The following is a 139,001-nucleotide window of genomic DNA, read 5'->3' on the forward strand; positions in this document are numbered from 1 at the left end:
AAACCTGGAGACAACCCAAAGTATGGTGGTATATATTCAAAGATAGGAACAACATCCCATTATCATCTGACATCCATACTCACTTGCAGTGAAGTGGAGCACCAGGTGGCTGAGGATCCCAGGGCTTGAAGGATTGGCATCTGCACTTGGTGAGAGAAGTGCACCTACACTGGCGAGTTTGGGGCATGCTGGCGTACATATTGCGATGACCAGTACCGCCGTGCCGGCCCAGGTATTACTAGTATATAGGCGCCGCCCTTAGGACTCGGCACTATATCTGTCAGACTGCGGGTCGGGCCATGCAAGGTCCTCTCCTAAGAACGCACGCCCGGAACAGAACAGACGGATAGTCGGGCCCGCGAGTACGGCGAGCGGGGTAGATCGAAACCGAAAGGGCCTGTGAACTCGGTCCCTTGTCGTCGGCGATGGTTGAAGGTTCGAATCGGGTCGTGTCGGGCCCGATAAGTCGATGGCACCTCCTTGCACGGAGTAAGGTAGTTCTTCAGACGATCTAAGCGATAGAGTACATGGTACACTATCGCACCTTATATACGCGGGCCCGCAAAGGGGTAATCAGACACCCTGGCCTCTCCTCCTCCTCCTCCTCTCTCCCGTTCCTGGCTGCAGAGGGGACGATCGGACATCTCTTGCAGGCCAGGCGCTACTCCTAACCTCCTAGCACTCCTCTCCAACCCCTGGTGTCGAGTTGGACTCGGCAACGGCTCGACGCGTCATTCTCGGTCATGTGCTTCCCACATGTGTGTTCCTCCTACTGGGGTGCATGTTCCCCGTCGTCACGTGCTGGGTCTTACGGGCCCGCGGTGGCCCGACACCAGCGCCGGAGAGGACGGGCCGGGTCTTATCCGTGACAGTATCCCCTACTGTACCGTACACCGTACCGTACCGTAAGGCCGGCCAGTGCCTCGTCCGTACGCCATAAGGTCCGCATTTGGTCTGTATCACCCGTAAAAGGGCCCGTACTGTATATGGTACATACGGTGCCGAGCCCTAGCCGCTCTCAGGACTGCGCAGTGCTGAAGACCTTAAGCACCCAAAGCCTCTTACATATATTGCTCGAGTCAAGTTCTAAACAGTTCAACTGCCTTATCCTCCACTACCGCTTCATTCTGTGCCAGTGGGTTATCCAGGTATCTGTCCTGTCAATTAACATTTATCTCTGGCCCACTTGCATCCTTTCCACAACTGCTCGCACACAGTGCAAGTCCAGCATAATCTGCATCCATTTTCTGATATCCCATAACCTTCTTGCTACCATCCCTGTTACTGTCTAAGCAAAACCCAGTCAGCATCTTTTTCCTTTTTTTTCCCTTGTTCTGGTTTTGTTCTGTCTTATTCTAAGGACCGGTAAACCCTGCAATCGGGGTCCCACTTTCCAGAAGAAAAAATGGATAAACTGAGTTCCAGGCCACCCCCGGGCCCTCCTCTCCAAAATAGTCTGTTGTTGGAATAGAAACTCATTCTGGGGTCATTATTCAAGAAATGGAAAAGAAGTTCACCTCTCTCTGATAACAAAAGGCTGTTGTAATTTGTCAGGGAACCTCTCTTCCACCCTCCCTGGAGATATCTCCATCTCTAGTCAGGCACATTGCCACCACCCAGCAGTCCTCTAGATAATCCCCCTGGGCCCTGACTTACACTATAATATAGGCATACTGCTTAGACCAATAATCATTCTTGATATATTCAGAGCACAGTATCTAGTCAGCTAGCACTACCTAGCAGGCAGACTCTTACATGGAGTTTCTACATTAATATTTCTCAACAATCGGAATTGGATATGGAAATCGGACCACAAAACTCGGGACGAGTTTCGCCTAGTGGGGGGGTGATGTGACGGTTCGGGTCGGGCCGTCGGGCCCTATACGGCCCGACGGGCCCTCACCACCCTTAGAGCCCTAGGGCTTGACAAGCCCTCATATATTCACAAGCTCAAAGCACTGAGCAACAACACTAATATCCCAGAGAAGGGACATAATCACGGATCGCGCTTTAGTCAGCCATCAAGCCATCATGACCCGCCATCAGGGATCATGATGCGCCGCCGGACGCCCTTGACAGCGGGCCCAATCGGCCCCAGACAACCACAGGGATCAGGAGGGAGCTCCTCACTGTTGCATTGCCAAAACACTCCTTAGTGTCGACTTTGGCATGGCTCCTTTCCAGAGGAATGGTCCCTGGGCTCCTAGCGGAGCGACCAGGGACGACCAGAGACATCCCCTGCTCCATTCTGATCGACCCTCAGCGGGCCCGATCGGCCCCTAGCGCCCACAGTATATAAAGACTAGAGTATTACTCCTGTACCTTAGGTTTAGCATTGAAGTCTCTTCCTTTGAACCCTACTCCGGCCTGGTCCCCTAGAGCGGGGTTGCTGCGACCATACCCCAGGAAAGGGGCGTCTAGACGACTTCCAACACTCCAGGCTAGCTTGCCTCATTGACCTGAGCCCTTGGTTGGGCTGGACAGCTCAGGCTCTTGTCTCTTATGTTCACCCTTGTCCTAGCCACTTCTTCTTGCTCTCTGGCCTCAAGCTCTGGGTTCCCCTGGTACGGGGCGATGGGAGGGTGCGGGCCCGATCGGGCCCGCATGTCACGCGTCACACCGCGCAGTCACGCGGTGTCTAGGAGCCACAGCGACTCGTTTCTCCAGGAAAGGAGATATGTCGCCCCTTGGACTGGCAACCCTTCTCAAGCGCTCCAGGGGTCTCGGGCCCGCAGCCCCTGCTGCGGGGCGACTCCCCTCGACCCCCCGAACCGTCGGGCGTGACCGCGTTACGTCACGCCCCGCCCGAACAGCTTGTTCAACTGGCTGAGCCTGTGCCTTGCCCTATGTCTTGGGCACCGACTCTACTAGGCAGCACTCTTTGGCTATGGACTCGTTCCCTTCAGCAGGGGTAGGACACTCTAGACGACTACTCGTATCCTGTGACACCGCTGTCACACAACGTGACAGCGGGGCGTCTCGAGTCGCCCCGAGTTGTTCCTACCCTGCTCTCTATTGCAGCAGTGGCACCATCTACGCTGCCTGGTTGCCGACCACCTAGCTATGGGGGTTGAACCATCTTTCCCACACTTGTCAGACTGGCAGGAGATCGTCACGTGGGCCCGGGCCGGCCCCGTTCCTAACAGTTTCTTCTCTTTTGATTCTGCACTGTGGGGAGGACTTGCAATTAATATGAGTTTAGGTTAATTATATATAATTATATTGATTAAGCACAAATTGATTGTTTGGTTATATAATTCAAAATAAGTGTTTTCATAATCAAGTTGCGTATTTGTCAAGACTCAACTGTGATATTAGGAGGCTCTGGCCAGCTCCTGGCTATGAGATTATGTTCAAACCTCACAGCTCAGTGTCCGAACTGAGGTGCAACAGACCAACTTGATGTCTTGGAACTATTAATTATATTTATTGTAAGTTGCTCAGATTGATTGAATGTGCTCATAGACTCAGAAATAGGGCAGACACCATTTTAAACTCCTTAACCCCGAAGACAACCTAAAGTACGGTGATAATATAATATATATCAAGAGGAAAAAAAAAACAGGAAACACAGCTTATTATAATAATAAAAAATGCATTGAAAGATAGGAACAGCATACACAAGTCAAGTCCCAAACAGTTCAGCTGCCTCATCCTCCACTGCCCCTTCATCCTGTGCCTGTGGGACATACTCTAGCTTTATCAAGCCATCTGTCCTGTCAATGAATATCCATCTCTGGCCCACTGGCATCCTTCCCACAACTGCTTGCACACATTGCAAGTGTAACAATCTCTGCATCCATTTTCTGATATCCCATAACCTTCTTGCTAGCATCCCTGTTACTGTTTGCGCAAGGTGTGATAACGGCAAATAAGATAGTCTGTTCTGAAAAAGCTGCCCAGCAAAGATTTCCTAGGCATCGTGCACTTAAAAATCTCTTCTGGATAGCGATATCTAATCTAGGGGACCCATTTGTCCCTTTTTGTAAACCTGTTTAATAAACTAATCTCAAATTGGTCTGCTAAATTACTCTTGTTAGAGCTGTCAGGGGAGCCCTCCCTTTCGGCCCCTCAGAGATAACTGGGATTCCGATCCGATTCTGGTTCTGGTTCTGATTCTAGTCCGGCCCTCCATCTTGCCCGCCCAATCATTGATCCCTCAATGCCCTCTAATGGTCGCCCTGGGGCCTGGGACCTCCTTGTCTGTGATGCTGCCCAGGCCTTCTGTGCCTAACAGCCGCAGCTACAAATAAGCAGTATATTGTAATTTGTCAGCTACCTAGCAGGCAGACCCTTAAAGTCTCTTCTCTTTAGATCCTCCCCTGCTAGACCTTAATCTCAGGCCTCTAGGGTTGCCCTTATAGAGCCTCTAACCCTTATATTGTCAAACCCTGGGTTCAAAAACCCTTTTTCTTCGCCTTTTAAACCTTTTATTCTGGCCCTGGTTAATAAGATAAGACAAGGAGGAGATAAGATGGACGATAAGATGGTGATTGGATGATCACATATCGATGCTGATGTTGATTAACAGCGTGGAGTTGGACATGAGGCAAATGTCAGGGGAAACCCTGATGCCGTCACTTGATCCCATCAAGCGCCGCGTCTCCGCTCACGTCTCCGCGTCTCCACTTGCGTCTCCGTGTCTCCACCCGAGTCTCTGTATTCCTGCACCCTGACGCTCCTCCTCCACTTCTCCCACCACATCCCGCATCCAGTGGTCCCCAACCTCCAACTCCCATGGCCACCCCTTTCTGGGAGTCTCTCCGGAGTCACCATCAGGGATCACTAATGCCATTGGAGACCTCTCCGGATGTGGCCGCACCACTTTCCTCTGAGACCTCGAGCATAGCCTCTCTGGGCTGTCGCTCATCAAGGTCTCCCTGCAACCTCTACCCGTTGGACCTCTTGGGTGTCCCCAACCTATGTCAGCGTTCGGGCTTACGTTCGGATGGCTGAGCCCCGCCATGGCTCCGCCCCCCACTCCGCCACCACGGCCCCCGTCATCGGGTCTTCCTTTGGGTGAGGCCTACTGCCGTTAAGGCTCGTGCCTACTGCAGCGCCCCAGGCTGCACACCCTCACACCTCCACCTCTCTGGAGACGTCCGGGGACGTCTCCGAGTGACCCTCCTGTCGCTACCCTCCAGTGGTCATGGCTGGCCGCCATTCCTATTGGTCCTTTCCGACACTCCCCGGCCCTTGGGCTAGACCGACTCCTTCCCTCTCCGCTCCATGCCCCCCCTCTCCGTTTCCGGCCATCACGTCACGGTCACACACCCAGAATCGATTCCGATTCCGGTTGTTACGGTCACGGTCACAAGTGGAGACACCCAGAGGCAGTCTGGACCCCCCGAAGCCCTTCCTGGGCCTTCTAAGGATGCCTAGGCTCTTCCCTTGGCATCATAGTCCCAAACCTGCCTCTCCGGAGCTTCGAGGGCTACTCGACACTCACCTAGGGTCCATTGGCGACACCTGACTTCTCCCATGCGTTGTTCGTCGCTATGCAGTCACTCTATCATTACTCCGGTCACTAGTATATAGTAGTGCACCTGAGCAGAGGGCTCCTTGGCTTGTTCTCTAAGGATTCCCCCTCTGCTCAGGTGAGTCTGTAGCGTCCCTTCCTGTTGTAGTAGTTTCACTAAGGATTCCCCCTCTGCTCAGGACTCTGATTTCGAGCCTCGCAAGGTTGCCCTTACAGCAAACAGCACGTAACGGCATGGCTAAAGTATGACGTCATTGCCTCTCGTATTAGGCATGGTAAACACATGGTAGTAGTGTATATAAGTAGAGTAGATTTCGTCTTGTACCCCAGTCTTCGAATTCCATCATCTTTACGATATCTTTTCACGGTACTTCTTGCTTGCCTTCACTGGCCAACTGACATCCTCTAAATTGGTGTTGTTTGTAATATATATAGGTCTATTAAGAGAACCTCCCCTTTGGCCCCTCAGAGACCTCTCTAGTCTATTTCTGGTCCAACCCTTTCTTGCCTACACCATTACAGATTTATTAACGTTTTCTCAACAATTACCCTGGGACCTTATCTATAATGCTGCATAAGCCTTCTGTGCCCAACAGCAACAGCTCTGGACAATCAGTATATTGTTAGCTACTTAGCATATGAACCCTTAGAGTTTCTTCTCTTTAGATCCTCCCCTGCTAGGACCTTGATCTCAGGCCTCCAGGGTTGCCCTTATAATTACCTATAACAACCCTATGTGGATTACCTGAATATTTATCAGGCATTTCAGCACTATCCTTGTAGTTGACAGCATGCAGGTTGATGAGAACTTTAATTAGCTGTGTATATCTTTAGACTAATATATTTATTACTATATAATTCTTATAGTTGGTAGTATGTGGGTTGATGAGAACTTTAATTAGTTGCGTACATTTCTAGGCTAGATCAGTTATACTGAACTACTCCTAGGGATCGCAACCGTACCATATACGGTCCGGCCGTACATTTACGGTGGTTTACGGCGGTCTCCCGGACCGTAACCGTACCGTACCGTACTCTGTGGCTTAGAGCTTGGTACGGGTATGGTACGGCCGTACCGTACCGTAGCTGTGCTGCCGTACCTACGGTCCGGTTGCGATCCCTAAGTACTCCCTGCACATTGTCCATTTACTAAGTAGACTTAGTAAGATCACTAATGTAAAACTCAATATTTAGTCTTTTGCTTCTTTTAGTCTTAGCAATACAAACCTAGACTTAGCTTTTGTCCTTGTCACAACTCGGAACTTATTAGCCACTTTTCTAAGCTGGGTGTCTAACATCTTACAAGAAGTGTCCAGTTTAGCCTCTAACTATCTGAGTTTAAGTAAAATCGGAAATACGTTTAGCATACTTAGCTGAAAGATGTTAATACTTAATAAAAGCTGTAATACAACATGAGTAGTAAAGTGCAATGTACAAACCCTTATTACTAGTATTTCTAGCCAAGCTAGACAAACAGAAGAAAACTTGCATCCTGTTGCTATAAACATCGTCCTAGTTACTATATCTTGAAGATGGCCTTAGTGCTGTCTATATTCTTGCAGCTATCAATCTGTACACAGGCCCGCTAATAGTAAAGATTAGTAAATCTGTCAACCATTTATAGCATCTATAAGAACATTGCTTAAAATGCTGAGAACACATTTTTAATCAGATTAATCTTAAGCTGGTATTCTGGGTTCTACTTAGAATCCTACTTGTGTATCCTAGTCCCCATCATGAGTTATCAGGTTTATTGCGCCACATACATGTAGGCAACTGCACGGGTAAACCTATGGGTATCCAAGGCATTACTCATATTTGTACCCACACAGCCACCGTACCCGTACCTGCAGGTATTGGTATGGGTTTACCCATGGGTCACCCGTTACAGATGAACATGTGTTAAAGGTCCATGGTGAGTTAAAGCTGTAATATGTGATAAAAAGCACAAATTATAGCAAGAGTCGAACCGGGGACTTTATTACGTGCGTCGTGTTTGAGTCTCACTGATGGGCGTATGATTAAATCCATCAGAGCATGGTGTAGTGGTTAGCAGGTTCTGTTCCTAACTTAAGCGTGCCACTACCACCTACCACCACCTTGTAGGTTTGAGGCCTATATCGCTCATCCTGGGCAAAAAGAGCTAATGTGTGTTTTATTTATTTATTTATTTATAATCAATTGTTTTTTTTTATACAAAAAACAACTGCGACAAACTACCTTGTTTAAACATTTATAATACAACCACAGCATATAAATGTGAGTCCATGGCCTGAGCAATAGCCTTTGCAGCTTCTTCACTCGCCCTTGTCTTCACTACTATCTGCTCAGCCACTCCCTGCGCTACCTCTTAAAACTGATTTGTCGTGGACAACATACGCTCCACCTTGAAAAAGGCATCAAATAGAATGATGGCACTAAACTGTAGGCAAATTATTAAGCTAGCCGTTACTGTGAAAACACAAACCTTTTTGTAGACATTATAAAGTTTCTTCCGTCTACGGTTCATCTTGATCATCTCAGTCTTGAAAGCCCAATACCGCTCGTTGTTCTTTAGCAACTCGTCAACCTCCTCCTGGCTTTTTCCCCAAAAGTCTCTATGAAATTCCCCCAGCTCCACAAATGCTTTACGAATTGCCGCAGAACACCAGTCTTTGCTTCTGTTGTCCCACTCGGCATAAAACTGTAGATGTGCCACCTTTTGCAATGTGCTAAAGATCGTAAATGCAGTGTTGTTGACGTCTTTGTCAACAGGCAGCATCACAAGTAGCTGGGCACCCCATTGCGTCAAGTCTTCCTCTTCAGGTGGGTTATAATAGACATTAAAGAGAGCTGGCGCGTTCATTTGAGGCGCCGAGTCTTTTGTTAAACCTCCAAACTTGTCACTAAAATCAGCAAAGCAAAAAAAAAAAAATGCAATAATAACGCACCTAGTCTGCATAGTTACCCACATACCCTCTAGCTGCATGTGAGAGAGCTTCATTCTCATTCATCGTGCGTGTTGTCCTAACCAGATTAAACTGCGCTCCAGATATTCCGTTACCTCTATACCACCTTTACTCGTCACCATCTCCACAATCACGCCAACACGCAACTCCACCAAGCTGTTTTCATCTCCTCCACCACCACCCTTTTTCGCGCGAAACAGCTGGCTTACAGGTAGGCCAGGTAAGTCACAAGGTGTACGCAACTCTCGCTGTTGTACGACTTATAGATCGTCTGCAAGAGCCTTTTAGAAGGCGATAGCGGTAGGACTGTCTGTAGCTTCCATCGCAACTGCAGCACGTCGAGTGCCAGGCGAGTGTTTGAGGAAGTCCGCCATAAAGGCATGTTGCTTGTTAGGAGCAGAACTCATTATTACGCCACACGTGCTTCGATTTGACGCACGCATCCAATCATGTGACATCCACCATCGTTTTTTTCCTACATTCATCTGAGCTGCCATGTTCTTCTTTCAGCCATATGGCCCTTGCGACTTGTCATCACAGCTCAAACCCTGCTAATAGCCAGAGCTCATATTAACCCCCATGGCATTATCTAGCTCGTCCATCGTTTTATTTTATTTTCTTCATTCATTTTTCTGACCATCGTTCCCTAAGTCAACCACTCAGAGACGCTTCGCATTTCAATCTCCAAGACCGAGCCTACATCCGAAAACTCGCGTGGTATGACCATCGTCACCATTCCTTGCTCACATCATATTTTGGCACCTCTTCCATCGTCATGAACAATATCAAATGGAACGTGGCTGGCACCAACAACACTCTAGAGGACTATTGCCAGATCCACCCCGCCGTTTATGCACGTCTGCTTTAGGATACCAAAAGTATCAGTTTTGCCATTCCTTTTGCAAATTACCATTACCTTTTTTTTCAGACCGCTACCACCACTGCTACTCTTCCTCTTCTTCCTTCTCAACTACACGATTACCTAGTGCCTCAAGGAGAAACTTGGTGGGGGGAATCTTGGACTTTAGCTCAACCAGACGTGCATCCATTTTCTAATTTTCGTTCTTGCTGAAATTTACTTTTACTCAAAGTTCTATTGTGGTTCTATACTCCTTTAACCTTACTCCTTCGTACTCGCCACTTCTTTACGCAAAACAACTGTTCAACACATACACATCTCGAAAAGCGTTTAAAAAGTCTACAGTTTGAGATAAACACATACAAAACTCAACAGTTCCTATCGTACACACTACTTCTTCTTCTTCTTCCTTTTGTATCGTACAATTCCTTTTCAATCCATACAAAGGCTGCTTCCTTCTTACATGGCACTACACGCAACTCGAAGGGCGTAGCGGTTCGTCAGGTAGCGAAGGTGCCGGCGGAGGACGTGAGAGAAGTGAGCCAATATACATTGTTGTCTGTTAGGCACATTTTCCACAATCTAAATCTTATTAGTTAAAGGGAGACCTCAAAAAAAAAAAGGCGTACCACATAGGTAAGAAGCTGACACCAACGACGAATAGTTGTGAACGCGACAAAGTCCTCCCCGTCTTTATCCTCTGAGCACAATACTTTAACAGTCAAGAATTGCTCCAGCAACACTGTAGGCAGTTGAGTAAAGTAGACACACAACAGAGACAGAAAGCTCACCGCCCAGCTCTTGATTATTCAATGAAAAAGGATTCCTGACAAGGTAAAAGTCGCAAAGCTCTTCTTTGATCGCGTCTACCTGGGCAGCCTTGCGGGCTGCTGATCTAGTAGATCGCATGGGTGCCCAAAACAAAAGCCGATACAGGCTGTAACAGACGCGTTGCATCACACCCTTAGCCCATAGGTGAGCTATGTCTCACTCTGCTTTTTTCAAGACAACAACTATCAGGAGCACAAGATATAGGCCACCTATGCAAAAAGCAGTTCGAAAGACGCCTGCATTACTAAAAAGGACAAGAAACCAAAAAGAAGTGAGTGAAAGGACGGGACGTCACATCAGTCTCGCTTTCTTCTTCCCCCCACACAAGTCGCTCCAGGTATCACAATCTATCCATCCCCTTCACTCATTCAATGACCACCAGCTAGGTCCTTGCCCATGTCCGAACTCTACAGAAGTTTTAGCACATTTTTGGGAGATCGCCAGAGTTGTGTACATCGCTCACCCATCCCACCTTGACTTTTCTCTGAAGTTGTCCATCTAGCTCAATCAAATAGCTGAAGCTCTAGACGAAGATAACCCCAATCGACTCAAGAACTTTAAAAGCGCTATTTGCGACGCACTTTTTGATCGCGAAGGAGAGCAAAAAACGCTACGACGAGCTGATGAACTCGCTCCAAAGTCGTGCCAATCCTTCCACCATGAGCCACCTAAAGGCCGTGCGTGAGTGTTATCAAACCTTTGTCAAAATGTTCTCGCCACATCTGCCGCCAGAGCAGCACTGGTGAGAGGACCTCGTCAAAGAACATGCACTGCATGTACTGCAATATCCAGGAGGAGAGCCAGCTGAGTCAGAAAGCAACGGGTATCCTGTTCGCTGACCCGTACCCGTACCCGTGCGGGTAAAACCCGTGTACCCGCTCGGGTTTGGCCCTACCCGTGCAGTTGCCTACATACATGGAACCCGATAAGTTTACGGTGTTTTTATCATTTACTATGATAATAAATAATTCCTGGATATAAGGATAAATAATATTAATTTTTAACACTTGTTTTTCGTCCAAGTCCATTCTAGTATAGATAATAATAAATAATTTGAGAGGTATAAGACTGATAATGGTACTGTAAGATATCCAGATTAGCTATGAGTTTGATTCAAGTGCTAGACAGGCTCATTTAAAGGTCTATACCATTCTACATTCAAGTCTTAGATCATGCTTAAAATTATTTTCTAACCAGTTGTAATAGCGAAAACACTCTCTTTTGCTTTATGAATACCTACCCTCTCTTTAGCTACCTTTAGTGACACATAGCAGAACCATGCCTAATTATGTTTTACGGTCCTAGTAGATATCCAAATATCCTCATACACCCACCTTAAGGTCCAACACTCAGTCTATAGACCTCACTATTTATGTAAACTAGTACTGCATGCGCATGTCTTGAAATGTTCACCCTAGTTTATCCTCCAAGAATATACAGAAATTAATCTAAGTATGCAGGTAGGTGTATATACCTCATTTGCCAAACTTTTACATATTTGATCTATAATCAACTACCAGATTATAGCTGTATGGCCAATATAATGTAGAAGTCAGTTCAGGGGGATATTGGAGAATAACAGCATATTACAGGTATATGAGATGGCATGAGGGTCATCATGTCATCAGAGGACCCCTATGTATACTTCCTAACCTCAATCTATAAGTGGTCCCTCATCTTTGAGTGAGTTATTGGGAGATTGGCATAATAGGATACATGGTATATATATAAACATATAGGTTATCTGAAAATAGATAGGTTTCTCAGAGCTATGATAGACATTTATCAGTCTATAACATGACTTATATTAACATTGTGTATACATTCCTCACCCAGATATCAAGTCATTATTGTGCTTCTGTCAGGGGAAACCCTGATGCCGTCACTTGATCCCATCAAGCGCCGCGTCTCCGCTCGCGTCTCCGCGTCTCCGCTCGTGTCTCCGCGTCTCCGCACCCTGACGCTCTCCCTCCACTGCCCGCACCACATCCCACATCCAGTGATCCCCAGTCTTCGACTTCCCTGGCCACCCCTTTCCGGGAGTCTCTCCGCCGGCGGAGTCACCATCAGGGATCACTAATGCCATCGGAGACCTCTCCGGATGTGGACGCACCACTTCCCTCCGAGACCTTGAGCCTATGGCCTTCTAGCCTCTCTGGGCTGTCACTTATCAAGGTCTCCCTACGATCTCTACCTGCTGGACCTCTTGGGTGTCCCCAACCCATGTCAGCGTTCGGGCTTATGTTCGGATGGCTGAGCCTTGCCATGGCTCCGCTCTCCACTCCGCCACCACGGCCCCCGTCATCGGGCCTTCCCCTGGGTGAGGCCTACTGCCGTTAAGGCTCGTGCCTACTGCAGCGCCCCAGGCTGCACGCCCTCACACCTCCACCTCTCTGGAGACGTCCGGGGACGTCTCCGAGTGACCCCTGTCGCTACCCTCCAGTGGTCATGGCTGGCCGCCATTCCCATTGGTCCTCTTCGACACTCCCCGGCCCTTGGGCTAGACCAGACTCCTTCCCTTTCCGCTCCACGCCTTCCCTCTCCGTTTCCGGCCGTCACGTCACGGTCACACACCCGGAGTCGATTCCGATTCCGATTCCGATTCCGGTTGTCACGGTCACGGTCACAAACGGAGACGCCCAGAGGCAGCCTGGACCTCCCGAAGCCCTTCTTAGGCCTTCTAGGGATGCCTGGGCCCCTCCCTTGGCATCACGGTCCCAAACCTGCCTCTCCGGAGCTTCAAGGGCTACTCGACACTCACCTAGGGTCCATTAGCGATGCCTGACTTCTCCCATCCGTCATCCGTCGCTATGCAGTCACTCTATCATTACTCCGGTCACTGGTATATAGTAGTGCACCTGGGCAGAGGGCTCCTTGGCTTGTTCTCTAAGGATTCCCCCTCTGCTCAGGTGAGTCTGTAGCGTCCCTTCCTGTTGTAGTAGTTCACTAAGGATTCCCCCTCTGCTCAGGACTCTGATTTCGAGCCTCGCGAGGTTGCCCTTACAGCAGAACAAGCCCACCAATACGGACCTCACCTCCCAACTCCCTGCCAGGGCCCGCAGTCTCTGACGCCCCCTGCCGGTAACCTGGAGGTGGCCTCCGGAGGGGCTGCATGCAGGAGGATTCTTGGTGGATTGCGACAGATGGCTCCGTCCCGGCCCCACCCGACCTTGCGCTGCACAGCCCCAGCCCCCCTTCGAACACTTTGGTCCTCGTGAGGCCTCAATACTTCCTCCTGCCCAGCCCTTGGTGTTCTCCTCCGGCCGTGGTTTAGCTTTCCCATGCCCCGCGCCCTATGGCCCCGGGCTGTCCTGAACCACTTCCGGACCCCCTTCCCCCCGATTCCGACCGTGGCCCCGCCTTCCTTCCCTCCACCCATGGCTAATGCTGGCCTCTCCGGCCACCACTGGTCTGTCCCTAGCCGTTCCTGCTGCCAGCCACCTGTCGGAATGGGCTTCCCCTGCCATGCGGAGCGCCCTGATGGCATCAAAACGACTCCGGATTCCGATTCCGATTCCGATTCCGATTCCGATTCCGCTTTCCCGCGGTTGTCGCTGCGATGGCCATTACCTCTGCATGCTCCCCACTCTTACTGCCAAAGATGCTGACCATAGTGTCTTTGCCGGTGCGATGACTTTCCCTTCCGCACCTTCTGCCATCACCATGCACCTCGCCTCCTCTGTCTCCTGCTTAAACCGCACCCCCACCACGACATCATGTGACCGCCTAGATTTTGGCAGACATGTGACAACTCCACCGGAATTTAGGCGGCACATGATCCCTGGATTGATTCCGGGGGCATCTCCGGAGACCTTTCCGCTGATGCTGTCATCGTGGCTTGACATGAGACCGCTCACACCCCGAGCAAAGGCTTGGCTTTCTTGGGAGGCAAGTCTCCATACTCCATCACCCGTGTCCCCCTACGCACGTGTCTCCGCGGGCCCCACAGCCCGGCCCCGATTCTCATCGGACTACCCGGGTGACCTTCCCTACGTGTCCGGCTCGACGCGTCCAGTTCGACTCTGGACCTTGGGATAACCGCGAGATGGCTGATCCCTTTGATCGGCCTGCGACACCTTGGCATGACACCACTCGTTGCTGCCCCGCTAGGTTCTGGGCGTGGCCTACTGCCGTATAGGCCCGCGCCAGATGCGAGATGACGAGTCCGCTCGCCTAGGGCCGCACTACTAGGCCACGAGTGGCAGGTGCTGAGTCGGAGTGCCGACTTTCCCCCCTCACTCTCCAGAGACGGACTCCACCCCACAACGTCATTCACATGGCATCGGAGTTCAGCTAGCACACCCCCCCGGAGACGTCTCATACGTCTCTGGTATCAACATAGCTGCCCCGGAGGGTACCCTTGCCTTAGAGGATCCACCATGGTGTTACCTAGGCAGTCACTGCAGTTCAGGGCTCTGCAGGTGCCCCTTCCGTTCATGGGACCCCTCTCCGCTTTCCGCCCGTCACGTCACGGTCACGCGCTCGGAATCGCGTTTCCGTTTCCGGTAGTCACGTCACGGTCACGTCACAAGCGGAGATGCTCAAAGGGTCCATTGTACAGCCGGACCCCGAACAATGGAATCGCTTCTGGAATGCCTCCGTCAACCCGCCTCTGCCGCACAACTAGGATGGGTCGAGCTGTTGCCACCCAGTCCGCAACACTAGGCTTAGTGCCCCGGCTGACAGCGCAGTGTCCGGAGTCACACTGCAATTCCTTTCCCCCCCCCCAACCTGACATCTGGGTGCAGTAAAAGTGAGCTCGCCACTCGCTATGCTATCACCCCATGGCAAGTCATTTGCCGCCCAACGATCTCCAACAACCAGTAGAGATGGTCGGAATCGCCCTGTGACGTCACAGGCGTTTCCGGTCACGCTCGGAGACGTTTCCGGGCACAAACGGAGACGTTTCCGGAGGTGTACTTGGTGCTTTGGCTAAGCGCAGACCCCCCCTTTTTTTTTTCTGTGGTGTGTCGGGGGCGCCGCACTCTTGAAGGGGGGATGGAGGAGGTATAGGAGGGGACTCGCAGAGGACCCTCCTGGAGCAACATGCGACCAGAGCGCAAGCGGGCGCACACCAGGCTACGCAAAGGTGTAGTTGCACCATCTCTCGGAGAGGCACCGGGACCGCAGGTCTCCGGGGCGTCTCCGAATATGGGCGCGCAACCAGTGGAGAACGCAAGTACTCCATGGGTTGACCTTGGCAACAGCAATCACTGGAGCAACGCCAAGGTACCGTCACACTGGCTCTTGGAGATGGACAGTCTCTGGACATCGACAGAGACAGGAGCTTGGCCACCGGAGGACAAGGGACTCCGGAGGACGAGCTCAGTGACCCCCCGATTTTTTTTTCCTGCATCGGGGCGACGCAGCTTGAAGGGGGGATGATGTCAGGGGAAACCCTGATGCCGTCACTTGATCCCATCAAGCGCCGCGTCTCCGCTCGCGTCTCCGCGTCTCCGCTCGTGTCTCCGCGTCTCCGCACCCTGACGCTCTCCCTCCACTGCCCGCACCACATCCCACATCCAGTGATCCCCAGTCTTCGACTTCCCTGGCCACCCCTTTCCGGGAGTCTCTCCGCCGGCGGAGTCACCATCAGGGATCACTAATGCCATCGGAGACCTCTCCGGATGTGGACGCACCACTTCCCTCCGAGACCTTGAGCCTATGGCCTTCTAGCCTCTCTGGGCTGTCACTTATCAAGGTCTCCCTACGATCTCTACCTGCTGGACCTCTTGGGTGTCCCCAACCCATGTCAGCGTTCGGGCTTATGTTCGGATGGCTGAGCCTTGCCATGGCTCCGCTCTCCACTCCGCCACCACGGCCCCCCGTCATCGGGCCTTCCCCTGGGTGAGGCCTACTGCCGTTAAGGCTCGTGCCTACTGCAGCGCCCCAGGCTGCACGCCCTCACACCTCCACCTCTCTGGAGACGTCCGGGGACGTCTCCGAGTGACCCCTGTCGCTACCCTCCAGTGGTCATGGCTGGCCGCCATTCCCATTGGTCCTCTTCGACACTCCCCGGCCCTTGGGCTAGACCAGACTCCTTCCCTTTCCGCTCCACGCCTTCCCTCTCCGTTTCCGGCCGTCACGTCACGGTCACACACCCGGAGTCGATTCCGATTCCGATTCCGATTCCGGTTGTCACGGTCACGGTCACAAGCGGAGACGCCCAGAGGCAGCCTGGACCTCCCGAAGCCCTTCTTAGGCCTTCTAGGGATGCCTGGGCCCCTCCCTTGGCATCACGGTCCCAAACCTGCCTCTCCGGAGCTTCAAGGGCTACTCGACACTCACCTAGGGTCCATTAGCGATGCCTGACTTCTCCCATCCGTCATCCGTCGCTATGCAGTCACTCTATCATTACTCCGGTCACTGGTATATAGTAGTGCACCTGGGCAGAGGGCTCCTTGGCTTGTTCTCTAAGGATTCCCCCTCTGCTCAGGTGAGTCTGTAGCGTCCCTTCCTGTTGTAGTAGTTCACTAAGGATTCCCCCTCTGCTCAGGACTCTGATTTCGAGCCTCGCGAGGTTGCCCTTACAGCTTCATCAAATTTGAAGCAGAACAGTTACGAAAAAGTGGTATAACAGTATAATCAACAGGTATGAGATCATATTCACATCAGATTATTTCAAGACAGTATGACTACCTGCCTACTAGTAAAACAATCATCTGAATTTATGAAGAACTAGTAGAGATATGGCTAGATCAAAATATCTGATGGATAATCATTAGATAGTTTGGATACACAAATAAGATTAAATTGATGAGAATATAGACCCTACCATTCAAGTATCCTTAGTAGTACTTTAATCAGCTGTGTAGCCTGTCTAGTTATTAAGATATCATCTCATCAGTTATATATCAGCTAGTGATTGGCTTATGCTAGTATTACCATTCAGCTGTGACTATAGGTTATTTAAGAAAAGTTGTTCATATAGACAAAACATACAACTTTAGTTTGTAATGATCTGTGACATTCTCTGATGATCTCCTGTCAAATGGCAAAAAATTCCTTTTTGGAAATTTGTCACACTATGTGACACTATATAACAGCGTGATACTAAGGCACTAAACTAAACACAAGTTACTAGGGGGGTTCAATTATTCATTATTATTCATAGCATAATATATCCACATTACAATTTCTAGGAAAACCCTTTGTGACATTACATATTAGTGTTAGTTGTCAAGTCCGAGTCTTATACTTCTCAAATTATTTATTATTATTCATACTATAATGGACTTAGATGAAAAACAAGTGTCCTGCACCCTGACACTCCTCCTCCACTTTTCCCACCACATCCCGCATCCAGTGGTCCCCAACCTCTGACTCCATGGCCACCCCTTTCTGGGAGTCTCTCCGGAGTCACCATCAGGGATCACTAATGCCATCGGAGACCTCTCTGGATGTGGACGCACCACTTTCCTCTGAGACCTCGAGCCCATAGCCTTATAGCCTCTCTGGGCTGTCGCTCATCGAGGTCTCCCTGCAACCTCTACCCGTTGGACCTCTTGGGTGTCCCCAACCTACGTCAGCGTTCGGGCTTACGTTCGGATGGCTGAGCCCCCGCCATGGCTCCGCCCCCACTCCACCCCCACGGCCCCTGTCATTAGGTCTTCCTTTGGGTGAGGCCTACTGCCGTTAAGGCTCGTGCCTACTGTAGCACCCCAGGCTGCACGCCCTCACACCTCCACCTCTCTAGAGACGTCCGGGGATGTCTCCGAGTGACCCTCCTGTCGCTACCCTCCAATAGACATGGCTGGCCGCCATTCCCATTGGTCCTCTCCGACACTCCCCGGCCCTTGGGCTAGACCGACTCCTTCCCTCTCCGCTCCATGCCCCCCTCTCCGTTTCCGGCCATCACGTCACGGTCACACACCCAGAATCGATTCCGATTCCGGTTGTTACGGTCACGGTCACAAGTGGAGACACCCAGAGGCAGTCTGGACCCCCCGAAGCCCTTCCTGGGCCTTCTAAGGATGCCTAGGCTCTTCCCTTGGCATCATAGTCCCAAACCTGCCTCTCCGGAGCTTCGAGGGCTACTCAACACTCACCTAGGGTTTATTAGCAATACCTGACTTCTCCTATGCGTTGTTTGTCGCTATGCAGTCACTCTATCATTACTCCGGTCACTAGTATATAGTAATGCATCTGAGCAGAGGGCTCCTTAGCTTGTTCTCTAAGGATTCCCCCTCTGCTCAGGTGAGTCTGTAGCGTCCCTTCCTGTTGTAGTAGTATCACTAAGGATTCCCCCTCTGCTCAGGACTCTGATTTCGAGCCTCACGAGGTTGCCCTTATACCCATATGGCACAATGAATCTGATAACTCACGGTGGGGACTGGGACACACAGGTGTAGAATCCACCTTAATATATTTCAATCTAGATTGTCTATAATAATAACTCATACTCTATTAGAACAGATTGTGCAAGTTGTTTTCATATTAAGTAGTTTAACCCTAACAGTATAAAGATATTGCATTTACTGTACATACTTATTAGATTAGGTAAACAGTTGAAAGAATTTACAAAAATACATAAATCATAGTGAAGAATAATTGCTAGTACATAATAAACCTATTTATGTGGTACAAGAGACTTATAAAGCATTGAAATCCTTATGCAACCGTTGTAAAGGGCTTAAAATTGATTTTTAATGTTACAAGTTGTGACAACATCTTAACCAATTTGGTAATGCTCTAAGCTTGGTTTTCCTCTTTATTATGCTAAGATAGTGTGCTGGGTATTACACTATTACCTTCTCTTAATAGTTGATAAGCACAAGGTATAGACACATCTTTCCTCCATCTATATATTCAACTAAATATCTTGTTTTTGGATCTCTTTAAGTATAGAAGTTTAAATAGTAACCACCCTTATATAGTTAAACAGTTTAGATTCTCCTAAATAGCTATAAGCGTCCTCCTTATATACTAATTCCAGGCTGACTAATACTGACTCACTCTGACTCATATCATGACTCACTCTAACTCAGTCTGAGTCATTGATAGATTGATAGATTGATAGATTGATAGATTGATAGATTGATAGATTGATAGATTGATATCATCTAACCAAATATGGTAAGGCTGTGCTAGCCTTTGTTTGGGGTCGGTTGGTGTGATGTGGTGGAGGTTGATGATATCATCGGAAATTGATGATGGGATCAAATGTGCCGCTATCATCAGTGATCAGCCTAGAAAGTGTAACATTATCCTGCTTTTAGTTACTTTTAAGAATAACTTAAGGGCGTATAGTGATAGGAGGTTTTTAGTCCTAGTTACACAAGATACCATAGATGTAAATGTGGTAGTTAACATAAACCTATTTGTAATAAAAGTCCTTCTTAAGTTACTCTAGATCTTGAGAATTTAATAATATATGCAATGTTTTGATTGGAACTGAAAGCGCAAACGACTGGAGTGTTAACAGCAAGAAGGCAAAGGAGATAGGATTAGGATTTAATATTTAAAGGCAGATATGGTATGAGAGAAGCAGGAACTTCCACTATAGGCATGTAGTCATCTATTTAAACTGTAAATAAGACATGAGGGTATCGTTGGACAACTTAGTAAAGATAATAGATGTGTCAGGCTGTGAAATTGCTCTAAATGTGGAAATATCTCAAAAAGAAAGGGATAGTGTTAACAAGCATGTAAAATTGCCTGCAGACTAGAGCAAGCTATATTTAAGGCAACCACCATCCTATAATGTTAAGAAGACTGTTGTTACTTGTATTTTGCACATTAGTTAAGATTTTGCAAAGTGTTTCCTTAGGCAGCATCAGGACTAGGTAGATTTAATGCATTTTGGTAAAAGTGTGCCACGTCCTCAATCTCTGCTAACCACTGTTATAACTCTACAGCCTTGTCTTTAAGAGCTATAAGCACTTTGCGGTAAGCTTTGTTGTTAGGGTTCATAAAGAGAAAATATGTAAAGATAAGACCCAACCTGTCCTCTCCACAGCGGGTATTAGGCTATAGCGGGCCCGCAATATACAGCACATGACAACAGGGAACATGCACCTCAGAAGGAAGCAACCAATCATTATATTGCACATTTAGTGTATTGTATGTGTCTGTTCTTATCACTTACTAGCTAATGCACCAACAGAGTAAGCAATGATTAAGCCAGGTTCACAGTGAATTCCTTCGATCATCTGCCCATCATATCGTCCAAATCGACTTCAATTCCTCGATGGCAACTCAAAGAAGGTCAACCTGGCAAAATACCAGGCAGCGGTCGAGTGTAATGTCTAAACTCATTCTTGTCTAAGCACAAGGTATATAGTACGTATAATTAAACATCTCTTAATCACTTCTTTTAGGCCTCAGATCTTAACACAGGTGAGTGCAAGATACAATCCAAGGTAAGCAAGCCTTTTTCTTTATCAACTATTTGTAACCAGATGCATTCAATTCTTGCCAGCATGTAAATGAGAAGATTGCAACTATAGATAAACGACTCAAACTCCTGTACATAAATTAGTTTTGCTTATCAGATGTGTCTAACATCTAATCAGGTGTGGATATTAGTAGTTCCTCTAAATTAAGTGTTGCTAACTGGGTGCAAAATGCAAAGGCTTAAGACAGAAGACAAGCAGCTTCTTCACCATTAGCAAACATTGCTCGGATTACCTAGAAAGCTAAAGAATATAGTACTTAGGTTGCCCAAGCATGGGAATTGCAGATCCTTGATCTTGCAGAGGGTAAGGTAGCGCGTCTTAGAGCTGCCAATCTACTACAACACAACACACGGTGATAAGCCGCAGTCTGGGACAGACCAGGAAACGACTATTTTTGTCGATTTTGTTGCTCAGCGCACGTCTCAGAGTTGACATGAGTCCCGAATGGTCAACTAGGGGATCACCTGCACAAGAACCAGTCAAACTCCAGTCAAAATCTATCAAATCGCTCTCAGTGATTCCAAAATCTTGACTAGGAAAAGTTCGCAGAGCCCGTTCTCGCTAGAATCTATCCAATTCTATGCAAAATACCCAAAGGGAGTGTATTCTAAAAGGCATATTCAGTTTGGCGCTCAGTGGAGACTCGAGATCGACTTCTCCTAGATAAGGGACACCCCTATCTCTGTTGGTATCAACGACTGACATCATTGGAACGTGGTTTCGGATCATGCTGGAGGATCGAGAGTGCCAAGGGACGGTTAAACGGCGAAAACCTACTCAATTGACTGGGGCCTGGACCTGTGATCAACGGCGACTCTAAAACACTGTCGAGGAACTGATCATCTGAACGTTGGAAATGCGCCAGGAGAGTTGGGACAACCACCGCTGAGGCCATATGCACAAGATACGAGTTATGGGTGTCAATCGAAAGCTGGGAAGCAGAGCTATCCACTTATCCTACTCAAGATCGAGGGATTCTTCACAAGACAAACTAGATGGTCGCGAACACGGAAGATTTACACAGGTCATTGACTCCAATACACGCGATACCAGTCATCTGGACCTGGATTTTCGACTCTGGGCCGTATGGCGAAACGATACCTATACAATTATGCACATGGGCGACTTTTCTTACTCGAGATTTTCCCTGATTCTATCAATTTCTGTTTCGTATTTATATCTCTGTTTTGTATTTGGCAGGTTCACGGATTGCCCCGCTCTACTAGGTGCATCTGGGGATCTAGCTCGTCAATCTATCTTGCTAGCTCTTTCGAAATAGTATTATATCGTCGGAAGGATTATTGGTTGAGGGTTTCGGTTGCTGAATACAAGAGTTCCGGTTGCTGTTTATTGGGTTTCGGTTGCTGGTCGAGAGTTTAAGGCAGTTAGTTCCTGACTCGAGACAACTCAGAGGGTTTAAGGCAGTTAGTCCTGATCCAACGAGTATAAACTCTCCGGGCATCGTATTGGCGCTTCTCTATTGCTGAGTTTCGTCGATAGTACGCTTTGGGGCACGACAAATCAACGTTTTTCGCAAGAAACTCGTATCTACCCTACAACCTTACACATCTGTGCCAAGGCTCTGTTCACAGGGGCCTGTACTCGCACAAGGAGTTGACGATTTTTGGGTTTTGTGACTTTTCCTACTCGACATTATACATCTTTCTCTCTACGAAAAGTGGAGTTTTGGTTGTTTTTGTTGGTTTGGTTAGTTAGAGAGCTCATTTGCTGTCCCCACTCCACACTCATCATCTGGAGCCCACCCGAGGGGTGATCGAGTATTGCTGAAACTTGGTTTCGTGCAATTTGTGACAAGCAAGAAGAAAAGCAAGCGCCCACACGCTTGGATCGAACGTCAAAATACCACCAAAAGGGAAACAGCGAGATCTAACTGATTCCCAACCGAATGATTTTCCGAATCTATTACGCGGAGTTGGAGAACTGAGACCGACACCGTTATTCGTACCAAAACTATCTGCGAACGCGAAACCGAGGACTACCCGTAACTCGCAAGGCGATCGAAATCGGACAATCCCGACAAAATCGACAAAAACTCAAGCATCTTCGTCGAAAAGACCGACTCAAGCATCAACACAAAAGCGCGTTCAATCGAAATCTACAACAAAGCGCAAAACCAACACAAAATCAGCCTTCTAATATAAAAAAAAGCGCTAGAGACTATACTATCACAATTATCCAGATAATTCTGTAATAATTCTTAAAAAGTTTCATACACCCCCAGTGATAAGTTAGTATGATTTGATGCAATTAGTGACAATTTCATATATGGCTACTCTAGTTAAAGAATACACATTAATGAAGTAGTTATATACTAATGAAATTATCCTGCCTGGTATAATTGGCAATATATTATGTATGACAATATGAATAAATAAAACAGGTCTTACATAAAATAGCTAAGATGTTAAATACAGTCTGGAGATATGGTTTTTATACAAGTAAGTATTAGAGATGGGATTGGATGAGTGTTGTGTAGGGGTAAAAGGATGGGGGTTGAAGAAATGATAGGCAAAGAGAGCAGGCAGGTGGTCAGGCCTGACTATGTAGCTCTAAGAAGTGGGCAGCCTGACCTGAACTATGACAAGAGCCCAGTGGGCCAAGAATGGTTGTCAGATCCATGGATATGATAATAACAGTTAAGAGATTAGCACTCTAAGCAAAAGATATATCAGAGAGATCAGCAGATTAAAGACCAAGAATGTTACTGTTTTGAATGCTAAGTTAGGTGTGGCACACTAGACCATGCTCTATAAAACTATATAATTTGAATTCTAGTTTGAGTTCTTAAAGTTATTTCTTGCAACCACAACCACTGAAATTGTGGGCCTTAATATAAATGTGCAAAGTGTTCAACTTGTAAATATCATCATATAGAAAATTTTAGAGTGATCAAACAACCAGAATGTTTTGCGGCAGAGGGAACACCTGCAAAATACCAAGAATAAATAGGATCTTGCTTGGTATTAGGATTACAATAGGCATTGGTATTGGTAGGGTAAGAATATGTTATAAATTGCTGTCCAAAGTCAGTAAAAGGATGAATGAGGCAACAATGATGCATAGGCAAAACTTGAAGATGGGGAATAGAAGGTAATATAGTAATTACCACCCTGTTTATAGCATCCTGTACACCTTCAGTACTTAACCTAGCTACATACTCTCTAAGAAAGAAGAGACACACCCAGTATGCCAGGCATTGAGGGACATGTTGAATCCAAGCAGCAGGTCCCTGCTGCTTCCTGTTGATGTGGATGGAGAGAAATAACAACAAATACTTAACAGACATTGGTGATGGCCTTCTTGAAGTACTGGGGATTGATTTTGGGAACAGGTTTAAACAACATACTTGCAGAATGTATGGTAGGCCATACTGACCCACATACCATGTGATATGATTTGCATTGGCTGTAAGCAGACTTTAGTTAAGGACTATATTGTTGGATTTGGTTAAGGGCCATGCAAAAACCAAAGGGAAGTAACAGACAGTCCAAAAGAAAACCAAGTGGCTATCACAACACTATACCCGAGTGAGCAACTACACATGATATGATATGGCTCATGACAAAAGGGTTATAGAATTGCACAGCCATTCCCAATATGGGGGGGCTGGTTTCAACATGATTATATATAGGGCCAAACCTTAGGTTTGGCAATGAGAACCCTGGAAATAGTTGTTAGTATCAACCTAACTCGTCCCACCTAATAACTAACAGTGAGCTGTGGGCTATATAGATGGTAGATTTGCCCCATGCATTGGCTATAAAGTGGACACCTGAACTCTTAGCTGATGACCCTCAAGATTGGAGGTGTTAGGAGCAGGACATTTGCCTCACTTGTTCTGCATTCAATTCAGAGGAAAATTAAGTGCTATGCATATAAGACAATTGACTACGAGAAATGAAGTACTATGCAGATTGACATCCGCCCTCTAGACATCCGTCCGCTTGCGGAACATCACCTTTCCGAACCGATTCGCTGCGGCGAGCGTCCCGAACCACTCCGTCGGCGGGCGCTCCGGGCCCTCGAGCTTGACGTCGTAGTGCTCGAGCACATACGCGAGCATCAGCTTCAGCTCGTTCACCGCGAAGAAGCGCTGCTGCCCGTTAGCGCCAGTGAGAAAAGAAAAGATAGACGCACCCCGGGACACGCGTGTCGCCCCAGCCCAAAGCTGAGGTACTTCACATCCGGCGCGACCATCTGCAGCTTGATGCTGCCCCTGTCTTCGCCGGCGCCGCGCATGTCAGCAAACCGGAACCCATCGAACACGTCCGGGTCCGTATAGTTGTCGCCGTCGTGGTGGGTCGCGTGTGTCGCCGCGGCCAGGAACGTGCCCTGCGGGAGGTGCGTGCCGTCCGAGAAGGTGAAGCCGTTCGGATTCACGACGATCCGGTTAATGTTGACTTATATGGTTAGGATAGGGAATTGATGAGAAGGAACACACACTAGCGCTGGCGCCGTTGAAGCGTTGCGACTCGCGCAAGAAGCTGTCGAGCTTCACACACCGGCTCATAGCCGTCTTCGTCCACCCGTCCTCCGCGACCGCCGCCGCCAATTCCTCCCGCAGCGGGCCAGCATAGTGCGGCTCATGCGCGAGATGGAATAAGGCTTGTGTGAAGCTCTGCTCTGAAGTGTCAGTTGGGTTGGGAGATGGTGGGGAGACAGACGTTGGCCGAGGTGTGGATCGCAACAAAGTTGACCATGAGCATGCGCCGGGTTATCTCATGCGCGTTGCGCTCCTCCGGCGGGGCGTGCTCAAGCAGCCACGATATCAAATCGTTCTAGGGCTATCAGCTCCGCAACCTTTACAATAGGTTTAACGCACTGGACGGTCGGGCCAGGTCGGGCCGTACTTCTCGTCTTGCCTGAGGCGCTCCTCGATGAGCGGGCCGAGATGCCGCCTTTGCATGCTCGAGATCGCGCGGGAGCGTTGTGATGAACGGGCCCACGATTCTACAAAGGTAAAAATAGAAATAGAAAATGTATTAGTATCGTAAACCGGATAAGGGTAGAGCAGGGGCGTACGGTTTAAGCCAATGGGGGAAAAGGTTGATCTTCTTTGCGCTGTTCATCGCACCAATGGCAAAGTTTACCATTAGGTCCCGGTAGTCCGGGTCCCGGCCTAGAGCGGTTGAGTTAGACTGAAGCAAAGAAAGAGAGGGCTGCGTACATAGAGGCGCCCCAACGAACAACCGGTTGCTAGCACGGGAAATGACACGGAGCGTCGTCGCCAGTCCGGGCAATGTTACCCACTCTGCCAAATGGTCAGCCACTTAGCAGAGAGCGCACGTAGCAGACACCGTAGCTCACCCTGGCCGTCCGCAAACTGGACCTCGTCGCGGAAGGCATGGGCGACCTCGTCCTTTACGTCGGCAAAACGGTCGGAGATGCTACGCGTCATGGCAGACTGGATAACCTTGGTGTGATAGTCGTTCGTCACGAACGACTCGCCAAGGGTCCATTTTGCGGCGAATATCTGCCCATAAGCTAGATCATGGATAGCAGGGAAACGGACGGACCGCGCCGAAGCCGAGAATGGCGGAAAGGTCCTCATCGCGGGAGGTGCGGAGGTCATGTACAAGGCGCTGCGAGCCAACGACAACGACCCACTTATCGTAGTAAGGCACCCTGAACACCCCGTCCTTGTACTACTCGACGTCAGCGGCCAGAATCGGCGTCAAGCGAAGACGCACCTTGTTGTAGCCCCGCTGGACTACCTTCGGCGCGTTTTTGAGGTACTCCTGCGCGCCGAGGTATGACGTGAACAGTCCCGTTGGGCCCATCGCCGGGACATGGTCGAGCTGCGGGGCCATTCATCAGTGGTGATGAGGGGAAAGGGGGAAAGGAAAACGCACCCCGGAGGTCTTCCACCGAACAAACAGGTACACACCAGCCAGTCCAGCGACAACAGATGCCGCTGTTGGCGACACTGAGTCCACAATCGCGTCGAGGCGCGCGCGGTCGAGCGGGAGGGGGAGCTGCGCGAGGAGGGACATGGTGGTCGGCGGGAGAGGAGCGCGGGGGCGTCACCGTCACCGTCACCCACATTGCTACTTAGCGCGGCGCAGCTGTGTGGCCACCTCATTGCCGGCAAGCCGCACAAACTGTCGACGAAAATGGAAACGGACAAGAGGCGTCGTCAGGGCGGGTGATTGCCGTGTATTCAATCGGCAATCAAGCGCGTCTTCTGTGCTCTTTTTTTCTGATTCGTCTTTTTCTTGTCTTTTCTGCTCGAAATAAAGAACTTGTTGTCTTCCTCTCGTCCGAGGCGGGAAGCTCCACTCATGGCCACGACTACTGTAACTTCCCGAATCCCGCAACGTGATGTACCCTGTCCGCGGTCACCTATATACTCGATCGCGTAAGCCTCAGTGGTAATCACCACGCTGCATCAACTTCTCGACAAGTCCGCCGACGGCATCGACACACGCACGCGCGGGCTCCCACGATGTACTCGGCGTCAAGCCAAAAAAAAAAAGTACAAGAAGCATCATGTTCCATCGGATGGCTCCGGGTTTGAAGGGCGGAAATTAATACGGAGGTCCAAGAGGATACAATTGGTATACAGGCTCATGAAACAGCCATCGTCGCAGTTGCCTCAATCTAAGTAGCAGTTTTCAGATTAAATCCGTTCATGTCTTAGTCAAAATCATTGAGAATTATAATAGTCATGGGGGTGTGACACTCAGTGTTCCAATCTAAGGGGTTAATAATGGTTCCTGCTGATATGAAGGGCTTTACTCATCCTAAGGGTTAAGTTAAGGGTAATTCTAAGGGTTAATTTCCTAATTAGGCTATGGCTGAAATTCATCTCCTGAGCCCTCCAGTTCACTGTTGTCAGGCTCTTCATCACTATAAGTGGTGTTAAGCAACTCCATCTGCAGTGTCTCCTCTGTGTAAACTGTACACAGCAACTGAAGGACAATCAGCTGAGCTGCAATGCCCCCAAAAAGAGTTGCGAGAGTTGTTGGTAGCCAGCAAGCCAAGCCTGTCACGCTCAAGGCAGGGAAAGTGAGGGATCTACTTGTCAAATACTAGAGAGAGAGAAGCATATGTAGAAAGGGAAGACCATAAGTAAGTACAATGTATGGAGTACATATGGAAAATGACAAACAAGAGGATATACAGAGTATAAGGTCGCTGGAGCGACTAGAGCGGAACAGGCCAGAGCTGTCAGGGGATCAGGGTCCAGGTGCCTAGTTGATACCAAAGCCGGGGGAACAGCCCCACGGCCAACTACTTAAGTACAGGGCTATCTGCGCACAGACCAGTCACAGCTGTCACATCACATGCTCCCCTTACACCAACCCCTCCTCAAGATCCGTCGCCTCGACGGATAGGCGGAGTGTAGGGTTCTGCGAACTCATATTCGGGATCGCCAGGGAAATAGAGGTTGTCGCCTATGACGCGCGATGACTGCGCAGGTACGCCCCCTCGTCGGGCAGTCTGCCGGTTACGCGGCCGGGCGTGAGCTACGTCGATCTGCATAGGAGAGCCGATCGGGGTAGGTGACGCGCTGGTCAGCGCCCGACGGAGTGGCCATAACCACCGAGGGTGCGAAGGGAGTAGGGTAAGGCTGGGGGTAGGAAGAGATGGTGCCGCGGCCTGCATAGGTGGGGTAGTGGCGGCGGCAGGTTGGCGGGGTAGAGAAGACGGGAAGAGGGGGGAAGACAGTCGCGAATGCCCAGCTGGCCCACCAGCGGCCGAGGCCCTCGGATGAGTGGCAGATCGAACCGCAGTGGTGGCGGGGCACCTGAGACTGGGCGTGGATCACGGTGGACGAGCGGTGCAGAGGGGCACGGTCGACATCCATCTTCGTGGCACGTGGTACAGGCACAGGCGCGGCAGGAGGAGGGGGGCAGGTCCCTCAGCAGACGGTGGCTGACGTTGCTTCTTCGCACGGACACGCTTGCGCATGAACCGTTTCCCAAGCGCGATAAGCGCTTCACCGATTTGCTGGTCGGTTCCCCGGATAGAGACCCGGCGCTTGCCAGGCGCAGCGCGATCAGAGTACGCGCGCAACTGAGCACCGGAAGTGTCGTGAGCTTGGTGGAGACCCTTGCCGCCGCGACCCACGATATGCCCGACAGCCGAGTCAGGCACCACAAGCGTACAAGAGAAGCGCGTGACAGTGTCGGGCGCAGTAGGGGGAAGGTTTCGGCAAGTGGTATGGAAGTGTGGGCCGCAGCAATGACGGCAGGGGTAGGGGCCGGGATCGTTGGAAGAACCCAGCGACTGCCGTCCCAGACACCATGGAATGTAGGACCAGGGGAAGGGGGAGCAGGGGGTGGAGCAGGCGTACCATACTCAAGACGGTCGAGACGGTCGGTGAGGCGAGTAATTTCGCTCTGCAGAAGCAGGCAGTACGAATACAGGTCAACAGAGACGCCGGGAGTCGTCATTGGAGGAGAGAAGGCAAGCACAGTAGGGTGAGGACGAATATAGGAGATAGAGAGGATCAACTGGGGCTAGAAGAGTGCCAGAGTCGATATAGAGGCTTTGGTATGCTGTCAGGGGATGAGGGTCCAGGTGCCTAGTTGATACCAAAGCCGGGGGAACAGCCCCACAGCCAACTACTTAAGTACAGGGCTATCTGCGCACGGACCAGTCACGTGATCAGTCACAGCTGTCACATCACATGCTCCCCTTACAAGAGCCTGGCAGGCCATGATTGGTCTGCAGTGCTAGGGTGCAGGATTAAAATACCACATTTACATCCTGTTTTTAATACCTAGGGCATTTAAAACCAGTTTCAAAGCAGGGATGTATTAAATTGCCTAAAAGGGCAATTTGGGGCTCTAGTTTTTACCCCCAAAGTCCACTTACTGATATTGTATAACCCTCATTAGTACCTCTCAATATAAATTTGCGTATTAAGTTGGTTTTCACTCATATTATCCTATCATGGATATCATATTTCCCCCCTTTTGAAAGTCTGCACCCTGACTTTTCCCACACCCTTGCTATTTCAAAACAAGTGCTTTTGCCTAAAGAATTTAAAACAGTATTTTAAAAGAGCTATTTTGAAATGGGGATTCAATCCAGAGTTAAATCCTGCACCCTAGTCTGCACCCTCTGCAACACCTGCCTAAGTAGGCCATTATCATGTATGTCATGGTCAGACAGTCCGCCTACTGGTCAGCCTCCTAGAACCTTCATGTTGGAGTCATTGCTGTCATCTGAGGCCACCAAGGGCTTGCAGAATGCAGTACATGTGGGGAACAGGTACCTGAGAAGGAGTAACAAATATATAAGAAGCATATGACCAAGAACAATATGTCGGCCCTGACGCCGAGCCTAACTCCCAGCAACAGGGGAATGGGGAGGAGTGCTAGGAGAGCTATGAGCTAGGGTGCAGTTTCTCGATCGGGTTTACAAACCGGTTTATAAACCAGTGGTTATAAACACTGGTTTAGAAAGATTTCACTAGGTCTCTGGCTCATAAACCCGGCTAGTGACGAGCCTTGCACGTCACAAGTCACACTTTGTCACACAGTTTGATTTCCTAGTTTAGTTTCCACTTCCTTTTCTAGTTGCCATTTCCTACCTTAGTTTCCATTCCCTATCTTTCCTGACTTTGTTGCTCATTTTCCATTTGATTTTAGTTTCTATTTCATTTAGCCCTTATTTATCTAGTCTATAAAAAGCCTGTCCATAGCTAGTAGTTAGCATCATCCTCCCCCAGAGCTACTTCCCCCCCTTGCCCTTCTGAGTTTGAGTTCTCTCTTGAGTTCTTGAGTTCTTGGTGTTGAGTTTCCTGAGGAGTTTGTTAGCTCTGAAGGCCCTTGCACACTTAGTCCTAGTTTGTCTTTTGGCAAGCAAGCACGTCACTAGTCACGTGACTTAAGTGATCCAACTACTGCCAGCTGATCAACATTATTATCACCTGTATCACAGGTTAAAGAGATATGAAGGCAACCCTTTCAGCTAGGATGTAAGGCTACAAAAATTTATATTGTGACGTCAAAAATATCACATGTTTGGTTGCCTGGTTTATAAACCAGTTTATAAACACTAGTTTGGGATACCAAAAATTATAAACCGTTTTTAATACTCAAATATTCAAAAACTGCACTCTACTATGAGCAAGGTAGGGGCTTGCATATTGACTAAGCTGATTGGATCAGATTGATCCTGTACTATTTCATTCAATTTGTTAGCCAATTTTTTGTTGTATAGAGACCACGGCCCTTTGACCTCGGCTGCCATCAGCTATGTAGGCCATTTTGTTGGCTGTATCAAACCCCTGTGACCAACAAAAAAAAAATTGTCAGATCAGCAGGGGTGTGCCGCATGACTGAGGAAATGAATAAAATAGTATAGTATGCCAGTGGTGGGCAGGCTATATTTAACCAGTAAATATATGAAAAAGGATCTTAGACTACCCCTCTACATTTGTTAGGTCTGTATTGGGGTCACTATATATTTTAAGGTATTTCCTTAGTGTAAAAAAAACCCCTGTGACCAACAAAAAAAAATTTGTCAGATCAGCAGGGGGGTGTGCCGCATGACTGAGGAAATGAATAAAATAGTATAGTATGCCAGTGGTGGGCAGGCTATATTTAACCAGTAAATATATGAAAAAGGATCTTAGACTACCCCTCTACATTTGTTAGGTCTGTATTGGGGTCACTATATATTTTAAGGTATTTCCTCAGTGTAAGGGCCCACAAGCGGAGTGAGCAGGTAGAATCCCTTGTCGCAGTTGGTGTTGGGGTTGAATCAGGTCGTTTTGGGCCTGACAAGTCGTTAGTACTCCCTGCATGGAGAGAAGCAGTACAATAGATGATCTGAGCAATAGGGTACAGTGTACACTATCATGCCTTATATATGTGGGCCTGCTGACGGGTAATTGAACACCATTGGCCTCTCCTGCTCCTCCTCCCCCATGTTCCTGGCCGCAGAGGGGATGATCGTACATCCCTTGCGGGCCAAGCACTACTCATAACCTCCTAGCACTTCTCCCCAGTCCCCTTGTGTAGAGTAGTTGGGCTTGACGACGGCTCAACACGTTGTTCTCAGTCACGTGCTTCCCACATGTGCATTCCTCCTACTGGGGCATCTGTTCCCCATTGTCACATGCCGTGTGTTGCAGGCCCGCAGTGGCCCGACACCTGCGCCGGAGTGGATGGGCCGTGTCTTATCCATGACACTATCATCAATTTAGATTTTTCTATGTAGGCAATAATATATCAAAATTTTGCGGCCAGCTGTTGCCAGCCCGCGTTATATAGATTAGTAATTCTATCACTGATGAACTTGTTACCTTTCAAGTTCAATAGGTTATGTGTTTGCCCCACTGAACTTGTGGTCGGATTGGTACAGTACTGTACTATTTTACTCAATTTGAATGCCATTTTGGGTGTGACATTGCATACGAAAATTTGAAAGCATTGGAAAAACAAAATATGACTCAATTCCATTCACCGGCCTAGCTATCACAGATTTTTTTTCCCAGAATGCCATCATTTATGAGAAGAGTAATAAAATACTACAGTATTTCATTTGAATAGAAAGAAAATAGTTACTTTTTGCGCCCTTTCAGCTTGCTTTCAGCCTTAAAAAAGTATGCTACAGTAGATTATTGAACATATAGTGTGCTGTTGACAGCATGTTGAGGTAGATTAATACAGCACTGTGCATAGGCTTGAGTGTAGTGCATTGGTAGTGCCATGTATGAATAGTAGATTCATTTTGCCAAAATTGGGGCTAGTTACTAGTGGGCAGATACCTCGCTATCTGAATCGTCACACATTTGGGAAGGAGTTAATGATTGAAATCTCCTCTGGTGCATTGCAGCTTCATTTCTTCATAGTCTGGCCTGAAAATTAGAGGAATAGTTTAGATAGCATACCTGTCCCATAGCATAAAATTTCTAAGAGATTCATTCACTCATTCACATTCAATTTGACAATAGTGGTGTGAAATCTTGTTTTTCACAAGAATTTAAAATAGAGGGGCAGTTTCAATAGTGCTGAATCTCACAATAGACCTTCAGTTTTGTTAAGTGCTCTGTAAGGGCAACCCCGGAGGCCTGAGATCAAGGTCCTAGCAGGGGAGGATCCAAAGCGTGAACATTGGTAAGCGAATACAAATGAAGCTGACCTAGCAGGGGAGGATCCAAAGAGAAGAAACTCTAAGGGTCCGCCTGCTAGGGAGCTGACTATATACTGCTTGTCTGTAGCTGCCGCTGTCGGGCACAGAAGGCTTGGGCGGTGTCGCAGGCGAGGTCCCAGGGCGACCGTCGGGAGGGCGTTGATGGATCAGTGATTGTGCGGGCGAGATGGAGGGCCGGACCGGAGTCGGAACCGGAATCGGACCGGAATCGGACCGGAATCGGACGCGTCTCCGGGCCGAAAGGGAGGTTCCCCTGACATGCTCATGAATCTATATACTGAGGAACATTACAGTGTATTGCAACACAACTTATCGCAGGTAGCATGTCACATCATGCTTGGTCGTGTTTGATCCTGCCGGCCGTAGGCCGGCCGCAAAAAAAACCATATGGGGTCAGAGCTATCTGAATCACATGACGCGCGGACCCGGCAGTATCCTACCCGGTAGATAGTGCCCCAAAAGGCAATAATTGGGTAATTTCCCTGCACAACACTTAGTGCGCCGCAGGCGCGCCAAAAAAATACATAAAAATGCAGAATAAATTCTTCCAGATGGTCTATGCATAGTGGCCTCACCTTAAGCTCATAGTCCACTCAAAAACTCTTCTTTTCCCTCTCCTTCTCTTTCCTTTTTTCCTTTTTTGGCAATGAATTTATTTTTCATCCAAGGCCCACAGCATAGGTATCTAGCCAAAATTGGCACCAAATAGGAGGAAATGCTGATGCAACTCAGGGGCACCGGATAACGTATCCGATTGGTATCACGGTTACTCTGTGCCACCACCCACGATGACTGGCATAGGTGGCCTCTTGAACAAAGTTCCCCGCACGCTGTCGGTGTTCCGCAGCGCCAGCAATCAATGGACGACCGTGCCTCTTCGCCGGCAGCAGTCCCCGGCAGCGGCCGCTCCTGCCCATAGCCCCTCCCACTCAGCCTCGCCGACCGTCGCCGGTCAGACGCTCTCGCTCACAACGTGGAACATCCAGGCGTGGCCTCCGGGTGGCACGCGCGCCGGGCTCATCCTCGACGACATCCTCGCCGGCGCCGCCCCCGACATCGTGTTCCTTCAGGAGGTCGGCGGGAGCGCCCGAGAGACGCTCCTAAAACACCCGGCGGTGCGCGCGGGGTACCTGGCGACAAACGTGGGGGACCCCCCGCGGCCGCCGGGCCCTAGCCCCAGCTACAGCGGTGTGCGGCCGTTGTTCTCAACGCTGACGCTGCTTGCCCGCCGGCGCTTCGGCACGGGTGGCGGCAGACTCGCGGTTGATAACGTCTTCCGTGCCGACTTCCTCAGCCGGGACAACCGCGACGTGCTCTGCGTGGACGTCGCCACCGGGCCGGAATCGGGCCCGGGGGGCGGGCTGCGGCTGCTGAACGTGCACCTCGACCCGGGGGAGAGCGAAATGCGACGTTGCTTAGAGGTGAACGCCTCTGCGACGCTGCTGCGTGAGCCGGGCTGCCGCGCGGGGCTCGTCGCGGGTGACTTCAATGCCCGGCGGCCCGGCGAGGAGGGCATAATTGAAAGTAACGGCCTTGTAGATGCGTGGGTCGCTCTACAGGAGAAGGCGGACGGCGGTCCCGGTCCCGGCCGGCCTCTTCGGCTTGCGAAGATCGGCATGCTCGGCCTACAGCCGCTCGAGATCGAGATACTCCGGCCTGGGCTGATGGACACTGGCACGCCCTGTAGCAAGCACAGTGGTCTGCGTTGCACATTTGCTATCAACTAGTAGCAGACACTGCAAGAGTTGGTACTGTAAATAAACAGGGGGTGTTTCAATCGATTATATTCTTAACTTAGACTTCATACCAAACATCAGGACTTTGGGCCAGATCGGAAGCAAATCAGGGCTCTATCAGACCGAAACGGGCAGCTCAATTTGCTCCATATTGGGAGTCGAAATCTTCTCACCCACTGGGATTAAATATTTTACGGTTGAGAAAAAGTTTTATTAGGTGTATGTATAATCGATCCGTTAGCGTTGTTTCTTTGCCAACTCCCGCAGTGAGAACTCTGCCAGCTTCACTAGTCAAGTTAGATAGCTTGGGGTTTAACTTATCTCGCAACTGCTCCGCGAGGAAACAGTATATATTTAGGTCTGTACAATTCGTTGCAACCATACACACCGGGGAAGGAGAAAAAAATTATGCAAGCCTAGATAACATGGTACACAGCAGGAAACTCTACAACAACACACCTTCGCCCTCTCTCTCTCTCTGCTTACTCCGCGTCCTGCCCCTCGAACGTGATCCTCAGCGCAGCCTCTACGTCGCCGATGATATCCTTGATCGACTCGATGCCGACGCTCATGCGGATGAGGCCGGGCGTGACGCCGCTCTTGATGCGCTCGTCCTCGGAGAGCTGCGCCTGCACGGTGACGAACGGGAGGATGACGAGCGTCTTCGCGTCGCCGACGTTCGCGAGGTGGCTCGCGAGCTTGAGGCTCTCGAGGAACGTGATCGCGTTCTGCAGCCGGCCCGCGACGGTGAACGTGATCACGCCGCCGTAGCACCCGGGCCGGAGCGTCTTGAGCGCCAGTTGGTGGGACGGGTGCGTGTCGAGCCCGCAGTAGGAGACGGACGTGACTTTCGGGTGCGCGTCGAGGTACTGTGCCAGGGCAAGCGCGTTGTCGCAGTGGCGCTGGGCCCGGAGCGAGAGCGTCTCGAGCCCCTGTAGGACGAGGAACGCGGACATCGCGGACATGCACGGGCCCATGTCACGCAGGAGCTCGGCTCTAATGAACATCGCAAACCCGGCCGGGTAGAACTTCTCCGCGAAGATCGTGTCGTCCTGGCTCGCGCACGGGTCCGTGATCGACGGGAACTTGTCCGACTTGCGCCAGTCGAACTTGCCCGAATCAACAAGGATGCCCCCGATCGTCGTCCCGTGCCCGCCGAGCCATTTAGTGGCGCTGTGGATGACGATGTCCGCGCCGTGGTCGATCGGCCGGATGATGTACCCGCCCATCGCAAACGTGCTGTCCACGACTAGCGGCAAGCCATATTGGTGCGCGAGCTACCGAGACATCAGCAGGAACTAAACAGGAAATAATGCCACGCACGTCAGCCATCGCGCGGACGTTGGTCAGCGTGCCGTCCGAGTTGGTGATGATCTCGACGTAGATGCACTTCGTCTTCTCGTCGATCTGCGCCGCGAAGTCCTTCGGGTCGTATGTCTCCACGAAACGGGATGTGATGCCGTACTTGCGCAGGGTAGCTAGGTCCCTTCAGTATGTCGTATAAACATGAGGCGGGCACGCACTTTTGAACAGATTATACGTCTTATCGCACACGTGTCAACCGGGTTTCTCTGCATTAAAAAAAAACACGCACCCCTCCATATAATCGGGACCTGCAACCGGTTAGCCGGGGGCAGGAACACAGGGGCAGGACACGCACGCAGTCACGATGTTGTCCCCGCTTTGCGCAAGGGCGCTAATCGTCAGCGTAATCGCGGCCTGACCCGAAGAGGCAGCAACCGCCGCAACACCGCCCTCGAGCATCGCTACACGGTCCTCGAAGACCGACATTGTCGGGTTGCCCACACGGCTGTACAGGTAGCCCGTTGTCCTTTGTGTTCACGTCAGCCGAGGAGAGACAGGGACTCAGACAGGGGCACCCACTTCATCGAGGCGAGCGCGGAGCCGTGCTGTCCGGAACAACAGAGCATCAGCCAACGCGGGAGAAGCAAAAACAAGATGATGAGACACACCGCGACATCGTCGAAGACGTAGCCCGCGGTCTGGAAAATGGGGACTGCGCGGGCCTTCGTATTTGGGTCGGGTTTCTGCCCGCCATGCAGCTGCAGTGTCTCGAAGCCAGGCTCGCTGCGTCAATGAGTCAGCGTAGTACACGAAACACACGGGGCGGGGCGGAGCGGACGTACGTGTGGAGGCTGAGTGGCTCGATGAACATCGTGGGGGGAGGAAAAGAAGAGAAGAAGGGAAAGGGGGCACGGAAAGGTGGCCGCTTCCGTACGCCGCCGCCCCGTTATATACGCACACCCATCCCGCACGCGCGATGCAATGCGGATGGGGCAAGCGAAGAAAAAAAAAATCGGGAAAAACAAAAATCGAATCGAATCGCGAGCCGAGCTTGGGAAGCTTCTAGCCCCGTCAGGCGTGCTGATTTCCGCGGTGTGACCGTCACGTCACTGATTGATGCTTACCGCAGATCGTCGCCCCTGAATCACGCGGCGACAACGCCACCACCTACTTCAACGGTTGAACGGGCTGCTGGCCCAGGCGCAGGCGCAGGGTCCTCCGCAGCGACCAGCGGGCGCGGGAGGGCGCAGTCTTCGCTCAGCTCTAGTATGTCGGGTCGGACTTACTAAGTTAAGTACTCTGTCGCGATATCTTGCGGCCTGCCGTACATGTCGACCGCAAGCGAGCCAGCCGGGTTCTTCTCTGACATTACGTACGCTGTGACGCTGAAAGGCCAGAGAAGGACGGTGTTTTCGTGCCCTACCTGTGCGTCGGCCGCGGAGCGAGGCGCACGGCGCCGCGGAGGGCGGGGACTGTCAATGGGGGCGGTGCAGGGCGGCCGCGGAGGGCGGGATGGCGGGATGTGACGGGGGTAAAAGACTAAAGCAGCCGCCAGTTGGCAGCCGGGTACCGATCGGCCTGCATGTGGCAGCGGAGCCTGAGCCTGCCTCCAGGCGCAGGCGTGGTGGACGCATTGCGCAATGTAGGGCCCTGTGTGAACAAACTCTGAGCTGTGTATGAACAGCACGACCCAGGAAGCAGCCCACAGAGACGCGCAATGTCAAGGCACAATTGGGAGGCGCTGATCCGCTCACCACGCTGCCAAGAGGGGCGTGAAACGTTGCTGATTCTCGAGCAGCAAGAAGATGATGGCGATGGGATGGGCAGAAGCATATGTACTTCCAATGTACTTCTCAGTATGCCTGAGAAGCAGATCTGGAGCCTGGAGGACGCCGCGACGCTCCCGGATCATGTGGCAATGAGCAGAGAAGATGGGGCCACTCGTCAAGGCTTGCGGCTTCAAGTTCATCTGCGTTCGAAGCCTTGCCCTTTACCGAGCGAGCCCCAAGTAATCCGTGAGTATCGCGCTACGACCCCAATAACAGCTCGCTCGTCCCACGTAACCCCGCATGTCGCCCGTAGCGTATGTATTATGCGACAGAAACCGCAACATAAATCCTGTCCCACTTCGGCGCTCGCCGACGCATCGTTGAATTGGGCCACTGAATCCAAGACTGAATCGTCCCTCATCGTCCCCACAGCTAGAAGCCTTCGCGTAAGATGGAGCCTTGCACGAGTTACTGCTACTGTCATTGACAGCCTTGGAGCCGTAAGCCGACAGCACACCCTACCCGCCTCGTCCCCATCGAACTGGCACTGAAAGATAGAGGCGGCAGTGGAAACAGAAGGTGAAGAAGGCTGTGCATCTCAAAACGGCAATGATGGCGCACGGTTGTCAATCACCTCGTTTTTTGGTTCCTCCCACAACTTGCCCACGAACACAGACCGCTTGCTTCTTGCGCGAGGCGCGTGAGCGGCGATGTCCAGTGTATGCCCGCAAGCGAGCGGAAAGCCCGACAACTCGCCATTGCGGTGGACAGCGCAGGGCCAGCTTTGAAGCTTCATTCGCGGTGGATTGCCGTACTTGTGCGGAAACGACGAAGAGAGCTCTGCAGGCCCTGCGCAACAGCTCTGTATGGCTTCTCGAAGGACGTCTCTTTCTGGCAGTCAGGCACCACCATCCGCTTCCGCGGGCCGTCCCCTCCCCGGCCCGCGGGTGGTGCTTCCGACAAAAGCCCGCATAATAGAGTCATGCGACGCGCGTGCAGTCGGCCTGTCCTGTTAAAATGCAGGCGTGGGGCCGTTTTCCCCCCGTGGGCGACTATGGCTTCACTCGAGCGCGACCGCGAAGACCCTGCCGTTGGCGTGCTGCACACCCATGCGCAACTGGAAATCGACAACTATGCGGAGGTCGTCAAGGGCGCCGCGGCGAATGACGAGGCGGAGCATAAGCAGACGCTGCGGGAGGCCTTCCGCATCCACAAGAAGGCTGTCTTTTGGAGCGTGGTATTGAGCGCGGCGTTGATTATGGAGGGGTATGATGTCGTCGTGGTGCGTTATCTTCCATCTTTAACTGTCTATTATTCACCACTGACACCCCTTCAGATAGCCTCGTTCTACGAGCACCCCGCCTTCCTTAACCGGTTTGGGATATACGACGAAACGGCGAAGCGGCGGCTTATCCCCGCGCCGTGGCAGTCTGGCCTGGGCAACGGGTCCTCGGTGGGGGGGATTATAGGGCTGATGATCAACGGGTGGGCGAGTGAGAAGTTTGGCCCGCGCAGGACATACATCGTCTCCATGCTCGGCATGATCGTCTCCATCTTCGGGCCGGTCTTTAGCAAGACTCTAGGCGCCCTCGTCGCAAGCGAGGTCATCTGCGGGCTCTTCTGGGGCGGTGTGTGGCTTTATCCCCCTCCATAGTATAAGTACTAACGACACAAGTCTTCCAAACGCTGACCACGGCTTACGCAAGCGAGGTGTGCCCTATTGCGCTGCGGCACTACCTCACGGCGTACATCAACATGTGCTGGGGCATCGGCATCTTCCTTTCCTCTGGCGTCGTCCGCGCGAGCATCACCATCGAGTCCGACTGGGGCTGGCGCCTCCCGTTCGTCATCCAGTGGGTGTGGCCCGTCCCGCTCATCCTCGGGGCCTATTTCGCGCCAGAGAGCCCGTGGTGGCTCGTCCGGCAGGGTCGGTCTGTTAATCCTGCCAGTTTTTTTTGCTGACACATACTGCAGGGAGACACGCCGATGCAGAAAAGTCAGTACGACGGCTGACGAACCATGAGCTGTACTCGGAAGAAGACGCGAAGCGGTCCGTGGCGAACATGATCCACACGACGGCGATCGAGCGCGAGATGCAGGCGGGGACGTCGTACCTGCAGTGCTTCAGCGGGATCGACCGGCGCCGGACCGAGATCGCGATGATGGTGTTTGCGATCCAGCTGCTCAGCGGGGAGAACCTGATTGGGCAGGGTGTGCAATTGTGAGTGTGTTTGTCCCAGTGACCTGTTATTAAGGCACCGCAGCTTCGTGCAAGCAGGCCTCGGCCAGACCGCGGCCTTCGACGTCAACCTGGCGTTGAACTCGATGTTCATCATCGGCACCGTTGCCTCCTGGTTCATCCTCGCGCGGGTGGGCAGACGGGCGCTGTACATCTCCGGGCTGGCCGCCATGGCGGTCGTTCTGGCGATCATCGGCGCGCTGGGGTTCCACCCATCAGAAGGCGCCAAGTGGGCCTCGGGGGGCCTGCTCATCGCGCTCAACTTTGTGTACAACGCGACGCTCGGCGCGGGGTGCTACGTCATCATCGCGGAGGTCGGGTCGACGCGGCTGCGGGCGAAGACGATCGTGCTCGCGCGCTGCGCGTACCAGGTGATGAACATCATCTGCGGGATCATCGTGCCGCGCATGCTCAGCCCCGCGGCGTGGAACTGGGGCCCGAAGAGCGGCATATTCTGGTTCGTGTTCGCGACGCTTAGCGCGGTGTACTGCTGGTTCCGCCTCCCAGAGAGTGAGTAATTGTCTGGAGTGTTGTCGCGTGACTCAGGCTGACCGTGGACAACAGCGGCGAACCGCTCGTACGGCGAGCTCGACGTGCTCTTCGAAAATAGGGTCCCCGCGTGGCGCTTCAAGAGCGCGAAGGTCGACCGTGCGTATAAGTTATGTCTATTACTAGGTGCTGATGCAAGACACAGAATTCGACGCCGCCGGCAGCCGATCACGCGACGAGAAGGCGAGCGAGAGCCACGAGGAAGCCAAATGATTTGTTCTCTTGTAATCTGTTGTTCTATCTTGTAGCCACAGTTTTACTTCTCGTGATATCACAAGGAAGCCTGAGGCATGACGATTGGCTCTATAGGGGATATAGTTTACACATGTACATGCCAGTGTATTATGATGTATGGGTGGTAGTACTAGGGTGCAGGATTGAATTATGGGGGGTTATTAAAACCGGTTTGAACTCCCAGCAATTTTGAAACCAGTTTGCAAACAGGGATTGATTAAAATTGCCTAAAATGGCAATTTTGACCTTTTGAATCATTTTTTGGGCTAGCATATGTATTCACTTGTTCTTTTACACCATTTCTCAAGCTTTCAAGGTACCCCTTGCTATCCTAAGTTATATTCTGTGTTGTCTGTATATGGTGTGACCCTATCACTGATGTGACGGTAACACTTGAAGCCTTTAAAAGACCTCCAGTGACATTAAATGGAGAGTAACAATAGTTGATTAGGATGTTACCTTTATAGCTGTAAGTATAGCTGCTACAGCATGAGCCAAAGTCTGTCTATAACCAGTGAATTGCCTAATTTTTCCCACGGGTCATGTGTTTTAAAACAGCACTTTTTCTGGAAATAATTAAAAACAGCGGTTTGAAACAGCTGTTTCGAAACGCGGTTTGAAACACCACTTAAATCCTGCACCCTAGGTGGTACAGTGTTTCCAAAGAATTGTTTCAACCAAGGTTTAGGACAAACTATGCCATAACTTGAAGTAATGCCAAATTACTATACAGACTGACTAGATTTCGAAAAATATCTCTAGTTGTGGAACCAGTTGGAGATTCTGTCTCTTCAAGCTTCGAGTTTACTCTCCGAACACATAGATCCTGATATGTATTATGTTTATGCGATCAGTTGAACTTGAAAAGAGAAAGGTATATTCATTCGGCAACTCATTTCACATGTAATTTTATACATTATAGACCTTTTCAATCCATTGCGACCTCGAAATGCATCTTCAAGTTTCATACAACTTGGCTCAATACGTTCCGCCGGAGATCTGTCCAGCGCGGTCAACACCACCGACATGAATATAAGGAAAAACCCCACCGTGGCCTTGTTCAGCGCGAGGATATGGCCTTTGCCGCCAGACGCCTTCAGGTCCGAGAAGTTCCACGTGCCGGAGCAGGCGCCGCAGTCGACGACGAGCGTGTAGGCCGACGAGCCGACGGAGACGGACGTGGTTCCTCCCGTGAACGCAATCCCGCTGCACAGGGGTTAATTGCTTAAATTCTCCAAATATGATACGAGCCACTCACGAGATGGGTGCGCTGGTGCCCGGGGTCCCGTCGTTGTCGGGGTAGCTCTGGGAGATCAGCACGCCGTATTCGGTGATTCCGGAAACAGTGTTTCTAATATTTTTCGCGTCAGACGGCTGGCCAGACAGATCAAGAGGGAGTAACCCACCCTTCATAGGTAACGGAACTGACGCTCGCGTTCGTCGCGTCAGCGTCGACCTTGATGCGCAGGCCGTAGAGCCCGCCGGTGACGGTGTTGCGCGCGATTTTGACGTTGGACACGCTGTGATCTGCGGCAATCGAGCCGATGGAGATGCCGTGCGAGCCGATGCACGTCGAGTCCTCGATGACGAGGTTCGAGCCCTTGTTGATCGCCACGCAGTCGTCCTGGTTGTTCACCGTCACCTGCGAGAGCGTCACGTCCGACGCGGAGATGTCGAACCCGTCCGTGTTGTGCCCCAGCGATCCGGAGTTGCCCGCGGCTGTGTGCAATGTAGCGTTGAGATTGACAATGCAGCAAAGGAGATATACGCACAGTTGTCGACGGTGACGCGGGAGATGACCGTGGTTCCTGAGGTGCCGACGGAGATGGCTTGTGCGGGGGAGTTAAGCACGGTCACGAAGGAGAATGTGCCGGAGCCCTTGAATCTGCAGACAATTAGGATATCGATTGTCCAGAGCAGCGACACGCACTTGACAAATGGATGCGGTTTAGTCGAACCGCCGTTCGTGCCCTGGCCATCCCAGTATTGTGCGCCGTTTCCATCTGGAGATGAATGAGATGAATTGGTGGATGAAAGCATAGGAATCTGCTCACTGATGTTGTGGGTGCCGCCATTGAAATTGATGTTAGGGGTATCGAAGGTGAGGAGGGGACCCGCCGCTACAACAGGGTGAGCTTCCGTAGAGGATGGCTTCGATGATGAATCTTACACGTTGTCTTTGAGAAGACTATATCCCCGGTCATGGTGACTGTGGCACCGCTAGCCGCCTGCTCTCCATATCAACATATCATTCAAATAGGCTGGTGGAGGACGACGCACAGCGATGGTGACCGTTTGCCCGGACGGAACCGTGAAACCCGTGATGACGACCGTCGAGCACGACGAAAGATTCGAGGCGCTCGAAACGCTGTTGACCGTGCATGTAGCGCGTTTCGCTGTATCGGTCCTCGAGGCAAGCGTCGCGTTGTTGGGGACGGCAGACGCGAGGCCGGAGGCGAGGACTGCAGCAAATGGGAGAAGGGAGGCGAGCGACGGCATTGTAAGGCTGAGAGGGCACCCAATCTTCGAGCGACATTAAATACCATTCCATGTGTGGCACGAGACGATCCCGACCCCTTCGACGAGGGTGTATCCAACGGTCCGGGGCGCGGCTGAGCGCTCCGCGTGCACACTATGCACTGACGATTGTTGTGGAGAGGCGAAGGTAGAAGGTTTGCGGATCAACCTCTTGGCGTTTTTCCTCCGAGTTCGTCCCATCTTGAAATGGTCGCACCAGGAGGATTTTCGAGCTCTGTCGATAGTGAGAAGCGGTATGCATTGGTACAGCCCACAGAGCCCACCAGAGGTGCAATAGCGCACCGTTGTGATAGCGACAAGTAGGCAAGTTTTCCTGCCTTGGAACGCACTGGTTTGTGGACAAAAATAGCGTTTTGAGAGTGCACGCGCACGATCGCAGACAAAAATAGACGCACAGGCGACGGTTGCAGACGGCCCGGTCCGGCTCGTCGACCTAGGAAGCCAAGATAATGTCCGAGAATGAAGCCAAGGAAAACGCGATGGCTAAGAATAGCCGCTGGGAACTTGAAAGCACAAAACTCCGGAGAAGACGGGGCAACTCTCACTAAGGGTTGGGAGTCGCTGGAGATACAATAGCGAGCCGCGATGCTTCGATGAGCTAGACGAGCTAATAGGAAAGCAACGACGACGGAAGTATGTGGTGGTGTGAAAGATAGACGTGTCAGGGAATGTGACACCAGGATGTGACCCGGTGATGTGACGACGTGACTTATGACTGATGTGACCTGGTTGTCACATGTCCCAAGCTAGCCAGCTTACAGTCGGGATTCAAAAATGTTAAGGTGGGAGGACATTCGTGGGAATTTGGATTTCTCAATGATTTTGCTGGCCTAGAAATTTTGTAGTAAACCCATACATTTTTGTGACCTGGATTTGAAAGACAGAAAATATTATTTAAATTTGATTTAAATTCAATTGTCACAGTGTCTATCATAAAGGGGACTTGTTGTATGGTCCATGGAGGAGCAAACAATGAACATGATTGTTGTCGGCAAATTCTGACAGCCCGAGTCAAGCTCAAACTGGGGTTTCTGCCAAAAAATGGCCCTAAAGTAGGTAGGCAACTGCATGGGTAGGCCATACCCGTGCGGGTACGCGGGTTTTACCCGTGCGGGTACGGGTACGGGTAAGGGATTGCCAGGGTTCTTCTTACCCGTCGCTTCCTGATTCAGGTGGTTTCACTCCTGTCTCCCTCTTGAGATGCTCTGTGTTCGACTCTCTGATACATCTCCATCAGTAACCAGTTACCCATGGGTAAACCTGTACCCGTACCCATGGGTACGGGTACGGTGGCTGTGCGGGTAAGGGTATGGGTAGCCGTAAAAAACCCAGGGGTTTACCCATGCAGTTGCCTAAAAGTAGGATTGATTTATGAGAAATAGTAGACAAAAAGGATATATATATTAAAACCTCGGAAAGATAACAAATAAAACTCCAGGAAAGTAGACTTGATTTGTAATAAATTGGGGCATGTATTGAGTTATCAGATTGGATTCAACTTAAAGAGAATGTCAGCTGACAATTTATATATCCAAAATAAGTGACAGATTGCCATTATATATTACAAATCTTGTGACAGTATTTTCTCAACAAATATTTAGGCTTGAATAAACGGCACTTATTGTCTACAAAACATGGTCAGGAACAGGGTGGTCATAATATATGTGATATTTATTATTTAATACCCCAATATAACACTTGATTTCTTGTGAATCAGATACAATTTTTGCAACTTTTATTGCATATCAAACACAAGCAGTGAAAAAGGCCATTATTTTGGACCATTATTTCTTATATATAAATTCTTCTTAGGGAACCATTTCCCCAGTATGACTGTGACATGATGCAATTCTTTATTTCTGGGTATACTGTTTTATTTTGATCAGCTGTCCATATCACATATTAATATCATATTGGCCAAAAAACTCCAAAATCACATTAAATTGAAAGACAATTTCTTAGTCCCAGATAAAGTGGCAAGCACTTACTCGAAATAGGACAGTATTAGTAGTCTGCAGTACGTGGGAATCAAACCCACGGCCTTGTTTTCATCGAGCACGTTTGGTTATGTCATCACACCCTCCTCTCCTTTGCTCTTCCATGTCGCGTGCAACTCCTCTCAAACACTCCTCGACCTACCGCCTGAAATCATCCACCGCTGCCTGCTTCTCTCGCCTCTTGACGACCTCGCGCGCTGTCTGCACACAGGCAACCGCCACCTCACGCAAATCGTATCGCCATTCATTATCGCATTGAGCAAGACGTCGCGGCAAGAGCACGATTTGCTTGTCATCGTGGCAATGTATGTAAATTATTCTTCAGACACAACCGAACCCCAGTCACGGCCCGCGTCTTGCTTTCATGTCGGCACAACTTATGACCACTTGTCTGACCACTGGCAGCTGCGGCGGCGGCGGCGCGCGGGGTCCGGACTCCGGTACGCGCCCGGACATCGGCCTGCGGCATCATGACGGACCGCCCGCAACGCCCTTCTTCGCCTCCAGTTGCTTGACTTTGGCGAGCGGTTTCTTTTACGATACTTACGGGGCCGATGCCGCCGGCTCAGCGTAACCTGAATGACAAACTTGGCCATGAACAGAAGACAACTCGGACGAACTCTATGGGGAAGATTTAGGTTGGTTTTCAACCTATAGAATCACCTAATATAGGCTGGAAACATACCTACTTTAGGTTATAATACATCCTATTTAGGTTGTTTTGCAAGGTGGTATTTCAACCTAAGAGGAGGGTGGAAAACCGTCCTAAATCGGCCGAATTTAACCTAAGGCTTATAAGGGTTATGATAGGTTGCTCTTAGGTTGATTTTTTATAATTGGTAATGAAAAGATATCTCATATTTACTACTATATATTACTTCAGATTGCTAGTACTCTCAGTAGATTTGTAGAGATATTGGACTAGAGATAGGTAACATTTATAATATAATTAAATATGACAAGTCTGGGATTTGAACAGGCAGCCTTAGCACTTACACTACAATAAGTAGTTAACCACTAAACTAAGAGAGATTAGAAAGAACTGAAATAATAAAAGTTATATTACTAGTACTATTTGACTTATGGTATAACTTCAAGTGTTACAAGATTTGTACTAAGAACTACATATATATGCTAATACCCAAGATTCAACCTAACCCTTAGGTTGAAAATCTACCTTCATATCTACCTAAATTCAGGACTTGTAATGTTTTCTGCTTGTGGGCTATGATCTGTAGCCTGTAGGTTGATTCTTGACTTCCTTTAGGTTAAATGACATTAAGTAACATCAATTAGTGATAGATAGAGATATATACCATTCAACCTAAGTAGGTAGAATTTCAACCTAATTAGGTTGTTGGTTGATGTTAGCAATGAAAAACAACCTATATGTTAGGTTGAAAAAATAAATCATAAAATCTTCACAGAAATGAGAAGTATACAATCGACCTATATACAACCTAAAGTAGGCGGAAATCAATAATATGTCCTAAGAGGGGTGGAATTCCCACCTAAATCAGCCCCATAGTGGAAGTTGTGAACGACGATTGCTCCAGCCTACGAGTACAATGTCCGTACGCGCTTCTACACGGAAACGAATCATCAATGTTTCTCGCGCGCAGTGCCAGCGACGCGGCCAGCTGATTGCGCCGGACCCACTTCCCCGTCCCCCGGCCACGCCGCATGCGCATCCCGGGCCAAGTGCGGGCTCCTCCCCTTCGGAAGTTGAACACAATCCGGCTCGCGGTCGCGGTCGGACGGCTGTCCGGGCGTGCGCCGCCGCGCGACGGCGCAGCGCAGGAGCCGCTCCTAGTGCTGTCCATAATTATAATATGGCAGAATATATTCTGAATATATTCAAATAAATATGATTATAATATGCCCCTCGCATATTCATTGAACTTGAATATGCCCAATTATGAATATGAATATATTATGAATATAATATATTATGACTCCCCCGTAATCAATTATATTTGAATATCTTAGGTGCACGATAAGATTTGAACTATTGCCATCGGACACGTCGGATCTTCCTCTCAGATACATCATTGACAGGTTTTGACAGCCCGGAAAATTTCTATCACTGCCGCCTCCTGCCACCATGCCGATTCCTGTATCTGCCGCCCGACACTTCCAAAACCTGCTGGAAGCAATCACCAATCTTCCGGCAGAGTGTCATAGCGGCACGCGGGTCAGTCTCGTGGCCACATATCTGTCACCGAAGCTGTCGACCGAGGGACAGCCCATCTTCCCAACGCATGAAGAAATCCGTGTCGTATACTTCAAGAGCGGCCAGTGGGACTCAGCAGTTGCCACGCGTGCCAAGAATCTTCTTCTTGCAATCGCAAAAACTTACGCAAAACGGCGCTCGGCACCAGGGACAACAACATCGACCACCAACACCGTGACTGTACCACAAGCCAATGTCGAGACATCTTCGGAGTCGGTCTTCGCAATGGCAATGGCTCTTGGCGGCAAAGTGGGTTCAAGTCACGTAACAAGCTCCATATCGAGCCCAGACGGGAAGGCCGAAGTCGAGCTCTATATTGGTGATATATCACCAGTTGCTCCCGGCTATGATGACGCTCTCGGATGGTGGAAGGTAACCTTCTCCAGTTTCATTTACTTCTATTGAACCTGCTATAGAAAATGGAGGAAACCCTACCGATCTTGGCCGCAGCTGCGCGGGATGTTCTGGCAATCCCAGGTGTAAGTGTGTCTGTGGAACGCTTGTTCTCGAGCGTCAAGCATACCATGACGGACGCACGTGCATCTATGACTGCGCAGACGGCAACACGAACAATCATCACAAAGGAGTGGTTGAAGAAGGGACTTGGAGATGAGGTAGATTACATGAGCTATGTACGGACCCATGCTCGTTGAATATATTCGAATATATTCATAATATATTCATATTCTTACGTCAATTATGAATATGAATATGAATACGAATATAATATGCTCTGAGGCAGGTGAATATATTATGAATATGAATATATTATGGAAATCTTGTATTCATAATCATATTTGGACAGCACTAGCCGCTCCGCCGCGCGCAGGCCGAGCAGCGCGAGCAGCACCTCCAGCAGGGCGACGGCCGCCAGCATGCGGCGCGCGTCGCCGCCAGTGAGCTCGACGCAGCTCGCGGCCGGGCTGAGGTGCGCGCTCGCGCAGATGCCTGCGGGCGTCGAGGGCGGGTGCGCGCTGGCGAGTGCGGGGATGAGCCTGCGGCCGATGGTGGCGAGCGCTTGCTGGCAGTTTTAGGCTGTGGGCCGGGCGCGTTCGAGCCTGAGGAGGGGACAGGACTTCGCGCAAAAACCCTTGCACCGCCGGGTATAAATACGCGTGTTATTGCCGCTGGGCGTCAGGCCTTCGGGACAATTCCCAAAACGGGCGCTGCAGCCTGCATGATTGGCACCCATCAGTTCCTTACGCCGAACCGCGTTTCCGAGGTGCATCCTGGCGCATCCAGGCATGCTAGGGCACTGCAGAGGACGGGACGTTCTCGTGTCGTGTTTCAGTCCAGGTTTCCCGCGATGATCGTGCAGCACAAAGGCGGGCCGGGCTCCCGGGCCGTTGACGCCGTGCCAACGATATAGAAGCGCTACATGTTCTCGCGCCAAAAATGCCCGGACGGTCCTTCCGTCGGGACGAAGGCAGCGGCGATCCTTTGGCGATCGGTGACGCAAGCAATGCCCAAATCGCCCCGCTGCGCCTTTGCTACTAGTAGTCCCAGTCCCTGCCTTGCAGAAGGCGCTGTACTGCGGAGGGCACGGTGCGTGGTGCTGCGGGCCCGGGCCCCATCTGCCCCACCCCAGGCCCGGATCCACGTGCACGCTGACGTCGACCGCCACCGCGGACGGGGCTTGGCGCGCTCGCCCGCGGAACCCGCCCTGCCTGTGGCACTGCACCAGCACCGCGGATCCGCGCGCTTGGCGGCGCGCGCAGCGCATTTATACGCCCCGCCCCGCAGTCTGCGGCCCACCCCAGTTCTCTGCCCACGACCCGCCATGCTCCACGTGCTCGCGTGCGCCCTCTCCCTCGCTAACGCCATGGTGCGTCCCCCATAGTACACCCTCCCCCCGCTGCCACTGACGCCCCCGCCCAGCCCGCGCCGCCCCACGCCGCCGCCGTCGCCCGGTCGGTCCTGCACGACATCTGCACCGAGGCCGAGGGCGCCATCGCCGGGATCTACGCCGGCATCGCGCTCGCGTCGCTGCTGGCCGTCCTCGTGCTCGTCCTCGGCGGCCTCCTCGGCGCCCGCCAGCGCCGCGTGCGCGCCGCCCACGCCGGCGTCGCCGCCCTCCAGCAGGAGATCGCGCAGCTCCGCGGCCCGGGCGCGGGCGCGGGCGCGGCCAACCAGGGGGATCTTAACTCGAAAGCCTGAGACGACGCTGCTTCTCGACGAGTATACTTAGCATGCACACTTGGTGTATTGAATATCGCCGGCGCTGTATTCACGATGCAACTGCGTAAACAGGGGGGTCACGGTCACGCTCTAAAATATGGTCACTCTCCAAAATATTAGGTATTTGTAGTATAGTATAATCATATAAAAAAATTAATACATAAAATACATGCTGGATTGTCAGGGCAACTTCCTTTTGGGCCTCTCTAATCCCAGCCTTGGATACATAGGACTCTCAAAATACAATCAGGGGGCATTGCCACCAGTATTAGGTTGACCAGTAGACACTTGAGCAGGGGTTCTATACTACATTTAATAGGGTCAACCTGTCAGGGGAACCCCCGCTTCGGCCTCCTTCGGCCCCTCCGAACGCATCCGAGGCGCATCCGACTGGCGCCCCCTCGGACGCTCCGACCCACCCCGACCATCGTCCACGGCCTCCTTCGCCCGCACAATCACCGATCCGTCAAGACCCTCCCAACGATCATCTTGGGACAGAGCCTGCGACGCCGCTCAGCCCTTCTGCGCTCTACGTCGGCAGTTACGGACGACCAGTATATAGTTGGCGCCCTAGCAGGCGCACCCTTAGAGTTTCTTCTCTTTGGATCCTCCCCTGCTAGGTCGGTCCCTCCATGTATTTCCGTAGCCTTTATTCACGCTTTGGATCCTCCCCTGCTAGGCTTTCGTCGGAGTCTCCAGGGTTGCCCTTACAGCCTCGAAGACTTTCCAAGCACACACCAAGCATCGTGAGGCAACGTTGGACCATCGAAGGCTGGATAGAGAGATCACGTTGCACTGCTTGGAGATTCAGGCCCGCACCCACAAAGGTGTCAGGGGAACCCCCCTTTCGGCCCCTCGGAGACGCGTCCGATTCCGGTCCGACTCCGGTTCCGACTCTGGTCCGGCCCTCCATCTCGCCCGCACAATCACCAATCCATCAACGCCCTCCCGACGGTCGCCCTGGGACCTCGCCTGCAACGCCGCCCAAGCCTTCTGTGCCCAACAGCGGCAGCTACGGACAAGCAGTATATAGTCAGCTACCTAGCAGGCGGACCCTTAGAGTTTCTTCTCTTTGGATCCCACCTGTGGATTCCGCATATCCTCTCTAATTAGAATGACCATTACCCCCCACTGGTCATTCTAATTAGAGAGGATGGCTCTGAAACCCTACGCTGTGATAAATACTCCAATAAAGCTGCTATAAAGTGCATAAATCCCAAGCTCAAAGGTAACTTAGGCTTATTGGTTAGCATAAGACTTGGACTTGAACTGGTATGTGACGTCACAAAGTGGTTTGTTAGTCGTTATACTACAAGTATATCATGCTATGAATGATGTTGAATAATTGAACCCCTAGTGACTTGTGTTCATTTCAGCGCCTGAGTCACGCTGTTATACAAGGTCACATAGTGTGACAAATTTCCAAAAAAGGAAATTTTCGCCATTTGACAGTACAATCATCAGAGAATGTGACAGATCGTCACAAAACCAAAGTTGTATATTTTGTTTATACGAACAACTTTCATTAAGTAACCTATAGTCACAGCTGAATGGTTATACCAGCATAAGCCAATCACTAGCTGATATATAACTGATGAGATGATATCTTAATAACTATACAGGTTACACAGCTAATTGAAGGACTACTAAGGATACCTGAATGGTAAGGTCTATATTCTTATCAATTCAATCTTATTTGTGTATTAACACTACCTAACAGTGATTATCCATCACATATTTTGATCTAGCCATATCTCCACCAGTTCTTCAGAGATTCAGATGATTGTTTTACTAGTAGGCAGTTAGTCATATTGTCTTGATATGATCTGATGTGAATATGGTCTCATACCTTTAGAATATACTGTTATACCACTTTTCTATAGCTTTTCTGCTTCAAATTTGATCAAGCACACTGATGACTTGATATCTGGGTGAGGAATGCATGGATAATCATGATGTAAATTGTGTTATAGACTAATGAATGTCTATCATAACTGTGAGAAACCCATCTATTTTTAGACATCTCATATGTTTGTATATATGCCATGTATCCTATTGTGTGAATCTCCCAATAACTCACTCAGAGACAAAGGACCCCTCATGGATTAAAGGTAGGAAGTATACAGAGGGGTCCTCTGATGACATGACATCTCTCACACCATCTTATATATGTGTAATATGCTGTTATTCTCCAATATTGCCCTCAACCACATTCCACATCATATTGGCTATACAGCTATGATCTGGTAGTTGATTATAGATCAAATATATAAAACTTGGTAAATGAGGTGTATACACCTACCAGGATACTTGGATTGATCTCTGCATATTCTTGGAGGATAAATTAGGGTGAACATTCCAAGACATGCGCATGCAGTACTGGTTTACATGAATAGTGAGGTCTATAGACTGAGTGTTGGACCTTGAGGTGGGTGTATGAGGATATTTGGATGTCTACTAGGACCCTGAACCATAATCAGTTGTGGTTCTGCCATGTGTCACTAAAGGTAGCTGAATAGAGGGTAGGTACACATAGAGCAAAACAGAGTGTCTTCGCTATTACAACTGGTCGAGCGGGAGGTATATGTGGATGTGTGCCGTCAGGACAGCCTGAGTTTCAACATAATGGACCTGGATTAGGCTCGGCGGGTCAACGGCCGTCGCAATGGACGTGGTTTGCCGAGGTTGCCTCGTCTACTCGGGTCTGGGACATCCTGGTATTATCGTCCTTCCCTTGCCTTCGTCATTTGTCGCAGCTGGCCTCGTCTTTGTAGTACTTCCTCGTCGCGATGCGGACCAATTACGTATTTTCTCTCGTGTGTTTTTTTGCTTTTGCCTTTTTTGTATTACTCGCGCTTGCAATCCACCTTGGGTCCGGTGTTTGTTCGACGTGTAATCGGTGAAAAGAGATTTGTATTATTGGGGGAAAAAAGGCCCCGCCAAAGGCTAATAGAGAAGATTACGAGAGAGGAATAGGGCAGACCCCCAGGGTCTTTTCGGTCAGAGCATGCACCGGTTCTTCAAGCAGAGTGCGCCGGCCGGCGCGGGGCGGTCCAAAACTATCCGGATCGGAACCCGGCCGTAGGCCGGGAGGGGCGGCGAATTGTTGAGGCATCGGCGCTTCACCGCAGGCCTGGCGCCATGGGCCGGGCAAGCGTGTTCCATGTGTCGGTGGTGCTTGTCCAGGGAGACCTGCCTGGGGGTGCCCCACTTCAGGGCGGGCTCCTTCCTCCCGTACAGGACGCGGTTGAAGACCACGGGTTGGGTCTTGAGAGTGCGCCCGTATAGATAGGTGAGGGAGGCAATGACGACAGTCACCATCGCAGCCCAAGCCAGAAGCGCGATGACGGTAGTAGTGTCCATTCTGTTGCGGGTTGTAGGGGGATCGCTTAGATTCTGTCAGACTGCGGGTCGGGCCGTGCAAGGACCTCTCCTAAGAACGCGTGCCCGGAACAGAACAGACGGATCGTTGGGTCCGCAAGTACGGTGGGTGGGGTAGATCAAAACCGAAAGGGCCCGTGAACTCGGTCCCTTGTCGCTGTCGGTGGTTGAAGGCTCGAATCGGGTTGTGTCGGGCCCGATGAGTCGATAGCGCCTCCTTGCACGGACCAAGGTAGTTCTTCTGACGATCTAAGCAATAGAGTACAGGGTACACTATCACGCCTTATATATGCGGGCCCGCAAAGGGGGTGATCGGACACCCTGGCCTCTCCTGCTCCTCCTCGCCCCTGTTCCTGGCCGCAGAGGGGACGATCGTACATCCCTTGTGGGCCAGGCGCTACTCCTAACCTCCTAGCACTCCTCCCCAATCCCCTTGTGTCGAGTTGGGCTCGGCGACGGCTCGACGTGTCGTTCTCGGTCACGTGCTTCCCACGTGTGCGTTCCTCCTACTGGGGCGCATGTTCCCCGTTGTCACGTGCTGCGTGCTACGGGCCCGCGATGGCCCGACACCAGCGCCCGGAGCGGACGGGCCGGGTCTTATCTGTGACACATATTCGGTTTGGCGCGCACTGGAGGCTCGAGATTGACTTCTCCTAGATAAGGGATACCCCTATCTCTGTTGGTATCGATGACTGACATCATTGGAACGTGGTTTGGAATCTTGCTGGAGGATCGAGAGTGCCAAGGGACGGTTAAACGGGGGAAACCAACTCAATAGATTGGGGCCTGGACCTGCGATCAACGGCGACTCTAAAACACTGTCAAGGAACTGGACATCGATTTGCGCCAGGAGAGTTGGGATAGCCACCGCTGAGGCCATACACACAAGACACAAGTTATGGGTGTCAAGCGAAAGCTGGGAGGCCGAGCTATCAAATTTTCCTACTTAAGATCGAGGGATACTTCACAAGCAAAACTAGATGGTCGCGAATACGGAAGATTTACACAGGTCATTGACACCAATACACGCGATATTAGTCATCTGGACCTGGATTTTCGACTCTGGGCCGCATGGCGAAAGGATACCTATATAATTATGTGCATGGACTACTTTTCTTACTCATGATTTTCCCTGATTCTATCAATTTCTGTTTAGTATTTATATCTCTGTTTTGGATTTGGCAGATTCACAGATTGCCCCACTTTACTAGGTGCATCTGGGGATCTAGCTCGTCAATCTATCTTGCTAGCTCTTTCGAAATAGTATCATCGCATCGGAAGGATTATTGGTTGAGGGTTTCGGTTGCTGAATACAAGAGTTCCGGTTGCTGTTTATTGGGTTTCAGTTGCTGGTCAAGAGTTTAAGGCAGTTAGTTCCTGACTCGAGACAACTCAGAGGGTTTAAGGCAGTTAGTCCTGATCCAATGAGTATAAACTCTCCGAGCATCGTATTGGCGCTCCGCCTTAATCTTGTTGGCAATTCGGTGTGAAGGTCTGTGGGTTTGACACGCTTGTCTCGGTCAATGCTAGCGAGGGCGCCCGCACTTGTTGAATCACTGAACCCCAAGTTGTTCAGCTTTCTGTACTGCCGCGAACCCTCCATCTGCTGGAAACACAAAATCTAGTCAAATTCACTCACCAGGGACTTCGCCGTCTCACCCGCCCGCAACTTGATCTCCTTCTCGGCCCACATCTCTTACATCTCTTTCGACAACGTCAAAAATGGGCATGCGAATCCATATCCCGATAGTTGACCAACACCCGTGTTGTCCCGGGATAACAGCCATTTGGCGGCTCCTCCTTGAAGGTCTTCGTCTGCCGCTGTGGATGCATGCCGCTGGCGTGAGTCACCATCACGTGTGTGCTTCACGCCAAAAGTCAACCACGCGTGTCTTGCGCTGCTGAATGAGCCAGTTGAGGAAACTCTTCTCAGATGCAAACTCCAGGGCTTAACCATGGGCCTTGTTGTACAGGAACCCAAGCGGGGCATGTGGGTCGAGAGGAGGATTAGTGAAAAGTGTTGGTGGTTCGGCAGAGGGGGCGGGAGTTAGCTGCAGAGTAAATGTGAAGGTGGAGGTGGCATTTGCTGCTGAGTATGGCGCGGACACAGCCGAAGTGGAGGTATGGGTGGGTGGAAAAATCGGCCCATATGGGTGGCCACGGTGTCTTGGGCGTTGTTGGGGAGGGGCCGAACTTTATTGGGGAATGGTTCACGCAAGCTCGGAGGCGCAGTCAGAACAACGCACAAAACTAAAACGTCGTGGAATTGTAGATACAAATTTCGAATAGAAATATTTGTACAGGAAGTGCTCAAAAAAGGCAAGCGTGACACACCTCTAAGTTGTTTCTACATAACAAGGTGTTGAATATCTGCTCTTGAAAACAACCTGCCTCCCAGCTCTCCACCACCCCAGTCTTGTGTACTAGGTAGGCTATAATCTGCCTTAGGATGAAGGTCTTGGCGGCTACGACATCGTCATCTATCTGAATATGCGCTGTAAGCCAAAACCAGAGGTAATCTGCACCTCCCGTCCCATAACTAGAAAATTAGAGGTTAAAATTTTATCATAGAGAAAGAAAGTAAGTCAACGCACTAGCCATAGGTCAACCCAGGCTCAGGTATAGTACCTTTGGAGTTCCGGATTTGGTTCTTGATAAAAGCTTGCCCCTCCTTGGTGCCAAGATGCTCAAAGAAGGAGCTATTTACATCCGTGATCCAACCTTTCCGCTGACCCAAAGGGAGCCATTGCTTCTCCAAAGCATGATGTGCACAGATAGTGGCTCTGATCTGCGCCGCTGTTTCTTCGTTCAGCTCTTTTTGTTCAGGAGAGAGCGGGCGGGATGGATCTGAAGCTTTCCAGGTACAGCGCCTCAAACTATAAGAGAGGGCCAGCAGAATTTTCCCAGGTTGAGGAATATCTTGATGACAGACAGGGCAGGCTGTTATAAGTGAAAAGCTAGTACAAAAAAAAAAGCGGACTCAGAGGTGCAAGAGAAAATATATTGGGCAGAGAGGCTACTCTGGATAGGAGGTCAGAAGAAAATAAGGGAGGAGAGAACTGGAAGCTCACAGGCTACTCGCTCGACTCATCTCAAAGGTTTGTTGGGCAAGCTCAGCACCAGAGACCTCTGTGGAGCGACCAATATTAGGATTGGTCCTTTGATATAGCACACAGTCTCTAAAGGAGCCCTGTCAGGGGAACCCCTGCTTCGGCCTGCTTCCGGACCGTCCGAGCGCATCTGAGGCACATCCGACTGGCGCCCCCTCGGACGCTCCGACCTACCCCGACCATCGTCCACGGCCTCCTTCGCCTCCACAATCACCGATCCATCAAGACCCTCCCAACGATCACCTTGGGACAGAGCCTGCGATGCCGCTCAGGCCTTCTGCGCTCTACGTCGGCAGTTACGGACGACCAGTATATAGTTGGCGCCCTAGCAGGCGGACCCTTAGAGTTTCTTCTCTTTGGATCCTCCCCTGCTAGGTCGGTCCCTCCATGTATTTCCGTAGCTTCTATTCACGCTTTGGATCCTCCCTTGCTAGGCTTTCGTCGGAGTCTCCAGGGTTGCCCTTACAAGCCCACAAAATTCACAATGTCCTCAATCGTAGGAGTGAAAGGAACTAGAGGCTCTGCATTGGGAAGCCTGACCATAGGAAGGGGTTTGGTCATGTTGGGGGAAGTAGGAAGGAAATTGTGGCGTTATAATGAAGAAAGTGTTGCGAGCTCCTAGATATTTCGAACAACAAGGAGGTTATATATAAACACCTAAACGATATTGGCCGTTGTAAGGCTAAGCCATAGTTTGGTCTTAGAGTATGGGACTTATCTAGAATCACAGGTTACGGGTAGATATATAGAAAGTTAGTAGGTACAAGGAGAGGTAACAATAAGGACGAACAGCTTCAACAATTTTTCAATCTGCTGGGACACCAACACCAACACCATGGACTGGGATGGAGGCCGATAAAGCGGTTACGGGGGATGGAGGGTCGAATTAAGAGCTGGCAATCCGTCTTGAGGTCAGTAGGAGACGCCGGGTCTTCACAGCAACGAGGGAGGTAGGCAAGGGGATAAGTAGGCGTGAGCGTGTGAGCACGTGACCATCGGCACGTGACCATTGGCTCGCCAACCAAGGGCTTGGTGCCTGTCACAACTCCAATAGACCGCCGGGAAGAGCTTCGGGACGTCGGGGAACTAGAAAAGTTGTGTCCGGGGAAGGGGGTTGCATCTTGGGAAGTCATGCCTTGGGAAGTTGAGTTTTGGGAAGTTGCATCTTGGGGGGAAGTTGTGTCTTGGGGGGAAGTTGCGTCGAGGGAACAGGGAGCAGCATCTGGAGGGAGTAGCATCTAGAGGGAGCAATGTCTGGGGGGAGTGGTGTCTTGGAACTGGGGGAGTCATGTCTTAGAACTAAGAAGGAGCCGCGAGACAAGAGTTCGAGCTCCAATGGCCAAGGATGGAGTTATAGACAGGATAAGACAATGGCCTGACCCCTTCTTAGGGGAGAACAGGCTGAATGAATGCTGAAAACGAGGGAGGGGAAGTAAGTCGCGTACCTAGGCATTCGTCGAGTGAACCAGCACACACACCCACACACACCAAGCAGCAGTAAAAAAAGAAGAAGAGAGAGAGAGAGTTCGCGTGGAGCGTGCACCTAAGCCAGGAGGCTAATTCTTACAGCTATGGGTGCCCCTCGTTGTCCTTCCCTATTGAACTTCTCCTTGACGAATGCTTGAGTGGTTGCACGGACTCGTTGCTGACAAGCAAATAGAGAGCTTCCCAAGCCCTCCTCGTTGTCAAGACTCTTCTTCTCCCTGCTCAGGCCCTCCTCCCTGCCACTCTTATCTCCTATCCCCTGTTGCGAACTATCGTTTCTTTGTGGTCGCTTCTGCTTGGACTGTTTCTGTGGGACTGAGCCGTGAGTAAGTCCAAATATCTTTGTTTTTCTTTCTGATTATGCCTCAGAATTCTACAGCGACTACAGACCTGCTAGACGCTGGAGACTAACATAACATTGCATTCATGCGAGCGACACTCTTCTCCTTTGTGTCAATATACATATATAAATCCAGCTACTATCTCCCTTTATGGATCAACATGCTGCCAGTTTGAAACATCAGAACTCAGGCAAGAACTCGTGCGACACCCCGTCCTGTAATGCCAGCTTACACCTTCGTGAATGTGGGGGACCGCGAACGATGTATGTTTTGCGCGTGGGACAGAGAAATCGGGAGAAAAGTGTGATCTCTGAGAACTGGTGACTTATTCGGCCTACGCATGGCATCTGCTTACCTTCTGCCTAGTCACGGTTGCCCACTATGATCTTCTTTGTGCGGTCAGCAGCAAGCATCAACGCAAGATCAAAAGCGCTATGCCTCTGTTGGACAGAAGCGACAATAATGAATCTTACAAGGTCGTCGATGGCAATGGATATCCAGTTGTCATTGTGTTAGCCAATGTGTTCACCGATAATTCCACAGTATGTGCTTCCCTTTTCCTCCCATATCTGTTGCCTGCTGCTAATCGCAACAAAAGAACCAAATTTTCGATACCTTTGTATCCTATCATGCCGCAGCGGGAATCAAGGTGCCAGCGGGTGGAGGAGCAGATGGACATGTGCGTGGTGCTGTGGACAATTATACAAGAGAACCGGGATGGTGTGTTGGTGTTGCTAAACTTGCGAAATTGTGGCATGCTGTAGGCCATTCCGTGTGTTTTGATTTCCAAGTTTATTTGTCACCACTCACTTTCTTCATAAGAACAAGGAACCTGTCGCAGCAACACATATCGTCAAGACGGCCTCCTCATACGCTGCCTCCCTCCAACTCTTCCAGAATCTTCGACCTCCCTCAGCTCACGTGAACTCGGCTCTTCAGCATGTCAACCGTCCTTTCTATAATGTGATGGTTGCTGCTTGTGCTGCTGTTCATCAACGCCGCGCCAATGTTCATGCCTTGGACCATGATGATCTCCTAATAATGGAAGGTCGCGAAATCATGTACAATCGCAAGAGTAGTCGCCACCGAGATCTTTCGGACCACAAACTTGGTTGGGCCGTTCTCAAAACAGTTACTCACGGGGCCTCTTATCGTGGTGGAGCATTATATGTCCCTGAGTTGAATCTTCACGTTTGATATGGCCATCGCGACATAGTTCTCATCAAAGTTCTGGACCTTGACTTTGACAACGATGACAGCGACCCCAAGGAGAGCAAAGGAGATAAGGACAAGGGCAAAAAGAAGGACAAGCAGAGCAGTAGTGCAGCCAGTTAAATCCACCCAATTTTTATAGTACATCAAAAAAAAACACATGTTTGACTAAATTTGGGGGATGAAGTAAGCATCGTGTGTAGCAAACTGTCTGTCTGCTGCCACCATGTCTCTGCTACTGTCCGGATGAAGCCTGGCCCCCGACAACTTCTGCACGAGCTGTGTTATATATGGATCAGAAGTGTTGCCTCTATGTGTAAGGGGAGCATGTGATGTGACAGATGTGACTGATCACGTGACTGGTCCGTGCGCAGATAGCCCTGTACTTAAGTAGTTGGCCGTGGGGCTGTTCCCCCGGCTTTGGTATCAACTAGGCACCTGGACCCTCATCCCCTGACAGCATACCAAAGCCTCTATATCGACTCTGGCACTCTTCTAGCCCCAGTTGATCCTCTCTATCTCCTATATTCGTCCTCACCCTACTGTGCTTGCCTGCTCTTCTCCAATGACGACTCCTGGCGTCCCTGTTGACCTGTATTCGTACTGCCTGCTCCTGCAGAGCGAAATTACTCTCTAGACCGCCTTGAGTATGGTACGCCTGCTCCACCCCCTGCTCCCCCTTCCCCTGGTCCTACATTTCACGGTGTCTGGGACGGCAGTCGCTGGGTTCTTCCAACAATCCCGGCCCCTACCCCTGCCGTCATCGCTGCGGCCCACACTTCCATACCACTTGCCGAAACCTTCCCCCCTACTGCGCCTGACACTGTCACGCGCTTCTCTTGTACGCTTGTGGTGCCTGACTCGGCTGTCGGGCATATCGTGGGTCGTGGCGGCAAGGGTCTCCACCAAGCTCACGACACTTCCGGTGCTCAGTTGCGCGCGTACTCTGATCATGCTGCGCCTGGCGAGCGCCGGGTTTCTATCCGGGGAACCAACCAGCAAATCGGTGAAGCGCTTATTGCGCTTGGGAAACGGTTCATGCGCAAGCGTGTCCGTGCGAAGAAGCAACGTCAGCCACCGTCTGCTGAGGGACCTGCCCCCCCTCCTCCTGCCGCGCCTGTGCCTGTACCACGTGCCACAAAGATGGATGTCGACCGTGCCCCTCCGCACCGCTCGTCCACCGTGATCCACGCCCAGTCTCAGGTGCCCCGCGCCACTACTGCGGTTCGACCTGCCTGTCACGGATAAGACCCGGCCCGTCCGCTCCGGCGCTGGTGTCGGGCCATCGCGGGCCCGTAGCACGCAGCACGTGACAATGGGGAACATGCGCCCCAGTAGGAGGAACGCACACGTAGGAAGCACGTGACCGAGAACGACGCGTCGAGCCGTCGCCGAGCCCAACTCGACACAAGGGGACTGGGGAGGAGTGCTAGGAGGTCAGGAGTAGCGCCTGGCCCGCAAGGGATGTACGATCGTCCCCTCTGCAGCCAGGAACGGGAGCGAGGAGGAGGAGGAGAGGCCAGGGTGTCCGATCACCCCCTTTGTGGGCCCGCGTATATAAAGCGCGATAGTGTACCCTGTACTCTATCGCTTAGATCGTCTGAAGAACTACCTTACTCCGTGCAAGGAGACGCTGTCGACTCATCGGGCCCAACACGACCCGATTCGAACCTTCGACCACCGACTACGGCAAGGGACCGAGTTCACGGGCCCTTTCGGTTTCGATCTACCCCGCCCGCCCGTACTTGCGGGCCCGACTATCCGTCTGTTCTGTTCCGGGCGCGCGTTCTTAGGAGAAGTCCTTGCACGGCCCGACCCGCAGTCTGACACTGCCACTCATCCGAGGGCCTCGGCCGCCGGTGGGCCAGCTGGGCATTTGCGACTGTCTTCCCCCCTCTTCCCGTCTTCCCTACCCCGCCAACCTGCTGCCGCCACTACCCAACCTATGCAGGCCGCGGCACCATCTCTTCCTACCCCCCAGCCTTACCCTACTCCCTTCGCACCCTCGGTGGTTATGGCCACTCCGTCGGCGCTGACCAGTGCGTCACCTACCCCGATCGGCTCTCCTATGCAGATTGACATAGCTCACGCGTCATAGGCGACAACCTCTATTTCCCTGGCGATCCCGAATACGAGTTCGCAGAACCCTACACTCCGCCTATCCGTCGAGGCGACGGATCTTGAGGAGGGGTTGGTGTAAGGGGAGCATGTGATGTGACAGCTGTGACTGATCACGTGACTGGTCCGTGCGCAGATAGCCCTGTACTTAAGTAGTTGGCCGTGGGGCTGTTCCCCCGGCTTTGGTATCAACTAGGCACCTGGACCCTCATCCCCTGACACTATGCAGCCAGTGTCGCTGGGTACGATACTGCTCCACGCAATGTCAAGCAGACGATTGGATCGCTCGCAAGCGATCATGTTGTCTAATGATGGGGGAGCAACAGGCAGCCCCTGTGGAAGATGTAATTATGGACAAATGGGTGAGCTGCTGGCGTGCAAGTCTGCCCTTCTGGGCATTGTGGGCCAGCGACCTTGCCGTGGAACAACAAAACTATCTGACAAATCATTGGTTTGTGCTTTTACTCAATCTAGAAAAATTGCTATCTTGCTGATGCTTCTCTCACTCAGCTGTCTGCTATTGTTGGAGTATAATGAAGGAGTTGAGTCCTTGTCAGGCTGTATAAAGGCATGTGCGTCAATCAAATTGTGAAACTCATACTAACATTGGATTACTAGGTGATTAATGGGGCCATGGTTCCTGACCGAATGGTCAATGTCTTGGCATCCCAAGCACCCAAAGCAGCGAGTCATTTAAACTCATTTTGCTGCGCTGACGCGTTCGCCAACCTATGTTCGACTGCTTATCATGGTCAAGTTCCCTCACCTATCAAGTCACAACACACAAATCTCCTTGTATGGCATAGAGATGGATGAAATCCTCGTGCCTGGATGGCAGTACGACTTTTGGGACATGGACCTGAGTAAAGTGTTTTCTGGAGCTTGGCAGACCTTCTTCGAGCGGGCTTTGGAAGCTGGAGATAGTACATGCTCTGATTTTCTTGTTTTTGAATGGCTAATTGATGATGAAAGCAAAAATACACATTTTGTATCTCTTTCAGACCCGTTTCTGTGTGGAAGTTAACAAACATGTTGACCTGACTATCAAAAAGGCAATTTGGATGGTGAAACGAGGGTCCGGCATGATGGAGAAGGAAAAAGGCAGAGAGCGCGATAAAGATTCGAAAAAGGAATTCATAACTCAGTTGTATTGTGAACTTGGTGAATGAGGAGGACAATAAATTGGGTAGTGCTGGGGATAAGTGCTTGAAATATAACTAAAAGGTTCGTCACCTGCCGCTCGCGGCTTCCTCCCCCCCTCATTACTATAGTATAATTACATGATGCACCTGAGCGATATCAGCAATAGCACTATAGGTGGCAGAAATAATATACAACCCCTCACTGTCCAGGATCTCACATGTGTATACATATATGACTTGAAATATATTATAACTTACTTACCTACCTGGATCAGGCTCTAGTTAGTTGCAAATCATGCACTGATCTGAGCTTGACTGGTCTTGACCCTGCCTAACATACCTGATATACAGTCAGGCCTGATCAAGAAAAATTTGTGATAGGCTTGCAATAGATGGCTGCCGCAAGCAAGAACAAATTTATTTATTGGTTTAAGTATATACTAGTGCTTCGACAATTGTTTATATTTAGATGCCCATGGTAGTGCCCATGGATGACCCGCAGGCACCGCCTAGTATAGGCTCGTTCTTGATTGCGCGCTCATCAGCAGGGTATCAGCATATTCCCCCGCGACGAGCCTTCTGTTCTGAGTTACATTCAGACGGACTAAGTGATTGAGCGATGACGGCAATGATAATGATGACATACCATAACACGCGGCACGCCTTTCTTGACAACACACGACCTCATTCTCGTCGTCGTCTGGCGCGGGCCCACCCGCACGACTACCAAGCCCGGCGGGGACAGCAAGCTCAAGACCTTTTCGGAGCCCCATTGAGCTTTGCTTTCATCTTATTGTGGGGTCTGTATGGTATTCAGGTGCGCAATCGGGTGACACCAGATGGAACAGTACTCACCCTGCCGTACCTAGTGGCCTTGCGCTTTGCGCTGCCAACAACGCTTGGTGTTTCCGAAATATCTAGGACAGGACGAGCCGTGTCAACGTCCATGCGACCGGGTCTTGGAGACCTTTTTCTTGGGTTTTGGCGCCGATAAGTCGTTTTGCCTGAGAAGTCGCATCCTCATCCTCCGGCTGACTTTCGTCCATGTAGGCATCCCGATGGTCACTAGACGACTGCATAACGACTTCTACACTGGAATCAGGCAATGCTCCGACCAAGAAAACTTTGCACCTTGATCTTCGGGTGCGTTGTGGTCTGTTTTTGGACAGGCAGAGTTTCTCGCAGCATGGCGGCCTGTGTATGGGTAAGTGGTCTGGTTGCACATATGTATTATGCTGTTGACGGCAGTGTCTTCTCCCCAAATCTTGTCCTCCAAGACTGCAATACGGCCCCCCCGCCGCGTCTAACTCCCTTTGATGGCTGGGGCGGGTCCTGCGTGTGCCATAGCGCCGTCCAGCATGGAGAAGAGGAAGGAAGCGGTGGCAGAAAGACGGAGCAGGCGCCCATCATGTTACTGGCGATCATCCGGAGTTGCGCGCAGGGCTCGCTCGCTCGTCCGGCCATGAAGCGTTCGTTGTGTCGTGTCTGTGCCTTCACAGTGGGCGCTGCGATGAACGCTCAAGGGTTTTTGACGCAGCGGCGGCCGCTGGGCCGGATGACGCATTCTACTTGCCGTGATAGGAGGCCGTGGCTTGGCAATATCCGTGAAGTTTCGGAGACTGGGCATTCGTGACTTAAACTTAAAGAAGATTGCGACTCACTCTTCACCATCTCCTCCGATGCTTACTCGCAACAAGGCCACAAGCAGCTTTTCAAGAAATCCTCCGGATGAACAAACCTGTTAACTCGATCCATCTGGGCATTCGCCAGCCTCCCTCGCCTTCTCCGCCTGTGCATCCTCGCTTTGGCTCCGAGTTACCAGAGCAAGGAGCGTTATTCGACGAATACCTCGCGACAACAATGCTCAGCTCGAAGCAGATGCGGATGTCAATGCGATTCACAAGCACGGTGTGCGGGTAGATTATCATGCCTGGTATCATTCCCGCGCAATGATTAACTCGATGTCTGCAGGCCGTCCATGCGATGAGGGGGACTTCATTGATCCTGCCAGCAAACCGCACAAAAACGGTTCCCTCCGACAATAACACATCGCCGTATGAGACGGTCGGCGCATTTCGAATGGCGGACTTCGTCTATAGCAAGGTCCAAATACGGTCCGCGGGCGAGATCGACGAGCTCATGGAGATTTCTCATGAGGACATTTCCGTGACCACAAAGATTTGTACGACACTTTCGACACGACCGAGACTGGCCATGGAACGTGGCCAGCCTTCGACATCTCTTACGATGGAAGCGACAGTCATATCGAGTCTACCACCATTATGCCCGCAAGATTATACATCGTCAACTGGGGAATCCTGCCTATCAAGACTTTATGTCGGGGCAGTGGGCATGGCGGCAAGCGGTTTGCTAGTCCTTATCTTCTGATATTTCTCTTCTAATTCTTTCCATTTAGGACGAATTAGCCAGGGATCGGCACCGGACCGTACTGTACGGCGTACGGTTACGGTACGGTGCCGCCGTAACCGTATCCGTATCAGCATTTTGGGTAAGCTACGGTACGGTCACCTACGGGACGGTGACCGTATGATGCCGTACCGGTATCCCGTATTACGGCCCGTATACGGCGTGTACGGTTGATGGCTTCGGCGGCCTCGGGAACCCATCAACCGGGTCAAGATTTCCGACGACATTGTTTCAGCTGGTGATGTCTGGATCACCGGCGGCATTCGCTTCGGTGTTGCTTTCCCCTCCGGATCACTGTCACCGCCGGTTCCCGACCCCCAGTCCTGGCTTTAACTTAGCCTGCCCACCGCGCGTACATGCTAGGATGTTCTCCAGGTCTCAATGACCTTCAACTCCTCTGACCAGCACCTCCCTTCTCACTCTCCTTGGCGACCCCGTAGCGTACGGCCGTATACGGTGGTACGGACTGTACCGTATCCGTACCGGCCCCCACACCTCAAAACTACACCAACTCTTTTCATCACATTATGTCAGATTTAATACGTACTAATAATCACTCTCTTGGAACTGGCCTAGGTCTGCAACGGGGGCAGGATATATAATCTTCCATCCCTGACTCTGCGCTGACTGATGTGCTGACTCGTACGCAACGCGGCACCATGATGCGCCCGGCGCTGATCCGCGCGGTCACATGTGAATCCTAACAAGTTACTACAGTGGTCACAACAGGCACCCACACCATTTCCGATGTCCTCCACGACCAGCGAAGTAATCGCAGGCTCAAGTGATAAACCCACTGGTCCCCAACCACGCGCAGCGTCTACAAAGATCGTCAAGGCTTGCCTCACTTGCCGCAAGAGAAAAGTCAGGGTACGCAGGCTCGGTTATTTTCGCGTCTTCACTCACGAGAGCCCAGTGCAAACCCGACGAAGTCAACCTGATCGCTCCCTGCGTGCAATGTAGACAACGCGGGCTCGACTGCGAATACGCCGACCCAAACTTTAGTCCTTTCTTTCGCCCGATGAACTTTCCCGCTTGCACTGGCACCGTTCACAGCGGGCAAGCGTCGACGAGACACTGGCACTCCGGCGTTGAGGGGCCACCGGCCTCTACTCCTGCACCTCCACCCTCCGGCAATGGACTTCCCGCCATTCATCATTCACCAACCGCCGCCTTCCACACTCCATTCACACAGGGCTGGCCGACGAGTAGTAACCAGTATGAATTCGAAAGGCCGGACCTTCGCCGCAATACAATATGGAGTTTGGGTTTCCAGCAGAGCCGCTGGCGGGGGTGAACGAAATCGATTGGTACAACGCGGCGCTGTACTCCGGAGGGGAGGCGTATTCGCACCCTGGCAGCGCCATTGGGGAATGGGGCGGAGGTTGGCAGGGAGGCCAGCCGTGGACTTCGCCTGGTGGGTCCCAAACGATATGTTCCATGCCTCAGGCTCATGTCATTCCAGATGGCGAGTTCCTTTATGACGCGTCTTCCCAGCCTGATCCCAGGGAGTCCATGACTAGTACATACTCTTATGTACATAGTATATGGACCCTCTGGGTGGATATATACCTCCAGTTGCTCTAGTTGATATAGGTATAATGTCCACTAACTTTGGTTCCCTGAAAGTTAGTAGACATCTACACCAGATCCTGATCATAGTCCAGTGGAGTTCAGGACTAGTACATACTTCTACATAGCGGGTATATAGACCCTCTGGGTGGGTAGATACCTCCAGTTACACCAGTTGATATAGAGAAGATGTCCACTAACTTTGGACCTAGCAAAGTTAGTGGACATCTACACCAGATCCTGATCATGGTCTAGTGGAGTTTAGGACTGGTATATACTTCTATGTACATAGTACATGGACCCTCTGAGTGGCTACATACCCTCAGTTACACTAGTTGATACAGGTAAGATGTCCACTAACTTTCAGGGAACCAAAGTTAGTGGACATCTACACCAGATCCTGATCATAGCTCAGTAGAGTCCAGGACTAGTATATACTTTTATATATGTGGTATATGGACCCTCTGGGTGGATACATACCCTCAGTTCCATTGGTTGATATAGGTAAGCTGTCCACTAACTTTGAACCTAGCAAAGTTAGTGGACATAGTGCTAGTTAGATAATATATAAATATCAATAACCATAACTACTCTAGAGAGATATATAGGGCTATACAGACTCTACATTAGTGTATAGATATAGAGGTCATTCACTATGATGATGTTCACTAACTTTGGACCTAGGAAAGTTAGTGAACACCATATAAACCATACAGCTATGCTAGTGGCTAGTACACTATAGAGGCCATACAGTTTCTTAGACGTACCTTATGTATAATTCCCTGTATTAATAAGAACATTCCATAAGTCTGACTATAGACACACTGATAGACAGCAATATTATACATCATTAGCCTATATCTTATTAAGGAGTATACCTATGCATTTCATTACTTTACTATATGGACTAGAATGGTTCTCTCTACAAGTTAATTTTTTTGATCCCAGATCATCAGATCAAAAATATCATATCTTCTTTAATATTATGTATTTTCAATTTTCGCTTGTACATTTGAGATTATCTAGACAAGATGCCAAACTTTGATATTTTGATGTGCCATCAGATCGGGACAGTGGGCGGGAGGTCGGGCAATGTCGAGATCAACACTGAGAAGAGGTTTAATGAGCAGAGGAAAGGACCACTAACTTTCAGTAGACTTGGGCCCCCAGCGAGCAGCCATGTCCACTAACTTGTAGGGAATCCTAAGAGCACACCGGCCACTGGCCTAAACCCCTCTAGTTAGAGGCTAACAGTGGGCATGACAGGTGGCAGCACACCTCGCGGGTGGAACTCAGCAATCCTTGCCTAAGCACAACACACCAGTACTGTCTACCACCACAGAAGTTGCTTATCCGCTCTGTAGATACTCAGGACACCAACGATTCCAAACACCAATGTGCTTTCGCAGCGTTTTTAGCACGATATGAAGCTTCAAGTTGAATAACTTACAAGTTGAGGAACTATTTTATGAAAAGAAGACAATGAAATTGTGAACGACGATTCCTTAGTGGACGACTATTAGTACCAAGGGGGGTTCAAGATCCTTATCAGGCACATGGGGTAGGGGGGAGGGGGGGGTCCCAGGGGGGGTAAAAAAAAACTTTTTGTATATGAAAGATTTGGGCCTTATATGGGTGTAAAGACACTGAAAATATAGTGTATACACTCCAATTTCTATAGTTCACAACCCTCATACTTATATCTATATACTTTCAGGCCCATATGCTTGGATAGCCCACTCTGTTATAGGTCCATGGACAGGTAATTGATGAGAGGTGAACATGTTGAAGAGTTGATATGGCCTGCTATGTCTGTTTGAAGGTTCCAGGTACATACATACATACACAAATACATATACACATATATAAAAATTTTGCAAAAAAAAGTTTCACAAAGATTGAATTTTTTATCCCACTTTTTGATCGCATCAGTGGTCACATGATGTAAATTGTGGGAACATATTACCTGATATGGCAGGAGGGGGGGAGGGGGGGGTCCCCCAGGGGTCGGAAAAAAACTTTCCGACCCTATATCCATGATTCAAGACTTGAACCCCCCTTGATTAGTACACAGTTTATTCACTTCGTCAGGTAAATGAATCTAATAATTGAGACCGCGCGCGCGGCGGTCCGCTGCGGCCTTGCACACCCAGCAGAAGTCATCGACCGCATCGACGTCCCGATCTATTTGCTCGCCAAAGTTCTGTACCCACAAACATCAGTCGCAGGCACGCATGGTACATGATCAAAGATTGGCCCACCTTGATGCATCGGGTGTGGTTTGCACAGGGCCGGCGGTGGCGCTGGGAGTTTTCGCAGTCGCGGCGATCGCAGTCTACGATGGCAACGATGAGGTGGCGCTGGAAGTGCTGTGGATGGCATAAGCAGGGAGAGAGAAATCTTGGCAGGAGCACGCACGCCGCAGCGGGTCCAGCGGGTTCCTTCACTGAGGGCAGGGTTAGTAACATTAAACAGTCAAAAGGGATATGCTCATACGCGATGCGGCGGCACATATTTGAAGTGAGGGGACGTGGGTGTCTTGGGTGTTATAGGTTCTGGTTTTCGTTGTTGGGAGGAAGGGTACAAGAGGAACACTGGCACTCTGAAGTTGTGTACCTTCGCACTCAGGCTGGCAGTCGGTGCAGCACGAGCTTATATATCCAACCACCAACGACCGTCGTCAAAGCGCGATGGCCGGCTAGCGAGAGACGGATTGTCAATGTCGAGAGCGAAAGTCAAAGCACACAAGCGAAAACGAGTCATAACTCCCGCCGGCGTCCGCTCTTTGTTTGTGCGGCCACATCATGATCGGCATTGCGCTGTCGTCACTGTCAGTTGCCGTACACAGACTCGGAACGAGAGCCCGACGGGCCGACGGCCGACCGCACAAACGACGGTAAAAATAAGTAGGATTGGTAATATTCCCCACGAATATTAACCCTCGTTTACATTCGTTGCCTCCACCTCCTCAAACGTTAACCCCACACCCAGTTTCTGACGCTCGGAATGGTCCAGTTCCCACACGATCCCGCAGGCACCCGTTTTGCGAGGTAAACCGTGCCGTTGGACCCAGTAATACCACTCGCATGTTGTAACGTTAGTGCGACATAATTGTGGCCATTATGGTCGACTACGTCCAGAACTTCTATTCCATGGCCTGTCGGTGGAACCGTGCCCATATATGAGGTGGTGAGCTCAAAGGAGCGGAGAGTGGGGCGGGCTATGCCCGTGGCACTGAAGGAGGCTCGATCGAAGGGGCTGACTTCGGGGGTACGGAGGCCGAGAAAGCGGCCGCTCGCTGCAAGTGCTGAGTTGGCAAGGGAGAAGGAGCCGGAGATATTCTCCCAGGAAAGACGGTCGCCGGCGTATAGGTCGAGGGTGAGGCTCCCGAGGGAGCCGGGACTGTTTTCACAGAGAGATTTGGGCTGGTTCCGGGCGGCGACGAGTGTGTATGTGCCGAGAAGGTTCTCCAGGGGATATGGGCGGGATAAAGAGGGCTGTTGTGAATGAGGGAGGCTTATGACAAAGGGGACACCGGTAAAACGCACCAGCCATGAGACTACTCTGTTCGTTGCGGCATCCCAGTGTTTGGGTAAGTCCTTTAACGTCGCATTCTCGTAGTCGTAGTTGCGCGGCATGGTGGAGAAGACGAAGGGTGAGGGCTCCAGGAATGGAGTCCCAAACCATATATAGCGTGAAAGCCGAGCCTGGCAGCCGTATTGTGAGCGCGGCGTCATCAAGTCACCTTGAGGGACGAACTAGGCATATGAATGACTTGATGCATAGATATGGGCTTGTATGGCGCTTCATATACCACACTGGTTGGTGCTAGATTAAAGGTCGGGCTGCGCGAACGCCGAAAGCTTTTGGCGCGAATTCCACAGGCTAAAATTGTGCCATTGTGACTGGGCATAGTTAGCTGGCTGACTTGACGGCAATGGAAACAACGCCAACCTGGGACATCTTCCGAGTCATGACAAGCACTATGAAGCTCGATTCAACCCCGAAGGCACCAACGACATCGCTGGCTGGGGGAAAAGGTGATGGCTGAGTCAGTGCTGAGTCATCAGATCCTCCCACATCCGTCGGCACTTGTCCTCCCGCCATGACCGACAACCCTCCTCGACTTCCACCAGAACTCGAGCGTGCGATATTTGAGCTAGTGGCCGAGGTCTATCCCAGGACAAGATCCTCCCTTGCCCATGTCGCTGCTCGCGTGCGCACTTGGTATTCATGTTCTTATTGTAGGAAATCCTTACTTATACTGAAACACTTACAAGGATTGAGCCATGGCTCTACAGAACCCTGATTCTTCGCGATAAGCTCACATCCGAGCGTCTCCTCTCCCTCTCCCACTCCAAACCTGCCGACTTTTTCAGGCATTCCGTGCGGCGAATCATCATTGGACGGAAAGCATATCGACCAGCAGACATCTTGGCCCTTGCCCCGGATACAACACACATTGCCATCGGTACCACGGTCGACTTTGGTCCCATCTTTGCCGCATTTGGCCGACTACGCCATGTGCACACTGTGAGCATGGACTCGACAACGATGTCCCTGGCCAACATGGCGCACCCAGTATTGCCCGTTTGGGCCACCCTCACACATCTCGAGCTCATCAACCAATGGGCTTTCCAAGACTCGAACATATTCACATTCGTCGTCGGCCTCCCCGCGTTAACTCATCTAGCACTCTTCAACCCAGATTGGATGAACACACAGCGGCTTCTGGAGGACTCAAACGCGAAGCTCTGTGCACTCGTTATACAGTGCCACCGTGAGGCCGACGGTTATTCTATCGCGCGGAATGTGGTGCCGCTCATCCTCAACGACCCACGCGTTGTCGTTTGCCAGCGCATCAGGTGGGACGAAGGCGCTCGGGAAGGGCTCAACTTTTGGATGATTGCAGATGCTTTCCTCAAGCAAAAGCAGAATGGCGAGGTCGACGGTGCGTTGATGCGCCTAGCCCTAGCTAGTAATCTCCGCTTATTCTTGCTGCAGCCACTGTTTTTCTTGCCCGACGACCGGGATATGCCAGAAAAAGGAAAGAGCGAGAGCGAGAGCGATTAAAGCTTTCCGTTCGATCATGAACTTGAATATACTTATGTTGCTTGAGCCTTTCTACAATGCTTGGGACATTCGCCAGTTTGTCCCACGCTATGATCATGCCCACCGATGGATTTTCGTCCGGACGCTTGGAACTCTGGTCTGCCGCCTATAAAAGCAGCACAGAACGACACTCTTTCATACCATCTCAAAGTCTACCCACTCCCTCACCAATACTCAATCTCTTCGTCGCTTTCTTTCCACAATGTGCCGCCAAATAACGTGAGTTTGACTGCAGGTCTTTCACATTTCTCATCATTTTATCCAGAGACGGAACTCGTTGGATGCGTTGTGGTGTATGGTTCCTTCTTTCATGCTCGAACTAACAGCTGAAGGCGAACCGATAGCATTACCAAGTCCACACAGTCGTCATGGTCGTCGACTGCCACAGCTACGCCTGCGAGAAGTCTCGCCTGCATCGCTATGGCTGCACCGACTCTACGTGTACCAAGGTAGGCCTCGCATCTAGATTTCGCTGCCCTTCTGATATAACTTCTTCACCAGAACTTTGGCCCTAATCTCGAGCGGGACAACGACCGCCTCAAAGAGTATTGCCGCGAGTGTCGCGCTGCCCGGGGCCAAGCGCCGAGCCGACTCGCTATATGACCAACACGAATCATGCCCGTCGGGGCAGTGTAACTACTATCATGTATACTTGATGCTATACAACAGTCAACAAGATAGATGGCATCTCTCTACTCGGACCAGGCTGCTCAGTCAATGTGATGGATGACGACCTTGTGCTTTCCGTTTTGCGTCCTCTGATCCTGTTCAAGTTATCCTGCTTTCCGTTGCCGCGCCCGCACAAAAGAGCTGGTAGGATAGTTAGTACGAGAAGCCTGAAGCGACAGTGACGGTGCCGCCGTCCGACGGCCGCTGAGACAGACAGAACACACCCCAGATGCTGCTTCCCTGAGGGTTGGGGACATCGCTAGGGTACTTCGATGTATGACGAGCACAGCAAGAGACCCCTGCCTCCGCATGGCAGCAGTCGAATAAGCATCGGATGCAGGCTTCCAAGCACATGCTACAGGTTGAGGAATCAACTGGGGCGACAAGAGGAGTGCTGACGAGGCGCGGAGGATTGTGGAGAGGCGCAAAAAGACTCGGAGTGAGAGATGACGCTCACGATACTAGTCCTTAGCACTAGGATACTATAGGAGTAAGTAAGTAGTGCTACCGAAGAAGCAGCGAACAGTGGAGCTTCCATAGTGGGGAAGAAGTAGGCTCCTTATTCGGATGCGAGCAAGTCAAATCCTCCAGTCAGCTAGCCGATCGAGACCATCCAGTTTGGTCCGATTAAAGCCGGGACCTGGGCTCCATTGGCCGAATATCTCCGGCTGATTCCGACATCACCCGAGCATCTCCGAGCATGGTCTCGATGAGGTCTCGACTGGCCTTGACTGGGACGGTACCCTCGTCCGCGTCGTGGCGAAGTCTTCCGCTTGCTGGTGAAACCCTGGCACAGATGTCACCGCGGAGGCTGTAGCAACTGGCCTGTTCAACGGACGGAGCCAAAAGCGGAGCGAGCCACGGTTGCCAATTGGCACGCTATTGTCGCGTGAGGGCGTCTGCCGCCAATAATAATATCGAGTCAGAAAAGGGTCGCTTGGAACGGAGCTTGTGCGCTCGCCGTTGCTTCACAATTGGCTATCAGCGCGCACGGACCCGCCTGGGAAGATTGATCAATGGAAGGATCTGGTAAACGCCGAAAGCGGTATCCGGGGGCCATGGCACTCTTTCCTGGCGCGATTGCGTCACGCCGCGACGAGGCCCAGAACCTGACGAGGGCACGGGCGCGAGCGCGCTGGAGACAATAATGGGGCTCTTAGAAGCGTCGCTACGGACGGCAACAAAAGCGAGCATATGGCAGTGGTGTGAGTCGTCGTCAGCGGCTTCTTTTGTGTGAGGAGTGGTGTGACTTTGGGGTCGGAGTGGAGAGGGGTATATAAAGGGCACGCGAGTGAGGCTGATCTTCCATTCACTCCACCAACCACTGAACCAACTCCACCTCCTCAACCCCTTCACGACCTACCAATCTCCCCTCCTCCTCATACCTCTCACGACCATGACTCGCACCGCCCGCTCCGCCTCTCTCCGCTCCGTGCTCAAAGACCGCTCTGAAAACAAGACTGGTGTCTCTGGAGCTCTGCGCAAGAACGGCGGTGGCGCGCACAACTGGGGCAGTCTCGAGAACGAGGTCAGTCTTCTTCGCACCATCGTCATCGTCGTCATTGCTTACGACGACTTCCTTCTTTCAGCGCGATCTTGAATTCGCCGGAATGGACGACGGCCATGCCGAACTCGAGGAATTCCACCGCGAAGTCAGCGAGGACAGCGCCAGCTCCCTTGGTGATGACGACAGCTTGAGCAGCTCTGACGAAGGTATGTCTTTGTCTTGGCCTCCCTTCTGCTTTCCTTTGCTTATAGCGCTGTTCTTTTAGTCGCCCCCAAGAAGCCCCACTCTCTCCCCCATGGCCACTGAGACCGACATCGCCCTTGCCCGCAAGTTCCGCATGAACGCGCTCAAGGAAGGTGCCGACCTTGCTGCTATTGCTCGTACCAGTGTCGCCCTCTCTGGCTCCCCTCCCAAGCAGGTCCGTTTTCTGTCCATACCTGCCTGAGCTAAATAAGCTAACGCCTCCGCAGACTGCCATCTGAACTCCCCCCTCGTAACCGCAATCCACGTATAATCCTCGTCAACTGAATCGAAATAAATAAACCCAATTCACAACCCCCCAGCATTTTGTGTACACCATTACCATGTACAGTAGTCGTCGTCGTTGTTGTCGCAATGAACCTCGTTGTTGCCTCGCATACCATGCACACGACTCCTAGCTCTTCGTTCTCAGTCTGCTTCGTTACTTCTCGTATCCCATCGCGTCATTCTCTCTCAATTCACTCCGCAGAATCTTCTGGATGCCCAGATGACCTTGGCCGCGGCCCCATGACCTCTGGCAGATGACAGCCAGCCAATAGCGTGCGCGGAAGGGGCGGAGATCAGTCACCATTGGCATGGATCGTGATCAGGAATGCGGGGTAAATTGAATTCGCAAAGTGTGGGGTAGCCAGTTAGACGCTGCGGATGATGTGGGGCAACGCGATAGACGCGTGTTTCGGACGGATGGGCCACGATATGTTTCGCGGCTCGCAGCTCAGACATGAGGGTGTGCTCGCCCTCTTTCCCGTCGCGCACAAGAGAAGCGCAAGCCTGAAGGAAGGAATTCAGGTGGCGGTTCTCGCCCTGGCTGGGCATGGTCTGAATGATGTCCTTGTCGGGCGGCGTCCATACCGCTAAGGGCTTAAGATTGCACGCGAGCCCGGGTTGGACTTCGTTCCCAACTCTAGAAGCAGAGATAACGGCGCAGCCTGCGGATAACGCAATTCAACGGTCTTACTTAGGCGAAGTAGAGGCTCTTATCTCAGGAAGCGAGGACCACGGTGGCATGAAACGGGAATCGCTCAGTTTGATCAGGCTGTGGGTTGAAAAAGATTTCGAGAGGCGTCCCTCGATTCGCAATTTATCATCGAGGCTAAGTCCGGCCTGCTCCGTGTTTGCACGATAACCAGTGAGCTGAGTAGTAGTCTTGAAGCCACGCTCGTGAACATACACAAACGAATTTAGATAGGCCTTGATTGTCTATGGTTATGTAACCTAGACTGCGTATATTCTCCATCTGTCCAATTTAGCAAGCACCTAAAACAGAACACTGAATGCATCGTTTGATATTCGATTCCGGCCGTGTGCATATTTCCTTTATTGGCTCAGTTCTTTTGCCTCGCTCAGGTATGTATGTACTTCATCTAAAATATCATTACAGCTCGTAAAGTATGCGTTAAATCATTATGCAAATGCATATAGTTATATTCGTGGTCCACCACTGCAATTCACCCTCACCTCGAAATTATCCGCACCCCCATCTCTGCCACAGACGCAGGGAACCGCGGGCCGGGGCACCGCATAAACATCAGCGCCGTCGGGATCTCCAGCCGTTTGGCCAGTGCCCCGACGGAGCTGCTGCTGAACGTGTCTTGTACAATAATCTGACGCAGGTCGTTAATGACTGGAGGTAGATACAAGAAAAGAGGCACACTAGATCGATAGTTATCTCGGGAAAGGCTTCGTCTAGAACTGTAATATTGTACTCAGTATATGTAGATGAACAAGAAGAAGAACACACTTTTTGCGTTGGCCTCCAGTTCGGAGGGTACCTGGTCGTCACCAACGGCATCTTCTTCGTCTCCTCGTCCACAGAAATGGACGAGCTTGATGCATGAAGTCTCCTCGTTGTCGCGGACGTAGATGATCATATGCAACAACAGGTTAATCTAGCATCTGCGTGAGTATATATTTCTCCTGAAGATCTGAGAAACGGACCTCATCCCCCTTGACAAGCACGCAAACAGGCTGTTGACGTAGTCGACCCATGAGCCCGACCATACGTTGACCGAGACGAGAGCGCCCATGTAGAGCAGGATACTGCATTCGATTTAGAAGGCAGTGAAAGAGCAACAAGCCCCAAACCTGGTCGTAGACCCAATACACGGCTCTGAGCATCCTAACCTGGTTCTGTGTGGCACCAAACACCAGAAGGACACCGAATAGATACGCCGCAAAATATCTACCAGGATGTCAATAGAACAAAACGAACACGGAGAATAACAACAAACCTGGCTGTCGATACATCGATAGCGACATTTCCTGCGAACACCACGCAGGTAATCAAAAGTGCGAAAAAGATGGTGGATAGTCGCGTCCTGGTGGTGGTTTGGCCGGATTGGAGTAGGCGACCGCGGTTGAAACGCAGGAGAAGTAATACCAACGGGAAAACACCCATAAGGGTTAGCCAGACGAGGGAGAACCTGAAAAAGTTAGTACGATAATGGAAAACCAAAGTCAAAGACACACATTTTGGAGACGACGGTGGTGCTCATTCCTCCGCTCGCATAAAAGGCCGCGCAGAGAATGGTAAACAGAATAATGGAGACGTATGGCGCCTGTGTAAATGGGAGGGTCGAAAAGAACATCTAGATCGTGTCAGCTTCCCGCCACAATGGTTGACTGAATATGATTACGGAGGGCAAAATGCGATCCTTGGCCAGTTGTTCGCAAAGTTGACAAGCTGAAAGAATGCCTATTTCTTGGTCAGTAACTAATCAGATAATTTGACTAACATTCGTACCGGTCAAGACACCGCCGCATAACACGACAGTCGCATCGATAACTACCAAGGTTCTTAACCATCTTCCGCCCGCCCTATTTGCCAGCAGGCTCAGCAAATTGCCGCTGCTGCCGCCATTAACTGTGAGCAGTTCACCGAGAGGTACGAGGGCAAGAACCAAGAGCATCATGCCGGTGGTAAGGACGATAGCGGGGTAATGCAAGTTGCGGAGAACGCGGGAGAAAGTACTCGTCGTTGCTTGTTTTGAAGAGGAAGGGGCGGAGGCGAAGAATGGGGTATATGAAGGTACACCTGGAAGATAATGAGCCAATGCAATCAAAGAGCCAGTGTAAGGAGACAGTTTACATTCCAAGCCCGTCAACCCTAGCATCCCCAAACAAAACCCGTCAAACAACTGCCTCACAACACCACGGGGTCCAAGGCCGGCATTGCCCATTCGCCAATTAGCTCCTAATACCACTTCTTCCCCGCTATTCAGCCCTAAGCGGACACATGCGCTTATTGCAAGAACGACCATGGTCAGGAGATGGAAGAGAAGCAGTACCGCAGCGATACGGGCTGACTCCTTTAGTCCAGAAAGCGAGATGACCGCAAAGGCAAAGAGGATTAGCAGCGCCAGGGCTGCCGCTGGAAGATGATGGGATACAGACAAGGGTATTTCGGCAGTGATACAGGCGGATGCAGTTGCTGCTGACACGACGGATGTGCTTGCGAAGTCGAGAACCATCAGGGTAGCGCCAACGAGAGCGAGAGTCTTGCGGGAAGTATTCAGCCTGAAAATTGTGGTCGGCGGGGAGCAAAAGCGGCAGAGGAAGACGTACAAGTAAGAATACGGCGCTCCACTCATAGGCAAAGCCGTCGCGAGCTCTTCCATAATCGGCCGCCACACAAATGGTGTCATGGTCGCGAGGAAGAATGCGATGGGGGAGCTTGGGGACGAGTAAGCTTTCATATACGTTTGTGGTAGAAAGGGGGCCACTGACTACACGCCCGACACCACAACAACCGCGGGCAACGCGTAGAAAACGCTTCCTAATACCGCATTGCCTGGAATCGCTGAACCCAGCCACTGTCCAAGTACCCGGCCCCGTCGAATGTCCTGCAAACGCGCCTCTCCCGTCGCGTGGTCCTCGGTAGAGAGCTTCAGTCGCGTGGAAGAGCCCCAACCGGCAAACTCGAATGTCGGGCTGAGATTAAGAAAACGCGACGACGGGACGAGGGGTTGCTTCAGCCCTCCGTTAGGAGGACGCTGTCGTTGTCGGCGCAGAATCACGTCGAAACGCGATTCAGTGAAGCTGGGTGGGGCCTCGGCTTGGAACACAATGAGCATAGGGCAAGTGAGCGGTCAAGGCAAGGAAGGATACAGGAGAAGGACACAAAGAAAGTGAAGCGTGAAGAAGTGTGAAAACGAGAAACAAAGAGACAAAGGAAGAAGGTCAAGCGCGCAAAACGCACCGTGAGCAGTTGAGGGGGCTGAGTCTCTTGCTGTCGGCTCAATCGCAATCCAGGATTGCGTCTCCTGCGGGTCCTCGCGCTCAGATATGACATAGCCATGATAGGGGGGCAAGCCTGAAGTGGGCCGGGCGATGGACATCGCGGGAGGCCCTGAGCGGTCGTGGTCGCGTCCGCGAATAGTTCCTGAATAGCGATACAAGGGAGTATAGAGAAGAGAAGAGGGGCGGAGTCATTTTCGGACAGGTGTTCGTCCAAAACTAAATTGGCCGGGATTATAGCCGTATATGCAGCAGTTCCGGTAAAATCAACAGACTCCATAACTTGTGCAAGACGGGGTAAAGAGGCGACTAGCACGAGATACAATTTTCAAGGGAACTAGTTAGGAATAGCTGTAGGTGATTATTGCTATGTAAACTTGGGATGTTGCCAGTGCTCTACGGTAATAAGACTCGGAGTTTCAGAACTTGAAGAAGGAAGACGCTTGTAGTGAAAAAAGGACTGCGAGTGGGAGAGAGCGGATATATTGGCCAGTCGAGATCATGGTATTTCTTTCTTCATGTGATTCGAGTGCTGACGGACGTCCCAGCGCTCTTGCGCAATATCTCTCGAGAATCTAACGATTTTGCGTCTTGGATTCGACATCGTACTAGTAGCCATGCTAGTATCATCTAGACTGTGGAGTTCTTCATCGTCCGAGTCATCTCGAGAAGTCACGGAACGCTTGACGGGACCGATTACTGGCCAAGTAAGTGGTCGAATAAGGGGTGCAAGTCGGATACTGCACCTTGACGCTGGTCCTCTCCAAGTTGTTCCTCACGCTGTTCCTCCGCGTCTTCGAGTGCCCCAAAATTTTTCGCTCTGCACTCCCTCCGACATTGCTCCCGAGCCTGCTTCCGCGCTGCTTCCTCTCGCGCCTGTGCCTCCTCTTCCACCCGCCCTTTGTACAGCTCAAACTCGGTCTCCCTCTCGTCATACTTCTCCTTAACCTTCGCGAGCCGGGCGGTCATATGACGCAACTCCACTTCTTTCTCTTCTAATGCTCTTGACAGGCGTGCATTGTCGCGGTCCAGTTGCGCCATTCGCTGGCTGACAAAAAGGAATTGCTGATTTGCACTCTTCATAGCCCTTTCTTGCACAACAGTAAACTCGGTACGAAAGCTTTCCATAACAGCAGCGAAGACATCTTGTGGGAGCTTGACGGGGTCGTTGGCAGAGACATCCGACTCTCGAGGCATCACTGCAGTGTCGTCATCCGAATCGTCTGCTGAGCTGGCGATGAGGTGCTTCGCTCTTGCGGCGATGTTGCGTGGCCTTGGGATCGTAATTTTGGACTGGGGAGCGTCGTTTTGAATGTAGTGCATGAGTGAAGAGAAGAAGCAAACGTCACATGTCACCACTCTTCAAGTACATTTTTCGTGAATCGTTTGCATGCTTTTGATAGCCCTACTCTACAACATTCCTATATAGGACACAGAAGTACCGGAAGAAACGGATATTATACATCTCTTTCTTGACTGGCAAGAAGTGAGCAACGCTTAAAACGTGAAAGAAGTCCTTGAAAGCTGAGAACTCGAAAGAAGCAACGAAAAAGAGAGTGGGTAGGGTATCATGGGCGCTACGGTGCGGTAAGGTATCCAAGATTCAGAGGCTATGAGAGACGACTAGGCCCAGCCACTGGTTGCTCGTCGACGGGAGGTAAAGGTGGCTGCGCCTTCTCCCGCATGGGTAACCGTGTTTGGTACCCGCCCGACGGGTCGTTTGGCCCTGCAGGCGAGTCCATGCGATATCGAGGCGGCAGTTCTACGACCTCTTCGGCATCGGTGATCACCGTTATCGGTGCTTGTCCCGCATCATGGTGAAGCACGTATGTCCTCCCTCTGGACACTCTACTTGGGCCAGAATCGCCTGTCGTGGCCCATGACGCCGCAGATTGGGAGTCCAATCTACTTCGGAAAGCAGATTCGGAGGTGGGCCGACTGCCCGCCTCCCAATTCGAGTTAAATGCGTCGATCGGTGGGTGGGGTTCGGGACGAAAGCGGCGATAGAGGAATATGGTGAGGGCAGCGAAAACGCCGGCACCGAATGCACTGCCGAGTCCAGCACCAAGTGCTATCGTTGCTGCTTTGGATTTCGATCTGCGGTGTTTACTGGTCAGAAAGAACGTTTGCAAGAAAGAACTCGGAGGTTCTTACATAGTTCCCGGAGCCACTGAAGTGATATTAAAATATCAGTTGAGATGCTGAGAAGAAAGCTCACAGCAATCCGTTGGCCCAAATCCACCCGCATGAAGCGGTCCAAAATGCCACAGCTGCCCGTCGCCACTCTGGAGGGAAAGGAAGAACGGGTACGACCAGGGTAAGGAGAGCGTCCAGTCGATTGTCTTCATACTGTTCGATGTGATATTGAACGGTGGATGTAAGGGAGGCGCAACCTGAGGCAAAAAGTCAGGTCCGCCAACAATAAGAAGAAAAGCGAACGGTTAGAGTATATGGAGGCCGTCCCGACTTCGGGGTAAGTTTGATATCTGTGCACTTCCTCGACATGAGCTTGTTATCCTCGAGTACAAAAGACCACTCTACCTGGTCCGTAAACCCAAATTGTGACAATGGCCCGGTATGATCCGTTGCCGCAACCTGAAGCTGCACTGGGAGGGTGACATTCTTGCATCTAATGGCAATCTCAACCCAACGAAAAGTGGCGAAACATTGAAACGCACATGGGTTGCGCAACTGTCGAGTTTTTCACCATCGTATACATCGCCTGACATCCTCCAGGAACACCGTTTTTATCCCACTAGCGATAACTGTCAATGAACGAACGACTGACAGACATTGCAGACGAACCATACAAATCTGATACTGTGCATGCATGAATTAGCACAGCACGGCAGCAGAAATATGGCGAACCTGGGTTCCCGGTGCGAAAGGCACTTGCCAGTCCTAAACAGAGACGGCATCAGCCTTCAGAAAGTCCCTTGAAACCCGGTCGATGCGAACACACAAATTCAAGCCCGTTTCCGGCATTGATAGTAAAAGGTGTTGTGAATGTTCTGGACCCGATTGTTATTGACCATTAGTAGTAATGGAAAGCGGGCCACGCACGACGTGTAGACGACCATGGAATAGGGTGCCACGGGATTTGGTCTGGAGCTCATGAGATGAGATATGCCCAGCTCTGCTGTTTAATCCGCAGCTTACCCGATTGCACCCTCTGCCCGAGAATATTAGCCGGGAAGGAGCAAGAAATGGTTCACGCACGTCTTCCCCACTTGATATGTATCGTTTCGCACTGCTCTACGCTCTTCATGAGTCTTCTCTCGTTCTTGTGAGCTCTGTTCGCACCTGTAATGGGAACGGGCGGAGACTGGCCGGGAATGTTGTAGTCGAAGAAAAAGCCCTGGTAGGCGGTTAGCGATAAGCCAAGCTAGGCAATACACACGAGACGAACCGGCTCCAGGAGAGGGACCACCTCCGCCCGTCCGCTCACAGCTAACAGCACTACCAGCAAACAAAATGCCGTCGTCAACCGGTCCAGCCGCGGAAGAAATAAGAAAGGGAAAGCTGGAGCCAGCTTCATTGCATCCACTGGTTGGACCGAGGGGAATGAATGAAGAAACGACGGGCAGAGAAAAAATGTGGGGACGGAAAAGAGGTAAAATGAGTCCAGCGGAGGAGCTAACGTCTGTGTTTTGTATCGACAGACAGTGGGGAGGCGCCCGTAGATCCTTCATCACCTCGTTGTCGCCAGTGAGTGATGACAATTGAAACAATTGCATCCGTTGCCTCCTGTCGCATCACGAATAAATGTGGGACCTGGCGGTGTTTTAGGGATGGTGTTGGGATGGTGATTTGGCGGGATGGTTGTAGAGCGCTTGCAAATCAGCGCGAGTCGTCGGCAAGTGCAGAGGGTCTCGGATTGTCGACTGATCGTCTCTTCGTTTTAATTGAAGACAAAAATTCCGGATCGTCGCCGAAACAGCCTCCGAGGATCAAGGAAAGTTCGGTTACTTGAATGTGCATATGAAAGCTCCCTGGAGTAAGTCAATGTCATCAACGCGGGATAGAGGCCACTGGCACACCGGACAAGCCAAAGAGAAGACTCCAAGTTGACTCCAAGCAACCATATCTGTAAAATCAATCGTCTGAGGTGGGACATCGATCGACAGCGGGCCGACTCGGGCATAACTTACGAAGCCATGAAATTGTCCATCTATCACCAATTACGCAGTTTCATGGATACTCGCTGAGAACTTGAATGAAGTAGATGGTCTGGTCTGTGCTGGACGTCGCGGTGGGAGGAGCCTGAGAGTATTCTGTGCCTATGAAATGGGCGATTTTATTAGCGCTGACGCAACCGGGAATCATGGGAGAGAATGTAAACAAAATCTGTGGAAGCTCAGTCTTAGGCTAAGCCAGAATCAGAGGAAGACGGAATCATTGATCAAAACGATGTACTTGGTACTTAACTCATGTACATGTGGCATATACTTAGGTCCAACCACGATCGCTGTCTGTATGTAGTGAGTGATGGTTTATGTTTGGGGTAGACAATAAGTAAGATTTCACATCCAACTAGGCTTCACAAGGGGAGGGACGCTGACCGTGGAAGACAAGCAATTTGATGTGTCAGCGAATGTGACTAAGATGATTCGATTCTCGGTCCGATCAATTTGCCTGGTAATACTTATGCTCTCGTCGAGGAGAGTCGTTATCTATTGCTTTAGAGCGCGCAGTTGACCGTTGAGACAAGGGCCCATTCTTATTTCGCACGCTCGCATGCACTGGCAGTACTTATTGTAATTAGTACTACGTGGCACACCGTCGTTCTTTGGTGACTTCTGAGCCTTTCCTTAACATTATCGGTTTGCTCTTAACGTCATACCTTCTCTTTCTCTTCGCCTTCGCTCAAGCTATGATTCTGTCCATCAGCAATCTCGGCGGCATCTGTCCCTGCGGGCTCAATTACGTCGGCGTCGCCTCTGAATCCGCCTTCCTCGTATTGCGGGAGCATCAGGTTCAGTAATGCAGCAACAATACCCGAGGACAGGACTAGGCTTAAATGAGCGCTGCGTTCTATGCAATGAATGCGAAACACATACAAGGAGTGCTCAACACAATCGTGATCGAGTCGAACCACCCTTGCAGGGCTTTGTTTGGGTGGTCAACGCCTTCAAACAGGTGGGTGAATATTCCTGGCACCAGCAGATCACCGAATCCAAAGCTGAGCGCGGCCGCGAGGACGAAGCGCTCTCTCCTACCCCATCTGACCATGCCGAGGACACGAATCCCGCTGACGGCCACGCTAGCGAACAAGAATGTCGTCATGGCACGCCCCCGAGCACCGGGTTCGGAATCGCTAGCAAGGCACCCGCAACCTTGCCGAGGATGCCAAAGAGGATCAGGAAGGCGCAACACCAGCGGCCGGCGGTGACGGACGCTGTCCGGGTCAGCGCAATCACGCCGTTGTTCTGTGCAAAGATGGAAAGAGGCGTGACCGTAAAGAGGGCAGAGAGGAATCCGCCGATACCGTCGCTCTAAAGATCCATTTAGGGCTAAAAAGATCTGAAAAATTGCACCCACCAGTACCCCGCCCTGGATTCGACTGTCGAATACCGGCCCGTCGACCGGTTGCCGCGAGACTTCAGCAGAGGCCGTGATGTCTCCAATTGCTTCCATTGCAAGGGACACTATATTGCAAATTGAAGCTGGTCCGACCACAAAGCCAAATAACTGACCATAGACGGCCAGCATAGGCAATACTGCCGGGCCGTACACACTGATTTTGAACGTATGGACCCAGAGGAAGGTGATGGCTGGAGCGGAATCGATAGAAGAGCGATCCGCATATCCAGCAGCACCTGCAACAACGGACCTATACCAAGCATTTTCAAAAGAATAATTGGAGTACGAGAGCCTGAGGACATACCCGACCAATAATCCAACAATAATGCTCACATTCTTCAAAAAGGGCGATCCAAAGACTTCAGTGAGGATAATGGAAATGAAGGACAGGAATCCGAGACCGATAAACTCGGGAGAGCCCCATCTGCCAACGGCTTAACGCAGTGAATGGACCCAGGGACAATCAAAAACGTACGGCAGTGGTCTCGGCGCAAAGATTGTCGGGCATAGCTCAAAAATGCCCGACACTGGCCGAGACGAGCAGCTATTGGACCCGCCGCCCCAGTTGGGTATCCCGGAGGAGCCGACGAGAGAGGCACCAATGGTTAAGATTACAGTTCCTGCAAGTGTGTGAACATCAGCCATTGAATATACATGAGCGATGCGATTTGCGCACCGGTCACCAACGGAGGGAACAAGCGCTTTAGAATCCTTATCGGAACGAAGGCCATTGCGATTTCCAATAAAGAGCATATGAGCGATGTGCCCAATAACTTCCCATATGCCTCCGGACAAGCCAAGCGCGTGACTATCCCATCCGCCCCAGTCGTACTGGGACATGTCCCATCCGCGTACATGGCGTTGAAGATCGCGTCAGCCGTGCTGAGCGTCGCAAATGATGTCCCCACCACGCTAATCAAGCCAGTGCCCAGGTAATAACCGCGAAAAAGCTTGAGGCGGGACATCTGCACGAGAGACAGCAGTCCACATCCGATGAGGGAAGCCGATATCATGTATGATGAGGTCTTTGCATCCAGGGAAAGTGCTGAGGCGAAAATTATGGGCGGGGTTATAAGGCCAGCAAGCATCGCGAGTGCGTGTTGGAGGCCCGTGAAGATAGCAAGCAAAAGCGGCATTTCTTCGTTCAAGGCATAAAATGGAGGCTGATGGGACCGGGAGGCAAGATTCCCAAAGGGAAGCGTTGGAGTACAGAGCCTACGTTGTCCGTGTCAACAATTCACTCGCATGAGCAGGGAAACGAAAAGAAAAAAATCAGACATACCAAGCATAGTCATAGTCCCCGAACCACCCATGCTTCGTGGTCACCTTATCCTTAACTCGCTTGAGGACGGGCTCCTCCTTGCGCGCGGGCTGCCTCTCGACGGACATGGTGGGTACAAGAGAAGCGGGGCGGAAGCAAATTTCTGACATACTGATATGTGATCGGCACTGTCGGGTGGCACGTGAAACGGGAAAGATAAGAGAGGCCGTCGGATTCCGCGGCCGAGCGAACATTTGAAGAAGATCATACGACAAGCATCGATACTGTATGAGTCGACAGTCCAACGTTCAAACGACAGTGTCAAGTTATAACGGCCCTGCTAGTGCCAGAATTCCACTGCCAGTCCACGTATCTGAGTAATAATGAGCTTTAGTTAGCACAGGTCCAGCTGCAGGGCGCTCCAACCGTCTCGACCCTTCTCGAACCCGTTCTAAACACGGGTTCGGCCCAAGATTATGGCTCGGGTAGCGTAGTAAGTTGAGGTGAAATCAGGGAAAGCCCTTGCTCGAGTCGCCCAAGTTCTTTCAAAACTGCTTCCCGTTGTTTCGCACTCCATCTCCACGTCCCGTCCGTCACAAAATTGCGGATGCCGTCGAGTTCGGCCTGGATCAGCTGCAGCAGTTCTGCATCATATGCGGATATTCTGTGCCCCGGGTCGTTGATTTGCGGGAAGGAAGAGTACCAAGTAACTGCGTCTGCCGCTGCTGTCATTAACGCAGGGAGTTGTGGATGGAATTGATGTAGAGCGGCGATTCTCCCGAGCGAGGTAACGCATAGATAGGCCAGAGGAAGAAGCCACCTTCGCTCTTCCTGATCGCGATATGATTTTGCCGTCTCATTATCCTGGGTTTCGTTGTCGTTTGCTTCAGAGGTGCTCTCGATACTAGGGCCCACGTTCCAGTCCAATAACGTCCTCGCTAAGGTGGAGACCACGAAGAACAAAACAGTGGGCCACGAATCCGACTGTGCCACACGTGCGATGTGTCCTTGTGCAGCTTTGATCACAGAAAACGACGACGTTCGATGCACAAGCCAGCGGAGCAACAATACGAGGACAAGCTCAGATTGGGTTTTGACGGGTTCAGCAAAGGAATGCCCCCGACTCGGAGAGTTGTGACTTGAGATGGTGCGAAAGGGAAGCGGGAGGTAGATGAATCCTCCGAGGAGATTCTCGATATTCAGAAGGAGCGGTTGTCGGGCGAGCGGCAAGCCAGTCGAAATGGTAGAAGACTCGGACGAGGAGTTGGAACGCGACCTGTAAGTGGATGCTGGTTCGAGAGGAGATTCCAAAAGGCTTGATACGGCCGAATCAAGCTCAGAAAGCTCAAGAGCGGAGTTGTCGTGGACCAATTTTGCCACTGACGAGTAAAGCAATTCCGCAATTGCCCCAATGGTACGTGTCCTGAGCGCATGCTCGACTGAGGGATCGATATCGGAGGGCAGGCGCTGAATGTCAATGTATTCGGACGCAAGGAATGCTAAAGCCGGAGCGCATCGCGGGCCAGGCAAGCCACAAAAGGCACCAGCGTTGCTGACAATAGCCATAGCGTGAACAAAGGGGGACTCCCAGAGACGGACGTGGGTCTCTGCGGTGTTTGATGGAAGACTTCGGCGCGCTGCGTCCAGCAAGACCGGAATGAGCTCTGCCATATCGTTTTGGGAATAGCGAATGCGATTAGCTATAAGGGTTGAAATTAGTTGCTTTTCACACTTTGCAAATACGTACTGTCCTGTATGCGTAGAATGACCTGTACTGCTGTTCTATTGCTTCGAGCACTTGCTTCCGGTGATAATAAATGCAGCAGAGTCGCACGTTCTTGAGCTAATAGTCCGCTAGACGTTTTGACATTAGCCGACATCGTATATCGCGGCCATACTGAGAACGACTGGATAACGCTGTACAGTGCAGCAGCGGCCTCGTTAAGCGTTTCGTCGTCATGTGTCGACTGAACGACGTCATGATAAACAAGGTGTGCTGTGGAAGGGAGTTCGATGTCCGATTTGGTAGAGACACGCGGCTGACGAGTATTGTTTCTAGCCAGAGTTAACGTTGTGTGCGGGCCAGCCATCCAAGTTCGGACCTCGGACATCAGACGGAAAACTATCCCAGTCCCTGTGGGATTGATGTCTCTGTCGACAACGGTGTACGCCAGCAACAATGCGACAGCGACGATGAAAAGAAGAGACAGGCCTGCAGTGAAGAGGATAGGTATTGGGATGGGTGAGAGTTGAAGCACGCTTGAGAAGAGCGTGTCGAGTAACCCTATGATGAAGAGGAGCACAGGGATGACAAGCATTTGGGGAAGGAGTTCGATTGTTGGACCAAGGAGGGGCTCAAAAGCTAGCCAGCGAGTACGGATGTCGATCAGCCTCTCTGAGGCTTTGATGAACCGCGACCAGCCGACCATGTTAAGGTAGCCGCGGCAGGCGACAGCCAGGGCTGCGATAGATAGCTGAAAGACAGCGTTAGCAATGTTATGTCCCGGACAAGACCGGGATATTCACGCTGAGAATGAGGGACAACGACCAATATGCATTCAATCGCACATCGGCACCGGCCGGCTTGAATGGCCTTGGAGGTTTGATTCCAAGCGTTGCCGGTGGCACACCGCTTATGACGATGATGATCTCCGTCAGGTTAGCCACGAGCTCGTTCATCCTCATACTTTGGTCCTCTTGCAGACTCAACAGCGACTGGACGAAGAAGGAGGTGACAATCGCAGAAAAAAGACCCAGCTAAGGATAGACTTTATAAGCGACGGTGAAGTATGGATTGAGCACTCACGAAAACTAAAAGGGCATCCAGGCCGCTTCTCCACCTGTCGACCTTTGGCTGTATCGTCTCCGCCAGCGTGGACTTCAGCAGCGCATTCCAAGCACTGCTGCTGGTTGCCGGGACCTCCGGCATAGGCTGTTTTGAGAGATCTGTTGCCTGGTTAGCTGACGTCTACTGAAGCCACGCAAGCTGCGCACCACTGGTCAGCTGCCGGTGGTCGACTCGCCGCAGAATCTCCACTTGTTCTTGAACAGCATCGAGAAGCTGTAAAAGCCTTGCGCGGGTCAAATTTTAAAATCAATGAAAGAAGAATGATTGACTCACAAAGCGGGAGTGTCGACAACATCCCTGGAGAAAGCAGCGAACAGTTTGAGCCTCGCGGACACAGGGAAATGTTAGCTTGCCTAGCGCTCATCAACGTTGAGGAAGAGATCCGTACCAGCGGTTACTGATGGCTCGGCAATCAGTTGTTTGCCCATGTTTCTTTCTCACGTTGATGCATCAGACGCGTCTCGCACACTTCCGCCATGGTCTTGCCCGCGTCTCTGCGGTTGTCGAATCTTTCGAAGCTCCCGGTGTCCCTACGGGTGAGCGCTGACGTTTGACGCGTCACCCGAGTTGAAATACACCCTTTTCAGGTCCTCGCCGAAAAGGCTGCGAAGGGAGATGCCAACGCCCTGCAAGAGCTATGTGAAGGCATTGCGCAAGACTCTGACAGACCTATCCCAACATATTATCACCCAATTGTTGCGGCGGCCTTCTACGCACTCATTGACGTGGACGTCCCCGCTCCGCAGAAGGCGGCCTCTCTCGATTTCCCCCATGCTAACATCCGGTGCGTGGTGCTCGCCATGCGCTGCCTTTCGGCGCTCATTGGAGACCATCACGTCTCTCCGAGCACCTTTCCAGAAGTTTGGAAACGCGTTTGGGCGTGGACGGAACTCCTGGACGCGTGTCGCGACAACCTCCACCCTGCAACACGGGTCCAATTCTATGCAACATCACTCGGGATCATGCGGGTCATTTGGACGCGGGGAAACGACGCGGGGGAGCGCCTTATTTCCCGCACTCCGCGCTTTCGCGAAATCATTGGCCGGGGGTGGCACTATTCGTTGGAGGCGCATTATGACGAGGGTCTCTTCGAGTGTGCTACGCTCCTTGGATTCGACGAGACTGGGCGGAAAAACAGCGACAAGGCCCACTTTGAAGAACTCGTTGAAGGCGCCGGAGGCTCTCGGGAAGAACTGGCTAGGCTTATCGTCGCACATGTATCCCATGCCTACCCCCGGCCAGACAGGCCGCCGCCAAGCGAAGGACTCAAGCAAACCACCGGGATAATATGGCTGCTCACGGAGACTTTCGACCTGGACGATCCCTTCCGCGAGGGGCTTCTTGACCAGGGAATCGTCAAAGCGCTCACCACCGCCGCTTGCTCTCTCACCAAAATGCTCAGTATGCGTACTAACACAGACGCACCAGCAAAAACCTTCTTAATAGTGTTTCTCCGCATCCTACTCGAGATATTTCGCAGCGTGTGGTGCCAAAAGTGGCTGGCAGAGTCGTTTCGGGCAGGTCTCCTCCCGCTAATCTACAAGCTGCTTTCGGACCCTGCCCTCGCTCATCTCGACGACGGACCCGGGGAGGAGACACTGCCGGCTTTCATGGGCGTCTTCCTGAGGGAGGAGCTCCCCGCCTTCACCGTATACTACTCCGTCCTTGTGTCTCTGCGCAACCACTTGACACAGCTGGAAGATTTTGACCCTAACATCGAGTTTCAGGAACGACCCGAAGCTCTTGAGGATTGGAAGCGATTTATCGATCTCCTTCATTCGCGGCTCAGATTGGTGGACACCTTCAAATCTAAAAGCTTACCGCGTTTAAGAGTATGCGATAACACAAAGGCTGGTCTCGGCTATATACTACTAGGCCTTATCCTAACTACTTTGCAGTGCGGCCGAATCTGTCCAAAAAGCGACTTCAAGCGCTGCGGCGGCTGCGGCTTTGCCTATTACTGCTCCAAACAATGCCAACGCACAGATTTCTACGACGGCGGACACAAAGAGGCCTGCGAAGAGCTTTCCGATCGAATGACTGGTAAGGTTGTTTAAGCATCTCATCCACACTCAGGCTAACCGGTGAACAGAGGAAGAATGCGCATATTCGCACAAAGACCGGGCCTTCTTCCGTTTCCTCCTTGAGCACGACTATAATCTGCGTCGCGAGGATGTTGCCCTCAAAATCCTGCGTTTCATGTACGCACACTCATCAGAGTACACCTTTGCGCAGGGACTGGGAGCTTTCCCCTACGTAACATTCGACTACACCTCTGGGCGTTGTCGCATCTCTATCAACTCATTGGATAGCGGTCGTATCACCTCCCAAAGTGTCACTCTAGACTGACTTCACAGTAATTACTATCTACTACATCTCACTCTGGTGCTACTGTATATGTATATAGGCAAGTGAAAATGACACTGAAGTGAAGTGGAATGACAAGGCAGGAATGAAATGACGAAGTAAGTTGCATGTGAGGAGGGGGAGTGAGGATGAGGATAAGGCAAAGAAAGTGAAGTGAGGGAGAGTGAGAATGAGGAAGTGAAATGAGAAGGAAGATGAAAGTGAAGTGAAGTAGAAGTGAAACAGAACTTGACATCTTGCTGAGGGAGGCGTGCTCGGAGGGTGTGGAGGAAGTGCTCGCGCCGAGTGAGGGCACTTCCCGCTGCTTTTATATGGCTGTTGATGGCCCAGGCGTGTCGAACAATGGTTGCAATGCACAAAGAGAAACCTTGGTCGAGCACAAGCATTGAGCAAAGCGTAGAAGTTTATGATGTCATATCAATTACTAAGTCACATCGTCTCTCTCTCAGCCTCAGCGCTGTCCCAAAAAACTGGAATTCACTACCCTGTATGCATATCCCGCACCAAATCCACCTCAAACAACTCCTGGTCACCGCCCTCCTCTTCCATCTCGGCGTCCTGAGCATCCTTCGCCGCCTGCTCGGCATCACGCTTTTCCTGGCGCTTCAAAGCGTCACCATATGCTTTGTCCAGCGAGGCCCTGGCATTCTCGGACCGCATAGCAAGCTTGGCGAACATCCTTGCCTTTTTGACCGCATAAGCCGACTTCCCCAGCACCAAACTCTGTGGCGCTTGAGCCATTTCCGCCCATATCATTGCATAGCGATCAAAGGCCGTCTTGCATCGCTTGAACTCAGCCTCCAAAATGTTGATCTCCTCGGTCGCTCGGTCTACAGAGGCGCGTAACCGGAAATAGCGCATTCGATCCACTAGGCAGATAAGATTACACAGCCAAATGTACCATAATATTACGCACTTTCAAATTGCCAATCTTTGGCCTGTGCTTCGGACATTCCCTCTGGGCGGGCAACTCTCCAAATCCACGACTCCAACTCCCGTGACTGGCCTGCTCTCAGAGCTTGCCCATCCTTCCCCTTCAAATGTTTCTTGAGTAATGGTCGGAGCACTGTGTCAGTCGGAGGGAGACCAAGTCGCATCAGCGCCTCGCGTTGCACCTTATACCCTGTCGCAAGGATGCGAATATCATTGTATTGCACCATAGCATGTGTCTGCGCCCGTGTATTGGCGCCCGTCCCTGTGATATGGGTTTTCTTGAAGTTGATGGTGATGTTGAATGCCCGGATAGCGTTCCGTATCTCCTGCAAGGTGTCATGTGCGAGGCCTTCACGCAATGCATACTCGATCGATGCAAGTGCCACTAGGTCGTAGTCGTCCCGTTGAATTGCAGAGAACTCGGATGGTAGGAAGAGACGTGTGATTTCGGGTTTCTCGGAAATCGGGTCCCTCAGGAGCGTTTTCAGTGCAGGCACACGTTCCAATAGGACCTGGCGAAATTCGGTGAGCTTGTCAGTCAGTTGATTGCGGCGATTTGAAATGACATCTTCTTGGTCGGGTCGCTTTGCGGAGACAAGACGGGCAACTGAACACCTGTCCAAGCTCAGTGTGAGGCCGGATCCGGTCGTTCTGAAGGATACACATACTGATCTCTTTCGATAGCTAAACCGATAGCGATGATTGCTGAGTCGCCTTCGAACAAGCCAAGTTTTTGTTTTTTGTTTGAAAATTCTTCTTCCATAAGCTTTCGGTAAGCTGCTTGGTGAGTCGGTGGGCCTATGAACATGAGCAACTACGTTCATAGAGCCGAGTTGCATACCATTCTCGAGTTTGAGCTCAAATGGGCAGTTGACGACTTTTCCGTTTACATCGAATGTAGTCTCTGCTGGTATTGAGTGCCATTCGGCAAGTTTTTCAGGCGGAACGGTGCTGCAATGGCCATTGAAATCATTTTGGCGCCGATTTAGCTGAAGCTTTGCGTCACAGTAGAGGCGAACAAGAGTATCTGCTGTCAAATAGATGAGACAAAATTTTACTAGTAGTCGAGAATCGTACCGAGCCGGATTAACTTGTCCCAGTTCCAATTGTTGCATGCCTCATCGAGCGAGTCGTGACGATTGCCGTGGTTCTGCTCTTTGGTACTCCCTGCGGTCAGATTGAGCTCGGCCCAAGATGACTCGATCATCTCTCCCGTGATCAAACCCATACCAACCAGCCAATTTAAGTTGTAAATCAACTCGCAGAACTCCCGATGATTGTGAATATGCATCTTGGGAATCCCGCCAAACACGAGCTTTGCAAGCGGATAGAGAGTGTTGAAGAACTTCTGGACACGCTTCGGTAGGTTGATACCATACTGACACCAGATATCGTAGGTAATCGCTATATTTTCGTTCAGATGGTTTTCGGCCAACACATTGCAGACTGCATAGTCGGTTCGGTTGTACCTTTGTAGCATCAGTACCTGAACAGACTCAAGTTCGACACCTACGCCTCTCCTCTCGTGAGATCGACAAGCGCCCCAGGAAGGAAAAACCCATGTCGAGCACACTGAACGGCAACAACACCGGAGATGACAACGTTCTTGAATTTAGCCATATTCTGCAGCGTTTTGGCGTTAAAATGGTTGCAAATGATACCCTCGGGCTCGGGATTGGGCTCCTTGATCTTTGCTGCGTCGGTTACTTTGATATATTCGGTGAAGTCTTGGTCATCAGGAAAGAACGCGTGGCCTGCATTCAGTACTATGTCACCCGAGTCCTCCTTCGTTTTCTTATTTTTGCGTTGTGCCTTGAAGTTTGCATCCACGGAGAGTACAAGTCGGGAAGTATACCTACACATATTGAATGTGAGAGATTGAGTTCTGAGAACACAAACTTTAGGTCATCTGGTAGTGCGTCAATCTCTGCGCGGGAGATATTGAATCCGACTTCTGGGCATGCAGGACAGCGTGTTGCCAATCCACCTTCGGTTCGATGTGGGACATGGGAATCAATTCCATGCTGTTGCCCCGCTCGTCGTTCAAGCGCTAAGAACCGCCAGATGCGGAAGGACCGGGCGAATTCTCGGTACCGATCCTGGACAATGAAGTGAGATGTATACTAAACGGTAAGCAGAACTGCCTACAGTGACATCTTGAGGGAAGACGGCGTCTGTCAGCTTCTCGAGAGAGCGTATGTAATCGTAGACCGTGATTTTGGAGGTCAAGGACTGGACGTGGAATTGTTCGAGGGCGTGGAAGTCGAAGGCTGTTCGGGGAAAGGCAAATGTAGCAGGGAAAAGTCGAAGCTGAAGTAGCTGTTCCCATCGTTCATATAACCTCTCTGTTGCAGGGCTTCGGCAGCCACAAAGACGAATCTTTAATTCGTGAATGCCATTGACCGCAACAACAGTGAGCTTCATTGTGTCGGATGATGCTCGTGGGCAAGGCTGAAACCCATTGGTGCAAGCGTCCAAAACCAGCCCAAGATCCAGGAGAGAGATAGGACTGAACGCAGAGCCATAGACATCGGTTTTCCACTGGAAGATCCGATGAAAGGGGTGCTGTGAGTGCTGCTTCACAGTGCATGCGCTGCAAAGCATCTGCCTCCCAGAGCAGAGAGAGCAGGTGAAAACAGCGTTCTGGTCTCCACATGCGCAGGGACAACCGATACCCGGATTATGGTGTAAAGACTGGGTTATTTGTTCACGAAGGGCGGGTAAATGATCAAGTGCATCTTGAAGCTTGGTGGAAGCACCCTGCGTCTTATTAAGGATCAGGTCCTGTCCATTGACAGTCACTCACCTGGCTACGCTTCAGTTTCCCCACCGTGGGTATCTCCTCCTCAACTATGACTGAAGCTAAAGCTGTGTCGAGTAACTCGCCGGAAACCGTGCGTATCGCTGCTGGTAGCTCGTCATATATCTCATCGTCAGAGTTGTTGGGAATGCTCTGCTCGTTGACTGTGGCTTTCCGAGGTCTTCCTCGCTTGCGCTTTTGAAGGTGAGCCGACATTGAGGTCGTTGGCAGGATTCTCGGAATGATCGCTGATTATGCATCGGATGATGTCATCCAGATAACGACTTGTTGACACTACGAAAGTTCTACAGCTGGGTCTAAGTTTACTGGCTTATCGTCACACCACGCTGTCTCAACGGCCTCCCCATCGGGCTTGCCAATGCCAGGACAGCATATGTCATAAGAGACTCTGTCAAATGTTAAGTAGATTGTCGCTCGTAGACTCGGACCGAAAGACATACCTTGGATTCTTATCTGCCCAACGCAAATCTTTGTATTTGTCGTCAATATTGTTGTACTGCTCTCCTTCTGTCTTAGTGTCAGCCTGTATCTCACAGCGAGGAAAAGGAATTGGTACTTTGGAGATCTGAAGTCTCTACTGTAACGGTGTGGGATGACATAGTGGAGAACGGCTGAACAGAGACATAATCGGAGTTCCACGCCAGGCTTAAATAGCATATGGTGGACATTGACCCAGATCGTGCTTCGGCAGATTTGGAATCTCTTCTATTGTTTTGTGTTTCGGAATGATGATCATTGACTTGTCTTGTTATGACCACGATGAGCACTGAGCTCCACTGCTCAGACCCCGTCAAACAGCCCTAAGCGCGGTATTTTACAACACTTCTCCAATTATCATACCTCTAATTGTCTGCAGGCTTGCATAAAAACCTTGCCAGTCTGGAGACTCGTCATTCCATTCTTCGACAATGTCTGACACCGATTCACCCACCTCTACCATGGCACAGCTCCATCACAATGTCTTTCCTCCCAATCCGTTGTATCAACCAGCTCCATGTCCAAACAACTATTGGCATCGCACCACAATCAACCAAGGAACTAATGGACATCTGGAGCGACTAGGACAACAAACTCATATGGTGCATTTATTCTCTCCGCTCAACTCACATACTAAGCGGCTTATCTAGTGTGTGATTCCCAGGGGCCAGCGCCAGACGAGCACTGCCAAGCCTTGTAAACTCCCCCCTGGTCCGCTCCTTTCAGAAGCAGAAGTTCTCGCTGGTTGGGAGAAGATTTTTGAGTATGGTATGGCCTTGGAGACTGTCCCTCGTGGGCAGTCGGCCATCAAGGGACACGGTATGTGCAATTCTGGACTTGCTACCTTCATGCTTACAGTTGGTTGCAGTGGAAGCGAAAAGCGAGTTACACCATATCCTGAAATCTTTCGAGCGGGGTCTGGCCACAGCACATCCTGGTGGCCGCCCACGGAAGCTCCCATTAAGTACGTCTCCCATCTATTCATGCAATATCGACAACATTTTCATCTTTCGCTAGCGCATCAAGAAATGGAATTTTTCTTTGGTTTGATGGAGCAGCTCATGGATTATACGGGAATCGTGCCTCGTAGACCCAGCGGTATGTATCTCGTTATAACCCCACTCCACGCTGCTTCAATTTACGCAATTTTTAGGAATCTGTGAGGTTCCTCTCCCCAAGGGAAACAGTCAGAAGCGCAAGGCAATTCATCAGGATGACCATCTCAAAAACGATTCAGTCATGGAAATGATACCTTCCGAATGCGATAAATATGAACCCACTGAATACGAGTTAGATCCTGCTTCAGGTGTGTATAGCGTTACTCATCGACGAACTCTCGCTGAACGTATCATCAGCTTTACACTTGCAAGTCTGTGTTTGGCCAGACCTTTGCGACCCAGATGAGCCGCCATTGAAACAGAAGCTCCATATCCGCTCACCCGCCTATTTTGACATCACATCTTTCACGATCGCCACCATCGCAAATATCGCTGTTGACTCCCCAATTCGCTTTGAACGGTACTCACCCCGTCGCAAGGGCTGGACTCAAGACCGTGTCATTGACAGCTTCAATCTCGAGGGAAATGGCGAAATCATCCTCTATCGAGCCATCGGTTCGAAAAGCAAAGACTGTCTCGAGATGAGGGCGTGGATTGTCAAAGCAGACATGGCTTTTGAGGTTGTGCAAGGATTGTGTACGTCTTCAGGCCATCTAATCAAGCCTGCTAACTTTTTAACCTAGGTAAACGCGCACCGGAACAACCACCACCACACAAGAAACAACGTATCGAGCCCCCATCTCAGCCAGTTGCAGGTCCGTCAAACTATGCACCTTTCCCTCTTGGGCGACCCGATTTTGTCAAGGATGCGCAGATGTTTGCGGATTCGGAGAAAGAATCTGAGCAGCAACGTCATGCACTGTACGGAGAGAAGAGGAGAATTGGATTCAAGAAGGACTGAAAATTAGATAGTATTGTTCTTGTCTTACATATCTACTACTCATTCCTCCCTCATATGACTCGTACGACTCGTTCCTCCCTCTTCCCAAGAGATCTCGGGGTAGTCCCGTCAGTCGTGTGACTCAGTGTCACACCCTCTCCTCGTCATTACCCACATCCAGTCTGACCGCTACAACCACGCTGGTGCACAATCAAACTCAAGACCACATCTTCCATGGTCAAGCTTCCAGCACACGCTATGTCGGAGGGATGTTCCACTATTGGAGACAGAGGAAAGGCTGCGCAAGGTGTTTGGCATTCAGGTGCGTGTTTTCCCTTCTTGCTCTGGCTCTAAGTGCTCAATACTTCATATTAGGTGTAATACTTGCTCTTCCCAAACACTGTCCTCAATATCTTTTCCTCCGGGGCTGCCAATCCTTGACGCTATAAACCTGCCTGTCCATTCTGAATCCTGCTCAGCCGCACACATGTTGCTGGCGGCGCAACACAATATCAACTGTCAATACTTGTTTGCCTTGTCCACCCTCAGCTTTGGTGCGTTGGTCTTGGCGCACACGTTCAAGGCTTTGACCTTGGTAATCATAGATATAAGGGCCACCTGTGTCGTTTTGGAACCCATCAACCATGACCGAAGTACAACGTCTCCCTCGTACTCCATTAAAGGTATTTATCTACTTGGTGATTCTTCCGGATGTCTAAACTCCATCAGCGACGGGCGCGGTCCCCATCGCCAGCCTCAATATATCCACAGAAGAAATATGCACGCTCGCCTTCTCCTATTCCGCCTATCCGAAACTCACGAGCCATGCCCCGCTCACCATCCCCGATTCCTCCCAGTCGAAAGGTCACCGTTCCTGGTATGCCATGTAATCGCTTCTTGGTTGTGTGGATGAAGGCAAGTGCATTTGCGTCGTCTTGGAGCTGTTAGAGACCTTCGACAGAATAAATCTGTGCCCAGGATCCTTGCAATTCCAACAGACAATGGGAAATTCTCATTGAGCACTATGCGAATGATTCTCGGAGAGATAGGGCTGGAAGGAGGGTCACTCGAGCGGTTTTCATACCTTATTGGAGAATGGGGCAATCAGAGTCGAGTGAAAGAGACTTATGCGACACGACGAAAGCCAATTTTGATTCGTTTGAAGGGGTTGACGGAGTTAAGGGACTGGGACTTCTGGTTCAATGTAGAGCTAGCATGATTATGATAACTGAACTGTGTTCTGTGCGTTCAAAAGGACCAAAATTCACTTCCGATGTGTCACGATGTCACGTCTGTGCTTTTTGACCACAACGCTTGGGTCGCGGCTGCGACCAGCGCTTGGAATGTCGATAAGGCCATAAGGGCAGGCTTGGGCCCAGTATCGCCCATTATAAACGGCCTGGTAAGCCGTCTCAGAGGTTGTACCACTCACAATGACTGACTCGAACCCCAGCACGCTGCTCGACTTTTCTCTTGCGAACAAGTCCGACGAGACGATCCAGCGAATGAGTCGCTTCATGAAAGAAACACTCCAGCCACTGTTCACCCAACATGCTCAAAGCCCTGGCGGGAAAGGGACTACCAAGAGCTATGCAAACAACGAGCTCTTTGCGCTTCTCAAGAAAGAGTTTCCAGTCGAAATCGAATTGTATAAGGAATCTCAGATTCTCGCGGTGCGCCCAACACAATTTAACATTCACTTCCAATTCTCATACGCGTCACCAGGCAATGTACAACAAACTAAACAATGCATCGGGCCACCAAGCGCGCAAGGAACGCAAGAACGTGGCTGCGCCAGCTGCTGTGGCACCCACGAAGATCGTCCAACGCGCAAATGGCCAGCGCCTGTTCAAGTCGTCCATTACCGATGTGATAAAGGCAGAACGGGATGAAGCACTACCCGAACACACAAGCGTCGAGGGACTCCGGATGTGGCATAAAATTGGTGACGAAAAATGGGAGGCTCTAGACGAGATGCAGAAGAAGGAATGGGAAGAGAAGGCATCTGTTGAGAATGCCCGACGTGCTGCTGGCCCTTCAGATGTCGAGATTTTGAAGTCTGTCAAAGAGTGAGTTTTTATTTTCCTTCCGTACTCCATGGCTGATGAGTTGGCAGGAATCAAGGCCGCTTCAGTGAACTTGTTACCACAGCGCTCCAATCGTTAATTGGGCATGGTCTCAGTCAACTCGGCGATGCATCTTTCATCGTCCTCGGCAATTTTCGCGATCACGAAGGGACGATGAATCACAAAGTGTACGCTGTATCATCTCCCACAAATCGGGTCGCTCAATCCTGTCCAGAATTACTATCACCAGTCCGACAGTCAAATCACCCGCATTCGATCTCGGTGCTCCTGAAGCGCGTAACGTTCGAAAATGGGCCCGAAAATCATTATTCCGTGTGTGCTACTCCTCTCATCGCAATTAGTTCTAACCTCGCGGACAGGCTATCCAACAGTGCAAGGCGATGGAACACTCACCCTTGTACCACTTGATACCAGTACACTTAGCTCCGTCGAAGGCACCGTGCTCTTGGAGTCTTATTTCGGTGAGTTTCATTCTACGACAACAGTGTCAATCTGATGTGCTTTCAAGAAAAGGAACTCGAACGGGGCACATTGGAGATTGTTCTTCCTTGTGACGACAAGACCGAACTCATTCCACTTGCTGACGCAGATCGACAAGCTGTGCGATCTCTTTACCAAGCTGTGCTTGACGCTCAAGCTAAGGGCGAACGCTTCGCAATCCAAACACGTATTCGGGAAGATATAAAGGTCTTGCCTCCACCGCCCAAGACGCCGGCCCGTCCTGTTCTATCCAGCAAAACTCCAACTCCGAAGAAGCTGGATTTCTCCCGTCCTGTCGCGCGTAGGGGGCGAGCCGAGGCTGAATCAAGGAAAAATGCTGGTGGAGAACTCGAAGTGGAGAAGGACGATGAACCTGTGCAGCCCCCAATAACTCCGCCGCCTGCTGACAACAATACTCGGAAGGATACTCGCTCACCACCATCCTCTCCTCTGACACCGAGTCCGCCATCCCCGAAGCCGCCAAAGCCTGTTAAGCAACAGAAGCGTAAGCGAGCGGAGGATGCTCCGCCACCTGCTCACACGGCTAAGCGTCCACGTCGTGGAACAGCTACGGTTGACAACAGAAAAGTTCCCGGTCGTAACATCCCCTACGCAAAACACCTCAGCTACTTCGTTCCTAAAGGGAGGGACTTGCCGCCAGGCTATAGTTGGGACGATGAATATGAGGTTGTTTACGAATTGGTATGTGCTTTAAGACTCAAATAATCATGATCTGAACACCTTTAGCGTTCGTTGTTACTGGCTCGCAAAGTGATCACCGATGACGAGTTCACCGAGTGACCTGTAGCTGTGCCATGCCAGTTCATTTCCAGTTTCATTTTCACTGTGAATATGCCGCCCTCCCTCGAGTAATATCACGACTCTGTAATGACCAAATCTGACATATTTATAATGTAACGGTTAATTCTAACCTTCACCTTCACTCTACTCTCATCGGTGCGTTACTATGTATGATCTTTGCTCCTTCATCACTCTCATTCTGACACCTTCACTTCACTTTCTAATCATTGTGGAACACAGTGTTGTCAAGGTTATGATTACTTTCATTCTCACCTTCACTGCAGTGACTTCACTCTCACCTTTTGAGTTCACTCTGACTGAGACATCCTGCACAGATAACCAGTATAAAGTGAGGGAAAGTGAGGGGAAAGTGAAAAAATAATTCCTCCAAGGGCAGTACAAAGTGACACTTTAGCTAGTGAGAGTGTTGTGGATAGCGATGACTCGGAAATCGAGACCATCGCGTGGCAAGGACCCGGCTATGACACCCAGATTGAACGCGCGAAGGAGAACACCCGCGGGCGCATCCGTCTACACATCATGAAAGTCCGGCATTATGCGCCGGAGGTCGACTCGCGGGTGTATTTGTTGCGTTCCGAGGACGCGTTAATGGTGCGGGGTCTGCGCGAAATTCTGTCGACTATTCCCGCGCAAGATGGTGGACATGCTGCATTGGATTTGGGCCCGTATGTGGAGCAGGTCCGCGCGCTGGTGGATGTGAAACAACGGGAAGCATACTGATATATGCGGTACAATCAGCTGACATGAGCCAGGGCTATTGCTATAGTAGCTGCGTACAATTCAAATCCCCATTTTACCAGTGGTCGTCAACTGAAAGGTCGTCAACTAAGGGGTCGTCAAGGTCGTCAATTGAGGGGTCTGCATGCGTCGTTTTGGCGCGCTTCATCGGTGGAGCTTCAGCCTCATCGTCAGTGTCTTGCTCGGCGCCACGCTTGCGAATATCTGGTTCAACACCTCAATGTCACGAAGATACTAAGAAAATACGCAACTGACCGAGTATGACCGCCTTGGTGCGCTCGAGTGCCTCGAGCGCTCCTTCCAAGCCCTTAGCGTGCGCGTCTTGTTCATTGACGAGTTTGGTGTGGAGATCATCGACCTTAGCGTGTGCGGCGTTAAGCTTCTTTGCTTGCTCTACTATCTTCTCCTCGGCTTTCTCGAGCCTCGATCGCAGCTCCGCGATGACCAACGTCTGGTCCTTGTCGTGTGCTTGCAGCTGGGCGATAACGCCAGCCAGCGGCGAAGGTTCTGGGTTGTCGAGAAGCGGGCGGACGTGCTTCACTGGCACCGCGCGCTGTCTGTTGGCCAGTGGATAGCGATATCCTCCTGTTCCATGGCGGAGAGTCTGGCCGCACATTTTCACGAGGCGAAGAGGGAGCAGGTAAAGAGAGGGGGCATAAAAAAGAACTGCATCACAGGATTGCGGTGCTGTTGGTGACTGCCATATGTCTGACTTTCTAGCACAGGTCCGCGCTGGATACTTACACGAGACTCCAACTTTCGCCGGAGAATGAAACAGGTGTTTGCTGTCGCCGCGAGGCACTGACTTACTGGTATGTCCTTGTCTGTCGCGCTAATCCGTACTAGTAAAAACAAGACGGATTCTTTTGAACAGATTTCCCCGGTTCCCATGAAATCTTATGTGGGCCGGCTACTAGGAGGCAGCCTCAGGGTGTCACTGGTTTTTCGGATGATATAACTTTCGGCCCATTATCCATGCCACTGCTGGTGCCGGCGCTCAAGTGCTTTATCACAGAGAACACGGGCTTGGCGTCGGCCACATGGCGGACCACACGGTCGTCATGCAGCGCTGATGTGTTTCCCTTCTTTTAGGATCGACGTTTACTTATCAGGATGCGACCTGCTAGTGCTGCTCTCTCTTCCTCCCTTTGACTCCCGCCCCGCCGGCCGCAATGCGTGCCCCCACACTCGTTTTCACCCTCGCTCTTTTCGTCCTCTCCACCACCGCCTCCCGCAGGACATGCCGAGCCCCGCAGAAGCCCGCGGCCGCGGCCGTCGAGTCCGGGCCGTGCAAAGGCTCTTGCTCTTTTGAAGCCCAGAAGCCCAGTAAGAACCACAAAGGCGCCGCCAAACTACGCATCGTGCGTGTCGCTCGTCTCTGTCTCTGCGCTTGCACTGATATTTTCATGATACAGTCTGGCAACTCGCATTCGGTGTCCGATATCACCCCCGAGGCGGGCTGGACGATTCTCTCCTGCAACGCGACGGCCCTAGCGCAAGAGGTGCGCATCGTGTGCCACAGCCCCGACTGTGCGCATCTGTTTGAGGGCCACGGCGCGGTGGATACCGTTGTGAGGCTGCCGGAGGAGGTAAGCTCAGGTTTCGTTACGGTTCTAACATGTCTGCTGACCGTGACTAGTGCGGCGCGAGCCCCTTTGCCCGCATCGCGGCCATGAAACGTGACGCCGACCAGACTGTTCCCGCGGATGTCGATTTGGACGCGAAAGCCGCGGCATATCACGCACACGCCAGCGATGGGCCCGGATCAGGCAACCTCACGCACACCGTGTTCCTCGCCAGCATCGACACCGACTTTGCCGCCGTCAACGCAACCCGGTATGTTTTGTCCTCGGTTATTTTTCAAGCCGCTGATTGATCAACAGAACTGGCCCCATCGAATTCTCTATCGAGGGCTACAACTTCAACGCCTCGGACCTCACACCCACCGCGTCGCTCTCCCACATCGAACGGCGCGAAATTCAGCGCCGCGGCTGGTTCAACTTCAACAAGACACGCACCATCGATCTTCCACCCCTCAAGATTGCGCGCAGCTTCCCTCTCCTTTCGGCATCGCTCGAGTGCATCGACTATAGCGTCTCGGCCTCCGCAGGCCTTTCTGCTGACATTGACACAACGGTCTCCGTCGGATTCATCGCCGCGGGAACGGTTATCCCTCCCAAAATCACCGAGTTCGCGACGTTCACAGGGTTGAACGGCAAGATCGGCGGGCGCCTGGAGGTCGATCTCGCCGCGCGCGGCACTGTTGCAACGGGCAAGATTCCCTTCTGGTCTACACATCAGTAAAAGTGCACAAAAGTCTTTCAGGTCTTTTAGGTCTTTGGGCAAGACCAAAAAGACCTGAAAGACCTGAAAGACTCAAAAGATGCTGGGTCTTATTCCAGCAGCGTCCTGGTCTTGGGAAAGACTTGAGATCTTTCCCAAAGATCCCAAAAGACACAATTAAGACCTGCTTTAAGACCTGCTAAGACTCTTAAAGATGCAATGCAAAGAGTGAATAAAAGTAATAAATTCAATATAGCTAATACAATTTGATAACTACGCTCACACTACCGCTCTACCGGGCCAGGGCCGGGAATCGTTGACCGAAACGCAAGCGCTTCGGCCAGTCCAACCCCGAACGTGAGGGACACAGAAGAGGCGGGCGGGTCAGCGGGAGACAAGCGCTGGCCCGTGTGGGCTGAAACCTTCACGGATTGCAGGAGCAACCCGTCTGCGCCAAATCCTGCATTCTGGCGCAAAAGGACCGAAAATTGGTGGCATGGTAAGGCAGGGAAGGCAGGAATAGGAAGTTGTGGCGGGCGGGAACGCGTCGGTCGTTGGCCGCCATTTTCACGTCGTTGGGAACGGAGGGAGAGGCGGAGAGGTGGGTAGAATTTGGCGGGATTTGGCCCAGGAACGAGCGCAGGGTGAGCGGGACAGGTTTCGGTCCAGTCTGACTGGTACATCGGCCGACGAGCGGGAACGGCGGGAGTGACGAGCTCGGTCTTCGGTCCTCGGGAAGCGGAGGGGCGTCCCGGACGCTCCTCCGAAGATGGCGCGAAACGGGCAAGAATCTCTTGCGGTAGGTGGGGAACAAGTCTTGGCTGAGCGATGGCGTTCAGAGCAACGATGATGATATAGTGATCGGTAGGCGACAAAGGTCTGGGAGGCAGTCAGAGGATGTTGTAGGAGAACACCGACGACGTACAGAGCCAAGGCTCGACCATACAACAAGCCGCAATCCCCTCCAGCTAAGCTACAGCACCTTCGACGTCGAGCATGGCCTTAACCATCAGTGGAACACCTAGAGCGAGTTCGGAAGGTGTGGAATGTTGCTGTCTAGGTTTCAAGTTGTTTCGCCGTCGTGGTGGCCATTCAGACTTGAACGAAGGGCTTGAGAGTGCATTCGCAGCCTTCCTTGCTCTGTCAGGCATGAAAACTTGCCATTGAGGGGGGAAGGCCTTGTGTATTGATGGAATTGAGGTTTTCGAGCGTTGAGGAGCGGAATTGAGGCCATGGGAGGGTGCCTATGGGGCGGGAGATGAGGGGAAAAGGAAGGAAGAAACACGGTGATGAGTCGCCGACAGCAATCAACCATCTGTCATTCACATGGCAACATGATGGAATATTAGGGCCTTATTTTGATGGATGACTTGGGACTCGTGAAAACAGTTTACAGCTCAATAGTTGCAATAAAGCCTTTTAATTCTGTGTAAAACTGCAGACCTTCCAAACCTATTGACTTATGATATACTCCTCACCTTCTCACACCTATGCAAAAAAATTTGGGTTTGTTGACTGCAAAGATCATTGTAGAATAAGACCAAAGATTGCTTTCCAAGACCAAAGACTGCTGGCCAAAGACCAAAGATTGAAAAGATCTGTTCCCCAAGACCAAAGACTCTCTGTAAAGACTAAAGATCTAAAAGACTTTTTGACACTTTTACTGATGCATCCCTCGCAGGCTTCGATTTCCCGGGTATATTCTCCATTGGGGTTCGTGCTCTGACTCTCCCCCTGGACTGCTGAGATAGGAGCTGATATACGTTGATTCAGCCTTCGTTCGGGATTTACGGCCAGCTTGATGCGGAGATTGACGGAGACCTGTCGGTTGCCGTTGACCTCGCGTACACCGCGGACCATGCAAGAGTGTACTTCCCCGCGGAACCGCGAAGCGCTTCCTCTGGCGCGGTCAACACCGGCGGCAGCAGTATGTGTTTTCTTCTTATGTGAGCGGCTTTCCTGATTGTGCAGAACTCTCTCTTTCCGTTGCGCCAAACTTCAGCACCAGGTCCAAAGTCACCGCACACCTCATCCCGGAGGTGAAGCTTGCGCTGCACGCGTTCACGTTCATCAAGGCGGACGTGTACCTCAACGCCGACGCGAGCGCAACGCTCGCCCTGAACTTGACGGCCTCTGGATCCGCCGGGGTGGAGATAGTCAAGACGCCGGCTAGCGCAAAGCTAGCCGCTCCCGCCGCGCTTCCAACGAGCGCTAAACCGGGCAGCCTGAAGTCGTTGTCCCGCAGTGTAAACCCGAAGCAGGTGCAGGCCTTGACCAGCAAAGCCCCCGTCGTTACGGTGACTCCCAGCGCCAACCGCTTGCACTCGAGCGCGTCGGGCTCGGGCGTGGCACACGCCAGGCTCGCCAGCGCGATCCGGGGCAAAGCCCGCGCTGTCACCCCCATCGCCAAGGCCGAAGGCCAGGTCAGCGGGGGCGTCAAAATCGGCGCAGCATTCTCCATCAACGTCGGCGCCAACGCCAACTTCTTCGGTGAGCATCCCTGCGGCACTGCAGGCTGCGATTGATAGCTGACGAGCCCGCGCTAGGCTTGATCGACGCGAGCAAGAAATATGCCCTCTTCTCGCACGATTGGACGCTCTACGAGAAGCAGTTCGCCGCCTCGGGAGCGGCGTCGACACCCACAAAGTCGCACCCTCGCCGGACCATCGAGCCGATCTCCGAGCGGGCACCGAAAGTGCTGTCGATGAATCTCAAGTGCCCCGCGCTGATGGCCAAGGACCTCACTGGCGGGCTGGAGAAGGTCATCGAGGGCATCTTCAGCCCCAAAAAGACCTCGAAGTAACTTTATAAATAATTATGCACTCGTGCAGTCTTCTTTATGTGAGTAGATACGATACTCCAGAGTTGTAGAAATATTACACAAATGTGAATCATCACAGGCGGAAAGAGCACTCTCAGCATCGAGAGAGATATGCTTTCTGTGCCGCATCTTAGCCAAACTGGCTTGTCATGGCGCTCGATGTGCCGCAACGCATAAACTTCTTGAAGGACGCAATAAGTACTCTGTTGTAGCTAGTTGATCATTGGCCAACGATATTCCCATTGACAACTTCTAGATATCCGAGTCCGTAAGCGAAAGCCAGCGGAACTTTTCCAATTCTCCCCCGGCAAAGCGCTTCAGATTGCACGATTAAGTACTTACACTCCAATCAAGCTCCACAGCGCAATCGCACGGCTAGTAGAAGTTGAATCTTGAGCAGATCCAACATTCAACCCAGTATCTGAATTACAGACGGCTCCGAATGTAAATCATCTTCATCCTCCATGCCTGTAATATCGCCCGGCAAATCGGCCTCGATCCATGCGCGAAAGCCGCCAACTATATCTGTCGCGTTCAACAGTCCGATCTCCTGCAGCGCGACCGCGGCCAAACTGCTTGCTCTGCCATCCTCGTCAAACAGGATAACACGGAGGTCATATCGATCAGCAATGGCGAGCCGTTCCTCGCTCTGGGGATCGAAGAGCCACTCGAGCTGGTTGCGCTCGACAGTGAGGGAGCCATGTATTCCGGCCCCGTGACTGCGCTCGCGCTCGGAGAGCGAGCGGATGTCGACGAGGAAGGTGGGGGCCTGCACCCCACGAAAGCCGGACGGTGTGCGCAGCTCGTTTAGTGCCATTTGCGGTGTGAGACGCTCCAGTTTGCTTTGCGCGAGCGCGAGGCGGGTGGCGGCGCTGAGGCAGCCTGGCGGGCGGTTTAGCGGGTCGATTGGCTGGCGGGAGGACTTGACGAGCACGTCCCAAAGCGCGGCTTCGTCGGTGGAGGGGCTGGTCGGGCCAGAGGAGGTGATCCGCTTCACGGAGGCAAGCCACATGTGGCCCTCGTTCGTCGTCCCCATCACGCGTCCGATCAGCTTGGATGAGGCGAGTAGGACAGCTCGTTGGACGTAGTGCTCGGGAGAGCCGCATATCATGAGTGTATTCGTCTTGTTTGGCCGGATCGGCGTGCCAGATGTCGCGACTGCAAAAACCTGCACTGGTAAGGCTGGATACGGGACCAAGAGGGTCAAGCGACGCACAAATTCGTTCTTCAGTAAGTGCTCTTCGCGTATTCGGTCCGCCACCCGTGCCAGAAAGTCCACTTCATCTGCCTTGGCCATGACCACTAGCACCCCCATCCTCACGCCATCGACCGTCCTTCTATGGGCGGTGGCCCGCATCGCTACCTCCCGCGCCGCATTCTCGCGCACATCCTCGAGCGTCCGGGGTATGTAGTCACTCGCTGCGGTCGATCGCTCCGACGCGATGGACGCAGAACGAGAGTGGAATGACATGTGGCGGTGCGTGCGACGTAATTTCCTCTTTTGTCCACCCTCTCCTTTTTCACCTCCTTAATGATGTCAATTCGTGGCCGTGGACGCGGTGGACGCGGCAATCCCTTATTATCTGGACAACAGTCGAACCCGCTGAGTGGGAGACTCCTAGGCCTTCCACAAGAGCCACCGGTGAGTGTAGTCCACTACAATGGCCATATGGGCAGTTTGCGGATTGCTAACGAATGATGATGATGTCGACCAGTGGCGGCAAGAAGATGCCGACCAAGCATCCGAAGTCTCACCGCCAGTCTCGAACTTCATCGCGCAGCTACAGACACACGACGCAAGCCAAACGAGGCTTATCGCTGATTTGCGTGCGAAGCTCGCTCGTGCCGAGGCTAAACTCGAGGCGCAGGGCGAAGAGCTCGTCGACGCACGCGCCGAGACCACCGCCCTTCGCACCAAGCTTGTCACTGAGAGCCATGTCGCACTCCAGGAGCGCGAAGCTGCACTGCGGAAAGGGGAGGAGGGGCTTGCGACGGCCCTTGATGCGCTGGAGCATACAAAGGAGGTGATACTCGGTGCGTTGCAATTGGGCGGTGTGTCATACTGTTAACTGATCAGAATCGGCTAGGTATTCGCAAGAGGAGTTCTCAGACTGTGAACGGTGGAGACTCGAAGGACACCGACGTCGACGCCCAGTCTCTAATAAACAAGCGCGTGAAAATGGAACATGTAAAGTAAAGTAAAAAAGCCTACTGTATACATGTCACTATGATCATCTACTTATTTTCCTGGTACAGTTGTGGACATAAATTGTCTATATTATTTGTATCTTCAATACTACTTGCTAAAAAAAACCAATATTAGAATCCTTGATTGAAGGCTGAAGCACCCTGAATTGTCCCCTGTGAAATGTTTTTTGGGCTATCACAAAAGGGAAGAGTCAAATATGATATGAGTGCTAAGAACTGATTTTTGGTAAATTTACTATGCTATTATTGATCTGATCCATGTGGAACTTGGACAACTACCCTTCAGCCATATTCCCTCTGACTGATTTCCATGTAATTACATCAACAACAGCACATATCAGGATGGTATCTGAGACCAAATTTTAGAAGGAAATATGCTAAAAGGATAACACATGAGCAAAACATAGTAAAATTGACAGAGTACCTCATCTTACATGCAAGGCTAACACTGATACTTATAGTTGATCACTCTTGCCAGTGGACAGTGGATTCTTCAGGCATTATAAGTCATTTTGAGACCAAGGAAAGCAGGATCCAAATTTGGTAGCTGGTAGCAGCCTGGTACTTTCGTCAAGATTCAACTGGCAATGGCTACAGATTCTCTGTAGCGATGGCCAGGTCCGGTTCAGGATTTTGGTTTGAACCCGAACCGGACCGGACTGAATGTGCATTCGGCGTTCAGGTTTGGCCATTTTGGGCCAAAAAACACCCGTTTGGGGCCGGTTTGAACTGCCGTTTGGTAGGGTGCTGTGAGTAACTGTGGTTTCGAAACGGTTTTGAAACCGGTTTGAAAACACATGTTAGTTTTGAATGCCGTGGCCCGGCCGACCCGGTTTCGAAACCGACACGTGATCCTCCGGCAAGCCCGGGCCTCCTTGATGCCCCAAGAATATCACCTGCACTCACCTGCCGAAGGCCAAGCAGGTGAGTTTCCCCAGCAGTGGAGCCCAAGGGTACCGCGCAAAAAAAAATCTGAGACATCAGGTCGAAAAAGTGAATTAAGCACCAGGCAGCCCTCCCTACCCTATTGATGTAAGCATGACTAAGCCATGTGACTTCCCAAAAAGGAAATTGTTTGTCATCAGTGTCTGTACAGGACACAGCACTGGGCTCATTGGATTCTATGCCAGGGCCATTTAAGACATATCATATGGGAAGGAAAGAAGAAAGTAAATGACATGCTTACATGTCATTGTTTAGCATTGTACTTATTATTAAACTCTCCTGATAGGGATATAGGCCCTCAGACATTCCATATTCTTTGGCAACAAGTCCTAAAAACATAAAACTGTGCATTTCTGGTCCTCCTGGATGCCCATAAACCTTCCCCAGACACAAGTCTAAAAAGTGAAATTTCACCCCAGTGACCCACCCTACCCTATGTGACATGTGTGACTTGATGTCACCAGCTGATGATCTGCGGTACCCTTGGTGGAGCCATCTCTGCCACCATGGTACGCTTCTCGGGGTTATGATACCCGGGCCTGTCCCCGGCTGCCAACTGTCAGCGGACCCCCCGGGCCGGCCGGTTTCGAAACTGTTTCGAAACGGGGGGTGTTTCGAAACCGGTTTCGAAACCGGTGTGAGTAATGCATTTTGCATTACTCACAGCACCCTACCGTTTGGCATTCACGTTTGGCTAAATCCTGTTTTGAACTGAATCGGACTTGGCCATTACTGATTCTCTGAATATTATCCCGATTGGAAAATTTACAGTTCTTGGCTTCTTGTTGAAACAGCCAAAAATGACAGGGTTAAGAGAATGGTTTGGCCATTACATCTTAATGGCTGGGGAAAATAGTGTGCATTATCCCGCCTTTATATATGCGGGCCCACTGAGGGATGATTAAACACCCTTGGCCTCTCCTGCTCCCCCTTGTCCCTGTTCCTGGCTGCAGAGGGAACAATCGTATATCCCTTGCAGGCCAGGCACTACTCCTTCGGCAACGGCTCAACATGTCGTTCTTGGTCATGTGCTTCAAATTTCCATATTTGCGTGCTTCCTAGATGTGCATTCATTCTACTTGGGTGCCTGTTTCCCATTGTCACATGCTGGCCCAGCACAGTGCTATTAATATTAGTATAGTAAAATGAAAATATATTTACCTACAAAAATATTTTCAAGCCCTGCTAGGATGACCAATCACCCAGAGTTTGGTGTTTCCTTGTGTCCTTTCCCCTTTTATGCAATCATGAAGATGTTCTTTGTGATAGCCTAAAGGAGGCACAGAAAGATTTGAATGTCTTTGTGTGTTATTGAAAGTTATTCTTTTGTGCTACACCTGGATATTGGTGATACCTCCAAAGGCAGCTCAATCACATTTTCCCATGACTGGTCAGAGGTTGTCAGGGGAACCCCCGCTTCGGCCTCCTTCGGACCTTCCGAACGCATCCGAGGTGCATCTGACCGGCGCCCCCTCGGACGCTCCGACCCACCCCGACCATCGTCCACGGCCTCCTTCGCCCGAACAATCACCGATCCATCAAGACCCTCCCAACGATCACCTTGGGACAGAGCCTGCGACACCGCTCAGGCCTTCTGCGCTCTACGTCGGCAGTTACGGACGACCAGTATATAGTTGGCGCCCTAGCAGGCGGACCCTTAGAGTTTCTTCTCTTTGGATCCTCCCCTGCTAGGTCGGTCCCTCCATATATTTCTGTAGCTTTTATTCACACTTTGGATCCTCCCCTGCTAGGCTTTCGTCGGAGTCTCCAGGGTTGCCCTTACAGAGGTCCAGAAAGTGCATCATTTGATAGATCTCAGCAAGAGCCAACGACTGATGAGATTTCCAAGGAATTAGACAAGATTTCAATTTTGAGAGTATCAGAAAAGTCAAACATTATGTGAGAATGGGCCTTCCAGGGCCCAGATTAATGCTGTGATGCCCGGAGTCCCATAGAAATATGTTTTTAGCTGAAGATCTACATACCTCTTGACCAGTCAAAAAATGAAAAAGAAAAAACTCAACTTTGCCATTGGTCAGCCATGTCACATAGTGTAATACCCACCTGTGTCTGAGGTGGTACCACCTACCATTCTCTTAGCCTTGCCGACTGTCAGATGGCCATCAATAGCATGATCGTCACCAGAGATAAGTGTTTCAGGCTTGTTTAGGTCTAATCTCATCCCTGGTCTTGCTGGCCAGTATGAGAGAAGTGCCTTGGTGTGTTAGCAGTATAGTCACTCTGTTGACCAGAACCCGATGGAAAGTAGGCGTAATGTGAGGCGCTGACAGGATTGTCTCCTGGTTGACCAGAGGACACCAGATCTAAATCCTAACATGGTATACGGACAATGCAGCACTATATACAAAAAGGAACATCCCAAACCCTAACTTTAATTTGACCTTTTTGCAAACATGCAAAGATCACAATTTGTTATATACAGAAAGTTGCATAAAATAACAGTCCTTTAATTGCTCTCTCATTATGATAAAAAGAGGGTCTTTCTCTAGCACTCAGAGATGGATGAAAAGAAATCATTTTGCAATTGGTGTCTGTTTTTGTTTGAGGAAATGGCTTCAGGCGGGCTGTGAAGTAAGAGAATTCATTGTCAACAGTGCTATCTTTCAATGCCATCTGAGCTGGGTTTCACCAAAGCTTGTCGAATATGGGGCTGTATGACTGCTATTGGAGAAAAATCATCAGCTCACATGGACCATAAGCGGCTATGAGCCATATTGGAGTGCTGGACTTGGGTCTGAACCCTCTCGTGATAGCACCTGGCATCAAGCATTAACAGTAACTGTCAGAAATGGCGATGACGTTCGAGCACTGAGCTGGGTTTATGCCCGTGACTTTGCGGGGAACTATATCTGGGGCTGAATTTCACAGATTCTTGTCAGCAACAGAGTGCTCATTTTGCTTGAGCAGTGATAAGCCGCAGTCTGGGACAGACCAGGAACAACTAATTTTGTTGATTTTATTGCTCAGCGCATATCTCACAGTTGACATGAGTCCCGAATAGTCAACTAGGGAGTTATCTACCAAAGAACCAGTCGAAATCTATCAAATTGCTCTCAGTAATTCTGAAATCTTGAGTAAGAAAAGTTCGCAGAGCCCATTGCTCGCTAGGATCTATCCAATCCTATGTAAAATACCCAAAGGGAATGTAAACTAAAAGGCATATTCGGTTTGGCGTGCACTGTTGTTTTCTCCTAGATAAGGGAAACCCCTATCTCTGTTGGTATCAACAACTGACATCATTGGAACATGTTTTGGATCTCCCTGGAGGATCGAGAGTGCCAAGGGACGGTTAAACGGAGAAACCAACTTAATGAATTGGGGCCTGGAGCTGTGATCAATGGCGACTCTAAAACACTGATGAGGAACTGGTCATCTGAACACTGGATTTGCGCCAGAAGAGTTGGGACAACCACCACTGAGGTCATACACACAAGACACAAGTTATGGGTGTCATTTGAAAGCTGGAAAGCAGAGCTATCAACTTATCCTACTCAAAATCGAGGGATTCTTTACAAGGAAAACTAGATGGTCGCGAATCTGGAAGATTCACACAGGTCATTGACACCACTACACACGATACCAGTCATCTGGACCTGTAATTTCAACTCTGGACCATATGGCAAAATGATACCAATACAATTATGCGCATAGACTACTTTTCTTACTCATGATTTTACCTGATTCTATCGAATTTTTTTAGTATTCATATCACTGTCTTATATTTGGGAGATTCACAGATTGCCCCGCTCTACCAGGTGCATCTGGGATCTAGCTCGTCAATCTATCTTGCTAGCTCTTTCAAAATAGTATTATTGCGTCGAAGGATTTATCAGTTGAGGGTTTTGGTTGCTGAATAAAAAAGAGTTCCAGTTGCTACATTATTGGGTTTCAGTTACTAGTCGAGAGTTTAAGGCAGTTAGTTCCTGATCCAACAAGTATAAACTCTCCAGGCATCATATTGGCGCTTCTCTATTGCGAAGTTTCGTCAATAGTATGCTTTAGGGCATGCAAAATTAAAGTTTTCACAAGGAAAGTCATACCTACCCTACAATCTTACACATCTGTGCCAAGGCTCTGTTCACAGGGCCTGTTCTCACACAAGGAGAAGATGATTTTTGGGTTTTGTGACTTTTCTTACTCAACATTATACATATCTCTCTCTACGACAAGTGGAGTTTGGTTGTTTCTGTGGGTTAGTTTGGTTAGAGAGCTCATTTGCTGTCCGCACTCCGCACTCATCAGCGGTTCGTTTGTACGGACACTGTCCATCCCGACTTCCGCTGGGCCATAATCCGGTGTCCAAATAGAGTCGAAATCATTGCTAAAATGTTGTCATACGTCATCGTGGAGCCTGGAGCGATTCAATTTGTCTGCTTTGTCGAGCATGACTGCCATCAAGGATCTTGCAAACCGGTTGTGACAGGTAAACAGTGACAAGAGCATGAAGTAACAACCTGTGATCTCTTCTGAGGAAGACATGAATGGGGATTTATGTGCCAAGGGGGAGTAAGGCAGCAGTTAGTACTGAACTTATAACACACACTGGTGCTCGGGCCCGGGCCCACAAGTAGATATTATTACATTTGTAAATTTATGACATGGAATGAGAATGTGTTAATAAGTACTCAAGTCCACTTATTGCAGTCTATTGGATATCTAAGCAAGACAATAAATTGAGATAAAAGCTGAGATTGCATAGATGTCTAATACACATCATGAAAAGTCTAAGCACCGACATCAGGTAGATGTCTCTGGACATCTGTGAGATGTCAGTACCATCATCCCACTGAGCCAACTGCAGGACCTCACACTCATCTGCTAATGGGTTGATGGTGTAGCAATTTATTTGCTCCACATTTCCTTTTTTGGGGGGGTTACTACTGTTAAAGCCCCAAATTGGTAACAAAAGCTGTAAGATATGACCAATCCTAATTGGAATACAAAGCTATATATGATATCCTGCACCCAGTACCATAAAAACATTATATCTAGGGCTGTTTACCATGCTGAAATCTAAGTATATACTAAGTATTCTCAATTTTCCCATGAATCAATAAGTAAGTATATGAAGTTTACTGACTTGGGTTGCAATCTATGTCAATAATAGTAGACCAGATATTTAAGAGGGTTATTGTTTAAAAATTCACTTTCAAGTAATATTCAAAGCTGGGGCTATGCCCCAGCCCTGTCTAGTATTTGTATATTAAAAGGTGACATTTGTGTTCATGTTTCTATGGGAAATGGAAGGTTTAAATTTACCGTGTGAATGCCAGCCACATTTTAGCTGGAAAACTGAAAAGCTTAGACATTTTGATGAGAAAATACTCATGAGCATATTCAAAAATTATTTCTGAGAATTGACAATTAGTCGTAATTCTGGTCTGTCTGGCAGTGTCTGCTGATATGTTTGTTTTATTATTTCCTATATATTTTATATAATCAATTTATTCACATTCTTGGTTTGGTCCGTTTCAATTATAATACAATCTGTAGTCCTCCCTGAGCATGTTTAGGCTTCAGTGATCGCTCTGCGGAATCCGGCATCCAAGGAAGTGAAAGAGGAAGATTATGTGCATAAGTGTACGCTTGCGCTTGGCTGTCAGGAGCGACTTGTCGGTGCGCTGATCACGGCGACTGCCATCAAATTCATGCTTGCCAGTGGGAGGAAGGTCGACACTAGTAGTACGGGCTTGTTTGGTGAGCTCCAGCTAGCCGAAAAGAAACCATTCATTGTGCTGCCAGTGCATCTAGTGGCACCTTTGCCACCACGCCGCCTGTAGACAGTTAGTCATACGGTTCAGGCTACTCAGCGAACAGAATGACCCTGCAACTGTGGAGCTTCCACGCAGGCACGCGCTTCCCGCGCGCGTCCGACTTCCTTATTCGCCGGAGAAACTTACTAGCAGTAACTCAAAAGACCTAACTCTCCCCGCCACAGAAGCTCGCCACGTCTAGGGATCCTCAGTCTTGGTCCTTCCGGCGCCAGCTGATTTCCTTCGAGGCTTCGACGCCAGCTGTCAGGCGAGCCATTGGACTGGGTTTTACGTCGGCCAGTGGGTGCTGGTGGCGTCTGAGCGCGCCGTGGCTTTCATCTGCGTTATCTTTCTGTGTCGTCCGTCGGCATAAACACACGATTCTGGTTCAAATCGTGAGGCTTCTTCCACGTACACTTACCAAGACTGCCAATACGTCTCAAGGTTCACCAACACAGCGACGTAGATTGACCCCGTCGGCACCCGTTCTATTCGCCGGAAAGTACGCGGGAGAAGTGCCCTTTTGGAGAAAGGCGTGGTCGCACCCTCCCTCGGCTTGCAAGCTACAGCCGTCCCGAGTGTTGCTATCGGGAGCGTGGAAACGCAGCGGGAAAGGGGAGAACCGCCCAGCCCGGATTCCCGCAGACTTAGGCTGGAGCCTTTTGGCCTGCTGACAGCGACGCCTCCGTACTCGTCGGTGCGCTCTGTTTCCGCGTGCTACTGGAAGAACGCCCTGCTCCTCGGGATTCCAGTGCGGATTAAGACAGGAATAATTAGCTAGGCGGCTGATTAATATGGGTATGATTTTCCAGGAGGTAAATTCACTTGCCTGCCGCACACCGATCAGGTATATGAATTGTCGTCTGGTCGCTTCCGTCGATCTTCAAAACAGCTCGCCGCAGCTCGCCTCGCTTAGAAGCTAGCTAGTACCCTTACGTCGCTCCACTATGGCCAGGCATAGTTTTAGCCCAATGACGCAATCGAGGGCACAAGGGATCGGCGATTTACCGGTGACGCAGGAGCGCCTGTCTCTGCGTGCTGACAATAAGTACAATACTCAGGGCTGATAAGGAGGAACTTACGTGCCGATTTATCTATTATATCCATGGGAGCAGACGTTTATCTCCGCCGGTAGACGGAAATCAACGTCGTCGGGATTGTCGTCCTACCGGACCTAATACATAGCACAACATTCAACCATTGCGACGCAATGCAAATGGTCGGCGCCGAGTGGATTGAATGACCTTGACTGACGGCTGATTTCCGCTGAGCGGCTGATAAGGACGATCTATTAGGCGCCGACTGGCTGCTGAGATAGATGTCGCGCCGGTTGTACTGTTGGTGGGTACTGGCCAATGAAGAATGCGCGGGATGAGATCCGCAGGAAGCATGCAGGGGGCGGCGCCATTTAGCAACTATACAATTGCGTGGGTATTGATGCTTTCTGGAGCAGTCGGTGCATGCAAGTCAAGCGTCAAGCGTCAACCGTCGATCTTAAGGTCCCAGACGATCTGATGCCTGATGAGCCGTCTGCGAGAGCTCTATGGCTCCATTACTGGAAGGAACAGCCTACAAGGTTGACAAGCTTTTCATGCTAGATAACGTTCAGGCGAAATGTCTTGTCGCCGGCCGCGCGGGACGCGTCTTGCCCGTGTGCCCGTGTTCGTGTTCGTGGAGATGTTGGTCGGGTAACCGGGAGCACGGTAAATGGGCCACGGTGAGCATCTGTGTAAGGTACTCATTATCAATCACGGGCATCATAGGTCACAGCGACAACGCACCCGCCGGAATCGACATCGGATCGCCGTGAATAAAGTATTCCGAATGGTTTCCTGTTCGGGGTCCGACTGGCGCACGGGCTCGGCAGGCGTTGGAGGAAGGCAGATGAACCCAAGCTGGAGAAGAGAGGTATAATGTCGGCCTCGGGCGTCCGCTGCCTGGGTAGGGTGGGCCTGCGAATGGAAGTGGGCGACCCGCGAGTAGACCCCGAGGATGAACGATGAACGCAGGATGCAGGTACACAGCGAGGCGATCAAGAATCAGACGCTGGATATGGCGCGGGCAACCGCAAAGATTGGCGTTTTTAGCGCGTATTGAAGGTGTGATTCATTCGGGCGGAGACGCGCACCGTGAGTGATGGACTGTGATAACTGGGCTTATGGAGCCGTACTGAATGAGTTGCACCTGGTGTTACAACTTCCGTTGTGCTGAATCGTTGTCGTCGTCGTCGTGGAAGAAAAGAGATGAGTCATCACCGGGCTGGCCGCGTTTCGGCCGGCGATCACTGGCTCGGTTCCCAAGAACAGTAATCCACCGCGGATCCCCTTTAGGTCGCCAATCGCCGCTTGACAGCGTCAACGCCGCTGTCGCTCACTCTCACTGCTTCCCTTACAGTCCGCGGTAATTTGCCTTGCTGCCCTGCCGTGTTGCGTGCTTGAGCTAACGTGCGAGGTGTTCGTAAGCGTAGGCGCTATAAGGGAGGGTGGCTTTGACGATCCCGGTCTCTTCTTTCAAGTCCGCCCTTTGCTTTCTTCCCTTTTTCTGTCTTGTCCTGCCTTGTCTCTGCCAGTCATGGCCTCTGCGACCTCGCCGACCGTCGTCCTACCCAGCATCCATGAAATGTTCCCCGAGTACCTCATGCCAGCTCCCTCCTCGCCATTACCCTTCTCGACGTCAGCAAGGCCCTCACAGCCACAACCATTCTTGGGGAGCACACGTCTCCCACCACGCAACCACTATCTGCCTGGGCCACTCCCTAGCCCGCTCACCCGGCGCTTCGCCTTTGATTCACCTATGCCTACTAGTCCTCCTCCTCCGCCCAAACCACACAACAAGGCACAGCCTCCGATGACCACGGGCAGGGACGGGGAACGTGAGCTCGAAGACGACGAGTCGGATGGCAATGCGCATTTGACTAACGACGATGGGGAGATGCCAGTGGACCATGAGGAAGATGACGATGCTGACGACATTGACAACGACATCGAGGCGCCGCCAAGCCCGGCGTCCACAGGCTCTGCCGGCGCATCACCAACGAGCACGACCACACGAAAGCACGTCTGCCAGCAGTGTCGCAAACGCTTCAACCGGCCCAGCAGCCTGCGCATACACGTCAATACCCATACGGGCGCCACTCGTACGTCCAAACCGTCTTTGTGACTAATCATTGCTCACGACTGTTCTTCTTTTGGAACAGCATTCCGCTGCCCATACCCTAACTGCGGCCGCGCGTTCAACGTGAACAGCAACATGCGTCGGCACTATCGCAACCATTCTATCGCTCTCTCTGCCGCAGCCAATGCCGTCGCCGCGCGGCCCGGCTCCAGTTGCGCGTCGACCTTCTCCAGCTGCTCATCTGGCGATGCGCTCACATTAAAAGCGACCCTCCAACGCTCGACGCCACCGCACTCGCCAATGACCAGCTCGCCGCGTGATCGGTCGCATCCGTATCCACTCTCTGCGCGTAGGGGTTCTGTTCATATGGACGAATCGGAGAGCACCCGTCTGCGTGCGAGCCCGACAATGATGGCAGCATCATGGGACCCGCATCGCCCACGCCGGTATTCCGAGTCCGCGTCCGCGTGTGGGTACGAGGAGAGTGCCGTGCGTGGGTGCGAGCGATAAGTTGTCGTGTTGTCGCGTCGGACCTGTATCGTACACTTTTTGATAGTTGTATTTCTTGTTGTATACTTACATACTCGTATTAGATGATACTTCTTGGCCTAATTTTAATTTCGCGAGTTACTTAGACTGCCGGTGACTTTGGGAGACATATGTACATACTAGTATGACTACCGGAAAATTCCTGGTGGATACATCTGATGCCCAGCTGGTTCCCGGATCAGCGCCACATGGTTACCATGTTTGGTCGCAAATGGATTCACTCTGGGTCCAGCTGGACATCCAGGGAAACACCATATAGTATATTTGGTAGGATAGACACAAGCCACCCAATAGTTCTGCCAGTGATTTAATTAGCTGAATGCAAATGAACAAAAAAAAAACAGATATTATTGCAGGATACTACATATATACATGACCGCTCCAATATTAATAAGGTAGGGGTCGTGGGAACCCCGCACATTTAGTCATACATCAATTGACCCTAAGGCCATCACCGAGTGTGACCCACCTAAATTAGAAGTAGTCTGATCTGTCTAATAATTTATAAATGGACTGGAATCTACTCCAAGACTCTATTGTGACATGAATGAAACCCATTTGTATGTCATAATTCCCTACAAGATTGGTCAAAATCAATCATCACATACAACAACATGTGATGCTGATTGTCACGCTTTTAAGTGGAGTCACAGCTGTGACAGCGCCATCATTCCAGGTTTGACCAAATATAAAAAGTAGATATTATCTAGTTATTGGGCCTAGCATTTGTTAAGACCATCCTAATCAGCTGACTAAATGTGCGGGTTCCCACGACCCCTACCTTACTACCACACTTCTTATACGCTTCTTCCACTGTAAGCACAATCAGCAAGGCTGCTGAGGCCATAGCTGTTGTTGTCCAGATTGGCCAACTAAGCAGCATCCCTGTTGTCGAAGTCAAGCACGAGGCCAATATAGTCAACATTGCGGCGGCTCTGGCGGTATAAGTTGGCGAGCTCCTCAAGCACAAGTTGCAGAGCTCACCCGAAGGTGTCCGCAACCTGCTTAGCAGTGCTAGAGACATATCTCGTCAGGCTCAATAAATCCCCGCCGCCAGCCCTTCTTTTCCTTCCTCTGTCCTGATCTTCCTCCCCAAAGCCTAAAGGTGCTCTCTGTCAGCGTCGGGCTCGGGCCGTATCGGGGCGTCGGGGGGTCCGACTTCGGAGAGGTCTGAGGAGCACGAGAGATGGGTATTCGCCCGGAGAATAGACGATATTAGCCTAGCGACTACATCTTGTAAGTACGACTTTTATACGCTACGGTATTAGGGATGGATCGGATGGGCGCTAGGCCCCAGGGCGGATCGGATGGGCGCTGCGCAGGGTCGTAGGGGTGAACGGAAGGGGTTGGAAGAATGAGGGGGCGTCCAGGAGGACGGGCGGTATACGGGCCCGTGCGGGCCCGTTCGGGCCCGTGCGGCCTTACGGCCCGGACGGCCCGACCCGAACCGTGACATCACCCCCCTCCGTTGTGGGCGGCGCCTCGACGCCCTATGGGTCCGCGTCCCCTGGTCTTGCTTTCGGATTTTCCATCGGCCGTTTATGAGTTCTTTCGGGGGCGCGAACGGGTTGAGAGTATAGAAGTCCTCGAGTGCCTCTTCTGCGCCCTCCAGTTTGTCCCGCAATTCCCACGTCCACTCTTCCCGAGGGTAGCCTTTCCACTGAATTAGGTATCTTAGGCGGTGTCGTCCTTGCTTTCGTACGAGCGAGATGGCCTCGACTTCGTAGTGAGGCTCGCCGTCCCGCATTTCTGCCGGGGGTGGTGGGGCGGCCCGTTGATGATCCGCTACGGGGGGGTTCCAGGGTCGTAATAGCGCCGTGTGGAATACGGGGCTTACGCGCCAAGTTGGGGGTAGCACCAGTTCATAGGATGTTTTACCCACTTTGCGCTTAACTTCGAATGGCCCGAACCTCTTGTCATCCAGTTTTTTTGAGGGTCGATCGCTGGTCAAATTCGTCCCCTGGAGGTAAACTTTATCCCCTTCGGCGTAATTCGGGTCCGGAGAGTGCTTTGGGTCGTAGTATCTCTTCATCGTTTCCTGGGCCTCTTTCATAGCTTCGGCCGCATCGGCCCGGGCTTCCTTCATTCGTTCGGCAAACACCGTAGCGGCCTCGGTCGGGACCTCTTGCGGGGCCTCGGACCCCTTTCTCGGGTGGAATCCCAACGTGAGGAAGAAGGGCGAGAATCCCGTTGAAGAGTTAACCTTGTCATTAAACGCGAACTCTGCTAGGGAAAGCCAGTCTGACCAATCGCTCTGCTGGAAGTTGCAGAATGTTCGAAGGTATTGCTCGACCTCCATATTTGCACGCTCTGTTTGCCCGTCCGTCTGTGGGTGATATGCCGATGAAGATCGAATCTTGATTCCCAGCAATTTGCTCAAGTCGCTCATGAAATGCCCGATGAACTGCTGGCCCCGGTCGCTAGTTACCTCCTCTGGGAATCCGTAATCTTTCCAGACGTGATCGCGGTATAGTCGAGCGACTCCTTCCCCGGAGATGTTTCCCGTGCATGGGAGTACGCGTATCCCTTTACCCAGTCGATCTACGATTACGAGAATGGCGTTGTACCCGGAGGATTCGGGTAGTTGAACGATCAGATCGATTGATATGCGCTGCCAAACTCGAGTCGGCACGCTATTCGGGACCAAGGTTCCTACGGGGCGTCTCGGGAATATCTTCGTTCGTTGGCACAACGGGCAGGCTCGTGCACGTATGCCTGGCAATCGGCTTGAATGGACGGCCACCAGTAGTTGCGGGTCGTCAGCTCGAGGGTTCGATGCCACCCCGGGTGTCCCACGATAGGGATGTCATGGTGTTGCCGTAGCACTCGATGCCGCAGTCCCATAGCCGGGGTACGTATACCAGCCCGTTCGAGTCTTGAAGCCGTCGTGCTGTTCCCAGCCTTCCGGTTCTCCGTCTTCCCAGAGCTTGAGGACCTTTTCCTCAGTGGCCGATTCGGCCCGCCGGATCGAGTCCATCAGCCCGTCGCCCTCCGTATGCTCTAGTGTCAGCATAGCGCGGATCGCGTGTTCCTTGAATAGCCCCCAGGGAAGTAGGACGATGTCCTGATTATCTTCCTTTCCGTTGTCGTACCCGTTTCGTCGGGATAACGCGTCGGCCCGCCCGTTCGTTTTCCCCGGTTTATGTAACAAAGAGAAGTGATACTCACTCAGTTCGAGAGACCATCGTGCCTGCCGCCGGTTCAGTTTCTTAGCCGTCATGAAGTATTCCAGATTTTTGTGGTCGGTCCAGATTTGAACGGCTTATCTCCCCCGTTCTGAAGATAATGTCGCCACTCGGTAAGGGCCCGCATGATAGCGAGCATTTCTTTGTCATGGATGTCGTAGTTGCGCTCGGTGTCGTTCATAGCTCGGGAGAGGAATGCGATCGGGACCCACTTCCCCTCCTGCTCTTGCGAAAGGACGGCCCCGGTGGCGAAATCGGAAGAGTCCGCTTCGACCCGCCATGCCCCGTGATCCGTAGGGAAGTGTAGTACGGGTTCATCCGTGACCCGGTCTATCAAGGTCTGAAAGGCCTCCTCTTCTTCCGGTCCCCATTTCCATGGGCTGTCTTTTCGGGTCAGCCGGGTCAGTGGCTTGGCGTACGCGCCGAAGTCTTTGATGAATCGTCGGTAGAAGTTGAGGAACCCCAGGAAGCTTTGAACCTCTCGCAGGTTACGAGGCCGGGGCCATTCGCGCACGCCAGCGACCTTGATCGGGTCCATGCGGTTGCCCATTCCCGACGATCACACCAAGGTATTCAACTTCGTTCCCCTCGAAGTCGCACTTGTCCGGTTTCAGGTACAATTGATTGTCCTTCAGGATCTGTAGGACCTCTTTCACCGTTGCGCGATGTTCGGAGAGGTCGCTAGAGTATATGAGGATGTCGTCCAGGTACACGATCACGCGACCCTGGGAAATCAGGTTGGAAAACAATTCGTTCATCATGGATTGGAACGTGGCCGGGGAGTTGGTGAGGCCGAAAAACATCACAAGTGGTTCGAATAGGCCCCGATTGGTAATGAACGCGGCTTTCTCCTCGTCGCCTTCTTTTATGCGGATGTTGTTGTATCCCCAACGTACGTCGAGCTTGGTGAACCACCGGGCGTTACGTAACTTATGCATGATGTCCGATATGAGCGGTATTGTTTGTTTGTTTGTTTAGTCCTGTTATTTGGCCTTTACATCATGTGTATGGTAGCCATAATCCTTTGCTCTCTCCTCTCTCCTTCCTGTCCCCACTCTTGTTTGTTTGTCCTCGATATCGTGCCCTTTCAGCCGTGGGTGCTTGGGGCGTCGGCGTGAAGTGGGGTAAGATTAACGTGCTGTAAGAATTATATGGTCAGTAGAAGTTTTTGTTCACCTCGCTGTATCCGTTCTCCCGCTCGTCGTCAGCCAAAAGGCCTCGCTTCTCTGGGTAACTTCGGTAGCTCGTCCTCCTCTGGTTCCGCCTCGATCGGCAGCTTCGCCATCATGTGAGCGGTATCGGGTATCGGTTTTTGATGGTGATCTCGTTCAACTTCCGGTAGTCCTGTACGGGCCGTAATTTCCCGTCCTTCTTCTTGACGAAGAAGAACGGGGATGCGTAACGGGGATTTCGAGGGCCGAATCCGCCCGGTTGCCAAATGTTCCTTGATGAATGCGTCAAGCTCTTTCTGTTCCTCTCCTGATAGGGGAATGCAGCGCCCTTTGACGGGTTCGGCGTCTGGGTGTAGTTCAATGGCATGGTCCCACTTCCTCCGTTCCGGGAGTTTGTCGAAGTCCTGTTTTTCGAAAACCTCTTTGAATTCCTCGAGGTAGTGCGCGGGTACGCTCTCCTCGGTGGTTCGGGGCTTCTCGGCAGCGTGGGCGGCGGCGGCCAGTTTGGTGGCCACGCTCTGCATGGCCCGGATGTGGGCGGGCGCGTTCGGACCTTCGTCGTAAATCCGCGTGACGAAGAGGCGATCCCCTTTGCCCAGGGGTTCGTTGTCCTCTTCGTCCCATTGTTCCAGCAATCGGGCCCGCTTGCACTCGGGCGGGCATCGGGTGAAGGCGATCGCCCCTTCGCGCCAATCGATCACGGGGTTGTGCTTCTTGAGCCAGTGATGCCCGATGATCACGTCGCTGTTCCCGGTATCCGTGATGGCGAATGTCAGAAGTTCGGAGTGATCCTGAATGGTGACTCGTAAGCGGGTAACGTGGGTGATCGCCCCGTCGGCGTTGATCGTCCCGTCAGCGTTGTACACTGGGACTGGGTGCGGCAGGGCTTCGAGTTCCAGTTGCGAGTCCTCCGCGAACCGTTTGTGCATGAACTCGGAGGTGGCGCCACTGTCGAGGAGGGCGTCAACCGAGTACCCGCGGAGGTCGTTGACCCCTTGAAGGGTGACGGCTACCCGTGTAGCCGTGGTGCCCTCACTTTTCCGAAAGGGGGGGAGCATCTTGCAGTTGTCGCAAGGCTTCGGCTACGTCGGGGGCGTACCCCGTTCGTATGAACTCTTCTAGTTCGGGCCCGTTTTCGGCTCGGCGGGCCGGATGTATCCATTGTTGTAGTTTCGCACGAGCCTTCTCGGGCTGGTCTCGAATTTGGGCGACAAGCCTCTCGGCGCTGGCCGCGGGCCAACTTTTCCAAGCGGGCCTTGGAGTGTCTCGTGTGGGTTTGTGCGGGTTCTTCTTGCGGGCGGAAACGGTGGTTTGCGGGGTTTGTTCGGGGTTGGTTTCTACGTCTGGTCCCACGTATCTCTGGATTGGCAACACGGAATATCGATTATGCGGGTTGTAACTAGAGACACTTGTGGTATACGCCGGCGAGGGCGTAGGTTTCACTCGCGACGATCGCCAAAATCCGCTTTATCCGCGTTATCCTTGACAAACTCGGAGAAGATAGCCCGGATCTGGTTTGCCGATGCGGCCCGGTTCGGGCACATCCGACTGATGTGCCCTTCCTGGGCGCAGTTGTAGCAGCGAGTGCTGCGGGCCGTAGCGGGGGCCTGGGCCCGGTCGATCTCCATAGGTGCGGGCCCCGTCGAAGGTCCGGCGACCGTGGTTGCCCCGTTTCCTCGGGGTGCGGCCACGGCCGGTCCGGCGGCGCTGATTGCTGCGTTTCGGGCCCACCCGTTGAACGGGTTGCGGTTGCTGAGCCCGCTCTTGGCGGGGGCGGGGGCCGTCGGGGGCGTTTTGGCCCGAGGGTGGTTAACCTTGTGGCTTTCGTCGAAAATGCGGTAACGGCGGAGTGCGCCGTCCTGCTTGATGGCCTCTGCCTTCCAGGCCTCGTAGGTGTCGGGGAGCGTGTCCTTTCGGTAGACCGCGTTCGTAACGCCCGGAGCATACAGTTCTTGGCAACGCGAATAAGGTTGACGTCGTCGTAGTGCGCGACTTTGTTGAGAGAGTCGAGGACCGTGAAATAACTAGTTGCGTCCATGTCTTTGGTCTGGACGAAGGTTTCCATCTTCTGCTGCGCGATTTCGGCGTGAGCTTCCCCGCGGAAGGCCGCGATGAAGGCTTTCTCGAAGCCTTCGTACGTAGTATAAGCTGCGGCGGTACGGAGCTTCATGGCTTGGGAGACGTTTTCCTTCCACGTGACCCGTTCCCTCCTTTGATGTAGGAGAGTGCGTGACGAAATCTTTCGTACCTCGTCGTTATAAACATTCGGGTTGGCTTGAAGGCCAACCAACAATCGGCCAGGAAGGCGTCTACTTCGCTGGCGTCGCCCGTGAACTCCTTAGGGGGAGAGACGGTCACTCGTGTGTTTCCCCCGTGGGGCCGATGAGCCAAGTCCTCTCTGGCTTGGCGGAGCAGATCGTAACTCTGCATGACTCCCTGCTGTACAGCTGCGTATTCCCCGTTTACTCGGGACAGCTCGGCCTCGAGGACCACTTGTCGATTCGTCAGGGCGGTGTTTTCCGCCTTGAGTTGCTCCATCTCCTGACTCGTTCGGAACAGATGGGCGAACAGGAACTCCTGTTGTTCGCTATGGCCCAGGGCCATGAATCGGGCACGTTCGTCCCCCTGGCTTGGGGGGGTGCCCATCGTACTGTCGTGCTCGGTAGACATTTGTGGCGCTTCTTGCGTTCGTGGGGGAGGCTAATATTCTGTCAGCGCCGGGCTCGGGCCGTATCGGGCGTCGGGGGGTCCGACTTCGGAGAGGTCTGAGGAGCACGAGAGATGGGTATTCGCCCGGAGAATAGACGATATTAGCCTAGCGACTACATCTTGTAAGTACGACTTTTATACGCTACGGTATTAGGGATGGATCGGATGGGCGCTAGGCCCTACGCTACGGTATTAGGGATGGATCGGATGGGCGCTAGGCCCCAGGGCGGATCGGATGGGCGCTGCGCAGGGTCGTAGGGGGTGAACGGAAGGGGTTGGAAGAATGAGGGGGCGTCCAGGAGGACGGCGGTATACGGGCCCGTGCGGGGCCCGTTCGGGCCCGTGCGGCCTTACGGCCCGGACGGCCCGACCCGAACCGTGACACTCTCAGGCCATAGGCTCAGTGCCCATAGCTTGGGCTTGGGGTACAGTGATGGCAGGGCAGGCTGCTCCAACATGGCAATGCAGTCGCACAGTGAGCCTGGCTTTGGCTACATTGGTGGGTAGTCCATATGCGTGGGTTGGGGTGGTCGTCATCCTCGCTGATCAGGGCAGCATCTGTGTCGTTTGAATCCGCTGCTAGGCCAAAGACGAGGATGACTGTTGTGTCATAGCCACACTCTCGCGTTAAAGCCCAGTGGGATGGCTGTACTGATGAGTAAGTGAGCAGAGCACTGCCCAATGAAGTATTGTGACATACCAATATATACTTCAAGCATTCCTCCCTGTGGCCTCCAAGTTCTGCTGGAAATGCGCATTAGCAAACAGAAGATGTGCACGACACACTCGTGACAGCCGTGTGTTCATGGTAGCGCCGTTATTTGGCACTGAGTGTCACTTGTTACACAGGTGTTGAGATGGCACTTGTACTCCAGGGGTGAAGGGAAGGGGGAAAAGGAAGAATGACTTTGGTGTGTGACAAAAGTTTTTTAAGGTCCAGATCAAATTCCAGCACAGCATGTCACAGTGTGGCATTGGGCACTCAATTGCTGATGGCAACCGTCAGGTCATCTCTTCTAAGAGGTCAAGTCTACTGGCCCTAAAGTTGCATATTTTATCTATTTGCATTGTTTGATATTACTTATGCATGCACTATGGATACTGTGTTTCAAGTTGTAATTCAGATATAGTTTCAGACTCTGCATTAAATTTGGTTTATGTTATACAGATTATAGAATGGAAATGAATTAATTGAGCTTATATGACAGGAATGCTAGGATACAGACAAATATATCATCTGGACTCCAGCTAGGCAGATATGCTGGATATCAGGTGGAAACCATGTGGACCCAGCTGTTGGATTATGTGGAAACCAGCTGGAATATCCAGCTATGTCACAGCTGTGGACACTTTGGTGGTGTAGGACTAGTCAATCCTTGGAGGCCTTAGGTAATATATAAAACAGGATAAAGACAGGCTAGAGGGGCACCACTTTCTGTGAGGTAGACCATACAAGGGGGGTTCAAGTCTCGAATCATGAATATAGGGTCGGAAAGTTTTTTTCCGACCCCTGGGGGACCCCCCCCCCTCCCCCCCTCCTGCCATATCGGGTAATATGTTCCCACGATTTGCATCATGTGACCACTGATGCGATCAAAAAGTGGGATAAAAAATTCAATCTTTGTGAAACTTTTTTTTGCAAATTTTTTTATATATGTATATGTGTATATGTGTATGTATGTATGTACCTGGAACCTTCAAACACATATGGCAGGCTATATCAGCTCTTCAACATGTTCACCTCTCATCAATTACCTGTCAATAGACCTATGACAGAGTGGGCTATCCAAGCTCATGGGCCTGAAAGCATATAGATATAAGTATGAGAGTTGTGAACTATAGAAATGAGAGTGTATACACTATATTTTCAGTGGCTTTACACCCATATAAGGCCCAAATCTTTCATATACAAAAAGTTTTTTTTACCCCCCTGGGACCCCCCCCCCCCCCCTCCCCCCTACCCCATGTGCCTGATAAGGATCTTGAACCCCCCTTGAGACCATACCCCTACTAGTAGATATACTCGAATTCCTCAGACTCACAAAGGTTATGCCATGGTGACCTCATCATCCTTGGGATAGATAACACCGATAATGACACTATAAGAGATCCAGAATAGCTATGAGGTTAATTCAAGTACTGGACAAGTTCATTTGAAGGTCCATATCATCCTACATTTTTAAGTCTTGTATCATGCTTGAAATTATTTTCTGACCAGTTGTAATAGCAAAGGCACTCTTTTTTGCTCTATAGGTACCTACCCTCTCTTCAGGTACCTTCAGTGGCACATGCCAGACCCACAACTAATTATGGCACAGGGTCCTAGTAAACATCCATGTATCCTCATACACCCACCTCAATGTCCAGTACTCAGTCTAGAGACTCTACCATTCAAGTAAAACTAGTTCTGAACCCAGGGACCAGCAAATGGAAAACCCACCAGCTGTACAGCGACCTTGGCCTGCACCTGAGCAGATGGGTAGTGGGTCATTTATGGTCACAATTAAGGCAGGAAAGAACACTGACCAGTGATTTTGTGGTAATCTGATCGCATCAGACCGCGATACCCATCCCGTCGCCGTTACGGCTATCCCGTTACCCATACCGTACCGTCAGGCCCTTTGTGCTGCACTCTGATGGCCGTAATATCAATAGCCGTGACTGTAGCCTGCCTGTCAAATCGACAGCCATTGCCGTTATGGCAACGGCTGGCATCCCTAACCTTTACTCTATAAAGGCTCCCTCACCTCTGAGTGAGTTATTGGGAGATTGACACAAAAGAATACATGACATATATACAGGCATATGGGATGTCTAAAAAATGAATGGCTTCCTCAGAGCTATGATAGACATTCAATAGTCTATAGATATAACACACCTTAAATCATGTTTATACATGCATTCCTCACCCAGAAGTATCAAGTCATCATTGTGCTTAATCAAACTTGAAGCGGAAAAATAATAGAAAGATGGTATAAGAGTATATTCTAAAAGATATAACACCATATTTATATCAGATCATATCAAGACAATATAATCACCTACCTACTAGTGAAACAATCATCTGAATCTAAAAGGAATTAAGAGAGATATTGCTGAATCAATAGGTCTGATGCACAATCATTAGTTAGTATCTATCTACTGATGATATTTTGTTATTAAGAATATTGATCTCACCATTCAGTATGCTCAGTAGTACTTCAATCAACTGTGTAACCTATCCAGTTTTTGAGATATCATTTTATTAGTTGTAGATCAGCTAGTAATTAGCTAGTGCTGGCATAACAATTCAACTGGGACAAAAGGTTGCTTAAAGAAAGTTGTTCGTGTAATCAAAGGATACAACTTTGATTTTGTGACGATTTGTGACATTCACTGATGATCATGGGGGCGGGGCTCTTGGACTGAGGCAATTGCTCGGCGTTACGGGGACGGGATCTGAGCCCCGCGATGGCTTTGGCGATGGCTCGGTCCTGGGGACCGGGCATCCGGGTACTGGGTGATGTCAAGCACTGGTACCCGGGTGCCCATTGCTCACATGTTGCGCTGGCGTGCTGGTCCGCGCCGGTCGCTGGATGATGGCGTTGATGCGGGTGATGCTCCGCCTGGCGTCGGACAGCCTGTCAATCACCTGTGGCAACAGGTGATGGATTGCTAATTAGTGCTGCTAATTACCTGACATTAAGTTGCTCAGCGGCAGTTGGCTCTAACCCCTCTACTTAGAGGGGGGAAAACATATATTTACCACTTTTATTTAGAGGGGATAGGTGGGCTATATAGGTACGCTGAACTCAGGCCAAGTGTCTCGGGTCTTTAATTATTCATTATTCTCAGTCATATTTCTTGATGATAGAGGCTGTAGAATGATCTTCTATCAGATGAAATATTCTTACTAGAATGATGAATGTAGTCAGGGACTATAAATCAAAGTAGAAAACATCAACTGATGTTGAATATTCACTGCTATATCCCTCAGTTTGACCACTCAACTGGGGATATAGGAACTCTGAACTTAAATAGTACATAATAGATACTAGTATAAATATAATCAAATGTACAAGCCTGATAATATATTATACTGCAATTCTATTATATTATACTTGTCAGGGGAGTGAGTAATTTCCTAGGAATTACTCACAGCTGTTTTAAAACCGGTTTTGAAACAGGGGTGTTTTGAAACCGTTTCAAAACTGGCAGGCTACTAGGCTGGACCACTCTGTTGGTAGCCGGCCAAGGTGCCAATCGAGATCCCTACTCATGCCCACCATAACACAGCCTTTGGGTAATTTTAAGTCATTTATCACTGATTTTCAGATGTAAATTATGGCCTTTGGCTATGATTTCAGCTAACAGAAATCTTTACATTTCTGATTAAAAAGATTTATTCTAATAAAAAAACTATCATAAAATGGTTACAGTCCACCTTTTTATATGTCACTAGACAGGGCTGGGGCCTGATTAATATGATTTTCTAAATTATGAAAATTCCACTAACTATAGAATAGCATACAGGTGCCCAATGAGTAAAGTTTATATACTTATTCATCAATTTATGGGCAAATGGAGGATGCGTAGTAAACCTTTTGTATTGGCATCTAGATATGATGTGTTTATGGTACTGGGTGCAAGAGATCACACACAGCTTTGCATCCTGATGATGAGAGAGAAATCAGATGTATATAATAGCACTCAGGCCCTTTAGGGCCTATGTGGCTACTGCTGCCTACGTATCATACATATAAGTAAGGTAAGTAAGTATAGCAATGAGGATATCTAAACATCTAGCTAAATTGGCCATGAATGTATTTAAGTGTTGTGCTGGGGGGAAAATTGGCATGTCCTCACAAGGCTCCGACGAGAGACAGACATTCCAGGGAGGGGGGGAGGATGGAGAGAGAGAGAGAAAGAGAGATGTAGATACATAAAATGAAAGGTTGCACTGGGGGATTAGTCTGGTGTAGTTGCATAATCACATGAATAATGGGGAATCGCCGGGTCGGTTCGACATACGCCAGCAGTGCCAATGATGATTGGTCACACTTCACAGCTTTTCTTGCAAGTTTAGGGTTTTAACAATGGTGATTCCAAAATGAAAGTGTGGCGCAAATAAATTGCTCAGGCTGGTGCCAAACATGTGCATATGTATATACATTCACATGACATTGGCTTAATCTAACAGTAATACAAATTTTCAAAGTTTCACATCCTAATAGGACAATTTTGTATCAATTTGAGCACCTTTAACCTGTCAGATCTAGGGAGAAATAATATAAATTGTTATTTCGCAGGCAACTTGGATATCCCACGCACAAAATGATGTATAAAGTCATTAAAAACAAATAAACTGCCAAATAAGCTATCTCATAACATTCTCTATGTCTGCTCTCTGATCTGACTGTTGCTCCAAACCCAAATCAACATGTCTCAATAATGCCAGAACCAGAACAAAACATATAGAACCCAAGGCTGCCATGATCTGTGGAGACCAATCAATAGGACTTACTATATCAGAGTAGACAGAATATTTACACCAGCAAATGTTGCTGGGCGCCACCAATGATATTCCTGTGTTAAGAGTGCACCATGTATTGGTGGTCCAGTCAGGCCAGCAAATGCTACAATGGCAAAAGAGAAGCCAATCCTTAGGCTTGGGCACAGCAATAATTAGACCTGATAGAGAGAAGCATGGAAATTTGAAATCTTACCCAAGTTCCCCAATATTAGATGTTAACAAAGCCACAAGTGGGGACATGAGGGTTATCACTAGTAACAATATATTTAGTTACACTTAGCAAGTTAGGCTAGGGGCATTGAGCAGTGGGACTCACCCATGCCAGAGAAGTATCCATAGATAATTCCAATTACCACAACACTGGTAACACTTCTCAAGGCAATCATACTGAAAATCAGGATGCTAGAGCAGCTTGCTGCAATAATGGCCAGGTGGATGACTCCATAATTTCCCAAATATGGCAGGAAGAAGGTTGGAGAAAGACGACCAATAAATGCTGTGCCATTCATGATGACCAGCTTATGTAAATCTTGAGATACAGATCAGAGATGGGTTGGGACATACTGAGTAAAAGGCAAAATTGTCTGGAATGCCATGTTGAAATGCATCCAGCTGGAAATAGAAGAAAGGGAAGTATAGCCCAACAGAGATGGTTAACATTCTAATAGAATTTAAGTCATTATTCTCTCAGGAGATTGAAGATATACCCAAGCGTGCAGATTAAATACTTTTTATCTTTTGAAAAATTCTGGATTGATGCCCAAAGGGAAGGGGATGTTGGTGGTGGTAGCAGCCTTGGTTTCATCAATAGACATGCCAACAATGTAATCATGCTGACAAGGCCAGCACTTGCTCTGACAGCTGTGGCAAAGCCAAGTTTATGCAGAGTATTGTTGAGCATGATGGGATGCACCACTGCACCCAGAGAAGAGCCTGCTGCAACAATAGACATGACAAGTGCACGACGGTGGTGGAAGTAGTGTGAGACAATTGAAATGGAAGGCACATATACTAGGCCACAGCCTAGTCCATAGCCTATCCCCTGGGCTAGGAATATCTAATATAAAATCAGGGATAGAAACTTGAACAGGATGAAAGGCTTGGACCTGGTAGAGTTGTTGTTGCTTGCAGAGAGAAAGCATAAAGATGCTGAAGCACTGGAGCAAAGATCCACCATATAGCAGGGGATAACTGCAGTAGTCATAAAATTAAGAACCAATATTTAGTAAAATGTATGAAGACATACAAGTAGCCACGGTCATAAAGCCGTCCGGAAACAAGGCCACCAGAGACAATGATAAAAGAGCAGACACTTCCAATCCAACTTCAAAAAAAAAAAAAAATTGTGAGGGTCTACTGGAAAAATTATTAAATGCATACGAGATTGTAGAGGGACTTGAATGTGACAAATATTCCCTGGTGTAGAAATCTAAGGCTGGTTAGAGTGCAGATTATCAGATCAGATTCAGAAGCTTACCCTCATACACACCAAATGAGGTGGTATACCTGGGAGAGATTGAATTACAGTGGCACTCATAGACACTGAAAACCAGTAATCACCCAAATCCGCAGAATTGGATAAGAAAACTGCCGGAATCAGCATCAGTATATGGATCATCCACTGAACTTGAACACGTACGCTCCCAAAACCGTCAACCATGCTCTCAACCCGCCTTCGGGAAAAGCATCCGCAGCTGGTGCTATATTTGGACTGCCAGGACTGTTGTCGTCCGAGCCTTCAGACTTGTTGGTTGGGGGGCATTCGGAGATGTGAGCGCTACTGCCAGGGAATTTCGCGGTCGACTCCATGACGGGGAAGGGGAATGAGGTGAAGGGGAAGAGTCAAGCACCTCGCGCAACCCCCGGGTCTTCTCAACCGGAGTTGATGCGGATGCATCGATGTGGCATGATAAGCAAGGCTTCCTCGCTTCTCCACACCTGAGCGACGTGGGGTTTCGGGCCTATCAGTATTACGGGCTGGGTACATCATACATGTCCATCCATCTATAATACAGCATCTACAAACACAAAATTAATACCAAGGACTAACCTCAAATCTCAACAGTGTTCCGTCTCTTTCACAGGCATCAACGTCAGCTCTGTGTCCTGATCCGAGTCCACGTCCTGCATCGTATGCACCGCAACCGAGACAGAGATGGGCAGTTGCTGTGGTGCTGTTGCCGTTTGGCGGAGTGCCTATATATAGACATATTGTGAGGTGAGATGCCAACAAATTTATGAGAAGTACACACAGGATTTGTCCAGCTGAGCATCTGCCCGTTCTTGTTATCACGCAGCTCGCGGAGGACGGTGCGAGAGTTTAAGCTAAATTCCGCGTAAATCAGAATATAGTGCTTCCTGTGGAGGAAGAGCTTTACCTTGCGAAAAAGGAATTGGAGAACACTGAGACCAATCAGTCGTGTTCCACAATGAGGGAGAGATGGGGACTTCCTGCGAGCGGCAAGCGTTGAGAACGCAATCCAGATAACTACAATGTGCCGCTCATCGGGGGAGCTCAGTGGATGGTGAACAACGCACAGTTCTTAGGCATTGTGTGGAACTGAAATGCTCATGAGTATCTCCGTTGCTTGTTGCATCACCAAGAGCTTACCAGGATGACCGTTATGAGCGAAAACGATCTGTTATTCGGATGAGATGCTGGGCCAGTTATCACAGTTGTACTTGCGAAGTGATCAATCCAGTTTCTGCGGAAAGCCCGATTAGAACGACAGCACAACAGAAAATTGGTTTTACCCAGGGACCACAATATGAGTTTGTCCAAAAACGTCCTCGTCCTAATATTATTGATCATCAGACGGGGAAAACAACAGAACGATAGCACCTACGACTCGTGCACCCGCCCGCGCTCCTTCCATAAGAGATATACCAATGTTGCGGTGATGATGACGTCCGCCGTTGCGCTGAGGGACCACATCATGACTCCGAGCCACTCCCACCGGGTGCCAAAGTCGTTGAGGGACTTAACGCTGAAGCCGACCGCAAATAGGGCGGTGCCGCTGGCGAAATGGACACTGGAGAGGGCCCAGGTGAAGTACGGGATGAGACGCGAGCGCGAAAGGACGTAGATGCGGTAAGAGAAGAATATTTGCACTGTATCTGCGTTAGTGACAAGCACAATTGATCGAAAAAGTGTGGCACACACCGACGACGGCAATGAGGAGGGAGAGGAAGATATAGCCGATAATGGCGCGGTCGGGTCGCGCAAGGAGCGCCTCGGGGTGTCCATAGTCGCGGATCAGCAACAGGTACAGTGTGTGCGACAGCGCACCCATGTGCGCTGCCTCAGCGCACCACACCAGGACTACAGTCGCTTTGATCGCCCAGTGGTCGTCCGGGAAGCGCTTGTAATAGATGTACGCCTGCGCCGTGGTAACTCCAAACAGAATCTGGCGCAGTTTGAGTGCTTGTCGCGTCCGAGGCAAAAAAAAGCAGGGAAAAACGGACCGAGCCAAGCAGCGTCCCAATGAGCAGCGCCCCTAAGCTCTAGTTAGCTTCGCGGATAGTAAGGCTCGCCGCGAGACGCACCAAGGGTGGGGTTTGGGTCGAAGGCCTCCACTGTCTCCACAGACATCGCCGCGACACGGGTCTGCTAGCCGGCCTATATGTATAAGCCAATGGCCCCGGGTACATCGTCACCATGCCGTTCTTCTCCCGCACCGTGGTCCGCCATACAGCCTGAGCCTTCGACGGTGTGCAAGGGGTGATGCCATGATGCACGCGGGGCAGGGGAAGATGTGCAGAATGACAGGTCAGGGGAGGTTTGTGCTGTGCATGTGTTCCGACGTCAATGGGCGAAGCACTGAAGCACCAGACGCTGAGCGACAAGCTATGAATAGCAGATGTGGTTGGTGGTGGTCAAGAGTGACAACGTGGGAGCAAGTCATGGTGATCACGCAATTGATTGAGCTTAACCAAAAAAGATGTTTCGGTCGTAAAAATCACCCCCAAGTAAGTAAGCAATTGGGCCGAAAAACTCGAATTTTTTGTACGACAAAAAATGAATTCCAAAACTACAAGTTTTACTAACTTTATTTTGAATCACGGAAGTGTACTTGTATGGCGGTCAAAGTGGGGAAGTATTATTTTTGCACACACATTGTAAAATTTTGAGTTTTCCGCAACATTTTGAGCTAAAAGCTGTTTTCCGCAACTTTATCTTCTAAACTTGGCAAAAAGTTGCGGATCACAGCTGTTCCCAAAATCCGCGAAATATATTCAGAGTGCATAATTTTTCCGCAACATTAATCAATCCACAACATTATCTTCATTGTCAATTCTACTATCTACTATCTGCTTCAAGTTCCCGCTGCCATGCGCGGCATCGTCAACGTCGTCCTGATTCGGCGCCGGTCCGGGGCCCGGACTTGCGCGGCCTCCGCCGTGGGAGGGTTCACCGCCACTAGCACATTCACAGCCTGCCCCACCGACCCCGCATATCGGAGGGGGGATGGCGGACCCATGAGGCCAGCCGAGGCCGCCGAGAAGGCAGGCGTTGCGCTGTATGCCCCCAGCAACTAACCCCGCCCACAACCGTCTCCCGTCCCGACGCCAGAACAACGGCGCCTGTTCGAGTGGAGTCCGCGACTGGCCATGGCCGGCCGAACCCGACGCCGCTGTCCGGGTCCGTGTCTGCGTGGAACAAGGTTAACCTGGCCACAGTAAGCAAGGACGTGGCTTCAGCCAGCGGTGAGCGCTACGGCATAAAACCACTGCTCATCACCAGCTCCGAGTCGGAGCTGACCAGATAGCGCCACCCAAGTCGAGTTGCGAAAAGTGTTGCGGGAAATACAAGGGAAATATAACTGTTGCGGGAAATGAATGTTGCGGGAAAGTTTGGAAGCCTGAGATATGTGACGAATTTTGACAGATGGATGTGATCCGCAACTTTCTGTCAATTTTGGGAAATAAAGCTGCGGAAAATGGTTTTTCATTCAAAATGTTGCGGAAAACTCAAATTTGTACAAAGTGTGTAGAAATTTAATACTTCCCCACTTTGACCGCCATAGTACTTCCTTAACAGAATCCATCACATTGATTTTAGTAGCCCGGCATTTGGTTCTAAGATCATGGGCCAGATCATAATTGTCCGGGTTTCAACTCCTGGGGCATATCCCTCTCCACATTTTGGATAGTGTGTATCTCGACCGCAATGGGCGGCAAGCGTGGTATTGTCACGGTCTGTCGCAGGTCCTGGGGGTGGGCTGTTACTAAGCCATGTGGCAGGCAGAAAATACGACCTACAGGATTTGTCCAGCTCAACATCTGCCCGTTATTATTGTCCCGCAGCTCGCGCAGCACAGTGCGTGAGTTCAGGCTGTTGGCAGTTTCAAATTAGTCAAAGAATGTGTGAAGGATGGTCCTCGGATCACCTTGCGAGCAAGGAATTCGAGAATACTGGACCAATAAGTCTTGCCGTGAAGCTTGTTATGAGGGTATACTAGTAGATAACTTACACCGGGCGCCAACGGTCGAGAATAAAATCCAAACAACTGAAGATGGGTGATATGTACAAGGGAAAAGTGATGCAAAGATGACTGACCATTCCCATGCAAGGTGTGGAACTTTCGTGGAATAAGCTGTTGTCACAAGTGAGAAGAGTATTCATGGAAACTTACTAGGATAAGTGTTACAAGCGAAAAGGAGCTGATTGTTCATTCAGATTTGCATATCATACTGGGGCTGGGGGCCTACGAGGTAAGAAGTCCTGTTTCTGGAACAGATTCAGTACTGTACAAATGCTGCGCGCAAGACTCTTTACCCAGCGACCACACTATGAGTTTGTCTAGAAAGGCCGCCGTCCTAACAGTAATTTGTTGAAAGCAATAGATGAGGCTGTTCACACATGATTTATGCACCATCCCCTTCTCCCTTCGCAGCAGATAAATCAGCGCAGTTGTGATTATGATGTCCGTTGTGGCACTTAGCGCCCACATCAGTATGCCGAGCCACTCCCATGTTGTGCCAAAATCGACGATCGAGTTGACGCCGATGCCCACCACAAACAGTCCGCAACCGCTGACGAGGAGCACGAGGGAGAGAGACCAGGTGAAGTATGGAACGTAACGCCAGCGCGCAAGCACGAAGATGCGGTAGGAGAAAAACATCTGCACTGGAACAATGTTAAGAGAGTCCTGTTGGAAAGGGAAGCAAAGATCAGCGCACCAACGACGCCAATGAGTAGCGTGAGGAAGAGGTACCCCTTGATGCCGTTGTCGGCCTGAGTAAGTGCGAGAGGGTTCCCGTAGGCCTGGACAAGAATGATGTAAAGCGTGTGGGTAATGATACCCGTGTGTGCTGCTTCAGCGCACCTATAGACGATCAGAATTTCAGAATTTCCACCGTGGTACGGACCACGGCCATCTCGCACCATACAAAGACGACCAAGGCTTTGATCGCCCAATGGTCTTCCGGGAACCGCTTGTAGTAGATGTACGTCTGGGCCGTGGTGACTCCGAAAAGAATCTGACGATGCCTTAGACATGTGGTTGGAGAGGGAGCTGAAAGAATACTGAGCCGAAGACGGTCCCAAAGAAAAGCGGTCCTAGTGTTTAAAGTCGGATTAGCACGGTGAAGACAAGGAGAAAACTTGAAAGCGCACCAAAGACTGAACTGACAAGGGACTCGGAATCCATTGCCGACATGATTCTATGCCGAACGCGCTAGTTGAGCTGAGGAGGGGAAAGGCAGCAGATTTGTGGGCCACGACTCTATGTAGCCACCAGTAGACCAGGCAGTGCGTCGTCATCATATCCAACTTGCCCGGGCCCGCACCACAATTCGATGCCGCAGCATGCATATCGTTAATCAAACTGGAGTGTGTTGGGAGACACGGGAGAAGATCCAGTCACAGCCAAACGCCAGCAGATTCTCGCTATTCTGGTCCGAGCCGTCCATCCAGAGAGGAGCAGATGGCCGTTGTGGTCAAGATGGCCCGATGACAGCGTGGCAGCATCATCATCGCGCCGTTGATTAGCGGATCCCCGAGCACAGCCACACCATCTTTTCTCATTCAACCCCCTCGCTCGTTTGGTGTGGTTCGCATCCATCCATCCAGGCCAGGCGGCGAAGTGCAAGATAGTTCCTATCATGATCCTGTTGCTGCTATTGCGCGCGCATTGAAACGCGCCGTCGCCCGAAACCAGCCCGAAGCAACGATCTGTTATATGTGGCCACCGGGCGTCTGTCTCTCTCCCCACAGCTTCCCGAACAGACGCGGACGACGATGGGTTTTGTCTATCCTCCGCTAGACGGCTCGCTTAACCTCGCTCAAGCGCTGGACTTCCACATTGTACAGCAAAACAACACTCCCGCCTTCTCCTGGGGCGCCGCGGACGGAACCTTGACGAGTATCTCGCACTTTGAGTTTGCGCGTGCCGCTCATCGTGTCGCGCACCTTCTCCGCCCCAACCGGGCGGGTGATGTAGACGGGGAGGTCGTGGCGATTGTGGCGGTTGCGGACACGTTGGTGTACCAGACATTGCTGGCGGGATGTCTCGTTGCAGGGCTCGTGGTGCGTGTCGGTCCCTTTCCCCTTTCATTCGGCTGATTATTGCAGCCCTTCCCCATTTCCCATCGAAATTCTGACCCCGCGCTGCATCACCTCCTCACGAAGACAACCGCGCATCGCGTCCTGACCCACCAGAGAAACGGTGGGCGAGCTTGTCGATAAACTTGCAGCAGAACTGAGCACGCAAACCACACCATATCTGCTCGTCGCCGAGGAGATCCCGACGCTCGCACAGATGTACCCGCGCCTTGGGCAGGAGACTTCTGCTGATGCGTTCACGTCTTACCCTTTGCCCGCCAAGGCGGCAGCATTGGATGATGTTGCGCTTTACCTCCATTCCAGCGGCAGCACCGGCCTTCCCAAACCCATCCCGATGTCCCACCATGCAGCACTGAGCATCGCTGGCCAGGACCTGCTCACAGAACTGCGCATACTGACGCCCCGGCTCGCCGTCGGGCCGCTCCCCGCTTTCCACGCGATGGGCTTCTTCACGCAATTCCTGACGCCCGTTTTTAACGGCGTTGTTGCGTGCATCTACCCTCCCGCCGGTCTTGCTTCTCCGGAAAAATACCATGCCCCTGTGGCAGTGAACCCCGTCAACGCGCTCGAGGAGACCAAGCGCGCACAGTCGAATGGGATATTGATCGTTCCGATATTCCTGATGCGATGGTCGCAGACCCCCGCCGACGTGGAGTATTTGAAGTCCCTCGACTTTGTGTCATACTCGGGCGGCCCACTCGCACAGCGCGTGGGCGACTTCCTGTACAAGCAGGGTGTCAAACTGGTCTCGATCTATGGGGGCACCGAATGTATGTTCTCAGATGGAACGTCGAGCTTAGCTAATTC

The 139,001-nt window shown here is 51.0% G+C and overlaps 23 protein-coding genes across 23 annotated transcripts in view; 10 read left to right on the forward strand and 13 right to left on the reverse strand.

Moving 5' to 3' along the window:
* Positions 1-24,463: 24,463 nt before the first annotated feature.
* MIND_01271100 (Cytochrome P450) lies at positions 24,464-26,528 on the reverse strand (the record flags this gene model as incomplete). The annotated part of the gene is made up of 11 exons (XM_037369189.1): positions 24,464-24,628; positions 24,673-24,935; positions 24,979-25,153; positions 25,200-25,313; positions 25,358-25,485; positions 25,532-25,654; positions 25,703-25,786; positions 25,843-26,008; positions 26,052-26,180; positions 26,226-26,333; positions 26,388-26,528. 11 exons carry the CDS (start codon positions 26,526-26,528, stop codon positions 24,464-24,466), a joined length of 1,596 nt encoding a protein of 531 aa, XP_037214395.1.
* An 8,339-nt stretch (positions 26,529-34,867) lies between these two features.
* MIND_01271200 (Aminotran-5 domain-containing protein) lies at positions 34,868-36,561 on the reverse strand (the record flags this gene model as incomplete). Its single annotated transcript, XM_037369190.1, has 8 exons — positions 34,868-35,662; positions 35,709-35,863; positions 35,909-35,927; positions 35,980-35,998; positions 36,046-36,216; positions 36,270-36,295; positions 36,359-36,473; positions 36,533-36,561. The coding sequence occupies 8 exons, from the start codon at positions 36,559-36,561 to the stop codon at positions 34,868-34,870; spliced, it is 1,329 nt and encodes a 442-aa protein (XP_037214396.1).
* Positions 36,562-38,114: 1,553 nt separating this feature from the next.
* On the forward strand, positions 38,115-40,460 carry MIND_01271300 (Maltose permease; the record flags this gene model as incomplete). The annotated part of the gene is made up of 7 exons (XM_037369191.1): positions 38,115-38,741; positions 38,796-39,087; positions 39,135-39,386; positions 39,434-39,680; positions 39,724-40,208; positions 40,263-40,346; positions 40,393-40,460. Exons 1-7 carry the CDS (start codon positions 38,181-38,183, stop codon positions 40,458-40,460), a joined length of 1,989 nt encoding a protein of 662 aa, XP_037214397.1. The 5' UTR covers positions 38,115-38,180.
* Positions 40,461-41,459: 999 nt separating this feature from the next.
* MIND_01271400 (Polygalacturonase) lies at positions 41,460-42,980 on the reverse strand (the record flags this gene model as incomplete). The annotated part of the gene is made up of 9 exons (XM_037369192.1): positions 41,460-41,480; positions 41,531-41,687; positions 41,740-41,832; positions 41,888-42,200; positions 42,254-42,366; positions 42,412-42,484; positions 42,536-42,601; positions 42,652-42,709; positions 42,762-42,980. The coding sequence occupies 9 exons, from the start codon at positions 42,978-42,980 to the stop codon at positions 41,460-41,462; spliced, it is 1,113 nt and encodes a 370-aa protein (XP_037214398.1).
* Positions 42,981-47,120: 4,140 nt separating this feature from the next.
* Positions 47,121-48,618, forward strand: MIND_01271500 (uncharacterized protein; the record flags this gene model as incomplete). Its single annotated transcript, XM_037369193.1, has 4 exons — positions 47,121-47,498; positions 47,547-47,621; positions 47,666-47,728; positions 48,061-48,618. 4 exons carry the CDS (start codon positions 47,121-47,123, stop codon positions 48,616-48,618), a joined length of 1,074 nt encoding a protein of 357 aa, XP_037214399.1.
* A 19,698-nt stretch (positions 48,619-68,316) lies between these two features.
* MIND_01271600 (uncharacterized protein) lies at positions 68,317-68,728 on the reverse strand (the record flags this gene model as incomplete). Its single annotated transcript, XM_037369194.1, has 2 exons — positions 68,317-68,418; positions 68,477-68,728. 2 exons carry the CDS (start codon positions 68,726-68,728, stop codon positions 68,317-68,319), a joined length of 354 nt encoding a protein of 117 aa, XP_037214400.1.
* Positions 68,729-69,190: 462 nt separating this feature from the next.
* Positions 69,191-70,025, reverse strand: MIND_01271700 (uncharacterized protein; the record flags this gene model as incomplete). The annotated part of the gene is made up of 3 exons (XM_037369195.1): positions 69,191-69,712; positions 69,764-69,922; positions 69,975-70,025. 3 exons carry the CDS (start codon positions 70,023-70,025, stop codon positions 69,191-69,193), a joined length of 732 nt encoding a protein of 243 aa, XP_037214401.1.
* A 283-nt stretch (positions 70,026-70,308) lies between these two features.
* MIND_01271800 (uncharacterized protein) lies at positions 70,309-71,288 on the forward strand (the record flags this gene model as incomplete). The annotated part of the gene is made up of 2 exons (XM_037369196.1): positions 70,309-70,442; positions 70,496-71,288. The coding sequence occupies exons 1-2, from the start codon at positions 70,321-70,323 to the stop codon at positions 71,286-71,288; spliced, it is 915 nt and encodes a 304-aa protein (XP_037214402.1). The 5' UTR covers positions 70,309-70,320.
* Positions 71,289-71,393: 105 nt separating this feature from the next.
* Positions 71,394-71,930, forward strand: MIND_01271900 (uncharacterized protein; the record flags this gene model as incomplete). The annotated part of the gene is made up of 4 exons (XM_037369197.1): positions 71,394-71,546; positions 71,593-71,625; positions 71,672-71,776; positions 71,829-71,930. 4 exons carry the CDS (start codon positions 71,394-71,396, stop codon positions 71,928-71,930), a joined length of 393 nt encoding a protein of 130 aa, XP_037214403.1.
* Positions 71,931-73,257: 1,327 nt separating this feature from the next.
* Positions 73,258-73,809, forward strand: MIND_01272000 (uncharacterized protein; the record flags this gene model as incomplete). The annotated part of the gene is made up of 3 exons (XM_037369198.1): positions 73,258-73,524; positions 73,586-73,709; positions 73,769-73,809. The coding sequence occupies exons 1-3, from the start codon at positions 73,393-73,395 to the stop codon at positions 73,807-73,809; spliced, it is 297 nt and encodes a 98-aa protein (XP_037214404.1). The 5' UTR covers positions 73,258-73,392.
* Positions 73,810-75,218: 1,409 nt separating this feature from the next.
* On the reverse strand, positions 75,219-78,101 carry MIND_01272100 (AAAP amino acid permease; the record flags this gene model as incomplete). Its single annotated transcript, XM_037369199.1, has 12 exons — positions 75,219-75,368; positions 75,419-75,456; positions 75,506-75,653; positions 75,703-75,804; positions 75,850-75,946; positions 75,996-76,187; positions 76,234-76,352; positions 76,401-76,459; positions 76,508-77,280; positions 77,329-77,436; positions 77,491-77,818; positions 77,963-78,101. 12 exons carry the CDS (start codon positions 78,099-78,101, stop codon positions 75,219-75,221), a joined length of 2,253 nt encoding a protein of 750 aa, XP_037214405.1.
* Positions 78,102-79,610: 1,509 nt separating this feature from the next.
* Positions 79,611-81,538, reverse strand: MIND_01272200 (uncharacterized protein; the record flags this gene model as incomplete). Its single annotated transcript, XM_037369200.1, has 14 exons — positions 79,611-80,097; positions 80,155-80,170; positions 80,219-80,393; positions 80,440-80,493; positions 80,542-80,629; positions 80,679-80,755; positions 80,806-80,820; positions 80,869-80,901; positions 80,963-81,011; positions 81,064-81,105; positions 81,160-81,172; positions 81,220-81,255; positions 81,304-81,358; positions 81,410-81,538. 14 exons carry the CDS (start codon positions 81,536-81,538, stop codon positions 79,611-79,613), a joined length of 1,269 nt encoding a protein of 422 aa, XP_037214406.1.
* Positions 81,539-85,318: 3,780 nt separating this feature from the next.
* MIND_01272400 (uncharacterized protein) lies at positions 85,319-88,071 on the reverse strand (the record flags this gene model as incomplete). The annotated part of the gene is made up of 7 exons (XM_037369201.1): positions 88,046-88,071; positions 87,966-87,989; positions 87,839-87,915; positions 87,651-87,790; positions 87,371-87,601; positions 86,592-87,318; positions 85,319-86,544 (listed from the first exon to the last, which is right to left on the reverse strand). The coding sequence occupies exons 1-7, from the start codon at positions 88,054-88,056 to the stop codon at positions 85,319-85,321; spliced, it is 2,436 nt and encodes an 811-aa protein (XP_037214407.1). The 5' UTR covers positions 88,057-88,071.
* Positions 88,072-90,539: 2,468 nt separating this feature from the next.
* Positions 90,540-94,008, reverse strand: MIND_01272500 (uncharacterized protein; the record flags this gene model as incomplete). Its single annotated transcript, XM_037369202.1, has 9 exons — positions 90,540-90,928; positions 90,976-91,607; positions 91,661-91,790; positions 91,834-92,022; positions 92,070-92,461; positions 92,506-92,847; positions 92,892-93,091; positions 93,141-93,752; positions 93,799-94,008. 9 exons carry the CDS (start codon positions 94,006-94,008, stop codon positions 90,540-90,542), a joined length of 3,096 nt encoding a protein of 1,031 aa, XP_037214408.1.
* Positions 94,009-100,410: 6,402 nt separating this feature from the next.
* Positions 100,411-101,004, reverse strand: MIND_01272600 (uncharacterized protein; the record flags this gene model as incomplete). The annotated part of the gene is made up of 2 exons (XM_037369203.1): positions 100,611-101,004; positions 100,411-100,559 (listed from the first exon to the last, which is right to left on the reverse strand). The coding sequence occupies exons 1-2, from the start codon at positions 100,969-100,971 to the stop codon at positions 100,411-100,413; spliced, it is 510 nt and encodes a 169-aa protein (XP_037214409.1). The 5' UTR covers positions 100,972-101,004.
* A 523-nt stretch (positions 101,005-101,527) lies between these two features.
* On the forward strand, positions 101,528-102,659 carry MIND_01272700 (USP domain-containing protein; the record flags this gene model as incomplete). The annotated part of the gene is made up of 4 exons (XM_037369204.1): positions 101,528-101,716; positions 101,771-101,944; positions 101,995-102,191; positions 102,239-102,659. The coding sequence occupies 4 exons, from the start codon at positions 101,528-101,530 to the stop codon at positions 102,657-102,659; spliced, it is 981 nt and encodes a 326-aa protein (XP_037214410.1).
* Positions 102,660-104,304: 1,645 nt separating this feature from the next.
* On the forward strand, positions 104,305-105,441 carry MIND_01272800 (uncharacterized protein; the record flags this gene model as incomplete). The annotated part of the gene is made up of 4 exons (XM_037369205.1): positions 104,305-104,334; positions 104,412-104,565; positions 104,610-105,128; positions 105,185-105,441. The coding sequence occupies 4 exons, from the start codon at positions 104,305-104,307 to the stop codon at positions 105,439-105,441; spliced, it is 960 nt and encodes a 319-aa protein (XP_037214411.1).
* Positions 105,442-105,868: 427 nt separating this feature from the next.
* Positions 105,869-106,930, reverse strand: MIND_01272900 (Rhodanese domain-containing protein; the record flags this gene model as incomplete). The annotated part of the gene is made up of 2 exons (XM_037369206.1): positions 105,869-106,627; positions 106,676-106,930. The coding sequence occupies 2 exons, from the start codon at positions 106,928-106,930 to the stop codon at positions 105,869-105,871; spliced, it is 1,014 nt and encodes a 337-aa protein (XP_037214412.1).
* Positions 106,931-106,990: 60 nt separating this feature from the next.
* Positions 106,991-107,656, forward strand: MIND_01273000 (uncharacterized protein; the record flags this gene model as incomplete). The annotated part of the gene is made up of 3 exons (XM_037369207.1): positions 106,991-107,101; positions 107,175-107,493; positions 107,547-107,656. The coding sequence occupies 3 exons, from the start codon at positions 106,991-106,993 to the stop codon at positions 107,654-107,656; spliced, it is 540 nt and encodes a 179-aa protein (XP_037214413.1).
* A 9,301-nt stretch (positions 107,657-116,957) lies between these two features.
* MIND_01273100 (C2H2 finger domain transcription factor mtfA) lies at positions 116,958-118,010 on the forward strand (the record flags this gene model as incomplete). The annotated part of the gene is made up of 2 exons (XM_037369208.1): positions 116,958-117,522; positions 117,583-118,010. 2 exons carry the CDS (start codon positions 116,958-116,960, stop codon positions 118,008-118,010), a joined length of 993 nt encoding a protein of 330 aa, XP_037214414.1.
* Positions 118,011-132,685: 14,675 nt separating this feature from the next.
* On the reverse strand, positions 132,686-134,219 carry MIND_01273200 (uncharacterized protein; the record flags this gene model as incomplete). Its single annotated transcript, XM_037369209.1, has 11 exons — positions 132,686-132,823; positions 132,880-132,952; positions 133,006-133,030; positions 133,166-133,187; positions 133,239-133,266; positions 133,314-133,332; positions 133,382-133,422; positions 133,474-133,496; positions 133,945-134,034; positions 134,093-134,124; positions 134,174-134,219. 11 exons carry the CDS (start codon positions 134,217-134,219, stop codon positions 132,686-132,688), a joined length of 537 nt encoding a protein of 178 aa, XP_037214415.1.
* A 1,541-nt stretch (positions 134,220-135,760) lies between these two features.
* Positions 135,761-136,506, reverse strand: MIND_01273300 (uncharacterized protein; the record flags this gene model as incomplete). Its single annotated transcript, XM_037369210.1, has 8 exons — positions 135,761-135,962; positions 136,018-136,042; positions 136,102-136,137; positions 136,188-136,209; positions 136,264-136,291; positions 136,340-136,358; positions 136,407-136,447; positions 136,504-136,506. The coding sequence occupies 8 exons, from the start codon at positions 136,504-136,506 to the stop codon at positions 135,921-135,923; spliced, it is 216 nt and encodes a 71-aa protein (XP_037214416.1). The 3' UTR covers positions 135,761-135,920.
* A 1,364-nt stretch (positions 136,507-137,870) lies between these two features.
* The window catches only part of MIND_01273400 (Acetyl-CoA synthetase-like protein), a gene marked incomplete at both ends in the record, with an annotated part of 3,450 nt that continues 2,319 nt past the window's right edge, over positions 137,871-139,001 (forward strand). Inside the window, 3 exons of the mRNA XM_037369211.1 lie at positions 137,871-138,158; positions 138,204-138,297; positions 138,329-138,964. Of these exons, the coding sequence (XP_037214417.1) occupies positions 137,871-138,158; positions 138,204-138,297; positions 138,329-138,964 (1,018 nt within the window). The remainder of the gene's footprint in view (positions 138,159-138,203; positions 138,298-138,328; positions 138,965-139,001) is intronic.

This window comes from Mycena indigotica, assembly GCF_014461135.1.
Source record: "Mycena indigotica strain 171206Taipei chromosome Unknown Mind.scaff0013, whole genome shotgun sequence".
Lineage (NCBI taxonomy): Eukaryota > Fungi > Basidiomycota > Agaricomycetes > Agaricales > Mycenaceae > Mycena > Mycena indigotica.